The sequence below is a fragment of the Muntiacus reevesi genome, chromosome 7, assembly GCF_963930625.1.
Source record: "Muntiacus reevesi chromosome 7, mMunRee1.1, whole genome shotgun sequence".
Taxonomy (NCBI): Eukaryota; Metazoa; Chordata; class Mammalia; order Artiodactyla; family Cervidae; genus Muntiacus; species Muntiacus reevesi.
Genome location: NC_089255.1, coordinates 84,842,505 through 84,964,400, shown reverse-complemented (window position 1 = coordinate 84,964,400; position 121,896 = coordinate 84,842,505). Strand labels below are relative to the sequence as shown.

At 50.6% G+C, this 121,896-nt stretch overlaps 2 protein-coding genes and 1 long non-coding RNA gene across 4 annotated transcripts; 2 read left to right on the top strand and 1 right to left on the bottom strand.

Moving 5' to 3' along the window:
- Positions 1-5,109: 5,109 nt before the first annotated feature.
- CIPC (CLOCK interacting pacemaker) lies at positions 5,110-20,882 on the bottom strand. The gene is made up of 4 exons (XM_065940896.1): positions 20,734-20,882; positions 15,255-15,442; positions 11,350-11,519; positions 5,110-8,569 (listed from the first exon to the last, which is right to left on the bottom strand). Exons 2-4 carry the CDS (start codon positions 15,388-15,390, stop codon positions 7,676-7,678), a joined length of 1,200 nt encoding a protein of 399 aa, XP_065796968.1. The 5' UTR covers positions 15,391-15,442; positions 20,734-20,882; the 3' UTR covers positions 5,110-7,675.
- A 15,500-nt stretch (positions 20,883-36,382) lies between these two features.
- On the top strand, positions 36,383-53,304 carry LOC136172476 (uncharacterized). Of its 2 annotated transcripts, none has more exons than XR_010664029.1 (4): positions 36,383-36,638; positions 45,063-45,228; positions 46,323-46,467; positions 46,771-53,304. It is a non-coding gene; the product is annotated as an uncharacterized lncRNA (long non-coding RNA). The 2 variants fall into 2 exon arrangements; XR_010664030.1 differs by having other exon boundaries at positions 46,621-53,304.
- Positions 53,305-77,714: 24,410 nt separating this feature from the next.
- Positions 77,715-81,631, top strand: IRF2BPL (interferon regulatory factor 2 binding protein like). The gene has a single exon (XM_065941912.1). It carries the CDS (start codon positions 78,473-78,475, stop codon positions 80,795-80,797), a length of 2,325 nt encoding a protein of 774 aa, XP_065797984.1. The 5' UTR covers positions 77,715-78,472; the 3' UTR covers positions 80,798-81,631.
- Positions 81,632-121,896: the final 40,265 nt, after the last annotated feature.

Sequence of the window (121,896 nt, the reverse complement as noted above, 5' to 3'; positions counted from 1 at the left end):
CCTCAGGAAGCGTTTGGTGCTGCCAGGACTGGGCCTTGGGCGAGGCAAGGAAGGTGCCTACGGTGCAAAATTTAAGGAGGTGTTCAGGCTTGGGGTCATGTGAATGCTTCTGCTGGCACTAGCTTGGCTGAGGAAAGCGGATGCAGGTGCTGTTGTGGGTGAGCCTGAAAGTCTGAAGGTGCCACCAAACAGGATAATCTGCTTTCTAGAACTCTCTCCTAGAGTGCTGGGTGTTGGGAGTGAAACTTATCAACTAATATACTGTGCCTCTATCAACAGTTCTGTTTTCAACTAGCAGTTTAACATGAAGGACTCTTGCCCTAATCCAAGGATGCTAAAGCCAAAGATCATCAAAACATTAATTTCTGAAATAAAAGTAGAAGTGAGTGGGCCATATCACCTTGCCCAGGCTCACATGCCCAACTCTGGTTGTATAAGACCTGGTGAGACACAACCCATCAAAGGGTGACTGACTAACTGATGGTCTTTTCTACTCTCCCACTCCAACAGAAGCAGAGAGAATGCCTGTTTCACTCACCATTTCATACCCTACAGCTGGGTCAGCACCTGGGCTGTAAACGCATTGACAGCTTAATGTGTTTGTTACTCTGAAATGACGATAAGCATGTCCTGGTCAGGTATGTGTCAGGAAACCAAAGCTTTCAGATTTTTAAAGGTCCCCAAAGTGGAACCCAGCTGGCTCCGTGGTAAAAAAAAATCCGCCTGTCAATGCAGGAGATGCAGGTTTGATCCCCGGGTCAGGAAGATCCCCTGAAGAAGGAAATGGCAACCCACTCCAGTATTCTTGCCTGGGAGAATTCCATGGACAGTGGAACCCGGCAGGCTACAGTCCATGGGTCACAAGAGTCGGATACGACTTAGCGACTAAACAACAGCAAAAAGTGGGACCTCCCGTGGGGCTGGCCTGTGCTGTCAGCTGCCTGCTCACCTCTGAGTCTGTGGGTCCTGGAGCACTTTTTTTCCTTAATTAAAAAAATCAGTGTGGGAGACATTTACGCCTGGGTAAAAGCTTTCCCACATTTCTCAATGTCCTGCTGCCAAGGGGGCCAGAAGGCCAGTCCTGCCACTGGACCCGACTTGACGGGCATAATGGGCAACACTGGTAACTGACCAGTCAGGGGCTCAGAGTGTAACTGAGCCTGAAAACGCTTCAAGAACACAAGCAGCACACACTTCTAAACATATCCTAACTAGACAGGTAAGCATCACCTTGAGGCTTTAAAAAAACATCTTTGAAGCCACCTGGCCTGCTGACCATCGGTGAAAGCACTGCGTCTGACCCAGGCCTGGGGCTGCCTTGTCAGCTATGGCTATCCTGGGCTGTTGGCTTGGGTGGTCCACTGCCCTTCCTCTGTGTGTCTTGCTTAAGTGAACCCTCACTTGCATTTCCCGAGCAGCCCGGTGACAAGTGAGAAGCCCAGAAGCCTTGCTGGAGAACAGAGGGCAGTCAGAATGACTCACGCTCTGTGGGGACCACCTGACCTCCAGAGCCAGGCTTTCCTGCGTTTGTCGAACAGGACGCAGGGCCTACCGAAGGTGCAGTGTATTTGTGGGTGTCTTTCAGCTTCTTCTCTTCCCCTGACTCTGGGGCAACTAATGAATTTGTATCAGGGCTGAGCAGAGATGGCGATTTCAGCTCAGCTCTCCAGAGGGGTATTAGGGTTTTCCTATCAGCAGGCAGGAGCACGTCTGGGGTTTCTGGCCAGGACTCGGGAGCTACCGTGCTCTCAGCCCAGGACGAAGGATGGGCTCCAGGCCAAGCGCTCCCATCTGCCCAGTCAGCGGCCCAAGGCTTGTGGGTGCCTCCAGAGAACAGAGGCCCTGGCCTGCCTCTGTTATACAGACATTTACCAGAACTAGCGAGTGGTCTTCCAGGGCCCTTGTGATGCCTGCAATGAAGCGAGGTTTCAGGAAAAGCAAAGGCAGCTATTTTTACTCTCCTGCTTGCCAGCCACTCCGATGGCCTCATCCCAAATGCTCATCATTCGACCTGACTCACGCGGGCTGGCCTCGGGATCCTGCTTTCAGTTTTTATTCCCTTTCATTGCTAAGAGCTTCCACCCACTCCCTGTGTTACTCCGCAGGCTTTTCTCTTTCTTTCTCGTCTCCTCCAGATGCTGTAAATTTGAGGCAGGACCCACACAGACTGTTCTTTCAAGCAATTCTCTCATGTCTTGCATAACCATCCTTCGGAAAGAGATGGGAGTGCCACGTGTTCTAAGAATGGAGGAGGAATTCTGAGAGGAAAAAGCCAAAGTGCTCACAGGAGTCCAGGGATCCACAGAACACCTCCTTCCAGGAAACTAGTTAAGAGGCTGGGTTGAGATTTGCTCTTTTCCGTTTAGCTGTCAATGAGATTTTGGTAGAAGATGGTGTTAATTATTCCAAGCAAAGGACAGCCCTTCAGGGGTGGAATGCCATCACGTGAATCCCACTTCTGGGCTTCTGTGCACGGAAGCTACCTTGCTCTGTGGAGCAATTGAAAAAACACTGCAGAGACATCATTTTTTTTTGTACTTCACCATAATCTCAGCATGCCGAGTGGACCGGATGTCTCCTCTCCTCTTCTAATGAAGGAAACAGATAGAGCTGCTTCCTGCTGGCTCTTTCTCTCCGGCCACTCTGCTCGTTCCGTGTCACCCAGGCAGACCTCATCTCGTCTCTAACACCCCTCCCGGTGAGGATGAAAGGTGACACCCAGAGCCTGGGTTCAGAATAGAGTCCTGACAAAGTACCACCACATTGGCACAGTCTGTGACTATTTACCATTAAAATAACAGCAAATCAACCTAAGAGGCTCCTTATCAAACACGCAGAAACATGCTCTCTGTCTGAAAGGAGGCTTCCTAGCACCGCGCGCAGAACACCACACAGGCTCAGGGGCAGCAAAGGGAGTGGGCCAGGAGAGAAACTTAAATGCTGCGGGGAGAGAAATCCAGGACAGAAGAATGGCGACATACTCTCTAAAATATAAAATCCCGCTAAATGTCCTTCATTTCAGAGGAAATGGCTATTTGCAGGTGACTGACTAGGAAAGGACATAATTTGATTTCAGTTCAGTCGCTCAGTCGTGTCCAACTCTTTGAGACCCCACGGACTGCAGCACACCAGGCCTCCCTGTCCATCACCAACTCCCGGAGCTTGCTCAAACTCACATCCATTGCGTTGGTGATGCCATCCAACCATCTCATCCTCTGTCGCCCCCTTCTCCCGCTTTCAATCTTTCCCAGCATCAGGGTCTTTTCAAATGAGTCTGTTTTTCGCCCAGTTATTCTCCTTTGGGGCTATTTCTTCATTTGAGAGCAGTCTTTTATATAGGAACGAGTGAATCCATGTGAGCTCCAACCAGGTAATCAAGAGCAAAGCAGGCTGGCAAAATGCTTCTCCCAGTCACATATAATAAGTTTAAAATCTGACAGAATGCTTTAAAATCAACTAAGCACGAGGAACCTGCTCTGTGAGCACCCCAGGGTTTTCTTTAAAATTTAACAGATTACAGGCGGTCTCTGACTTAGGGTTTTCTGGCTTTGCAATGGTGTGAAAGAGATGGGCCTTCTGTAGAGACCCCACTTTGAATTCTGATCTCTCCCCTGGCCGAGTGACGTGCGCTACAATTCTATGTCCTGGTGGTGGGCAGTGCCCAGTCAGCCACGTGATCGCAAGGGTCAACAACCGATACACTCACCACCATTATCGACTCAAGACAGCTGCTGTTTTCACTTTCAGTGCAACAACCAACACCTACGTGAGCTATCCACAGTCAAAAATGCACATGATACGCCTAACCCTTGTCAGCCTCTACAGTGGCTCAGATGGCACAGAATCCGCCTGCAATGTTCGTGTGAGATGAGCTCGCCCAGCCACAGGCTGACGCGTGTGTTCTGAGCACGTTTAAGACAGGTAGGTTAGGTGGATCACATGCATTTCTGACTTAGCGTGTTTTCAACTTATGATGGGTTTATCAGGATGGAACCCCACGGTAAACTGAGGAAGAGCTGCTATTATCAGATAACATACCATCAGGCTCGCTGTAATACAGCCAGAGATCTTACACGTGGTTACAGCTGGGAAGCACCCCAGAGAGGACAACTTCGATTCTCCATTTATTCCACTGAGAGGAGGGATGCCTATCCAAAGTCAGCCGGCCGATGAGGGTCAGATGCGAGAGGTGCATGCAGGGCTCTGGACCCCACCGTGCCAGGCCACGATCTGCAGTGATGCCCCAAGGGACGTGGATGAAGTGGACAGGCTTGCAACAGGCTAGTGTCTCTACACACAGAATCACGCCGAAGGGCCAGGCACGACAGTGAGAGTGACCCAGCTCTCCGAAGCCTCACGGGATCCACTTTGGGCTCCCGTGTCTCTGGAGTCCATCTCTTATGGGAGGCTGGTTCTCTGTTTCAGGAGAGGCCTCTTCCAGCGATATTTTTAAAAGTTACTTAAAAAATTGTGTAGGATAGGAATAATGCTGTAAGAATTCAGACTATGGCAATCCTTCAGGACTTTAAATGAGGATAAGTTTCTTATTTTCCCAGTGACTTAAAAAAATCCCGGGAGGGGTGTCCTGAGTGGCCTCAGGACAGGGAAGACTCTACAGATTTCCCCACTGAGACTCTGTAGGTGAATTCTGAGGAGGAGCAGAGCCTCAGGAGTCAACTTGGAGAAGCATGAACGAAAAGGCATGGAGAGGCACTCGTTAAGGACCTCCCCGTAGTAGTAAGATCTTTACTTAATGTGGCTTTAGTTTATCCCAGTAGACAACTGCAGTGGTTTTTGTCATTTAAAAATTCCGTCTGTGAAAGTGTCATATCAGATGGAAGAAATCATTGGACTGTATTCTCTTTTCTCCTCCCACCCCACCCAATATAAACCCTCCATGACTCTAGAGAATGTCAAACCATCCATTTGTCTTAAGACTGCTTGCATCACCTTTAAGTTCACACCGGTGGGAGTCTGAACAGTGAATTTTCACAAGTTCAGTATCTAATCTCAACATCCCCAAATACCTTGAGTATATACGTATGAAACCTCTATCAATCGAACTCTTGATTTCAGTGTTTTAAGCAGTTAAAAAGCCCAAAGGTCAAATAGTTTTCAAGTAAGTGACTTTTATTTTTCTCTGACGTTTCACAGTCAATTTCTACAAAACTTCATACTTCCTCAAAAGAATTCACATTTGGTAAAGAAACCTCTACCGTAAAGAATTCATAGCTGGAAAGACACTTCAATATATGCATGAGAATTACTGTTCTGCCAAAGGAATCAAAGTCAGACAATACCATAATCAATAAAAGTAAGGAGAGTGTAATAAATTACAAATGTCACCAAGCTCCATTCCCATAACCAATTCAATCAGCAGCTTTTTCTAGATATGTTTCAACACTGCCAACACCATCTGCCAAAACTTCTCTTAAGGGTTGGTGTGAGTTAAGAACAGCTTTCAGAAAACAACAGCTTTGCCACAGAACCTCAGACAAGATCAGGTCATGCATCAGGAAGACTGTGACTACTTACAGCCGTGTGAAACCAACGGCGGTCCTGCCGGTCAACTCCGAGGTTCCTCCACTTGTCAATCTGGCCTCTGGCCCCACAGGCCTGCTAGCCTCAGTGGATGGCTCTTTGCTGGACCAGCTTCTCTACCTGGCTGCATGTGCTTACTGCTCCACTAGGGACAGAACACCCAAGCCAACAGCCTAGAGGGACTCGCAGCACCAAGTCACAAGATCAGAGAGGAGCCACTCAGCAACGAGCACACTGGTGATGGCTCTCGGCGTCTTTTGCCCGACAGGAGGGAAGTGCAAACCTCCATCTAGGGAGAAGAGTCCAAGACGCGTACGGTTCCACAGGGGAGTCTTCCGATGGCGTAAATTTGGTTCTCAGCAAGTGTGTTCAGATTTTTGCCTCAGTAAGACTCATGCCTGGTGCCCAGGCTGTTCTGAATGCACCTGTTTCTATGGCTTTGCTGCCAAGTATATTCTGCCAAAAAGGAAGCGTCCTAGCATGGTGTGCAGAGCGGAGCTGCAGTAGCACCACACAGATTGAGGGGAGGCAAAGGGAGCGGGCCAAGAGAAAAAATATTAAAAGCAGCTGAGCCTCCTTAAAGACCTATTTGCTCTGGTTTCTGAGACTCAGAAAGCACATGGCAGGTAGTAATTCTGCATTGAGTAGCAGAGTCTAAGAGAGTTTACTGGGTTGTTTATTTCTAAACTGCGTTTGAGAACAAAATGCAGGCAATTCGAAGTCTTCTAATCTTAAAACTATGTTAAGAGTTATGACTAGCATTAGCTTCTAGCCTTGGAAGAACTTCAAGACCATTTTCCTTGCAGAAAAAATGAAGTTGGTCATTCTTAAGATTTTCAAGAGAATGAAATTTTTTAAATGGGAGAATAAGAAGTTGGCAACTTTACAACCTAGAAATCTGGTTTATGATGAAGCCAGAAAACTGTATCACCTGCAAGTTCTCACAATACTCTCCATTTCTAGATGGACTTCACAGAACCCACTACACCTTTGGCTTTGCTGCCAAAATCCAATGCATAAACAAACAGGGAAGACTGCTCCACATCATTGTGACATCAAACGAATGAACATTCTGGATGTGGAAAGAAAATGGATAACAAGAATGTTTTCCAAGTTTTTGTAGACTTGTATGTCATAACCTTGCAATGATTTTAATTCAAAGTTTATCAAGCTTAATAATATTTTCTTTCTTCTTTTGTAAAAACAAGAGGGAAAAAAAGTGGTAGCAGAGGGCAGACTTGGATTACACAATTGGAAACCATGAAGCTGTCCTTAAGATTTTCACATATAAAACAGGTTGCATTGTTTCAAAAAAGAGAGGAAAAAAAGGCATAAATTACTAGAATCTTCTAGCTCCTAACCAAGAGATGCTAGCCATTTCTCCTTTCTTTAGACTCTATGAGTCAAAAAAGCAGTTCATCAACTGTAGCTCCAGATGGTCCTAAATCCATTCTATACTTTACAAATCTGAAGTATTTCGCCTACCAGTTTAAGAGAAATCTGGCTTGTGATTAAAGTGTAAGAGTTAACAGTGCTACTCTTTCCCTTTGACTTTCAAGTTTAAAAAAACAAAGCTTTAAGTGATTAAGTGCTTGCATCCGAAGAGCAATCTGTGCCAAAGCATTGCAGGTTCCTGCCAAAGGGCACAGGGCCTTGTGGAGGGCAAGCGCCTGTCACTTCGTCTGTCACTAAGACCTTCACGGGAAGACCCATGAAGGGCTCCTGGTCACCTGCTCCCCGGCTTGACAGGCGCCGCTCTGCGTGCTCGCTGGCATCACTGCACCCTCGATCACGGCTGGTGAGTGGGGTGGCAGGAGGCGACAGCTAGAAGGGCCCTGCACAATCACCTCTCACACTTTGCCCCATGAGCCATCAAACTGCCTGCAGGCTGAGGAAGAGGGACTCAAGGACACCCAAACCTGAGGTCCTCGCTGGAACAGAGACGAAGGTAAACTGTGCATAGACCACAGGATCAGACAGCAGCCGGGTCCTGGCATGTGGCTTCGTGAGTGAGCCAACGAACAGTCTGAGTTTAAAAGGAAAAGATCTTACGTAAGCTTTGGGAAACAGGAGTAGGTAACAGTAAAAGTGTTAAAAAGAAGCACTCAAGTAACAGGAAAATATGCCTTCGATGTTATATGTCTGGCTGCTCAGAGAATGCTTCCAGGTCACTGCCAGTATGACCTGACCCTGACGTTAAAGATGCCTGCAGCCTGGCCCAGGCCTGAGGAGCCCTGCTCTTAGTGGCCTCTATGAATAGCCGGGTCTGCTCCTTGAGCTGGTCAAGTTCCACCTGAGTTGCCTGGTTCTGACGAATCAACTCCTTGGTTTTCAAAGTGATCTCCAGCAAACCGGATTTGTGCAGGACGACCAGGGTATTCTGAAAGCGCCTGTGCTTGCTCTGCCGCTGCTCTGGGAAGCTATCTGGGCTGCGGCAGAAGTGCTCGGCGGCCCACAGAGCGGAGCTGTAGCTGGCCGCCGGCGGGGACAGCGGGGAGCTGCTCTCCACCCCGTGCAGGGTGCTGTCGGACGCACAGACGGGGCTGGCGGGGGAGGCAAAGGTCAGGCTGGGAGCTTTAGCCACGTGGCTGCTGGACACCGGCTGGAGAGTCTGGGGACTGCCACCCGCCACCAGGGCGGGCACGCCCTGCAGAGCCGAGTCCTCGGCCAGCTTGGCGCGGGGGGGCGCGGGGGCTGGGGGCCGGGGCGGGCCGGCACCGGTCTTGGTTGGCTCGCGAGCAGACAGGCCGGGCCCCAGTCTCTCAGTACAGACCTTCTTCTGCATGCCACCTTCTCCTCGTTCTTCTGGGCTGCGGGAAGGGCCCCTTTTGCCGGGGTGAGGGGCTATTTTGGTGTAAGAATTGAGAATGGGCAAGTAGTTCCTGGAGTCCGACTTTTTCTCACCGGCGTGACACGGGCTGATGGGAGACGGGACCGGCGGATGAAGGAATAAGAGCTGTGGCTGGGCCGAGATCACTTCAAAGGAGGGCTGGACAGTCCACGACTGGAGCTGGGAGGAGCTGCTGCCCTGAGGACAAAGCGAAAGAGCGGCAAACTGCTCGTTACCCGCGGCCGCCCACGGGCAGAGCAAATACTCAGACGGAGCTTTCCACACACGGGCTAGCCCTTCTTGACAAGACTGGAGATGAGAGTGGCTTCCATATTCACTTGGGTCTGATACCACAGATTTTCTCTCTCAAGGGAAAACTGGAGGGAATGGCTATCTTTATTCAAGTGCTGTCACTCAAGAAAAAGAAAAGCGTGGGTAGGTGGAGTAATGACACAGTCAAGGTCACAACTGAGGCAATAAGAGTACGGATGGTACGATTTGCTGTCATAAATTAAAACGTGCTTATCTCAATACCATAAATGTGACTTTACACCAAAGTAAAGTCTTCCTTTAGTTACTTGTGGAATCTCTTTTACATGAAAACAACTTTTGATTAAAAAGTTACGTATTTTTTAAAAAAGTTACCTAGCATCAGGAGTCCACAGGTCTGCTTTTACGGCAATGACCCCCAACCACAAAGCTCTGCAAGGCAGCAGCAGCCCCCACGTGCGGGTGCTTCCACACTGTGTGTGACTTTACACACAGTGTAAAATTGTGGCAGTGTTCTCCTGAGTTTGGGCCTGGCTGGAAGCACAGCTCTCCTCACTGAAATGAGGAGACTTGAAAATAAAGTCATGAATACCTGAAGCCAGGCAGAAAGAGCCCTGACAGAGGCTCTCCCCCTTGGTGGAGTCACGTGATTAACTGCAGAAAGTGATGGACCCTGCTCCCATGTGGGTACCTGATTTGCACACATTTCAGCTCCACAGATACCTGGTTAAGAACTCTTAGCCAAGTTCAACTACAGTTCACCTCCTGTGCAAAGGGTGGGATGACCTGGAAGCCCATTTTGGAGCCCTCTTAGTGTTCAAATATACTCTGAGAGGTGCTGCAATAACAAGCAAGCAATGCTGGGCCTAGCAACCACACTCCCCGAGCAGAGGAGACACAGAATCAGGAGTCTTTCAAAGAAGAGATCAGCCCAGTGCAGCTCAGCCAAAAGCAAAAGTTCAGGCTGTCCCCTTGGTCAATCGCACCACAGGGATTGACCTCCAAGTCACAGAGACCCAGAAAATACCTAATTCATTGCTCTCCCAAGATTACTCTTTCTAATGCTGCTGTTACGCCCACTGACTTAGTCTGTTTGTCCCAATCATTAGATTTGTTCAAGGTTACCAATCTTGTTGAAATCATCTAAGGGAATACCAGAGAATATTTTAGACTTGCACAGGATCTCAGAATCATTTCACAAAAAGCCTCATGTTAAAGATGAGGAAATTGAAGTCCATGGTGATGAAATAATTTGTGTGTAAGAAAACATAGTCTGGTGACAGAACTGGAATCAGACTCACCAGAGAAAAATACCTAAAACCAAGCAGCAATCATTAAGACATTATATAATAAGCAAAGATTTTTAAAATTTGGAATGTGCTGGAATTCTAGCATATGTGAAAACACAAAACTCCCAGACTGCTCCATCAGGTCAGTCTGCCCCCAAGCCTCCTGTCTCCTGATCAAGCCTTCCCAGTGGGTCTTTATCCTAAAGACGATGGCTCTGCAGGGCCCGCCTCCTCACCAGCAACTGCAGGCTGTTCTCCGCTCTCCAGCACTGCCACAACACCCACAACAAAAAACACAGATGCCTAAGAAAGAGTGACAAGGGGGCCAGAGAGGAAGGCAGAGAGGAAAGAGCAGGAGACAGGAGTCCTGAGGAGCACCGGTGGAGCCTGAACAACCTCATTTGGGCTCCATTTCATGTCTTTATTCTCAAATCTCCTCATTTCAGGGACAGCTGTGCTTCCAGCTGAGACATGATTTGTCAAGCAGATATCTTCAAATTCTTAGATCCAAACTCACCAGGTTGCCTTGCTGAAAATCAGTTTGAGTTGCTCAGCAGTAACTAGGTAACAGTTAAGACATTAGGGTTTCCTGTCAGGCTACAGCCCGTTCTTCCACCTAAGGTGGGAAGGTCACCTACACACAGTCAGACTGCAAACTTCACTGGCTTCAAACAGCCTCATCAACAGAACCACAAGAGGACTAGTCTGTTTCAGAGCAAAGCAGGATAAGGTTACACGTTCTCTAAGTTCATAGGATTGAATTCTCTGACTCAAACACTGGGGCTAAGCTTAAGACTTTTTATCTAAATCTTTTCTTTCATGTCTAGACAATAACCACATAATTTGCATAGTTATGTGATAAAACCTATAACAAAGTACTATTCAATTCTATGGCAATGCTATGTGGAGTCTGCTGGTAAAGTCACACCTATAGCAAAGAGTTGCTTTTTCGCTAATGACATAGCTCTGGCTGATTACTAAGAAAATGTTCAGAATATAACATGAGAAATAGGGAAATTGCCTCTACTTCTCAAAGTCCCCAGGGAAATTCAAATTTAAAAAAAAGAGCCTCTTGTTTCAACCCTAAACTCTGTCATACCTTAGATGTACTATGGAAGTTAGGACATTTCTGCTTGGTTCCTTTAAACATGACTAAGGTATTCCAGACACCTTTGGACAAACTAGGGATGCAGTCTTAATGTCCGGAAAATGAGAATACATGTCCTGACTCCTGTATTCCTTTTTTCAAACCAGGTCAGTAGCTAAAAGGCCACACGCTCTTCCCAGGAGAGTAGCATGTGTTGGTGTGGTTTCTAGTGGTCTGCTTCTCACATCCCTCCTTGGTGGAGAGAAACTCAGTGCACAAGAAGCTCAGAAACTCGAGTGTGCAAAGCCTGACGAGCGTGCAGTCCTCCTCACCTGTTTGACCAGCACGTTCTTCATGACCACCATGGGGGACAGAGTCGGGAAGGCGCCACTCGCAGGCTTGGAACTTGGCCTTGTCCTGTCCTCTCGGCTCCAGCCTAAGGCGCTCAGCATGTCCTCGGACTCCATCTGCTCGGCCGAGCTCAGGCATTCTGAGCTCCCATCTGCTGGGCAGAGAAATGGTCAGTTCACTTGGGCTCCTAACCAGTCCTCCTGGGGAGCCACGAACCCCCTGAAATCGAATGGAACATGTGTGACCGTGCTTTTGAGAATTCTTCTGAGGAGCATGTCTACCTTTCATGGGATTCTCAATGGGATGCATAATTATCCCTCCCACCCCAAGAGATTAATAATCGCTGCACTGGGACAGCACACTTCCATTCTGACTCTCTTATAGACAAAAGCCAGCATCAATTAGGGTTCATGTGAAAGTAATCATCACCAGTCTACAGAAGTGGGTAAAGGCTTCAATGTTAGCTCATTACTTTTAAGAATCTGTGGCTGAAAAGGGAGAGGAGTGTGCATGGGACCTGAGACAAGATGAAGATCTTTAGAGGCTCTAGGCACCACATGATGTAATAACAACAAAAACAAGAAACAATAAAACCCCAAGACTTACCACCTTGCTGAAATTAAAATAGATGCCTCCTAAGTTTCCTAATTGTAAAAGTCTGGATAAGTTCATCAAGTTGAGGCTTATGATGTCTTTGTTTTCCTCCTCCACCCAGTTAAGCACCTCCTTTGTTAGTGTCCTAAATGCATGCTGAGTGTGCCTACTGGGGATCCTGTACAACTGGTGATGGAAAGATTCTCTCCACGGCCAAGAAAAGAAGGTTGCTCTACGTGACATCCATAAAGAACGGACTTAATTAGTTCCTTGCTGGAGTAAACCAAGAGACTGCCAGTAAGGAGGCTTGGAATACCCTAAATGCTCGTCAAAAATCTCAGTGTCATCTGGATGAGGCAAGACTGGAATGTGACTATAATTTAGAAGAGTGCAACTGTTAACACTTGCCTTTAATCAGATTCTCCAGAGATGCTTTTCAGAAATCATGGGTCTTGGGGTCTTCCCCTCAATCTAGGAATTGATTTATCTGGTGTCCAGGCACATGTATTTTCACAAAGCACCACAAGTAATCCAGATGTGCACCTTTAGTTAAGAACTATTGGGCCATAAACAAAGAACTTCAGAAGAAAAGTACGTACCCAGTACGTGTATCTTGTTTTCTATGCAAACGCCATTCTGCATGAAAAGGAAACCAGGGCTCCTTGGAGAAATGGCTGATGTCTTTGGCAGGGAAGGTGCAAGACAAGCCTAGGCATCTTACTGTCCCAGAAAGCAAGGAAGCACTCAAACAAAAATGCGAGACACGTCAGACACAGGTGCCATCTAGAAGGGACCCCCACTGACCCAATGTGGGACAACCTGGTATCAAAAAGAATACTGATAATGGGTTGACAAACCAAATCAGAAAAGAATTCTGTGAATCTACAGTGATGCTCAAAAAAGGGGGCAGAGAAATGTTTCTTTACAAAAGATCATCAGATAATAAAATGTAAACAAATGATATAGAATTAGATCACCATTTTTCAAACCACAAACGTAGTAACTGGTTCAGGCAAGAATCATCAATGGATGCGAAAACCAGTGGTCAAGAGGTTGTTGGAAAACAGGAGAGTCACACAATCTCAAAGTATCATCCCATAAACTGCTTATTAATTACAAAGAGAAAGGGGTACTTTCATAATAAAGAAATAGGGTCTACAATTACTCCCTTAATCAGAGCATCACCAAGAAGACAAACCTAGGAGTCACTTCATGTGTTGCAATGAAAAGGATATAACACCAAAAATTTAGTTTTCTATTTAAAAAATGTTTATTCTGTTTCTAATACTGGGGAAGCTACCAGAGAAGTCCAGTGTGAAACATTCTACAAAACAACAGGCCTAACTCATTTAAAGATGTCAATTTCACAAAGAAAAAAAAGAAAGAAAAGAAAAGGGAAGACAAGGGAACTGTTCTAGACCAAGATCAAAAAGACAGGACAATGAAATGAAATGCACAACCTTCAACTGAGTTCTACATCCAAAACAAGCAAATATACAAAAAAAGACTAACAGTTATAAAGGACACTACTGGGACAATGGGAAAATTCTAAATATGGACTGGAGCTAACTAGTGACTGCCAACTGCACCACATCCCAAGGTAGCTGAAAGGACAACTGCAGCAGTGATGACGCCACTGGTGCCTGGCCCAGAGTGGCTGGAGGCCGTCACTGGGACCACCTTCTGGGGCATACAAGTCTGAGTGTTTTTAACACTGCCTTGTGTCTGAACAGCACAGAACTTCTTAAGGCACTTCTGCATAGAGAATAGGAAACTTTCAGAAAACTACCCAGACTGTGCGACATGCTACAAAACAGCTGGCCTGATGGCACTGAAGTTGTCAGAGGAAGTACCAAAATGGCCACAGTATTGAGAATAACAGGGGGTGGGGTTGTGGTTAATGTTTATTTTCTTCTTTGCATGTACCTAAACTTCTGAGCTTCTTCAATGAGCATTTATTACCTTCATGATATTAAAAAAAAAAACAACCAAATATGATATTAAGACAGAGAGAAAAAAAAAAAGACATAGGCCTGCAGTTTCCCAAACCTGTCTGATCACAGGCATCAGCAGAGACACTTGTCAAAATATGAAAACCACATTCCAGGCCCTCCCCCCAGACCCTCGATGTCACAATCTCCAGGAGAGGGGTCTGGTGTTTTTTAACAAATGCCTCAGAAGAGCCTTATGATGTGGGTAGCTTGGGAAACAACATGAAAAGATTGAGAAGAAAAACCCAAAGAGCAATACGCTGGCCCTAACTTTCCTTAACTGTCCTTAATCTAATTCCTGACCTGGTGCTCTGTTCCTCTTGGAGCAACAATCTATTGATAACCTGGCTTCCCCTGCAGCTTTACCTACAGAGAGAAAATCTACCAATCTAAGGATGACAGAGTTCAGGTTTCCTAAGAGCTGCATTTCGCACTATAAATTCATAAATCAACAAGATGGACTGATTAGTCTCTGTGGGCTGGAAAACAGAAATCTTCCTCCAGGAGAGGGCTCCACTCTCTCAGGATGCTGGCCCAGGCCGAATCCCCTGGCATCACCCCTCTGCATCCCCTGAGCCAAAAACGTTGCCACTCGAGCTGTATTTAAGCCACTACTCTCTGACCTGGAGATAAAAAAAGACTCAGCACAAAATTAAAAGATTTACTGGGCATGCAGCTAGTTCTTTCAGAAAAACTAGTAAGGAAAACTGTCTTGCTTTCTCGTCTGTAATAGGTACTCAGGTTTGGAATGGGGCCAGGAGACTCACAGACCAAACACAAAAAGCAAACACTGGCAGCGACGGGCTGTCAGGAGGAAACGTTTTTAAACACAGCAAAGTATTTTCTTAGAAAAATAGTATCTTAACAAATTATATACTACCTTTGTTTAATTTGTTATATGTGGTGACAACATACAGTTTTTTTTCCAATGTGATTACTGGAATGCAATGTAACTGCAATATAACTATTCCTGTGAGAAAGGAGGAAAGACAACAGAATTGTGAGTATTTTATATCTTTTCTCCCATAACCACTTGCCACAGTGGAAAATGTGTTAAGATTTGAAGTTGAGAGTCTGAGCTGAAAAAAGACGTCAAACCGCTCCTTCGGAACTAACCCCACTGTGTCTCTGATGAATACCCTGCCATGTGGCAAAGGAACTACCGTTTTAAGAGACCAGAAAGCCATTCATTTCTCCTGTGGGTGAAATCTTCCCATCCTTATCACACAAATGAGTTTTATGGAGGACGTTTTTCAGGCAAATCATTCACTACAGTGTAGAAACGATAAGGTAATTTTAACCTGAAAATCCAGAGTCCTTATCTGACTCAGCAGCTGCCAGGCCGAGCTGACGAGACGCCTTTTTCATCTCCGAGCCCTTGCTTGGTTTGGCTGACAGCCTTCGACAGCCCTCTCTGGACGGGTTCTTCCTCTCCATGTTTTACTGGGCTGCGAGGGGACTCATCAGTACTCTTTTCATCTGGACTGCCCTGTGAAAAAAACAACAGTTACGTAAGAATTCACTGCCTGGAGAGCTGGGACAGGTGAGCCTGTGCTGAGTAAAGTCGGGGCAAAGGACACAGGGCTTGCTCACGTCCTCTCCGGGCACTTCCTCAGAGGTCTCAGCTGACAAAGGCAACACGTTTGCTCAGCAGGAGAATGGTTTCCACCCAAAGGCGGGCTCATTGTCCTCTCCCTGCCCTCTAAATCCATTACAAATGCAAAGCACACAGATCATTCAGTGGAAGCTTTGTAAACTGCTAACAAAGGCACATTTGATTAGCTCTCTGGAATGCTCCCTGAGGGAGAAGAGAGGAGAGGGGATGCCCACCTCGGACCAGGCCTGCTTCCCAAGATACATCCGCAGGTCTGAGACTTTCTGCCACCTCCCCAAATGTAGTTTCTCAAATTAACCTTTCAGTTCTTTAGAGGAGGTAGTGAACAGAGAAAAAAACAACTCCTTATATATGCAAGCCACATTCTGGCTTAGAAAGTGCATCTATGCACACGGAAGATCAGACAGACCAGCGATTTGATCCACAAACGCCCATAACATTATTGATGTTAAGATTCTCTCATGTCAGCCTCACAACATCCTTCTCAGTTGTTATCCCATTTTACAGAGGAGGAAGTTGAGGCTCAGATAAGTTATAGTGAGTCATTTAAAAATATTTCCCGAGTGCCTGCTGTGAACTAGGCATGATGCTAAGAATGGGGGGTACAGAGTGAATCAAATAGACCTGGTTCCCCTCTTCCTGGAGAGACGCCTAGATTTGATCCAGAGACACACAGCTAGTTCAAAGCAGATCCAGAACTAGGTTAACAGTGCAAAGTGTGAGACCAATGAGCCCGTCAAGATATTTTAACAGGGCCCACTGAACAGCCAGGGCTTCTCTGGCTCAGATGCTAAAGAATCTGCCTCCAATGTAGGAGACCTGGGTTTGATCCCCAGGTCGAGAAGATCCCCTGGAGAAGGGCATGGCAACCCACTCCAGTATTCTTGCCTGGAGAATTCCATGGACAGAGGAGCCTGGTGGGCTACAGTCCATGGGGTCACAAAGAGTCAGACATGACTGAGCAACTAATACTTTCACTTTCTTTTCTGAACCGCCAAGGGCTGGCAGCTGGAAAGGTGGCACAGTAAGAACACAAGGATGCTGCAGGGATAAAGAGAACAGCGAACCAACAGGGAAAACGACAATAACAACGCAACTGGGTAAGTGCTCCAGTCTGAACGTCTGTGTCCCCCCAGAATTCATATATGGAGTCTTAATCCCTCAAGATGATGGTATTAGAAGGTGGGGCTTAGGTCACAGGGCTTCACCTCATGGGATGAGTGCCTTAGGCTTCAGAAAGGTCCCCAGCCCATTGCACCAGAGTCAGTGAGAAGTCTGTGACCCAAAAGAGGGCTGTCCCTGGACCATGCTGACACCCTAAGCTTGGACTTTCAGTTTCCAGAACTGGGAGAAATAAATTTCTGTGGTTTATAAGCTACCCGCTCTGTGGTATTTTGTCATGACAGCCCAAATGGACCAAGGTAGTAGGTTTAAGCAACACCTGGTGGCCTTCTTATTCACGATTCATTTTCGACTCCATCCGTTTGTCCTTCTGAGAAGAGAGAAACATGGGCCCCCTGTCAGACAGCCGTGTATCTGAAAACACCCTGAAAATGCCAAGTATGAATATTTCTGCTAATACAGGATCTAGTGAAGAACAACCACTCCAGAAGCAGAGGAGGGATTGGAAATAAAGTTAAATAGAAGCCAAGGATGCTTACAGGCATCCTTGAACAGCTCTCTTGCTCTTTTGCATAAGACAGAAGTGGACTAAAGGGAATGCACACTGATCAGAATGAGGCTGAGTTAAACACAATTCCCAGTGAAAATGAGCCTGTGCCATATCTAACTCATCCAAGGCGAGTGCCTCCCCACTCAGTCCACATCACGCTGGGCACTCCTTGGTGGAGCACATTTAGTACCATGTGCATGAAAGGCACATTTCTCATTAAAAAAAAAATGATAGCACTAAGTCGTGTCTGACTCTTATGATCCCATGGACTGTAGCCCACCAGGCTCCTCTGTCCGTGGGATTCTCCAGGCAAGAACACTGGTGTGGGTTGCCATTTCCTGCTCCAGGGAACTTCCCGACCCAGGAATCGAAACCAGGTCTCCCTCACTGCAGGCCCTGTCACAGCTCTCATGGCACTATCCAAAAGCACGTCTCTCCACCGGACAGCGAGGAAGTCTGCCAGCACGGACAAGTCAGCTTAAAAAGCAAAAGAAAATGCAAAACCGTTCTCTAATTAAATCTGTAGCTTTTTGTATGAAACCCAACAAATGTACACAGTTTCATTCTCCTGAAATACTGCTGTCTGAAACTGAACAGAGGGCTTCTTCAAAAACGGCAGCAGCTCTCCCTGGTGGAGGGGCCATCAGACTAAATTCAAGCCTGATCCTGCTACTGATTTAGATTGGGAAGGGAGCTCATGGCAGTTGCAACTAATTCAGAACTTGACGAAGTTTCACATTATCTTTTGAAATGGATTATTTTACAGGCACTTGAGATAAAGCATCCCAACTTCTTCCACAATCTTTGCAACAAGACAAGAACAAGGTCTTGCTACTGTTATTAAGCTGCAGTCAATGGAGCTACAGAAAATACACAGGAATTTATCTGGCTTGTCTGAGAATTTTCAGGACAATACTGACTGTGGGGTCAAAATGCTAAAATGTTGACATTAAAAGGAGAACAGATGTAAAAATTTTAGATTCTTGACAACTGGAAATAGAGACTGCATAATCTACTTCAGAATAATCAAAGTGACTGCTTTGGATGTGGAAGTGCTAAAAATATGAAAGCCTCTGTCCTAAGTAAAATTCTCTTTCAGCAGTCTTAGTGTCCCGGAGAAGGTCAAGTGGGAATGAGAACAAAGGGCTGCATGCCATTTGACCTTTCCTCTCTGAGACAGGCGCTTCCCTCCCAGGAGCGGCGCTGAAGATGCCAGTTAGCCAGTGAACAACAGACCCCTTCATACACAGCATAGACGAGGCCCTCGACGAGAGACAGACAGAGTGATGGCATTTACCACTGGTGCACTCAAACCCAGGGCTGGGATAATGGCAAAGTCTGAAAACGTCAAGATTGTGTTCCTGGTCGGTATCATTTTACAATAAAGTCAGATGCTCATAAGCTGACCAGGGGTTGAAGATGGGCTACCAAGATCATACCCACTGTACCATCTCTGATTCCTGGCACAGACTGAAAACCATGACAACTGTCTTACACACATCTCAGATCCTCATGAGCCTAACTCTGCATTAGGAGGACTCCGAGCTAAGTTTGAATTGACCTGAGAAAGGTCTCTTATAAGTAAGTGCACATGTAACACATGGTCCAAAAGGTTCCCGGAGAGAACAGTATACACTAAAACTCACAACGGAAAGTTAACCAATACATCTAGAGGTTTACATCAAGAAGTGTAAAGTAAAAAATTCTAATAAGTGTGGCACAGCACTTGGTTCTTCTATTTATGCACGTCTTACATTAGAGTCTAATGATCTGTTCATCTCTTCAACCTCAAGGGTTGACTTTTCATCTCTGCAACCTCAGCCCCTAACAATTAATGTGTGAGGTATACTCACAGAATAATTAATTCCAACAAACTTGTCCTGAGGACAGTCCTAACAGTTTAGCTGCCACCAGAACACCTGAATGGCTTGAAGGTCAGGAATCTGCATTTCCTGGTCACCTCAAGATTTAATGTCTAGGTCTAAGGTTTCCTGCAGGAAACAGGCATTTCATCCACGCCTCACTTTAAGCTACTCCTCATTCTGGCTTTATATCCAGCAGCCAAACTAAAGGTTGGTCTAATCCACAATCTCTATGGAGATTTAGGCTTCTCATAAAAAGGAGGCCCAAGGTATACAAGTGAAGGATCTGAAAAGCTGCTTGCAGATTCCTCTGCAATAGACAACTTGGCAACTTTCCCCGAGAACTCAAGTTCCCTTTAAAATGTGTCAGGTGTATAGCAGGCATGCACAGACAGAGGTGTGAGGTGAAAGCCCAAGCAGAGGTTTAAATACAATAAAGATACATGGTCAGAGGAAATTAAGACCTTACCACCCAAAAAGCCATGAATAATCCTAGTTGGAATTATAAATGCATTACTAGGTTTTCTCTGAAGTCATTTTCTCTTGGTCTGCATTTTTAGAGATACCAATCTGGGGGAATGTCTGTGGATTTTAACAAAGGAGGGGAAAAAAAAAACAACAAAACCAACCATCTACCTACATCTCTAATACTCCTCTTCCCTTTCACAACCATTTGCACGCTTCCATTTGGCTGTAAATTCCGGGCAAAGACCCCGAACCTGATTCCATACAAATGTTCTCTGTCTGGAACCAGGTATGGCTTACTCATTTTCCTCTTTCAAAGATTAGATAAGACTACAGAACTTCTTCAAACCCCCCCTGCCTGGAGAAGAGTTCGCAGCTAACAGTGCCCACCACCCCCTCCCCGTTCGCACCAGCCCACGATACATCTGTGCCAGACAGCAGGAGCGCCCTCCAGGCACCCACCAGCCTGCAGGCTCAGCAGGGCAGAACTGGGCAGACCCTCGGACTGTGCTGTGACTGGCATGCCACCAGCCTGCCAGGGCAAACGCCCAGGCCATGCAGCACTGCCAGGACTTGGGCAATCACAGGGAGCCTGGCTGCGGCCCGGTGCCCTGGGGCCTGGATGGATCGGAGGTCCCCTCAACCCACCCGCTGTCAACCACTCAATCCTTACTTGGCACTGGCCACCTTCTCGGCCACCTCCCCGCCCCCTGGCCCCACGCCTGGCACAAGCTGGTCACCCGGGGGGCAAAAGGACCAGCAAAGTGGGTGATAGCGAGTCTCTGGAAAAAGACAGCATACCTGTGCCGCGGGTCCAGAACTGGGAGCTACCCACCCCGCGCCCCCACCCCACAACCCCAAATGGGGGGGGGGGGGGCGGTCCCAGGACTCTCACAGGGTTACCGGCGCTACTTGGTCCCCACGCACAAACCCCTCCTCACCCGTGACCTCCTCTCCCACGCGGTCCTGACCCTCGCAGCAAAACCAACCGACCAAATGGGGCAGGGAGCATCACCCCCTGCTCCCACCATCTGGCCCTCGGCACCCCGAAAGTGCCCGCTCTCCGTCTTGCCTGTTCCCTCCTCCTCTCCCTTGCGCCCGCTTCCTCTCCGCCGGCTCCTCGCCCAAACCCTTTTCCCCTGCCCCCGCAACCCTTCGTCGCTCACCTAGGACTGGGGTCGCAGCTCCACAGGCGGACGACCCGTGAGTACGGCGGCGCATGCGCGAGCCCGGCCCCGCGGCTCCATGACAACCTCGTCGTCGTCGTCGTCGCGTCTCAAGCGATTCCCCCCTCTCGGCCGCCCGCCCATTTCTCCTCCCCCCTCCCCCCAGCCTTCGCGACGGCTTTCGCCAGTCACGTGACGCGGCTCGGATGACCCGGCACCACCGAGACTGCTCGCTGTTCTCCTAGAAGGGCCCTTGGAGGCGCCCGCTCTTCCCGTCTCAGCCGGAAGACGACGCCGGCACGTCGTCCTCAGAGGGGCGGGGGTGGCGGAGGGGCGTCCCTTCAGAGGTCGGCGCTCTCTCCGCGGAAGGCGGGCTTCTCTATGGTTAGTAGTTCCTTAGGCCAAGCCGCCATTTTGTACGGGGACCTTGTGGTGTAGGAGCTTGTGGTATAGGAGCTGCTGTGGAGCGGGTGGAGGACGCGGTTCTGAGGCGGGGTCTGGAGAAGCCGGGGCCGGTCGGCTTCTAGCAGACGAGGCCGGAAGCGTGATTCTTCTGAGGGCGTGGGTGAAAGTCAGCCCGGGGAGACGGCTCTCGGTTTGTACCCCGAGACGCCGTCGGCGTTGGGGACCGGGACGGGCCATTGGCCGACTTGCGCGCGAGCCCGAGCGGAAGCAGCCGGGCAGGTTCGCTGGGTCTCGGCCCGAAGGAGGCTTGCCCGGACCGCCCCCCGACCGCCCCCAGCGCTGCTCATCTTGCCGAGCCTGTCGCGGCGGTCGGTTTGCCTTCCTTACTTCCAGACAGTGCTTCACGTGGCAGGGACGCAATCAGTATTTTTTTGATGGGTGATTTCATGTCATTTGATGTATGACTCATTGTGCGACTGACCGAGATGTTGAGTTTAAAATGGATCCTGTTTCTCGGACCAGTTCTAGAAGTGTCACCACGAACGTGTTATCAGCTAAACAAAAAAAGGGGGGGGAGGGGGTTGCGATCAGTTGAAGTTCCGATGCATTGAATCAGTGGTTACCTCCTAAATTAGAAAAAGTTATTTTACAGTTGGAAAAGGGGACACGGATGAATTTAAAGATTGCCACCGGTAGAGGCAAGTTGTGGAGCTGCCCTGTCCAGTAGGGTAGCCACTAATCACGAGGGGGTACTGAAACTGATTAAATGAAATGAAAAAGTGGGGGGGGGGGTTCATTCAGGCTGTGCACATTTCAAGCCCTCAGTAACCACGTGTAGCTAATGGTTACTTGGTTGGACAGCGCAGATTGTGCAGCGCGTTGATTGCCAGCATCGAGGAAAGTTAGCCTTGGATCTAGCTAATGGGCGGGGGAAATTCGCCCTCTGTTGGTGTAATTCAAGCCTTGCAGAGTCATAGGTAATCCCATTAGTCCTCCAGACACAGATAATGCTAATGCATTACCAGCCGTGAATGTATTTATTAGCATAAGCTCTACCAACAAATAATTGAGTGCCTGCAGCCTATATGGTTTTTGTTTAGGGGATGGAAGGACTGTTAACAATTATCAAGTAATGAGGAGCCAGGCAGCTTTGCATGTATTCTCTTAAGTGTGTGTGTATGAGATTTCTGTCACTGAGTTGTGTCTGACTTCTTTATGACCCCATGGACTGTAGCTATCAGACTCCTTTGTTCATGGAATTGTCCAGGCAAGAATAGTGGAGTGGGTAGCCATTTCCTTCTCCAGGGGATCTTCCCCACCCAGGGATTGAACCCTGGTCTCGTGCATCGCAGGCAGATTCTTTGCCATCTAAGACACCAGGGAAGGCCATTCTCTTACTGATGCCTGTCCAAGTTAATGAGGTCACTGTTTATTAATGTTTCCATTTTTTAGATGGAGGCACAGAAGTTTATGTCCATGATGACAGAGCTACTAAGCCCTGGATCTAAACAATTAGGCCATACTGCCTCTTTTGGAGGCAGAATAAAACAGTGTCTGCCCTCAAATACCTTAGAATCTGATGTGGGAAATATAGACATGTTTTAATAAGTTGTATGAGAGAGAATATGATAAAGGCTAGTGGATTCTGAACAAAATCTAATAAAGTCAAAAGAAAAATAACCTTCTGCTTGTTTTCTGTTGTTGACAGAGGAAGAGACCAGGAGGTAAAGCTTTAAGAAGGTCAGGAAAAGTAGGGTATCCAGTCGTAGAAGTGGGTGAGAGCAGAGTGCATACCAGCCAAAAGAAAAAAAGTGAAATAAGCAAAGGCATGAAGATTATTTTAATCTTCCACAAGGGCAAATAAGTCATACTTCCCTGGTTTCACCTATCTAATGACCAGGCCATGCTGTATCAGTCATTTGAACTTCAAAAACAGATTTGGTAGTGGAACCAAATGAATCAGGCTAATTTACTGATAGGCATAATTTTAATTGAGCTACTGTATGGTTCTATTGTGTATAATTAGATACATAGAATAACCAATTCATGAAAATGGATAGTGAATCTTTTATACAGCCTAACCAATGTAAATTTTTTTCTTTCTTTGCTGATTCACCAGGGTTTGCAAATCAGCATCCTCTGATGATAGTTTCCTATCAAAGTGCCATGAGTTGTTTTAATCTTTGTCATCACACTCAGGGTTCTGTGACGGAGAGTGGTTTTCCAAGCACCATTTCTTCTTGCTGTGGAATCCTTTGCAATTTGAGTCCTCAATACCAGCCGTGGTTTAAGACTCATTTTGCCGCCACCACTGCCAGCAGGGGGAGACCTGCTCCTTTAAATGCTACACTTAGGGGTTTGCAAAAAGGCTTCTTTTCCCTTCTGCCCTCACAGAGTGCCTGCCACACATTGGAGGTCGGAGACTCCACCTCTGCTCAGCCTTCTTCACTAAGTTCCTACCTGCCCTGACCATGTGAGGATTTGAGTTTTCAGTCCTACATAGGATGTCACAAAGAATTACCTTTGTGCTGAGTTTTATTTGAAGATATTTTCAAGTATCCAATCTATATAATTTGCAATATAAGTAATTCTTTAATACTTATTTTAACAAAGTTGAATTTAAAGTTAAAGTTATTTTAAAATTAATTAAAATAGTATAATAGCAGTGAAAGTATTCAAAAGATCTAATTTCAAATCCCAGCTCCTATTGATAGCACTTTATAAAGGATGGGGTATTTCACCATCTTCCCTCACGTAAGACACAGGAAAGAAGATAGGCCATAATCTCACAAGTCGAAAACTGAATAACTTCTGCTTTATGAAAACTCATTGCTTTTCTTATTTTTCCAGTTTTCCTGAGGAGCAGTGAAAACATCACCACAAGGACTGGCATTAGTTCTTGAAGCAGCACTCGAGAACCATCTTTTTTTCCCCTTGAACCTCAGTTTGGCCACCTGTAACACAATTATCCTCTATCCAGTTATCCTGAATCTGGCATTCAGCATTACTGCTGAGCACTTCACAGTTTTTCTAAGAGGATTTGATGGAATGGTGGTTATGTGTGTGCCCCCAGAGTCCCAGCACCATGGGTCAGTGAGAGGAGAGGAGGGGGATGTTCCGGCCTGTGTGTGGGGATAGGAACCAGCAGGTCCTGGACTAGCAGAAGCAGAGATGAGTGATATCAGGATGCATATTCCATTTTTCCCCACCAGCCAGGTTAGTTCTCAGCTCATATTTTTAGGGCTATCTGGAAGAACAGAGACAACAAAAGGACATTTGGGTTATAGTCAGGGTGTCAGTATACGAAGCACGGGTTTGATTTCAGGGACAATGGAAACCCCTCCCACCTAGATCCCCATCTTGCCCAAACCTGAAATTCCTCAAGTATAAGTGCTCAACCTGCAGCTGCTCTAGAACCCAAGACAAAGTCTCTCGTCATAACTGACACAGAGTGCTATTTCCAGACACTGTCCTAAGTGACTTGCCCGGATTTACTCCTTTAATCCTCCCACGGTCCTGTGACATGGTTGTGGTATCATTCTTCTCGTTTTACACAGGAGGAGACTAAGGTCAAGAGCCATGTCACTTGCCAAGGTCACGGGTGGTAAGTGGTGGAGCAGGAATTGAATTCTAGAGTCCTTGCTTCTGGCTGCTCTGCTAGGCTGCGAGTTTGGTGGAAATGGTGCTACCACGCCCTTTCCTGCTGTGCTGAGCAGGAGACCAGTGGGGAGCGGAGCCGAAGGCACTAGGTCCAAGCACTTGTCTGGGAAAGGATGCCAGGAGTGGAGACTGGGCACCGTAAAGGCAAAGTCTGCAGAAAACACCTCCAGCTGATCCTCCCTCTCTCTCACTCTGCACATGGCAGAGATATTTCTTGTGCTTGACAGGGTATATGCTGATTTCAACCCACACATCTTTCCAAACCACTCAGCAGCTGCCTTTTGCTTGTTTTATCCCCTATCTAGAATCTTTCTGGTAGAAAGGTTTTTAAAGTGTCATCTCCCCCCTCACTGAAGATAAAGCCTGTGATTTAAACTCACAACTTTTTCTCTAGATGACTCCAAAAGCTGTTCAGTTGTCCCTTCGTATAGCCCAGTTTGACTTAGAAGCTCTCCTTGGCCTTGTAGCTTCCCTTCTGGGCTTCCCTCCCTTCTGTAAACAGCTTTCCAATCACAACTGAGTTCCCCACCATGGGCTCACCAAAGACAAGAAATACAGGCCAGCACAGCAGAAAGCCAGAGAGAGCTGTGGAACCTGACATTCCAGCAATAGGAAGCTGGCTAGAGAGCCCAAGACAAGAGGCAGCCTCCATGTAGACATTAATTACTCTTGAAATTGAACACTTTCTGTGTCTTGTGGCTTGATCTAAACTGGTTTGCCTTGTAATTTCTTGGGTACCCATCTCCCCTGCTGGGTCTAAACTCTTTCAGGGCAGGGATTATACTGAATGTTTTTCTCCACAAAACAAGTTCTTCATAGTAAGCATTCAACCAACTTGATATCAGGGAGACCCCAGGTTCCTGAAAAGTTGACGATGGGCTTACGTATCACTGATGACGGAAGACACCGCCAACCAGGATGGTGAGGGGTTTCCAGGGCCCCTGGTACAAGGGTTGAATGGACACGCCCTTTTATTTTATTTTGTTGCTCCACTCTCTCCCACCTCCAGGCCTTTTGCACATGACTGTATGTGTCATGTTGAGAAGCTGGAGTGAAGGTAGCCGCCCACAGGTTTTGCTCCACACTTGTGGTTCTGCAAAGAAATTCCAGAACCTCTGTTGCTCGTGCTGCCTCACCTCACCCCATCTCCAGTCTTTGAAGGGTCTGTTGTGCATTTGCTCAAAAATGCCCTTGAATCCTCATCCCTCACTTTCGATTTGGCTCGTGGCTGACTCTTATTTGGAATCCCATGAAGAGCTGTGTAAAGCCTGGTAGTCAGGGATTTTACAAATGCCGTGGCTTCCCTTTGCAGGTGCAGAAATGCCCGAGAACTTCACCACCAGTACTCCACTTTTCGGCGCCAGATAGGCAGGGTTGGTGAAGGCCGAGGCCTTCACTCCACATGGGTGGGCCAGCTTGGCATCAGTCAGCATCTCAACAGGCTGGATAAATCAGGATGGCACAAGATGTTGGGTTCAAGCCTTGCCCAGTTCATCAGAGCTACCTGGTTGATTTTATCTCCAACTGATTACCTGATCCCAGAGTTCAAGATCTTAAATCTCAAACAAGAGACTGAAAAGCAAGTAATTTCCTAAAAAGACTTAAACATTAATATCATATTTGTGGGAACAGGGAGTGGACAGATATCCTTTTTTTTTTTTTAATTTGGGGGAGTGGTCCTTTTGAAATTCACATGAAAAAGATGAGTACTCTTAGACTCCCAAATCTGAAGTGGCATTTAAATTTAAGTTCTTTTCTTAATGTCAGAGACGCTTTCTGACATTCCTTATGCATTCTGCAAAGCTTTATTGGATTTTTCAGTCTATTTTAAAGACTAGGATGTCTGTACCTACAGTGGAGTAAGGCAGCTCATTTGCCTAAAATGTCTGGGAAATCATTCCAAAGAAATTACTGAGAACATTCTCTTCTGATATAAAAGAGTATGGTTTATTCACCCAGAACTTAGGTTTCTTTGAGATGTTGAGTGTCCCTTTTAAGACTTAAAGGCTTCTTTTATCCAGTAAAATTTCATCCCAGCTGGAGTCATGGGACCCGCTGATCTGGAGCCCTTATTGAATTGACAGCCATCCACATGCAGAATTTCAGGGCTTTTGGTCCCCTGCTTTGTGGACAGGGATAACAGGATCACCCACAGGACTTACCCACAGGGTAAATATAAGAAAATTCACTGGATGTCTTGTGCTAATAGTTTAACGAAATTCTCCCTCCAGCACTTTCTGACAGGGCCTGGGGATTTTCTCCAGTGTTATCGCATTTCAGGAGAGATGGTGTCATCCAGGTGTAGGTGTTCTTGGCCGTCCTTTCCCTATTGTCTCCTCATGTCACATATAGCTGAGAGAGCAGACGACAGGTTCATCTGTATTACATGGGGAATTACCAAGTGGTTGCCTGGCAACTCATGCAGCACAAGCAACATGGTCTCTGTGGTAGAATTTAGAGTGGTTGACTTGCCTTTCGAGAATGTCTGTGTTTGCATATTTCTTTTGGGCTTCTGGAAAAAATAGGTCATGTATTCCTGGATTTGAGGCTATTAAAATGGACTTCTGTACTGCTTTACAGTACAGAAATTTAGTATTCATTTTATAGCAGCCCGTTATTGTCAGAAATGACAACGATCTGATTAAATCATTAATGCAGCAATTGCTTCAATTAAATTCAATTCAGTAAGCATCTTCCCTGTGCCAGCTACTGTGCTAAATACTGTCAGGAGTTATAAGGATGAACAGGTATGATCCCTGTCTCGGGGAATGTGTGTTTAATCGGTGTATATGAATCATTTCTTTATACATGTGAGATAGCTGAGATGGATATGTAAAAGGAAGGTATTGTTATTTGGAAGAGTTCCTTAGTGTTTGATCAAAGGATTTTTCCCTTTTATTTAGATTCATTCCTTTATAGCTTACAGCTGCAATCAGTTCAAAACCACTTTTAAGACAGAGCTCTTATTGGAATCTCAGTAATTAGCAGCTTTCAAACAGCTCTTTTGGAGTCTGACCCCACCATAGATGGGAGGACGGTGCTGCCCTCTGCCTGCACTGCCGTCTTCCCTCTTCCCGTATGATTGCTACTGAGGCATTCACAGCGCGCCCCCACCTCTAGTTTACATTTCCGTTATAAGAAGCCCCTTGCTTTTCTTTGTCTACAGTGCCATCAGCCTCCCCCCACTTAAGGAGGGACTTTGGCATGTTCCAGATCTTGCATTAAGGAGTCTTTGAGCTTGACCCCTTGAGCGAAGTCTTTCCCATTGGGTAGACCATGGCTAGACAGCACCCAGGGTTTGACTAGCCCCTTTCCCTGGAGTTGATTCTCCTGGGAGATTGGTTTGGCATCTTTTCTTCCCCAGGAAGCTACCAGGCGTGGAGTGAAAGATCTGTTGGTTGCAGCACTGGTGCCCAGCCCGGCGCACACTCACTGGCCGCCCCTTCTGAGTGGACTTGTATCCACAGAGGAAGGCTGTAGCTCCCGTGGGTAGCTGTACTCTGGCACCAGAAATGTCGCCCCGCCTCCATGTTTTGTGAACCCACTTGCATCCCACATCCCAGGCAGGAGCTGCAGCTTGCTCATCTCTGTTGCCCAGTTCCCTCAGACACTTTGCCGTTCGTGAGGAATCACTCAGACCTAGACCTCCCGTCTTCACATAGAGCGCCTGACCTTTGCTTCCAGACCCAATGTCAGGCAAGAGGGGGCGTCAGGAAGGGGACAGAGGGGAGAAGGGGGCCGAATGTGACCCGGCCCTATGGAGGTGTTTTCCTGATGCTTCCTCATCGCCGCCTCCTGGCAGCTTCTGTAGCTCTTGGCGGCCCATTCCCCAGATGAAGCTCAGACGTGTGAATGCCTACTGCTCTAAGGAGTCCTAATGTATCCTCCTGTCTACAAGCGCCTTTTCACTTAGGATAAGACCAACCAACAGTCACTGTGCACTGTGTACCTCCCGAGGGTCCAAGGACACATTCAAGACTAGGACACAGTCTCCACCCCTGAGAAGTTCACAGCTCAGTGTTCATAAGTGTGGTAATGAGGATGCCGAATGTAGACAGAAGACCAGTGAACTCAGGAAGAGGGTGGGAGTCAGGAAAAGATACAGAGAGAGTCAGTTCAAGATCTGGAAGGTTGGCAGACAAGGGAGGCCTCTCAGTTTACCTTTAAAATGGGCCTGGAGCAGGGTCCCTTTTAACACCCTTTGATGCTGGCAAATCCTTGACTTCTCTATATCATCCACATTGCAGCTAGCCCACAGGTCCTCTCATTCCAACTTCAGTTGAAACAGCAAAAACCTTTGCCTCAGCTCCTGATCACTTAGAAACCTTTAGCAATCATACCTGCCGCTCTGCCCTAACACAGAAAAGAGTTACTTCTTTTCCTTCCAACCCTGAACCCTAGGATTCCCCCTTCCTGGGGCCCTCCGGAGAAGGGGGAGGGGAGGCAGGGCCATCAGCCAGTGGGAGAATTGCTCTTGGAAGAAGTCTGCTCTGTAAGCACGTTTCACGGTGTCTTTACTAAAGATGGGATGTTCGAAGTTGAATGGCACATAGAGGAGAAGAATAAAGTGCAGCGCATCACTAGATTTCACCAGCCTCGGGTTTGCCAGTGAGGTCACACTGACATCCAGACTCAATCTTACCAGTTATGAGCCCTTCCTGAAGGTCTAGAAGTTCCTACTTTTCTGTCCTGTCAGCTCTTCCTCAGTTACTTCTGGAGGCCCCTGAGGTGTCTCCCAGAGGAGACAGGGTTAGATCCACTATGCTGTTCCATTGTCACCTGCTGATGATCGTACTGATGGTCCCACTCTTCACAGCCCCTTGGAAAGGGTACCTAGGGACTTCCCTAATGGTCCAGGGGTTAAGAATCAGCCTGCCAATGCAAGGGACATGGGTTTAACTCCTGGTCTGGGAGGATTCCCCATGCCGTGGGCAATTGAGCCTGTTGCAGCCCTTCTGAAGCCCGTGCTTCCTAGAGCCCGTGCTTCGAAACAGTAGAAGCCACTGCAATAGGAAGCCCAAGCATCACAACTAGAGAGTAGCTTGCCACAACTAGAGCAAGCCTGCATGCAGCAAAAAAGAACCAGCGCAGCCAAAAATAAGATGAACAAGATAAATGAATAATTAATTGTTTAAAGAAGTGCACCTCATCAGCGTGTGTATCTTCTGCAAGAACACTGTTCTTAGAGTGGTCACTCCTGTTACCTGGGGATGCTGATCTCTCCTGGGGCTACTACACCACCAAGCTGCCAAAGTGGAGGGCGGGATGGATCTGTAGGGAACCAACAAGCTGCTCACTGATCGGTTGCCCTTTACAGCCCGTGTCCCCTAGCAGAAGCACTGGCGTCTTTTAGTTGCTCAAAGTCTCACACGATGACTTGGCTCGCCATCTGTCACCCTAACTCTCCTCACTGGGCCTGGAGACGAGTCTCTGAGGCAGGGTGCAGGATGACAGCTCCATCAGTTCCTTCCCTTACTCTGACCTTCTTCCCCAAGGACCTCTGCACCCAAACAAAACAACCCCCTCCAAGCAAAAGGAGCAAAACTCAAAACCCTTCTACTTCAAGAAAAATAACAAAACTGTGCCAACTGATGCAAATAGATACTAACACTTGGGGTGGAGGTGAGGTGGGGGAGTTGGTGGTGGTCTGTAAACTCCTTCCCAGAGTTAACAAAAGCCAGGTGTACTGAGGGTTTCTTGTATAACTTGAAAAGGAGGTAAAGACTACCTACCCCGTTCTTAAAGGTCCCTCTTGTTTGCATGGGATGTAATGCATGAAAGTGGCTATCTCATGGGCAATCGGTGAGGGTGTCATTTAAGAGAAATTAGCAGGATTTCCCTGGTGTTCCAGTGGCTAAGACTCTGAGCTCCCCTCACAAGGGGCCCAGATTCAACCCCTGGTTGAGGAATTAGATCCCACATGTTGCAACTAAGAGTTTGAATGCCACAACTAAAGATCCTGCCTGCTGCAATGAAGAGAGAAGATTCCTGCATGCTGCAACTAAGACCCAGTGCAGCCAAATAATTTTTCTAAAGAGAAATTAGCAGTGGTGGCTGTCAAATGGGGTTCTTGCTCTATAAGAATTTTGATTGTAGACTGGAATCATGTATCTCTAAAACAACAACAACAAAAGCAAAAACCAGCCAAGACAGAGCAAAACTATTTAGATCCAGGTAATGCAAAAGACAAAGACAGAAGTGGAATTTCCCTGAAAGTAGACTTCATGGTATGGTAGACAGCTCAGGGAGTGGCATTAAAGATATCCGTCAAATTCAGGCTTTGTCACAACCCGTGGTCTGCTCCCTGATTAAATCTCTTTACCTCTCTGAGCTGCTATTTCTCAGTTTTGAAAGGAAGCGAAGATAACGTCTGCCCTCCTTTCCAGGGTTGTGAGGAGAGGATAAGGCATGTAAGTGAACGTGCTTTACAAGCTGTAAATCATTTGTTTTCCTCTAAAGGCAAGCTGGAGGAAGGAAATACAGCAGCCCTCACATCCATGTGACTTTCACGAGACTGCTGCGGTCTTTCCCGGGGTAGCTCTGTGTCCACACATCATGTGTCTTCAGCCCAGATGTGAGGTCTGGACCCAACAGAATCCATCTCGACACACTGCCTTGTCCTTGTTTTAAGGCCAAGTGGGAAACAGTCCATGTCTCCTCCACTGCTGAGGCCAGTCCTAGAACCAGAGGCAATGGGACTGACGTAGGGCATGTGTGTGCTCGCTGACATCAAGCATCCATTCCCCTTCGCCACTTCCCATCGCGGAATCATTGCTGCACTTTCCCCAGTATCGTTCTTCATGTCGAGAGCACTGGTGACTGACACAGCTTATCTGAAAAGAGTATTTCACTAGTATCTTTGGGATTTGTTTTCCATTGTAGGGACACTCTTCAGGTTTTGATGCTGGTACTTTCTTGATATTGCCAGAAGGATGCGGCATAAGCAGGAAGTGAGTAACACCAGTACCAGGAAAAGCAGAACACAGAACTGGAATTTTGGGGGCTGGGACCTGCCTGAGGTCTGGAATGCAAGTCAGCAGTTACTTTACACCTTCTTCAAATGGTGAAAGAAACTATAGAAACTGGCTGTTATGGTCTAAGTATATTGTAAGTTCGAAACCCAAGTGTTGGGACTTCCCAGTGGTTAAGATTCTGCCTTCCAATGCAGGGGGTGCAGGTTTGATCCCTGGCCAAGGAGCCAAGATCTCGCATGCTTCACAGCCAAAAAGCCAAAACGTAAGGGGAAAAAAAAACAAACCAGGAGCAATGTGCTTAGTCGTTCAGTCTTGTCTGATTCTTTGTGACCCCATGGACTGCAGCCCGCCAGGCTCCTCTGTGCATGGGGATTCTCCAGGCAAGAATACTGGGGTGGGTTGCCATGCCCTCCTCCAAAGGATCTTCCCAACCCAGGGATCAAACCCAGGTCTCCTGAATTGCAGGTGGATTCTTTACTCTCTGAGCCACCAGGGAAGCCCTCAGAAGCAATAGCATAACAAAGTCAATAAAGACTTTTAAATGATCCACGTTAAAAAAAATAATAATAAAAAAGAATCTTAACAAAAATATGTGTTCTGTTACTAAGGTTGCTTGTTTAAAAAATCCATCTTTCATCATTAGCTTTGGCCAACAAGGGTATCTGGGACCAGAAACACATAGGATGTCTATCAAATGGACACAAAATATCACTTCCACACAATATGCTCTTTCCAGAACTGAGAAGAAGCCTCAGTAAACATGAAATGGTCAATGGTATGCAACAAAGGGCTTCCCTGGTGGCTCAGACGGTAAAGAATCTGCCTGCAGTGCAGGAGACCCAGGTTGATCCCTGGGTTGGGAAGATCCCCCGGAGAAGGAAATAGCAACCCACTCCAGTATTCTTGCCTGGGAAATCCATGGACAGAGGAGCCTGCTGGGGTATAGTCCATGGTGTTGCAAAAAGTCGGACACGACTGAGCGACTCACAGACACACATGCAAGAGGCAAGTAAAGGCTGACATGGAACTTTGTCACTCTGTTCTTGGAAGAATAATACTGTGTGTCCAGTATTTAGTCAACATAATGATGTGTTACCACTGATTTCTCCTGGCTTGAGACATGAATTTATGAAGAGGTAGATTTCTGGATCTAAACAGAGAAAGAGATGCTGTCTGCCCCGGAGGAAGATTCCTCATGTGCATTAATGAGACAATAAAAAAGACATAAGCAGCTCTTCTCTGTTATTCCAAATCTTCATTGATAAATCACTATACCTCATGTGAACTTACAAATTTTTATAAGGTGTTCATTTTAATTTGTTTATACAGACAAGAGCCTCACAAGAATTTTTTCCTGAGGCCTGACTTAAAGGTGGCTACTGCCTGGCCAATGGTGTCATGGGTTTTCAAAGATACTAGAATATGAAAATTAAAACTTGCATCTTTTTCTTCCTACAGTCCTTGCAAAGTGTCATGCATCTTAAAATAGCAGAAACGCAACAATTTAGAGGCTTAGAAAAGATAGGCATTTCTTTTTCACATGAGACAGTCATTCCAGGCTAGCAGGAGGCTCTACCTGGTCCTTCAGGGATCCAGGTTCCTGTGCATTTTTCTCTATCATCGCTTCTCTATCATCGTTCTCACTTGCACTGGCAAAGCCAGGGTCTCGGGCACCTTCTTGTTCCGGTTCAAGGGGAGGAAAGAGTATGGATGGCACACCCACTGTCTTAGGGTCTGGTCAGCTCTTCTGTTATTTAGTGTTAGCTTAGGGTCATGATCACACCTAGCTGCAAGGGAGGCTGGGAGATCTGTTCCCAGAAGGGCAGCTATGAGCCCAGTGGCAAATATGTTGCTATGGAAGAGGGGGAGAGGATCTTGATGAAACTTTGGTGGTCTCCATTTCAGGAAACATTTGAAGGAATCATGCCAGTTGCTAGTTTGTCCCAGAGACACCTAAAAAAGTGTTTGTCACCTGGAGGTTGACGTGGATGGCCATGGCACATCCTGTGTCATGCCAGGGAAGTCCGGCTTGTACTCCCACCGGTCACCTTGATGGATGAGCTTCTGAGCTCCCTTTCTGTCTAGACTGCGATAGGGACCTGTGGCTTTTTGTCATCTGGAATCCTCTCACCCGTCCCCTGGTCTTTGTGGTCTTCCTCTTGGGAACCCTTTCTTTTCCATCTTTGGCGTCCTGCATGCAGAGTTGACTGTGCTCTCAGATCCAGAGGGGGGCATGGACCCACGGCCGGGCCAGCTAGGCCTGCACGTTCTCTGGCCATGGTGTTTTGCTTGGTGACAGACTCTTGACCAAATCGGAGCCAAGAAAATACAATGACACTTTTGCAAGGACTGCAGGAACAAAATCGCGTCCCCTTTCTCCCCTCCACAAGTCTCCAGCCTGGGAAGATAGAGCACTGGGGCACCGGCGGCCATCTGGGCCCTCTGAGAATTCCAAAACTGGAGAAGAGCAGAACCCAGAACCAAGTCCTGGGGACATTGTTTGAGTCCCTGCTTCAAGCTGGACCTGAGCCTGCAAGGTGCCTAAATCCCTGGTCTTCTCAGTTACAAGAGACAGCATCCACCCCTCACCCTTGTTAGGTCATCTAGAGTTGCATTCTACGGGGCACTAACTGAGACACCCATGGAGATTTGGCCTCTTTTGTCCTGGAGTGAAAATTCCCTTGAGGTATGTGTGGCCAGCTCCCCCCTGGATCTCCGTAGGTGTGTAGTTGTTGAATGAGCGCTACTCCTAGCTAAGAATGATTTTACCCCTGAGGACATTTGGTGGTGTCCAGAGGCAGTCTTGATTGGCAAGCTATTGATGTCTTGTGGATAGAAGCCAGGCATGGTTCTAAATATCTTACAAAGCACAGGATTTCCCCTACAACAAAGACTTATCCAGCCCAAATACCTTTAGTGCTGAGGTTGAAAAGCCCTGCTAACCCCACACTGTCCCTTGGACTGCAAGGAGATCAACCCAGTCTAATCCTAAAGGAAATCAACCCTGAATACTCATTGAAAGGACTGATGCTAAAGCTGAAGCTCCAATACTTTGGCCACCTGATGCGATGAGCTGATTCATTGGAAAAGACCCTGATGCTGGGAAAGATTGAAGGCCGGAGGAGAAGGGGACAACAGAGGATGAGATGGTTGGATGGCATCACCAACTCAATGGACATGAGTTTGAGCAAGCTCCGGGAGATAGTGGAGGACAGGGAAGCCTGGCGTGCTGCAGTCCGTGAGGTCACCAAGAGTCAGACACAAGTGAGCAACTGAACAACAGCAACAACAACAAAACCCCCCAGGGAGCACTCAGCACTCTGGAGTTACTTCCCAGTTCGAACACTCTCTGAGGATCCGAGGCTCCCAGAAGGGCTGTGTTCTCACCAGGGAAGGCCTCATTCCGAGATTCTCCTGGGCTTGTCAGCTCCAGGCAAAGTGACAGCAATTTGTTCATGATGAAGTTCTTTGGGAAACTGATCCAAGAGTGTTGCCACTGGCTGCTGGAGGGTTGTGACTGCTTCTTGGCACCAGGGCTCGAGAAAGAGAGAAATGGGTGGCCTGGTGACAAATGAGATTTTATTTAGGGCCTAGCATCTTTTAAAGAGCGTTAGGAGCCCTCGGTCCTGCAGACTGTGACAAACTAGGCTTGTTTAGGTCCTGAAATATCACTGACATCATCAGCATGAAAAGTGCTTTTCTCTGAAATATAGAGAACCAGAGTTGCTACTCCCTGCAGCCTCTGTGCTGGGGACGGCAGGCTTTTCTAGAAGCGCTGACTGTGGAAGGGCTCTGCTTTCCAGGCTTCTCAGCTCCACTTGCATTCCAACCTAACGCCTCTGCTCAGCTGGGTCCTCGCTGGGAGCAAGAACCTTCTTGGTGTGTGTCTGATCCCAGCAGGGACCTTCCGCAGGCTTGTGAGCTGAAGACCCTGGACTCTCTGACTTCAGAGTCCCAGCTTCTGCCTGGCCCTAGTATTGAATCTCCAGGGCCCTTCTTTTCAGAGTCCGACTCCTAAAGAAGGAACAAAACTTTACTCCCAAGCTTGGTGCAAGGACAGTGAGAGAGAGGAGATGCACAGGCAGCCTTTTTTCCCCCCAATTATACCAAGACACTGAAAGGACTGTTCAGATCACGGCTCCAACATCCTCGGGGAATTTTAATTTTTTTAGCAGAACTTTCTCCACTGGTGCTCTCCCCTCTTTGCTCAGGCCCCTCCCCCACTTAGCTGAAGTGTGCACGGAGCTTTCGAAAAAACAGCTCTTGTTCCCAGACCAGGCTTGTCCTCCCAGGAACCTTCCTGCCAACCTCATCTGTCATCTCCCCATCCCGGGGTGAAGTCAGACCACAGCGGGGTGAAGAGTTCACAGGGTGTGGGCGTTTTGCACCGGGACAAGGAGTCCTTTTTTTCCCCCCTGTTCTTGGTGTCATTTCCAGACAGATAGGAAGGAAACATGAGTCAATAGTCCTCCACTCTGGACAAAAGCTGAGATGGCCTTTTCTTCAGGAACTTCCCTGTGGGTTAGTCAAGGCTATGCCCCCGGCCGGGTGACGCACACAGGTGGAAATATAAGACCCAACTTGCCTTCAAACCCTTGAGCTCAGCAAAACCAGTCCCTGAACATGGGATGTGATCAAAGGGCAACTCAGCTTGTGCCTCTCACTGTCTCCTTGAACCTTTTGCTTTTGGCCACGCCGCACCGCTTTGTGGGATCTTAGCTCGGGGCTGAGTGAGAGTGTGGCGTCCTAACCACTGGACCACCGGGAATCCCCGCCTATTGAACTTTTCAGCGAAGGAGGCAATTCCCCGCTTTAGCCCCCGGATGAAAGCCCAGCTGACCCCACACCTCTTCTGACCAGGCTCAGGTATGGCCCTCCTGTGTCCCAAAGCCCAGGATTGATCTAGAGGTCTAAAGCATCTGGTTATAGATATGACATGATGCGTCCATCTTCCTTCAGAGACTTACCTGCCTCCTTCTGCTCCAAGGCCTGGAATTGGGGTGCCAGCTTTCAGGGACTTGGCTGTGGGAGTGCTCTGTTTTCTCACCTGACAGCCTCCGCTCCCCACGTGCTGGCGGCTTGCAGGGTCTAAGGGAGAGAGGCGAATGGTGGGGGGCAGAAGGAAGAGAATGGAAGAATAGGTCAATTCTTTTTTTTTAAAGAAACTTTTTCAAAAGTGTTATTCATTTTTTAATTGTGCCGGGTCTTCTCTCGTTGCAGAGCACAGGCTCTGAGCTTGCAGGCATCAGTAGCTGTGGGGCCCGGCTTAGCTGCTCCGCAGCATGTGGGGTCCTCCCGGACCAGGGATCGAACCTGCGTCTCCTGCACTGGCAGGTGGTTGCTTCACCACTGAGCCACCAGGATATCCCCAGCAATTCTTCCGTGACCGCAGAATTGCCAACTCCCTGAGCCTGGCAGATAATGAACGCTGTTTCCCAGAGAGTCCCTTGGGTGCTCCACAGATTTCCATCTCTGAGGTTCCCAACCTGCATCTCTGGTCCAGGTAATGGCCGGTGATGTCCATCTTCAGCTTCAAGAATCCAGCAGCCCTGTCCGCCTTCATCCTGCCCATTAGGAGGCGCTACCTCACCTCAAGTGATGCCTCGCTGGGCCTTTCTCCCCAGAGGCCCATGGGGAAGCACTCACATGGCCCCTGCCCAATCCAGGACAGCCCCTCCTCTTGGCACAGGCCTGTGGGGCCCCCGGCTTGAATGGCCTGTGGAACCCACACCAGGAGACTTAAGATCGAGGTGGTAGGGTCCCCAACTCCATTAGGGTGGAGCTTTGAACATAGCTTTACTCTCTCAACTTCTATGTCCAGATCCTTCTGTTCTCTCACTCTACCCTTTGTAATTTTTATTTTTTGGCTGCACTGCGTGGCTTGTGGGATCTTTGTTCCCTGACCAGGGATTGAACCCGTGCCCTTGGCAGTGAAAACTTTGAGTCCTAACCTCTGGACTACCAGAGAGTTCACCCCTTTTTATGCTCCTGGCCCTAGGGGAGGCCCAAGTGATGTGCAACTGGCTTCCCACTGCTTCCTAGTGAAGACTACACATGGGGGTGTGTCTCAGGCTGAGTCTGCCATCTGATGTCCCGAGAGCCAGCCTCCAGGATGACCCCCCGTTATCCTCACCTCCTGATAGTCACCCCCTGTGTGGTCTCCTCCCACACTGAATAGAGCTGACCCTTGTACCCCTGGCTACTACAGAAACGAAGATATGTGACTTGCAAGGTTAGGTCGTTGCTGTGGGCCAGCTGTGTACCCCAAAAGGATATACTGAAGCCCTAATCCTGCCCTGTACTTGTGAATATGACCTTATTTGGGAATAGGGTCTTTACAGATGTAATTAAAGGTTGTAATGGATTAGATCAGGCCCTAAATCCAATAACTAATATTAAAGACATGCAACGCTATCTGTTTCAGGCTATACTGGGGCTCCAATACAATAAATATCAGTATTAGCTATCTATTGCTGTGTAGCAGATATTACTCTAACACTTAGTGATTTCAAACTATAATAAACATCTATCATCTCACAGTTTCTGTAGGCCAGGGATGGTGGAAAGGTTTAACTGGATATTCTGGCTCCAGGCTTCTTAGGAGGTAGCAGTCAGATGTCACTGGGGGCTGCAGTCATCTGAAAGCTTGACTGGGGCTATCGGATCTGCTTCTTAGGAGGCTCGTTCACATGGTGCCAATTTGGTGCTGGATGTTGACAGGAGGCCTCAGATCCTTGCCATGTGGACCTCCCATAGGTCTGCTTGAGTAGCCCCAGGACACGGCAGCTGGCTTCCCACAGGACGAGTGGTCCAAGGGAGAGCAAGGGGGAAGTCATGATGTCTCTTATGACCATGTTAGTTTCTTCAAGCTGCCATAACAAAGTGCCACAGATAGGGCCAGACTGGTTCATAGCACCAGAGTTTCTGCAGATACCTGGAGGCACGGACTTGAATCCTGCTGGGACACAGTTTTTCACATAATGTGGTCTCTGTGGAAAGATGGGGCCCAAAGTTCCGGGATCTCGTGTCTGCTCTGCCAGCTTGGTTAATTCACTCCCTTTGGGGATCTTTTGAACCATGAGGCATGAGCTGCTCCTTCTGAACCAGCACAAGCCTAAGGATGAGAAGGCTGGCCCTCACCTTCATCTAAGCCCTTCTTTTTAAAAATTTTATTTATTAATTTTTGGCCATGCTGGGTCTTCACTGCTGCTCTGGCTTTCTCTAGTTGCGGAGAGCGGTGGTGACTCTCTAGTGGCAGTCCTCGGGCTTCTTTTGCTGTGGAACATCGGCTTCCAGGCTCTAAAACTCAAGATCACTAGTTGTGACACAAGGCTTAGTTGCTCTGAGGCACGTGGGATCTTCCCCTATCAGGGACCGAACCCATATCTCCTGCATTGGCAGGCGGGTTCTTTACCCCTGAGCCACGAGGGAAGCCCCATCCTAACCCTTCTTAGTAGTGGTGTTTTCTAAAGAGGTCGAGTTAGAATTTGCCACCTACAGGAATCTTCCAGGCTGGCTCCTCCCAAGGTCAAATTGCACACCATACAGTTGAGAATAGCCACTATTTCTGGAGTATCTACTCAGCACCAAATGATTTCTCTAATCTTCACAGCCCCCTCCAAGGTAAAAGAGGCAGAGACGTGATTCCAACCCAGGCCTATTGAACCCTAAAGCCCTTCATGTCCACTCACCTATCATTGCCCCAGAGGGTGACTCAAGAGCATTCTGTTTGAGGAGTCAAGCCAATGCCCCAGAAATTGGGATTTTTCTCCAGCCTCAAGGGATTAACATAGTCAGTAGACACTGGGGGAAGTGAGGTTGCACAGACTGCTGGTTAAAGAGAATGGGGGTCTGATGTCAAATTGCCCAGGTCTGAAACCTAGCCTTCCCTTATGTTCCAAGTCTCCAATTCCTCCTCTGACTGTTGGGAGTAAGAGTGCATACCTGCACGGTTGGCTGGGAAGATTAAATGAGATAATGCATGCAATTCACGGCAAGAGTAAAGAGCCCTTTACGGTTTTTTTTCTATTAATATTATAGACATTTTTGTTGACATTACCCTCCCTCCATGACCTCTGGCCTCTTAACATCAAATCAATATTGGAAAAGGGGCAAATTGAAACGGTGTCTAACCGGAGGCAGATGGAAATGTGTGGCTGGGTGGCTGTTTTCTGATTTTTGGAGGGATTCTTTTTCAGCTCTAAGACAGCCCTCTGTGAAAGGCGATGAGCCTGATTAATTGCAATCAGCTCCTTTCCACATAATGAAGAAAGTTGGATGGCGTCCTGTGGCTTTCGTCCAGGTGGGTGCAGTTACCCACTCTGTCCACAGGGTGTCGCTACGAATCACGCTTCGATCGTGAGAGTCTCAGTCGTGTCCCCAATGTTCACGACCCCGAGGACTGGAACCCGCCAGGTTCCTCTGTCCATGGAATTCTCCAGGCAAGAATACTGGAGTGGGGTGTCATTCCCTTCTCCTGGGGATCCTCCTGACCCAGGGATCAAACCTGGGTCTCCTGCACTGCAGGCAGATTCTTTACCGTCTGAGCCACCACCTGCCCACAAACCCAGGTGCTCAGGGCATGGAACTCATTCCGAGACCCCCGTGCAGGGAGGAGATGCTGCCAGGGGCTGAGCATTCTTCAGCAACACTCTTTGAAACCCTTATTGACCCTACAACGCCGTGGAAGGGGAGCTATGGTGGCAGGAATGACTTGACCCGGGTGACTCGGTACAGAGCTGGAAGAGTATCAGCGAGGGTCTCCTCCTCTCAATCAGATACACCAACCGCTGCGTTTGTCCTGTGTGTGTATGAGCTGACTGGAGGGCGTGGGAGCCTGGTTTCTGGGTCCCTGGTGATGGTCACCTCTGGGAGTGTGATTTGAAGACAGGGGCTAAATGTCCTCTTCCTTTGCCTTGAAGCCTGGATTCTTCCGGACGGACGGCCAGCTCTCAGGACCCTCTAGGCTGCCTCGCTGATGGCTGCTACTCTAATGGCCAGACGAGGACAGTAGCCATCTTCATCATTAAAGTAGCAGGCGCTCCGAGAGCTGGTCCCTGGGGAGAACACTCGGTCCGAGCCGCTCTTTACTCCCCCCGTCCAGCAGAGGGGTGTCTGTGGCTCTTGGGGAGCCTGGGCAGTGGCTAATATGGTCGGGGGGGGGAGCTGCCCACAAACACTAATTTCTCCACCCAGAGGCCTTTGTCGGAGCCTGCCCTGATGTGAGACTCGGGGTGAAGCCCCAGAGATGTCGGAAGCTGAGGCTCAGGCACCTTGTCACCCCCAACTGCACAAAGGGAGGGGGTGACAGCGTGTCTTTGGAGGGTCCACCATATGCATGTGGTCAGTGCTCAGGAAGCTCTGTTTCCATCTCCTTCTCCGTTTCCCTCAGATCCTGCTGGAAGGGATCCGCAGAGCCCCATCCTCAAGCATGGCTCTTTCTTTTCTGGTGATCAGGAGCTTCTGTGGCTTCTTTTCCCTCCTTCTTCATTTTGCCAGGATCACCTCTCAGCGGTGGAGCCATTTGCCTTGGGGCTCCAGTCCACGTGATTATGGGGGGCGGAGGCGGGGGCTGCCGCTGAGGATCTCGGCCTCGGGGAAGTGGGCTCAGCCTGCAGAAGCCAACACTGCAGTGGAAAATGGAGCATTTCCTCCTGTTGAAAGGGCACCAAGGAAGGGAACAGGGCCTTGGGGCACTGCTTCTGGGCAGGGCTGGGTCAGAGAGAAAAGGCCCCCTGCGCGAAGCCGCCACACCTCCCATTAGTCAGGGGAAGTCTTCCTGGAGCAGGTAGGACTCTTCCCCCCAACCCCAACCCAGCACATACCCGCTGAGATGTGGAAATGACAGGAGAGAGAAGGGAAGGTCCAGAATTATGGATCTGTGATTATTTTTTTGGAGAGCTGTTGGGCGTAGGGATGAAGACAGGAAGATGTGCAATCAGTCTGGGATTGGTTTATTTTTATTGCTTTTTAAAATTATGTGGGTAATTGACGTTCATTGAGAAAAAGAGAAAACACAGATAAGCCAAGACAACAAAAATCATCTGTTAGCATCTTGGCAAATATCCTTTTTTCTATGATTAGATACATAGAGAACATTTTCTTTCATTAATAAAAGGTTTTCTTACTGCTTTGTTGTTGTTGTTCAGTTGCTAAGTTGTGTCTGACCCTTTGTGATCCGATGCACTGCAGGCGCCAGGCTTTCCCGTCCTTCACCATCTCCCGGAGTTTGCTCAAACTCATGTCCTGTCAGTGATGCTGTCTAACCATCTCGCCCTCTGTCGCCGCCTTTTCCTCCTGCCCTCAATCTTACCCGGCATCAGGGTCTTTTCCAGTAGTTTTAAGACCTGCTTTCTTCCTTTTTTTTTAAACAGAACAATAGACTAGGGCATCTTTTCAGCTCAACAAATAAGTAGACTTCATATCCATTGATGTTACTGGCTCCGGGGTATTACCTGGTGATTGGGAATTTCCCTGGTCTTTCTGCCGCCCTCTCCTGGGCACCTGCGCTGGGCTTGGCACTGGGTGTGGGTCCTCGGCACCGGGGAAGACTGGAGAGCAGCAAGGAGGATGGAAGGAGGGAGACGCAGCGGCCGCGGGCCCGGGCCACACGAGGGCAGCAAGCCCCTCTGGAACGGGGCCGCCTGTCTCTCTCCCACCTCCCAGGCTGCTTGTGGATGGATGAACAGCCCTGAAACCAGGCGCCACCTGGACCCAGGTGGGGAGGTGGAGCTGAGAGGGATTTCCACGGTCCTCAGGCTGAGATGCCCCCGCCAAGTGCTCCCTGGCAGGCAGGTGACCAGTCACGTCTTACTGGCCCAGGGGGGACTGGGTATGCTCGTGAGAGGGTCAGAATATCCGGACATGGAGGAGATGGCGAGTCTTTTCACTCAGCTTCAGCGATCAGGAGCAGCAGCCCCATCCAGGCCGGGGGTCAGCCCTGGGAAACTGACCAGTTCAACCTGGTCTTTGGGATGACCTAGAAGAAGAAATGAAGCGAAGTAAGTAGGGTAACACAAGGGTTAAACCCACAGACTTGGAGTTTGATGGGGAACTGGTTTCCAGTCCTGGCTCTAGCATTCAGCAGCTGTGTGACCTGGATCAAGTCACTTAACGTCTCTGAGCTTCCATTTCCCCACCGATAAATTCAGAGCGGCTTCTACTTAATGGTTTTGTGAAGAAAATTGTCAGATAATATCCATAAAGCACTTGGCACACTGCCCAATGATTGTAGCTAGAGTTATCTTTTCATCATTAGCTGGTAAGTCGGTCTGCAGAACCGGGAGACAGCTGCTTACAGAAAAGAACATGGTTGTGTGTTTCCCCATGTTCATTGCTGTGACTGGGTTTTGTGTGCAGGGCCACGTGTGGTTGTGGGCGGCTGGGGTCTAGAAGAGGAAGAAAGAGGGGGGTGGGGGGTGCAGGGTGGGGGGCTTATAAGCCTAGCTGCTTTGAAACCAGGGGAAGGCTCGGCTCACCCTCGCGTGTAAGGAAAAGGCTGGATCTGTCCATGCTGTCCTCCCCCACTCCACAGTGCCCTCCGGAGCCCCCTCCTCCCAGAGGGGCAGGGCAAGCGAGTGCAGCTGGATTCGAAGACCTGAGGCGTGATGCCAGCACCTGGATCCGAGCAGGGCGGGGGGTCGGGGGAGGGTGGGCGGGTGGTCTGTGCTCAGCTGCAGCATCCGTGGGCCCGGGGGCGGGGTGGAGGGCAATCTCTGAGGATCACTGCCTGGCTGCCAGATGGCGCCTCTAGGGGCCAGCGGAAGGGGGCAGGTCCCTTGACCTTGAGCGGCCGAGGGCCCTGTGGGGTCCTCTGGGTCCACCCTCCAGGGAAGCCGGCCTGGAGGTCTCCTGCCCTGTGCAGTGGCGGCCTGGGCCCCGGACCAACCTCCCCGTCCCACCAGGCCTGCTAACAAGGAACGACTTCTCCAAGGACAGAGGGCTGTGCGCCCGCAGGTGGACTGCTGGTGAATGATGGAGGGTGAGTGGTGTCTGCGTTCCTTTAAACTCCTCCGGAGAGGTCACCACAGGGTCTCCATCGCGAGCGGTCTTGAGCCTTGTGTGGTTTTCTCCTACAATTTCATCTACTCCCTGGATGGCCCCCAGTGTGCAAGCCGCTGACAGTCCTCAGTCTTTGCAATTGATTTCCTGGAAGCAGCGGCCGGGCCAGCAGCTAGTGATGGATACGCGCTAGCAGGCTGGGGGTGGAGGAGGCTGGCTGCGCCCTCCCACACCTTGGCGGGGTCTCACATGCGGGATGCACACACTTCTGCCTCCTTGCTCCACCTCGAGGTATCAGCGCCTCCAGAAAGACTGGTGTATGTGCAACGAGAGGCAAGGGCGGGGATGCTGGTTGCAGAATTGTTCGCGTCAGAAAGAACTGGAGACCCTTATCTGTTCAGGGGAGTAGGGAGTGGCTGCTGCATTCTGCACGTGGGCAGGGTCTCCGGGGCTGTGCAGTGGAAGCGTTTACCTTAAACACCAGGCTCCCCAGAGTCGGGCCGGCAACAGGGACCCTGAGTGAGGGGGTGAGTGGAAAGGCAGTGGTTGAATCAACTGTGTCACATCCTCAAGGGGAATATCTGCAGAAATTAGAGAAAAATAAAGCAGCAGCAGACACGCGTGCTTCATACATGTGGTCATGAAAAAAATGTTCAAGATATACTGTTATGGGGGGAAAGTTGTAGGGCAGTATGGTCAGCTTGATCCAACTGAAATAAAAGCAAAAAACCCCAAACACCCTGGCATCACACACATGGGTGTGTGTGTGTGTGTTGTGTGTATAAATGCCTAGAAAAAGTCTGGGATGACATACAGTCAACTGCTGATATAGGTCTCTGCTGGGAAAGCAGGGATATTGGGGGGGGCAAGGGACTTGTCACTGTTTCTCTCTTTACTTCTGTGTTCACATTTTTTTTCCCCAATGAATACAAAATTCTTTAATGGGGTAATGAATGATACTTTCTGTTTTTTATCAACTTCACCCTCTAAGGTATTTCCCTTTTTTTTTTATTTATTTTTTTATTGAGGGATAATTGCTTTACAGAATTTGTTGTTTTCTGTCAAACCTCAACATGAGTCAGCCATAGGTATACATATAACCCCCTCCCTTTTGAACCTCCCTCCCACTGTGTTCACATTTTTTTTATGGCGAGAACAAAGCTGGTGTCAAGAACAGTGCCCTCCGCTCCGAGGTGCTCCTGCCTGACTCCCTCAAGCTCCCGTTCCCATTGTTCTTCCTGGGAAGATGAACTCCCCCCAGCGCCCTTCTTTTTTTTTTTTCTCTTGAAGGCGGAACCCTGGCCGGGAGAGCTAGACCTGACCTGGAGCCGCATCAAAGTCCCCTGTGGCATCAGAAGGGACCGGTCACGGCCCAACCTCCATCCTGGCCTTCCGTGGTGGCTGGCTTCTCCAGCTGACACCGCAGAGACAGCCTGCGGGGTGAAGCCCCTCCAAGGTGGGCCTGCAGCGGGGCGATGTGTGGGAAGGAGTCCAAGGGGCTGCAGCTGGAGCTCCTCTCTTTAGGGGCCCCCTGCCAGGGGCTGAAGGTGGAAAGAGGGAAAGACGGGCATTGTCTCCCGCCTCGGGCCCCAGGGGGAGGCTGCTGGAGCCTTCAGCCAGCCAGGCCAGGCCTCTGGGTCAAAGGAGTCAGGCAGGGCCATTCCCAGGGCCAAGCCAGGGCCCCCAGATTCCCGCCCTGGCCTGGCACCGCCCTGCTCGCCTGCCAGGCTTGGGGCAGGGACTGCAGCCACCCTGGGCGCTCTTCTGACCAAGGTGCCCTTCCATCCTAGAGGCCTGTGTCCGCTGGACCTGCGACAGGCCCAGCCCCCAAGGCCCGGGGTGGGGGTGGGGGACTTGGCCTTCCTTCTTCCTTGTTCTGGAAGGAAGAACAGGGGCAGGCACACGGGTCACACACCCCTGGTGTGCCAGGAGCCTCCCTGGGTTCTCGACAACTTAGCTCATTCGCGCCTCTCAGCCATGCCATCCTGCAGGTGAGGCTGACAGCTGTCGGGGTGGGGGGACCAGAGGTGTGAGCCCGGGTCCCTCTGCCCAGAGGACCGCTCCCTCCCTCCACGCCCAGTGCAGCCTGACTCCTCACAGGCTTCAGGGAGGGTGCACTTGTCACTCAGCCCTGGGGGGCAGAGGAAATAGCAGTAGGAGGCCTGTGATAAGGACTGGAGCTGGGCAAGGGACCCAAGCCAGCCTCCAGGGTCTCTTGAGGGCTCCCTAACCAGCTCTCCAAAGGGGGCTGCCTCCAGGCAGTCCTTCTTGCTTTCCAGCCCTCCCGGGGCTCCCTGGCTTGTGCTGGCTTCACTCACTGGGCTCGACCCTGCTCTGCTGGAGACGGATCGGCCCGGCCTTGCCCCTTCTCATGGATCTTTAATCCTTCCTCTGGTGTTCCCACTCCTGACCGACTGGGTGGGACCTCCTTCCTCTAAACCCTTACCTCATCCAGCCAACATCTTTTAGCCAAGATGGGGTTTTCAGTCATAGCAAATCGGCCAAGTGCGATGATCAGTGTGCCTCAGATCCCTGCTCTGCCTCCACTAGCTGGGTGACCTTAGGAACGTCCTTGAACACCTCTGCACCTCAGTTTCTCCATCTGTAAAATGGGGATGATGGCAGCGGGACTCAGGACTGTACATCAACAACACACACGTCATCAGAATGACTCCCAGCTGGTGGCAGGCGCTCGGTATGTGTCCACAGCTGCTGCTGTCTCTCTTCCTCCGCGTGCCCCAGGAGGGATGGGTCATTCCGCAGAACTACAGCTGGGAGGAAATCAGAGTGGGCTGGATGGAAACCAGCCTGTGGGCCTGACGAAACTGACATATGGTGCTTTCCTCAGAGCTCGTGGAAGGGAAGTCCAAGTTCAGATGCCTGTTGGGGAGATGCGGAAGACCAAGAAGGGAAATGAGAATGTGTTTCAAATGTTCTATTTTGTGGCTCCCTACCTCCCGCCGAGCCTGTGGCCTCCATTTCTCAGTCTTGTTTGCAGGTCTCCACATCAGGAGGGAAGATGGAGGTATCTCTTCTGCAGGAATTCCTTGAGCATCTTGTGAAAAAGCCTCATGGAGAGGTGGGCCAGCCCGGGAGAGCCCAGCGGGGAACACTGTCCAGGCTGTCTTAGAGAGACGCGGGGCGCCTGGCCCTCTGATGAGCTCAAACCGCACCTCCGTCCCTCCCCTCAGGTCCTACAGTGACGGCTAACAGTAACCCCGGGGACAAAGCCAATGCCAGCATCTCCAACTGGCTGTATTTTCTCCTGGTTTCTTTCTCCTTGCAACAGATTCTTGAAGAAATGAAATGTTTCTTAATAAAAATAATAATCCGGACCCTCACAGTTCAGTTCAGTTCAGTCGCTCAGTCATGTCCAACTCTTTGTGACCCCCTGAACTGCAGCACGCCAGGCCTCCCTGTTCATCACCAACTCCCAGAGTTTACTCAAACCCATGTCCATTGAGTCTGTGATGCCATCCAACCATCTCATCCTCTGTCGTCCCCTTCTCCTCCAGCCTTCAATCTTTCCCAGCATCAGGGTCTTTTCCAATAAGTCAGTTCTTCGCATCAGGTGGCCAAAGTGTTGGAGTTTCAGCTTCAGCATCAACATTCCAATGAACACTCAGGACTGATTTCCTTTAGGATGGACTGGTTGGATCTCCTCGCAGTCCAAGGGAAGAGTTACAGAACCCTCACAGTTGGCCCTAAAAAATAACTGGGAGCTCCTTTGCTGGAGTGCTCATATTCCTCTGTCTTCCCCACGAGGCTGTCCATGAGGAGAAGACAGTCTGTCCTGCTCACCACTGTGTCCTGACATACCAGGTCCAAACAAACAGTCATCGATATGCCTCTGTGGACAGAATGACAGGAGGAGAGATCTGAAAGCCTGGAAGTTCTGACAGCACTTGTGAAAGGGCCTCGGACAGGGTCCAGCACACAGCAGGGACCCCACAGATGCCACCCGACTCGGTAGTCCAGGGGCTGTTTGGTCGTCATTAACTCTCATCTGTTTCTGCGCTGACCCCTCGAAAATGTCCAGGCTCAGCTAGAGAACTTAGCCCAGCCTCCATCCCACCACCCTGAACCTGACTTCAGCTCCTGGCGACGTCAACACCCAGCCAGCTCTCCACCCAGTGGGTCATAGCCAGCTGCTGCTTCTGCTGTGGCTGGGATTTCACTGAGATCCAGACGCTTCTGGAGAATAAGGAGAAGTTTCCATTGTAACTTCCTTTCCCGGCGTTGAGGACGGAGGCACTTCCCCAGCAGTGGGGTCCACTATCTCATCGGTACTTCCTGGAAGTCAAAACACTGGGAGGGTCAGGTGACTGGTCAGAAGCCATATGACACGGTCACTTCTGTCCTCTCGCGTCAGTCACACCGGACCCCTGGGTGACCTGCCACTATACCTGAGGGTCCCCGGGGCTGGCGAGCCCTCTGGCTGGGCTTCTTGGTGATGGGAGCTGGTGTAGGGCTGCACCCTTTAGGATGGCTACAAGGCCCAGGTGACCAAACCCCGTTCAGCTCATCTCAGACCACTTCCCCCTTGCCAGCTGCAGGCCCCCCTTCCAGCTGCACCAACATGCCTGCTCCTGCCCACTTCCGGGCCTTTGCGTTAAGCCAGTAGGTCTCACATTTGAGTGTGCCTCAGGATCTCCCCCCAAGAGATTCCAGATTTCTCCGCCTTACCCCCACAGTCCCTGATTCAGTCAGTCTGGGGTGAGGCCAAGAATCTGCATTTCTAAGAGGTTCCCAGGTGACCTCATGCTGCCAGTCCAGGGACCATGCTTTGAGAAGCGCTGGTGCAAGCCACCCTCCTCATCTGTCACTTCCTTGGGAAACTTTCCTGGACTTTTCCAAGCATCATGAGTGTCCCCGTCTATATCCCTTTGTGGGACCTCGCACTTCTCATGGCACTTAATCACATTTTGCATTTACTATGAATTTGTGAAAATGTTCAGTTGATGCCAGTCTCCCTCTTTAAGTGTATATCTGTTTTGTTTCCCACTGTCTCCCTGGTGCCCAGCAAAGTGTTTTGCACATGACAGGTGCTCAACAAATAGTTGCTGTGTGAATGAATAAGTGAATGAATGAATACAGGCAAAAGACTTTCAGAGGCTTGTCCCGGTGACCACCAGCTCAGGCGACTCTGGGCTCTAGTAGCACAGTGAGGGGAAACAGAGGGGGTTGGTTTGGAGCACAGGTTCGGGGGTTCACACCCAGTTGGTATTACCCGCTGTGTGACCTTGCGTTGGTTACTTGACCTGTCTGTGTGTTGCCTGGCTCATCTGCACAGCTGGACCAGCAAGGGTACCCAATTCACAGGGTTGCATGAGGGTAAACTGACTAATCCACCCAGAGTGTTTACGATGTATGCCTGCCGCGCATATTCAGTCTGTTCAGTTCCGTCGCTCAGTCGTGTCCGACTCTTCGTGGCCCCATGGACTGCAGCACGCCAGGCCTCCCTGTCCATCGCCAACTCTCGGAGTTTACTCAAACTCATGTCCATTGAGTTGGGGATGCCATCCAACGCTATCTAAAGCTATGTCTTATTGTTCTCAAAGTGCCTGCCAGCGAGGCCCTGCTTGCTTTTATCAGACCCCGTCCAGGGATCAGCTGCTAGCGAGTTCCCTCTGGTGGTCTTGGGTAAGACCTAAACCAAGGAATTAACCCAGGGGTCTGCCTTTGGCTGGACTTTTCCAGAATCTGCAACCCCCCACCTGCTGGGGCTCAGTGATGGCCCATGCGGTGTTTGTCTGGGGAAGGGCGTTGGGACGTGACTGTTGCCCCTCTGCCTATCCGCATGGGCCTGGAGCGGGCATTTCTGATCTTCCCTCACTGCCTGCCTGGCATGGAGCTGACTCACAGCCAGGAGGGGGTGGTGATTAGTATGCAGGGCAGGTACTGGGATGAAAGCTGTCTCCACGCAACAGCTCTTGATGCGTTTCTCTGATTAATGTGGCAGAAAGAACATTGCAGCTTTTTCCTGAATGGTCGCCACGTGGAGCCGGAGTCATTAGCATCGCGTCTCCCGCTTGCCATGACCTGCTGACCACCCTAAGTAGATAAAAATGAAAATGGCCAAGACAGCTGGCAAGGCCCAGAAACAAACTGCCTGGTGGTTCTGCAGCCATGGGAGAGTCTTTTATGTGGAAGGTTTCCGGAACGGCCCCGCCTTCCCCATCCTCCCGCAACACCAGCCCCCACGGAAAAGCCGACCTTAAAATTTCTGTTTCTGTCACTGCTGGTCCCCAGTGAGGGCAGAACCCCCTTTCTGGGCCTTGGAGCCCAAGTCTGAGCTAAAGCATTCCTGCCTCTCCTACAGGTGGGTGTGTTCAAATGAAAGATGATGGGAGGAGGGGGAAGGGATACCAGGGAGAGGGATCAGACCCAGCGAAGGACACCGGCAGCGGGAGGTACCTATGGAGTTACCATGGAGTGGGTCTGTGCTGGGCAGAGAAGATGGGTGGGATGCAGCAAGAGAGAAGGCTGGGGATCCAGACTTTATCCTGAGGGCCACGGGGAGTCACACCGTGCAGAGGGATGGTATCTCATGGGGAATAAGTCAGGTCGCTATAAACATCCCTCCCTCTCCAGCGTGATGGATACTGGGCACTCACGGAGAAGTGGGGGGAACTGATCAGAGGCCATTGCCGCCATCCAGGTGGGTGACGCTGCTGCCTTGAATTAACACCACACATTCCTCAGGGCACTTCCCCTGCAGCCGCTGGGAGTTGGGGCATCTGTCTGCAAACCCAGGAGGACAAACGCTCACCATTGCTCAGGGAAACTGAGGCAGGCAGGGGTGACTTGGGAGGTGACAACCGCCCCAGGATGGACACGAAGGTGGAGAAGCTCCTTCTGTATGTTTGGTCTTTCCTCGGCTCCGTGGGGTTGGATTCATGTAACCGTGCTATTCTGAATAATTGGTTTGCCCCCCCCCCCCAATTTGCTGCTTTCATTCTCTAGGTCTCAGTGTCCCCGTCCATGCAGGGGGAGAGGGGCGGCGAGCTCAGAGAATGATCCCTGGGCTTCCTGGAAAGGATGATGGTAAGGCAGCCCCAGGTTGCAAGCTCAGGCCAGCATTCTCCTCCACCCAGCGACACCTCTGCCACCGTTATCCTCCCAGCACACACCACTATCACCGCCTCATTTGGGTGGTGGTCTTCAAAGCCAGCCCCACCACATCCACTTGCTAGAGAACAGGCCTCTGGACTCAGCCCAGGGCCTGAAAGGAATGAGCAATGGTGCTAATCGCGGAGTCGGTAGGAGAAGCTGGGAGGAGGCCGCCTGGAGACAGAAATCATCTTGTGATGCGCCAATTACTGATCAGCTGGGACATAATTGCGGGGCTGCCATCCCGGCTGCTGGAGGTACCAGGCCTCCCTCTCGTTAATCAACGATAATCCAGAATTACGACCCTTAATGATTTGCAAAGACACTTAGGCACACACGCACACATGCTCTCGCACGGACACAAGTAATTGATAATCAACCATGTAATTTGAGGCAATAATTCTGTCCGGGCCAGATGACAGGCTCCACCCTGCCAGTGGAGGGGGGCCGGCATCACAGCCCACCCGGTGACGGGTGGCGGCTTCTCTGGGGGATGGAGGCTCTTTCCTTTCTCTAGGGTGGGTGCCGAGGGGGCCCCCAGTGATCTCTGGGCAGAAGGAGGACAGATTTTTGTTGGTTTTTTTTCCTACTTTTACTCATTTGTATTTTCTAATTATTGCACATTAGACTTTTGTAGCATTTAGAAACATCCTTGCTATTATTGTTTACTATTGTTCTTTATTCAGGGTCCTAAACCAACGGTCTTTAACTTTGCGTGCATTCAAATCACCCAGGGAGATGGTTAGAGAGGTGGATTTCTAGAGATTTCCCTGGTGATCCAGTGGTTGAGACTCCTGACTTCTGATGCAGGCGATGTGGGTTCAACCCCTGGTCGGGGAAGTGAGATTCCCACAGGGTGCACAGTGTGGCCAAAAAGTAAAGATTTTGGAAAATACGTGGATTCCTGTGCCCTGAGCTTGGAGATTTAGACTCAAAAATCCAGTGTGGGACCTAGGAATCTACATATTTAATCAGTGTCTCAAGTGGTTTGGGCATGGACTATCCTCAGACTGCACTTTAATAAAAGTGCCAGTTACTTGGTTGTCCACCTCTTTGCGAGCCCATGGACTATAGCCTGCTAGGCTCCTCTGTCCATGAGATTCTTTAGGAAAAATTACTGGAGTGGGTTGACCATCCCTTCTCCAGGGGATCTTCCCAACCCAAGGACCAAACCCAGGTCTCCTGCATTGCAGGCAGATACTTTACGATCTGAGCCACCATGGAAGCCCTTTAAGAAGGAGGACCCTAAAACAATGGCTCCCAACCCTGATAGCACACTGCAATCACTGGAGGAGATTTTAAAAAATTCTGATGCCTGGGTTCCAGCCCCAGGACCTAAGACTTAACTGATCAAAGTGCACACTGGGCATCAGGAATTTCTTTTAAAAGGCCACAGGTGATTCCAACCATCAGCCAAGGCTGAGTCCTATGCCTCATCACTGCAGGTGGGCTCCACTGCCATCTGTCTTCCCAACCTGTTTCTGTTCTTTACCTTGGAAACCTCTACCTCAGTTTTCTCAAACTTTAACATGCATATGCTTCACTTGGGATTTTGTTAACATGCAAGTTCTGCTTCAGCAGGTGGGGGTGGGAGGACTGCAACCCTAGATATTTCCAGGGGACGATGATGCTACTGGTCCTGGAGAAGGAAGATTCTCTTTTCCTTTGTTCAAGGCCCAAGCACATGGATTTTGGTGCCAGAAAGTCTTGTTTATGGAGCTCTTCTTCAGGGAAAGCTGGGTGCTGCCCCTGCAAAGTGAATCCGACCCACTCTTGCGCAGGTGGCTGACTGCCTGTAAATCACATGTTTGGTTCTTTTAGGGTCCTGAGAACAAGACATGCTCAGGCTAACTCAGGTGATGGGGCCCCAAGAAATAGGGGGAAATGGTGCCTTTCTCAGAGGAAAGAAGATAAATTATTCTAAAGCTGGGTGCAGAGCATGAATCAGTTACTGGGCTGGGGGCCAGATAAGACAAAACATAGGCATGTCCCTTGTGGTGGGGGCCTGGCGGACTTTAGCGAATTCTTGGAAATGAGGGCTTCCTGGAGTTAGGCCTGGGAGGAGGGCTGGCAGTGGGGAAGCTGGGGATGGTTTTTAGTCTCCTGCCATAGCCACAAGCATCTCCCATTCCAGGATGTGCATGTTGCCATGTCCACCTACAGGAAAAATTTACTCTCCTCTTGAACTTGGTATAGTCTCGTGACTTGCTTTGACCAGCAGAATTCGGTGCAAAGGAGCTATGCCATCTCCACGCCAAGCCCCTAAGGAGCCTGGCAGCTTCTGCTTTCATGCCTTTGGAAGCCAGCTACCATGTAAGAAACCAACCACCCTGAAGCCACCATACCAGCCACATGGGGGAGGCCACGTAGAGAAGTGCTGAAGTGCAAGGCATGTGAATAAGTCTTCTTGGTCCTTCCCTCCCAGTCCGGCTGCCAGCTGAGTGCAGAATGATCCCAGCTAATGCCACATGGAGCAGAAGAACCAACCAGCTGAGCCCTGCCCAGACTGCCGACTCACAAAATCAGGAGAACCGGTGCACTGTCGCTTAAAGCCACATCTTGAGTCCACTGTTATATTGCAATAAAGAATGAAAACGCTTGGGTTCCTGTCTCACTTCTGACACCCATAGGCAAGACTAGTATGCTTGTCAGACCTCAGTTGCCTCACCTGCAAAATGAGAGTTAAATGAAATCATGCATCTAAAACCTGGTGCCAAGGGCCTGGCACACTGCTCTGCTCACCAGATAATCATAATTTATTACTATTAGTGAGGCCATGCCAAGGTCCCCATACCTGTGCTCCACCCGGATTTGAGTGACAGCCATTCAAATCCTCTTGTTCCAGGTCCTCACATGAATGGCCATCGTTCTCCTCTGATGGAAACAGCCTGTCACCGTGGCAGCACCCTGGCTAAGAACAGTGGCTTCTGAGCCAGGAAAGCATGGATGTCTTTTGCCAGTTTCTAGCTCTGGGACCTCAGGCAAGTTATTTAATGTCACTGAGCCTTAGTTTCTTCACTGGAAGAGGAGTCAGACTTCAGAGGAAGTCAGCCTAACTCCTGCTCCAGGAAGCCTACCCTGATTAACTTCTCCCCAACACATGTCTCTAAAGAGCATTTTGTGGTGCCCTATTTACAAGGCAGGTGCTAACTTCTGAACTTTCAGAAGAGAGCTGAAATTACCTATATGGGTTGGAAAAAGGGTACAGAGAACCCTTGACCGTACTTCATTAATAAAAATAGCTTTTCTTTGTTGAGTCTAAAGAGTTTGTAAGTGCTTTGCATGCATTGTCCTCACAACATGCCTGCGAGGGAAGGACCACTGTCCCTAGGCCCCTTGTGGGTTGAGGGTCCTGACCTTAGGAGCCAGGTGGGGCCCTGTAGTAGACACTCGCTTGTTGCCATATTAAGTATGTTTGTGTATATGAACACTACTCCTTTTCCCTACATGTCTTAGGGACTAACATCAAAATATGCAGAAGAAATACTTACTGAAATCAAAACAGAGGACTTCTTGTCTAACTCAGGCCATCTCCCCTGACTTCTGGGTACATCCAGAAGTGGCTGACTTCTCACTAACCTGGCTACCACCCCCCTGGTCCCAGCCACCATCCTTTGCCTCGATCCCTTCACCAGTCCCCCTACTCTCCCGCCAATCTCCTTGCCAGAATGATCTTTTTCCCATACAGGATGGATGATGTCACTGTCTGCTGAAAGCCCTGCAATGGTTCCATCTCACTCAGAGTAAACACTAGTATCCTCCCAATGGCCCTCAAAGCCCAACACCGCCTGCTCCTGACCATGTGTCCTATTCCCCTCCTCTGTTCTCTTCAGGACAGCCTCTCTGTCATCAGGCATGCTCCTGCCTCAGGGCCTTTGCACCGCCATTTCCTCTGCCTGGAGCCCTCTTTTACCAAATGATTACTGGGTCCACTCTCACCTCTGTTAGATCTTTACTTAAATGTTACCTTTTTAGTAAGATCTTCCCTGACGGCTCCATTTAACATTGCCCACCCCCCAACCCATCCTGGGGCACCAACCCCTCTTCTGCTTTGGTTTTCTCCACAGCACACATTACCCTCAAATGTCATGTTTGTTCCACTTGCTTATTTATTTTTCTCTCACCACCCCCTACACCCCCAACAAACACAGAGACACACAGTAGAATGTAAGCTTTATGTAGGATTTGTGTTTATTTCCTGCTATTGCTTCAATATCTGGCAATAGCTCAATAAAACCTTGTTACATGAATGAATGCAGAAGTACGCATACATACGGAGTGTGAGATGATACCACAGACTTCCTCAAAAAATAAACTTGGGTAGTTTTGATACAGATGTTAAAACATTCCTCTGGCATTGATTAGTTTCAACCCTGACTTCTGCTATGTGTGTGTGTCCATGCACATCCACGGTGAGGGCCACTGGGAGTAGAAATTTGTTGGTTGTGGCAGTGACGGCAGATCTTAATAAAAAGTCATTGAGAACATCTCTCCCTATCCTCCACAAGCCCTCCAAGCCATACTAAGAGAGACCAGATTCACCCAGCAGTCTGGGAGAGAATAGGGATCTGAGAAGACAAAGGCCCCCAGTAGTGACATTGAGGCGAAGCAGTCCAGGTAACCCCAGCAGAAAGATCCGCTGTGGCCTGGAACATGCAGCGTGGGGACTTGCCATCCCAGCCCCATTCCCAGGACCCTCCCACATCCACTCCAATGACCTCCCATTAGAGGTTAGGGCTCAAGGGGCCAGAGTCAGGGGTCTTCCGGGGTACCTGGTTGGTGGGTGGGAGAACCTGGGGAGACTGGCATGCCCCAGGAGCACGACAGGGTCCCTTCTGAATGCACCAGAGACCCACAGGACGGGTTCCAAGGATGAGGCTTCCTTGAGAAGGCATAGTTGTTGGTAGTGGCTTTTAACTGCCCCCCCACCCCCTACGAAATACAGCATCCTTGAGATCCACCCTAGGGTCCCTCCTTCTGGTAGAGGAGGGGAGGGGCAGAGACGACTTATGAACTACAGACGAGGAGACTGAAGCTCACAGGGCTTATGTGGCCTGTCTAAGGTCATTCCACACACGGCAAGTCCAAGATGCAGGAAATTTAGGTCACTGCTGTATCCGAAACAGCTTCTGACATGGTCTCAGAGGCTGGGTTGGCTCGAAAACTAATTGGCTCCCAAAAACCTAACTTACCTGTCACTCATTTTGTCTGTCACTCGCTGTCAGTCGTCCCTCCAAAAAACCTGGCAAATGGCCAGGTGGGTGACGCCTCAGAGGTACACCGTGGGTGCTGGGTTCAACCTACCAGGCAGCAGCAACCACGTTGTGCTATAGAGGAATCCCCCTTCCCAGCCCCAGGGCCGAAGAACCGGCAGGCCTGCACCTTTTGCCCCCAGCCAGCAGGGGGCGCGCACACATTGTTGCCTGTGGGCTTCACACCAGCCTCCCCAGGTGCCAATCACGGTCCTCCCTGCCGGTGCTTGTGGGTTGCACACACACTGCACTACCGCACCCCGCCTCCCCGCTTGAACCAGCCTGCTTAACCTCAGGAGCCTTCCAATTGTGCAGCTGTCCCCAGCAAGCCGCTCCCCAGCAACGCATAGCATCTAATATTTACTGACTGGTTTCTAACCCAGGCACCAGGCTAGGCACTTGACAAGCTTCACCAACTTTACAAACAAGAATGCTAGGCTTCTATTTTCACATCACTTTAAAAACAAGAGTACTGAGGCTTGGGGCTATTAAGTGGCTACCCTCGAGACCTCCCCTTTCTGCTCCAAGGTGGGGAGCATGTTGGGGGGGCGGCCACTGGCTGAGGCCTGGGCCTCAAGGGAGAGTGGGATTGGAAAGGACCCTCCCCAGAAGAGGACGGTTCCTACCCCAGTTCTGCTCCCCAAAGCTCTGGGCGGGCCCCTTGGGCAGGCCTGCCAGCTCCGTGCTGCTCTGGTGGGGCACCCGGGGACACTTCCTCTTCGGTGTTGGTTCCAGCCACCTGGCACACACTGGGGGGTGTCCTGGGTGGTGACGCTGGCAGTGGCAGTGGGAAGGGGAGGGCCAGCCTCGTGGGAGGAGAGAAGGCATCAGGGCACATCACAGTGGACCAGCTGGCTCACTCCCCTTCTGACGTTTTACATGGAAGGAAACAAACCTAGACCAGGGAGGCCACTGGCCCAAGGTCACCTAGCTTGTGATGGCAGAGTCAGGGCTGGAACCCCGGTCTTTGAACGACCAGGCTTTAGCTGACCATGCTATCTGGGGCCTGGAATTGCCTCTTTCCCACCACCCAAGTGCCCACCACGTCCCGGCCACGCTCCAAGTCAAACCCTGCCCCTCCAGATACAGGCCTGGCTTCCCGCCCTCCTCTCCTGACAGCTTCTCTCCCTGTGTTGGAACCGCGGCTCTTTCACTGGCCTGTCGCACCTGCATTCTATTCTGGGTTGACTTGCCTCCTCTCTCTCAAGTGGATTTTGAGACAAGCGCCAAGGGGAAGGGCAGTCCAGTGGATACGGCACTGAGCCACGCACTCAGACACTTGACTTTGAACTTGGCTGAGTTACTGACTTGCAGTGTGTCTCGGGGGGAAGTCACTTCCCTGGGCCTCAGTTTCCCCTGTGGTCTTAGGTCAGGGCGTCTCAGACTCTGTCCGTGGAGTCTACCTCTGGCCAAAGGGGACGGGCCCTGCCCCAGATTCATACAGGAGCAACCTTGCTTTTTTTTTTTTTTCTCCTTAAGTACTTGGGTTTTTGTAAGGTAGAGTGGAGGAAGGTTCTGAGGCTAAGAGAAGTTTGAACACCAATTTGAGATCCTTTCTACTTAAATCTTGCTGTCCTTTGTATCTCTCTGGCCTGCAGTCAGCTAGCTGGAATATGACATCTTGCATAGGATGGTCTAGATAAATATTTGGTGACCGAATTGAACGTCAGCCCTGGGAAGCAGGGCTGTGCTGAAGCTGACTGGGCAGAGAGAGGGGCCAGGCAAGAAGTAAACAGCCAGAGGGCAGCTGGAGGGAAAGGGGGCCTGGAACCAGCTCCTAAGAGGAAGAAGGCCTTCCTAAAGGGGGGCCGAGACCGCCTCGCATCTGTGGCTTCTGCCCCGCTTCCTCCTCCAGGCTGTCTCCTGGCTTGCCCCCACAACCCTCCCGCAGGGGCCACCTTGTCCTCGCACAAACTCTGCCCCGTGCCCTGTTGCCAGGGCTGCCCAGGCAGCTGGGCGGACGTGAGTCTGGCAGACACTGGCGTGGCTGAGTGCTCTTGGAACAAGGTTCAGAAGGGCCACGGGGCTGGCACAGAGGGAAACTGGCCCGGCCAGCCGGCCAAAAGTCAGGCGGGACACCCGGCCCCAGTGTCCGCAAAGGCAGGTCCATGGAGGTGGCGAAGTCTGCGGGGCCTCGCCGGGCACTCTCGGAGGGGGCCTGTGTGTGCTTCTTGTCCGTGGCAGGCCACGTTCTGCGTGGTGTGGGTATGTTAGTTCTGCTTCTGAATCTTGGCTCCTCCCGGAGCTACAAATTACACTCTAGCCTCCGTCCTGGAGCAGGGCTTCCATGCCCCAGGGTAATCAGGGACCACCCTGACTGCACAAGTGTGGCCGCCCGCAGAAAAGCAGAAAATCCTGTGTCGTGCAGTGTTTAATTCTGACCAGGGTAACAGGAAGCCTGAGAAGTACAAAGGAACACCATTTTTACAGGCCCAAGAAGCTCCATCAGGAAGCTCCCTGACATACTGGATGAATTTCACTGTCGTTGTCATCTTTGTTGTCATTCCAGTACCCACCCATCTCTGCACTGCCTTAAACCTTACTGCGTAACCATCTGCCATGTCTTTGGGGTCATGCGTGCATTCGCCTCAGAACATCTCAGAGGAAGTTCTCTAATAACTGCTAAGAATTAAACATGTGCCAGGTGCTTCATTAAGTTTATTTTGTTTAGTCATCACCACTACTCTGTGAGTTGATCTGTTAGAATCCCTTTAGCTACAAGTAACAGCAACCTTAACAACACGGGATTGAGCCAGGTGTCCCTCACTGAACGGTGAAGGGACAGATGACCTCAGGAAAAAGGCCAGAGATGAGTGGCTCCAGGTGCTGAATGATGCCACGAGGACCCCAGTTCTTCCCACAATTCCATTCTGTCATCCTTAGGGTGTTGGCTTAGTTCTCTAAGTAGTTGTCCTCATCATAACAAAATGGCTGCTGTGGGCCCAGCCATCGATCTAGACATAATGTCCAGCTACATAAGGACAATTGTTTCTCTCATGTTTTAAGAGGAAGGGAATATTTCCTAAAACAACTCTCCAGACATACCCCCAAAGATCCCTCCCTATATTTCATTGACTAGAACTGAGCCACAGATCCATCCCCCAAAGAGTCGCTGGCAAGGGGAACAAGATACCAAGATTTATTTAGACTAATCAGGATTTCCCCCTTCCCTTCCCTTCCCTGGGCACAAGGAACAGGGAGTAGATTCCTGAAATTAAAAAAAAAAAAAGCAGAGCACTAAGGAGGAAAGCGACTATTGCGTGGTTATCAACAGTATCTGCCATACAGGTAATTATTGTTATCTACATTTTACAGACAGGAAAACTAAGACTGAGAGAAATGAAGTAATGACTTAAAGTTACAGTGAGAGGGGGACTTCCTTGGTAGGTCAGTGGTTAAGACTTGCATGGCTCAAAGTGTGGCCAAAAATGTTAAAGTCACAGTAAGAGGCCAAGTTAGGATTTGAACCCAGAACTGTTCAACTCTAAAGCTCTTTCTACTATAGGATGCACAAGGCACTATTCTATATCTCCTTGTGAGTAAGAAAGATTGTTATATGCACATCTATTTCAAATTCTTGTTGGAATAAGGAATGGTATAAATACTCAGACACACATCTTATTTTACTGTCAATAAAATGATCAGAATTTACATTAAGATATGTATTTATTAGCATTTATTTAGGACCTTCTAGGTGGCTTGGGAAGAGAAGGGTAAGCCCTAGCCCTGAATTTCATGAATCCCCAGTGGGGGAGTTGCATGAACAGATAACTACAGTACTTTGTGAAGTATGCAGACTGTCACTGAAGTAAAGCAGGGATATGCTGGAGACCAGTTTCACAGGAAAGGCAAAAAAACTGAGTTGGGTTTTGAAAGATGTATAGAAGTTTGCTCAAAGAAGATGTGGGGGGGAAGCATTCTCTCTAGGCAGAGAAAAGAGCCCTACAAAGGCATAGGGCTTGAAAGTTCATGTGGCGTTCATGGAACAAAGGGGGATTTAATGTGGTCAGAAAGGAATTGAGGGGCAGGAAGAGGCAGAAAGGGGATTGGAGGCACTTTCCCAGGGGCCTTGCGTTCCAAGCTAAGGAGTTTGCCTTGATTCTGTTAGGCGCCTGGGAGATTTTTTTTTAAGCAGGAAAGTAATGAGATCAGATTTGAGTGATTTTGAAGACTTGGAACCCGTCATGAACCCAAGTGAATGTGAGTGGGCAACGTGGAAGAAAGGAATCAATGGTTCAGACACAGATGCATGCTTCAGACATGTGGATCCCTGCGTAAGTTAAGTCACAGAGAAGGAACGAGAGCTCTCCCCCTTCAGCACCATATCCAGCTGTCCTTGGGGCCCGACGTGCCCACACTAGGATGTGCAAGAGCTTCCAAAGTCTCAGGAAAACCACAGAGACTCTGAATAACTGGATCATGTGTGCGCTCAGTCGTGTCCAACTCTTTGCAACACCATGGACTGTAGCCCACCAGGCTCCTCTGTCCATAAGATTATCCCCGCAAGAATACCGGAGTGGGTTGCCATTTTCTTCTCCAGGAATAAGTTGATTAATGTATCCATACTGAACAAACATACTGACTCTGAGATTATTACTAAAAGGTCGCATTGTTTACTATATTTTAGGCTAAATTTAACCTAAGTCCTTGATATATGTTATCTTATTTAATTCTTACAACAATCTTATAAAAGAAACGTGAAAATTGCTCAGTCATGTCTGACTCTTTGCGACCTCATGGACTGTAGCCCACCAATCCCTTCTGTCCATGGAATTCTCTAGGCCAGAATACTGGAGTGAGTAGCCATTCCCTTCTCCAGGGGATCTTCCCAACCCAGGTCTCCCACGTTGCAGGCGGATTCTTTACCATCTGGGCCAAGGAAGCTTAGGCTAAATCTCACAGGAAATTGCCAAAATTTGATGTGTATAATTTAAGAAAATAGGAGAAGCCTGGAGGTTGGCATGAGTCACAATCACGTAGTGTGGACTCCGGATTCAAACTCAGGTGTGTGTGATAAGGCCTCTAGAGAAAGGCAACCCTGAGTTGTAACTGCAGCCACCACTGATTATTACAGCTGTGTGACCTGGGACAGGTTGCTTGACCTCTCTGAGCTTCCTTTTCTTTATCAATACAGTGGGGATAATAACGGAAGCCCCTTCATCAGGTGTGGATTGGAAAAGAGAATGCATTAAAACTCTAGTACAATGCCCAACAGAGAAGAGGTGCCCATGAACGTCTGCTATGTAAGCCATCATTGTTATTAACATGCCAAAGGCTGGTCTGTTAAGCACCTTCCCACCCACTGTGGAGCTTCCCTCTTGGAGCTATGGAAGAAACCACCTGCCAATGCAGGAGGTTGAGATGCAGGTCTGATCCCTGAGTCGGGAAGGTCCCGTGGAGGAGGGCATAGCAACTCTCTTCAGTATTCTTGCCTGGAGATTCCCCACGGACAGAGGAGCCCAGCGGGCTACAGTCCATGCGGTCCCAAATAGTCAGACACGACTGGAGTATCTTAGCACGTGTGCACACCCTGCTGCAGGCTGGTGTGTGTGTGTGTTAGGGCTGGGTGGGGGGGTGGCTTCTGAAGTCAGCATGTCCCCTGGGCAGAAACGAGCGGCTCTACTGCAGGAACCATGACAGTGTTATCAGTAAATAATCTCCAGATTCACAGGCTGAGGAGAACCAGCAGCCGTGTCCTTTCGTTGTCAGCACTGCAGACCCCTGCTTGCTCCTTCCTATCTTGGGCCCTGACGGCCACAGAGGATTGACCGAGAAGGGAGCCGCCTTCACACTGGAGGATGGCTGGAGCGGCTGGCTCTGCCCTCATTCAGGGTGGCCCTCCTATGGAGCTGTTTCCACTCCTTTTCTCAAGAACCATCCTCAATGGAGTGTCTTTCCAGGAGAGCCCGGCTCCCTTTACTTTCAAGAGCTGCGTCTACGGGTGAGGGGTCCTGCGAGTGCCCATCACCCTGGGTCTCCTGGACGCTTTCTGGTTTTGTGTGCAGATGTTTCCGACACATGCGTGCATGCAGCTGTGTCTGTGTTTCTGGTCCCAAGGAGAGTGGTGCTGGCATGGGCTGGGGGTTGGCACCACCTTGGCAACAAGAGCCCCAGGACACCTTTTTTGTCCATTACATTCCACGCCTGGCTGGGCTCTCTGCCTGCTGGGTGAGTATTGACCCCCTGCACTTTTCCAGCTAAATTTCCAAGTGTTCTTTAGGCAGAAATTACAAGTGCTGTTAACTTGAGAACGAAGTTCGGAGCCTGGCACCCAGCTGTTCTCCGCCCACCTCCTGGAGACTGGGGTGCTTCACGCACACACGGACACAGAGGCAGCTGCGGTCACGGGTCTGAAACAGGCGGACCGGCTAAACCATACCTTCGTCTCAGCGCTTTTTGGGTGCACACAGACCTTTCCGGTACCGTCTGCCCTTTTGCTTGGCCGGCCTCTTGCATAAGACCTGACTGCCCCCAGCTCAGTCTTTCTGAAAAACATGTTTAGTCCCCCCTCCAGAGAAACTCAAAACACAGACACTCGTTATGCATTTTCCTGGAAGCATTCTATAGCTCCAGCCTGGGAAAGCTTCCAAAAGTTTTCTGAACCAAAGATAATAATAATAATAATAAAGAGGTGGGGGAGGAGAGAAGTTCGGGCAAACGTTCCAGTTGATTAATGTTCAAGGGAACAGACTTGGATTGTAGGGAAAGAAGAAAGGAAGGGTTTTCCAGGTCAATTTAAACATTTGTGCTGTTTGCTTTAAAGGCAATTCCAAAATCGCTGGCCTCCCCAAAGTGATTTTTTTGGAATCTACCCAGAGGGCAAAAACTTACCGTCCCTTCCCCCATCTGGAAAGCTTTCACACCAGGGGCCCTACTCATTCTTGAGCTCTGGCTTCAGAGAGAAGGACTTTCCCAACTTTCCAAGACTCCTTGCCCTCCCTCACCCGGCTGACCCACAGGAGTTTGCGTTTGCTCCACCCTGCAGCAGCTGCATTCCAGCTGTGGCGTCGTGAGGAAACATTTAAGAATCCTCTGGCCGGAAAGGTAGATGAGAAATGTGTCCTCACGACACCTGCACGTGGGCGGGGATCTGCAAACAGAGACACCCCGAGGAACGGATTCTGGACTTTGGGTTCCCTTGGCGAAGAGCCAGCTGTCAGCTAACAGGAAAGGTTTTTAGTGGTCTCAGGGATAAACGTGCTGATCAGCCTTGCCCCCTTCCCCTCCCCCCCACCCCTGCTGTGAAATGCAAGAAAAGGAAAGTCAAACAGATTTGTGAGGCAGTCAAAAAATATTTTCACTTACTCATGAGCGCTCATCTTTTTAATTAAAGCACAGCCTCTTGCTGAAAACAAGCCTTTGGAACAACAGAGTAAACAGAACCTTAATTTAGGGATTTGCCAGCTGATGTTGACTACTGTGGGAAGGTTACAGCAGCAGCTTCGAGGCAGACGGTGGGGCGAATGTCTCCTAGGAACTTCCCTTGTCTTCCAAAGATGGGAGGATTCAGGTGCAGAGAGGGGGACCTCAGAGACCAACAAGAGTCCTTTTAAGTGCATCGAAGTTGGCCAGACAGGGCAAGCCTGAGTAAATGGCTTTCCCGGCAGCTGAAGTTCTCAGCAGCTGTCAGGACAAATGCCACCAAGCCATCCTTGTTTCTGGGAGTGCTCAGCCTTCACTGGGGTCTCTCCCTTCCGTCTCTTTGCCATCATATTGTCTTCCACAACTGCACCGCAGCCCCTCAGGTAGAGGCTAGCCCATCTCACTATGTGGTTTGAGAACAGCCGGCAGCAGCTGCCAAGCTTCACGCTGTTTTATCCTGGACTCTTCATTTCCTGGCTCTTGAGATTCCGTCCCCTTTCCCTAGTACCCATGGTAGCCTAGCCAGACAGCAACAAATTAACCGCCATGGAAATGCTCTGAGAACTCAGTATCCAGGGTGAGGACCTCCATGAATTCCTGGTGCTGAAAACGGATATGGAAATTTAGTAGGAGAGCTGGGGGCCTGTGTCCCAGGGAGCGCCCCCCCCCCCCCAGCTATTGTGAAGGCTTCCTTCTACCCACTTCTTCCTGCTTCTGCTGTCCCACCAGACACTGCCTTACCATCCACCACTTCACATCCCAAGGTCACCAGTGCCTCGGCTAGCACCCCACCCCCACCCCACAACCCACTCACTTTCCATTCATGTCCTTTTAGATGCAGTCTGCATAGTTGCCATGGAGAGCACTCCCACCCCACCCCACCCCCGTACCTCTGGGGGCTCTGAGACCCTAGAAGGAAAGCACCAGGAAACCCCAAATCTGCTCCCTCCTGAAAACAATGACTTCCAGGGTCCGTGCCAGACACATTCACAGCACCCGAAATAGACTCATTGTCCTCTTGTGCAATATCCAGGAATTTGGTGAAACTCATCATATTTCAGGTTACCGATAATGCAAGTTTGGAAACTGAAACAGGAAGGAACACAAGCTGAAAAAGCTTTTATCCAGCCCACAGCATTTCTCTCGCCAGATGCAAGACAGTTTGTTTTGTTGGGTTTTTTTTTTTGGTTGTTGTTGTTTTTTGTTTTTTTCCAGCAGTACTTTGGTGGGGTTAAAATTAGCTGGCAGCATTCTGGTCACATGCTAGACAGCAAAACAAAAGGGAGTTGTTCCCTGGCAGCCCCTGCAGCAGACCTTCCTAATCCACGAACTTCTGGGAAGACCACTCCTTGGGTCCTGCGACAGAAGGGCCACACCACCGACTCCCCTCGGTGACTGTCCTACTCTAACGGGCAGAACTTGGATATGGTCTAAGCTGTTTGGGATCTCAGGGTGTGCCTCCATGTAGGAAGACACTGAGGGCCGCAAAATGGCTTTTCCGGATCTTCCCATTTGGGAGAGGAAGGTTGAAAAAAGGAAGAACTTGTGAAGGCAACAAAGAAGCAGACACCACAAGGACGGAGAGAGATGGGGGGAAGTGGGGGGGAGGGGATAGTGTCTGAAGTGTGAGCATGGGCACCATCTTCTGGGAGCATGGACTGCTCTGGGCACAGCTAAAACGTGAACTCATGCATCTGAGCTCCACGTAGGCAGCACTTTGGATAGACTCTTTGTCTATGGACCCTGATGATAGGGGCTCATCGTGATCTGCTTTGTTCTTTCCAGCTTAAAACTGTCACCAGAAGCCCTGGATGAAAAATACAGCCTCTGATTCACACACACAGTCAGGAAACATCCCTCACGTTCAGTGCAGAAACATGTCGGTCAACCTGGGAAAGAAATCACCACCGCGAAGTATGCTTTTGGCTTGCCAAAGCTTAGCAGCTATGAGAGCCAAAAATTCAGCTGCCTGGATTTTCTGGGGAAGGTGGGGGTGAGTATGGGGGGGGGGTGTGATATGGGGTGGGGGTGAGGGAGAAAGAGGGACTTTCTGAATCACCTGATTTCTGCCTCCAATTCCTGTTAAATTCCAAGCCAGAACCCACCTCGAAATGTCTCAAAGGCCAAATGCTCCTAAAAATCGCATTCAACACTACCCCTTCCAGCCTCGTGCCTGCTGGCAAGGTGAAGCAGATGGCTTTTATTGATTAATTTATTTATTTGGAAGGAGCTCCTCGAAGTAAGGAAATTCCAGGGAGACAGAAAGCGTAGGCCAGAATTGCCGTGACAATCACAAGCAGACAACTAGAGAGGCAGGTTAAAAGACACTGCGGCGAAGTCCCAGGAACCTGGGCCATTTTCCATCTTTCTCCCATCCAGCCTCCATGTCAGCCATGCATTTATGAAGAACTACCTCATTTGGTTCAGCCTTCTGTGGTATTCACGGGTTTGTGTGAGCTCTGTAGAGCCTGCTTTGTCAAAGGGGCTTCACAAACCAAACAGGCCTCTGACTTGGTTCTTCTCCTGAAGCCCTCATTATACAGACAGACCCAACAGAAATTCCCACTGCCTTAATGCCCAGCACAGAAAGTCCTCTTTAATAAACATACACCATTTTTCAGTGGAACAGCCTCAAGGTGTCAAAAGTACATAAAGGTCTGAAAGCTGAAACCCTAGATAAACAGTATGCTGAAATATATTTAGCAGAAAATATTGAAAGCCACAGGAAAAATATGTTCTCTTCCTGGGATGTTAACGAAAGTTTAGGTTCAGGAAACCTTCAGGAAATAGCGAGTTGGGTTGAGAAGGAATACTGCTCAATGTAAATAAATCACTAAACCTCCTTGGCCTCCACAGGCCTTGGCTGGAATGGAGTATTTCATTTTTTCCCCCCATTAAACAGGCCACCCGGAGAGTTGGCATTACAGACCTGAACTTGTACCAAATCTGAGTGTGCTATTTTGTTTCTGTACATTGAATCAGACGGTGTTTCAAATAGAAGCTTGTGCAAAATGGGGGTGGGGAGGGAGCGACCAACCAGACAGGCGCACCCTTCCTCTCAGCATAAATGAAAGACCTGCTCCACCTCCCATCACCCAATGTCTTGGCTCTGACAGGGACATACCCTCTGTTTGTGTTGCCTAGGGTGATGTCATGCTCATTCTAAAGCCCAAGGGTTCTAAGGGACTGGGTTGCCTCTGGTGCAATAGGATGCCTTCAGAAAGACCCAAGATTTCCTGAAGTCTCAGGGTAGGTAGGGAGAACAAGGAAAGGAGCAGGCACCCAAATCTCCCCAAGATGCATGCTCCATGATGTAAGTGGCTGGCTAAAATATCTGGCATCTTTGCCGGTTTAAGTTGCCAGCCAAATATTATTAAAAAGATAAAATACACGCAAACTGTGCAGAAGGCAGGACTGGTGTGTTTACATCCGGGTTGTGATGACTCAAAAGACTTGGACTTGCTGAAAAGCTCTATTAAAAACACAGCTTTGTGAGGGCCCCCCCACCGCCACCCCCACCCCCGCCAGGGAGCAGAAGGAAGCAGGAGAGGGGTGGCCATTGTTTGGGCGGGAGGTGGGGGCTTGGGGGTACGGTGACCTGCCCAGGGGACGGTTAAGCAGGCCCGCGGGGCCGCTGGTGGGCACTGAAGGCCAGAGCAGTGCTCAGAGGCTCACGAACCTCGGCGCCAGAGCGGGGAGGGTTAACCTTTTTTTCCAGAACATTGATTTCACCATCTCACCGACTCGCGGGAGGCGGGGCGGGAGCGCGGAGCGAGAGCCTGCCGCGCCGCGAGGAGGCTGCGGATCACAAGGCCATTCTGATAGCCTCCCGTCCCCATGGCAACCGCAACGGCATTTATCAGTTCCTTCTGCGCACAGGCACAGCGAAATCTGCATTGCACATGGCAGGCTTCCAGCATCCCGAATGAAAGAGCACTTTGAACGGCTGCCAGGTTTGGGAAGGAGCAGAGCTGTCAGGGCTGCTTAGAGCTGGCAGTTTATACCGGGGAGGCTCTCGCTTCCCAGAATCCTCCGGGCCTGGCGCGCTGCCAAGTGCTTAGCGGAAGCTAAAAAGTAACTCGCTCCCCTCCCCCGCCCCTCCCCTCCCCCTCCCCCCGCTCCCCTCCTCCTCCCCCGCTCCCCCCGCTCCACGCCATTCACCGCAGCGGCGCTCTCAAAAATTTTCCACATGTCCTGTGTCACCCAGTGCAGCCTGTACAATGAAAACCAGAACGCGGCTCCCCATGGCTGGCCTTTTATTAATCACTGGGGGAGGGAGGCCAGGCTGGGATCAAGACACTGGACAGTCCGGAGCACCGGGTCTCCGCCGTACATGCCGGAACCACTGGCCGTGAACCTGTGTGCGGTGTGCGTGCGTGTATGTGCCTTTTTTCGGCCTGAAAAATACATTAATAAAAATAAAAGCAGCTTCAGGACTGTAGACACCCTGAGTAGAGCTTGCAGACGCCCAGAGTTCGGGGACATACACACCCCCGTAGGGGTGGGTAGGGTGGGTGGGGTGGGTGCGGGTTTCGGTTGGGTACCTCTCAGCTTTCATTTAGGTTGGGGAATTGAGGTCATGCAGGCAGCGTTGTTCAGATCCAGCCTTTCCAAGAGCCCTGGGGAAGAGGGTTGTTATTGAGAGCCGAGTCTTTTCTGGAGCTTTCCTCGAATCTCTCTCGGGTGTCCGCAGTGAGAGCTCTGAGACCACCGATGGGGAGGAAGCTGGGAGATGATTTTCAATGGGAAGTTTACCAGATAAGTTCTGACTGTCAGGCACAGCCCAGAGCACAAGGGCTTCTACTAGCAGAAGCCGCAAATTGGCAAAGCATTCACTGTGCTGAATCTTTTTTTTTTTTAATCATAATCTACACTGAGATCAAGGGCTTGAGCTTTATTTTCCAGCACAAATAGAACGAAAATTGTCTGCTGCTTAGGCGGTTGGATAGAGTTCAGGAAAACTATGTCTGGCATTAATTCCAAAGTGGAGGTTTTGGTTCAAGCGAGGCCCATTAATTTCAGTAAACTGTTTTCACTAGTCCAGACCCTGCTGTGCAAGGACTATTTATTACCTTTTGCTAACCTGATGTCTGCAGAGTTGTAAAGCAAAGGAAAAAAAATCCAGGGAGGAGATATCTATATCTCGAATCAAATGGGTTCTGCACCTTTCCTTTGGGGGCCATGTTTTATGGGGCATTTTCTGTCCCTGATTTTTCTTTATTAGACTTTTTCTTTTAAATCCATCTTGCAATGAATTTGAGAAGAAAAAAAAAAAAAATCCTGATGGAGAGATCCTGGCGAGAGCAAATATCTGTCTCCTGCCTCCTTCAGAAGGGTACCTCCCAGCCACAGGGATGTTTTGTGTGTCTGTCCCTGGCTTCCAGGCTGCAGGTCCAGTGCAAAGCCCTGACATGAGTCACCCTGACCATCCGGTCTAAAATACACCAAGACAGTCAATTTTGGCGTTTGTTCTCCCTAGGAATTTTACTAGCTGCCTTAGAAAAGCACATAAATTGCTTCCCCCTCCTCTTTTTTCCATGCCTCCTCTTCATTCCCACCCCTCCCCAGTCCATCTTGATGTCATTTCAAAGGGAAGGATGAAAAGGGGGGATTTGTCAGGCGGTCAGGTTTGTGAATGTGTCTTTCCAGCCCCCAACACACCCCCACACCCCCCCACACACCACACACCCCCCCACACCACACACACACCACACACACACCCCTGAGAATGTTAATCAGAACTGCCCCCAACACACCACACACACACACACACACACACACCCTGAGAATGTTAATCAGAATTGCCCCCAACACACCACACACACACACACACACACACACACACACACACCCTGAGAATGTTAATCAGAATTGCCCCCAACACACCACACACACACACACACACACACACACACACACACACACACACACACACACACACACACACACACACACACACACCCTGAGAATGTTAATCAGAATTAAAAGCCAGTCAGTACTATTAAAGCATCAAACATGAAGACTTAGAGAAGGAGGGGGCATATGAGGGGTAGAGGCAGTGGAATGGAATATACAGAATATAATTCAGTCCTCTGCGCCGACTTGTTAAAATAAAGCAGGGGAAAGGTAGCACCAGCTTGGTTAGCTTGTCAAACTTCAGAATTACTGGTCTTTTCCTTTTAACTCCTCTCCCCATTCGCAACCCCCGCCCCGCCCCGCCCCAAGACAGTCAAGCTTTGCGCCTTTCCCAAGTGTGATTAATCTCTGGCAGAGGCCAGAAACAGGAGTAGATTTCTTGGCTGCCCGTTGTGATAAACAGTCTGTTCTTGGGAAGAGTAGGTGAAGGTGGCGTAAGGGAGGGGGTGGGGTGGCGATCTGCGGGCCGTGTTGGGGGGTTGGGGGCGGGAGGGGGAGGGGAGGGGAGGGGGCTCTCTAGTCCCGCCCTCCCGGCAAATGCCACTGCCCTTCCTTTGGAGCGCGTGGTTTTGGGGTGGGTCAGGTTTCCCGGCTTTCAGAATGTGCGCAGACAGTGGGCCCATTCTTGCAGCCCGTTCACGGCGTCCAGGAAACGTCGGAGGGACACCGAGGGCTCGGGGAGGGGTTGGAGAGCTCTCGGGAAAGGGAGGGGACGGGAGCCCGCCTGCCCGAGGATTCAGACCCCAGGTCGGATGCTCCAGCACGGCCGACCGCGGGCTCCTGCGCTGGGAGCCGCCCAGCGGGGAAACCGAGGCAGCCACCGGGAAGGCTGGGGGGCGGGGGGGGGGGGTAGGAAGTATTGTAAAGCGAAACTGGGAGAGCCAGAAGATGTTCACAGTAAAGGGAGGGGCTGTTTCGCGGCGTTGGAGGCCGCTGGTATGGAAACTCCAAAGGCAAGAACACTGGCTGTGGGTTTCGCAGCGGGTTCATTGTGTGGGCAACCAGGCAGCGAGCGGCGATATGAAAACGTGCGGAGGGGAAGAGTCTTGGGCTGAAGGGAAATCAGTGCTGAGAAGGCTGCGCGCGGCTAGGAAATGTCACCAAGGAGAGTGCAGTGGCACCGAATAAAAGATGAATAATCGGCTACCTTTTGGAAAAGGAGTGTAGTGTAAAATTAACAACGCGAGAAACGCGCGTCTTCTCAGCCTGAAAAGCAAACCCTCACCTCCTGCCTCTCCTCTCCAACACACACACACACACACACACACACACACACACACACACACAGACACTCCACCCCACCCCTTGTCTACCCTGCATCCAAGCCGCCTCTTCTAGGCTCGTTTTCCTTTGGATTTAATTACATGAAAATGCTGAACAAAAAACCTGTAATTACACCCTTAGTCCCTGCCACTCAGGCCCAGCACACTTCCTGCTTAGTTTTGTTTTTTAAAGAAGAGGTCATTGCCTCTTTTCATTTCAAATTGACCAAAACAAAAAAGTAAAAGCCCCCAATAAATCCCAACTGCTGCGAGCCTCCGAGCTTCCGGCACCACCAGGAACTGGGGATGGGAAATCCTTGTTGGTCTAGGAGAGATGAGGAGACAACCTACCCTGGCTATTGTCTCCTCCTAGCTTTTTGGTCCAGAGGCAGTCACTGTTTGTTTGTCCCATCAGCCCAGAAAAACAGAGATGCTGAGCTGACCAGGAGGACGACTGAAGAGTATGGATCAGGCCTCAATTCTTCTAGCTATTTTACCTAGAAAGATTTAGTGCCAGAAAGGAGATTCCTGACAATGGTTTGCCTTTCCACACCCCTAGGTATTAAAATAGAGATACTCACTGTAAGCCCCCAAAGTTTGGAAAACAGGTAATATCAACACTTAGCAGATGAGGAAACTGGGCCTGGAGAGAATAAACAGATTGCTCTCTGTCAGTCATGTGGCCGGTGGGGGCGTGTTGTACAAGCACTGTCTCTGATGACTTTGGGGCTTTTTCTTCAGGAAACTAGGACACCTAGGAGTAAATGGAAGCTTCTAGATTCTGGGCTAGAGTCAGCCTGGCTTCATTCATCATTAGATCCCTAGGGCTGAGAAAGTATTCTCTAAATAGTTGAGTAACCTAATGAATGGCAATGGAAGGGCACATGTTTAGGAGCTAGGAGTTGGAAACCCACTAGGCCCTCTGGCACCCAAGTTTCAGCTTTGAAACAAAATATAAGTGATGAGAATAGCTTCACACTCATCCGGACACGGCAGGCTTGAATCCTCTGGATCTGGCCAGAGAGGGAAGTTGAGGTTATCCAGATGGTGGTCCCCTAGATGGGTCAGGGTTGAAGGCTATCTTATTCCCTTGATTTCCAGCTCCTGTGGTACCTATGCCAGGCTTGATTGTCAAGGTACAGGCCTCTCTTAGGCTAGAAGTGCTTTGAGGAGTAGCCTGCCATAGTCATCAAGTGGCCCCCCAGACCAAATACAGGACAGCATCTATTGGGTGGCTGCACACAGAGTCCATATTACCTGAATCTGGTGAATGCAAAGGTTTGTTACTTGACTTACGGGTTTGGAAAGAGGTTACTTCCACCATTAAGTGGATCTTCTCCACTTCCTTCTCTTTCATCATGCAGCCTGGGGGTCCTTCTCAGGTGTGGATATTTAAAGTCAATAGCTATCCTCAGTAAGGGAAACTCAGTAAGTTCCTAAATACTTCAGCATGTGCTACAGCTTCAGATTTTCCTCCATCATCTCTACCTAGAGGCAGGGTATAGAAAAATCCAGGAAGGTCTCAGGGGATGCCTGGGAATCATGGCTACACAATTTTGCTCAAAGCTGAATGATGACTGATTTTAACTCCCTCCAAACTAGTGCTAATTTATGCATGATCTCCCGTCTACTGGCACAGTAGTGGCATTCTTCACCTGGAAATTTCTGTAGGAGAGACATTTTAACTTTCTCGCAGTTTCTTACAAACAGCTAGGGTACCCCCACCCCCATCCTCCAAAAAAGGCTGGCACCCCTGGAACAGAAGAACACTGGATTTAGAGCCAGAGAACCTGGTTTTCAATAATTCTGGACTAGCTCTGGATGTGCTTTCCTGACCTACACAGGAGGGTGTTGAAAGTAACACCTAAGTCACAAGGCTGGTGTGGTGATTGGTGAGATAATGTCTGGGAAGGCATTTCAGAGCTCTGGACAAATGCTGGTCATTCTATTGTTCATAATCGCTCCCATTTTATTAAGTACATTATATTATTTATCTTCCACACAGGCCAATGAGACTAATTATACCCCTTTTACGGACTAAGAAATACAGGGTCAGGTGATCTGGTCAAGGTCACAGAGCTATTTAGGGTCAGCCAAGTCCAAGTGGAACATCATAATGTTAAGTATGTACTAAATGCTAAGCGCCTCCTCTTTCTCACTCCCGAGTTGCGAGTTGAACCGCCTAGCTAAGCAAGATGAGTCCAAATATTTCGCGATGTTCCTTAGCCCATGCACCCCAACCGGGGACAGCACTTATGGCTGTCCTTCTGTACCAGACTTGACCGAGGACAGCGAGGCCGCAGCGAGGGCTTCCCGCTCTGACGCCCCGCCTTCTGGCAGCCCCGGGGCAGGAAAGCGCCGGCGACGACGGGTCTCCGAAGCCGGGTGGTGGAAATCCCCGGGCTCTGGTGCGGGCCGGTGGGAACCCGCGGGGTCGCTGGCTCCCTGCTCAGGCCCCGGGCGCACGCGGTGTGGGGCGGGAGGGTCTGAGCACCTGTGGTCCTGACCGCTCGCTGCCTGCCTCTCCGCCCACTTTCGCCCTCCAAGTCCCCCTTCCCGATTTACCCCTCTCCTTGGGGTGTGGCTGTTTGTTTTAACCCAAACGGATCGGTGAATAGCACCCTTGTCTGGCGCTTTCCTCCGCCCCCCGCCCCACTCGAGGATTGTTCCCTGAGAGGCTCATTCCAGGGTTCCTTGATTTTGGGGACCTGAGAAAACGCGCTTTTGCTGAGGCCAGCGTTCACGGGCCCCCCCACCCCGTGCCCTGGCATTCTGGCCAGCAGAGGAAGCGGGGAGGAGGCAGGAACCAGACGCGACTCCCCCCCCGCCCGCGCCTTTCTTCTCTTCCCTGCTCCCCGCCCCTTCAGGAAGAAAGCAGTCAAGAGATCTGATCGCTCGCTGCGGCCGCCGCGCCAGCACCAACCGCTCTGTCCTCCTCTCTCGCTTCCACCCAGTTTTGCAGGGAGCGCCCGGCTGCCCGCGCGCCCGGGGCTGGGCAGGTCCCAGCGGGCGGTGCAGCCTCCCCTCCCCCCGGGGCTCTTAGCGAATCACGTTGTTCCTGGGATTTCATGATCTAGTGGCTCTTGCGTAACCCTATGCCCTGGCCTAAATTAACTTAAAAAAAAAAAAAAATACCAGGATTAATCCTTTAAGGAAAAGGCAAATACTTCCGTCACGGAACCGGCCTGGGAGTAAATGTGTAAATCACCGTGCTGACTCGATTCCCTCTCAGTCCTCCAGCCCCCAGGGTTGAGGGTGGGGGTTCCTGGCCTGGGGATGGGGGGCGCCCAGCCCACACATTTGTTTTCATCTACTTCGAGGCGGCTCCAGCGGGCCGAGGAAATGGGTCCTGCTGCCTGCTGGCTTGAGTGTTACCAAAAAAGGCCTTTCTCTTGCCTGAGAGCTTGGCCTGCACGTTGCAGTAGGGTGACGCGAGGTTCAGCCCGGGCCTCCTCGAAGGGCCGAGCCAGCTGGCTGCAGGATGCCAGGCCAGAGTCCGTGTCCTCCCCCCCCCACCCCCATCTCTGCCACAAACCAGCGGGGGTGCGAACAGGAGACTGCAGGGAGTTTGGAGGTGCATGGATCCAGCCTGCAACCTTCTCACCTCTAGCGGGGGTGTCGCCTCCGGAAAGGCCAAGTGGAGAGCTGAAGTTTTGCTCCAGTTTAAAGCTGGGTCCTCCGAGGATGCCAGCTCAGATGCCAAAGCTGGGGGTGGCGTGGGGGGACCAGCCACCGTTGGACCTTTGGGAAATTACAGGCGTTTCCCTTTGCACCAGATTGACCCCTGACTTGGTCAATCTCCAAGACACTCCCCGCCCCCCAAGCATTCTGCCGAGCTGTGGGTCTCTTCACCTAGTGTCTTAGGTAGAGGCCCCCCTTCCCCCCACCTTGCTCAGTTACTTCTCATTGTGGAGGCAATATTGTCACATGCAATTCTCCAAGGGAAATTTTTCTCCAAAATATTGATATTCTTGCCTCTCACAATCCCTGACACATCCCCAAACAGGGCCATCTCCAGACAAGCGGTTAAGATGAAATTTATCACCTTCAGTGATGATGATTCTTTGAGGGGAAAGGTATCAAGAGAGCTATGCCTTTTAAAGGATTACAAGACTGTAATGGAAGTTTGTTTAAATGCATGTTTATTTCTGACTTGGTGTGTCTGAGGATACCCAGCATGTACGTGTGTGTGTATCTTCTTTAGTAACAGCAAAGACAGACAAGGAGATGGAGACATATGTGTGTGCATACCAAACATAGCACTATGACACAGAATCCGACTTGCTTTCTCTAGCAGCCTGGCTAGAGGGTTGGGGCTAAGTTGCTTTCTTCAGTATTTTTTGGTTTAATAATGGGATAGGCTGAATAAGTATAAAGGCACAGATTAACTAGCCAAGCTAAAGCTAAGCAGCCTCGAGCCCCAGGCTGGTGGGAATGTCACTATTTCCTAGCCCTGTGTTTTGACTCACTCCAGGGTAGCTGTGGTGTGGGGAGGGTTGAAGTCTGGGAGGGTGAGGCAATGCTCCCAGCAGCTCTTTACAGAGAAATCACTGCCGGGAGCCAGCGGCCAGGGAAAGTTTATTATTGTTGGGGAGTGCACAGTGAGCTCACTGTTTTGCAGAAACAGAAATCTGACTGCTTTTGAGATGAAAGAGGGGCTCCCTAGGGCTCTTCCTTCCCCCCTTTCTCCCTATTCTTAAAAACTCACCTTCTTTTGCACCCTAGGACCCCAGAATGAGTGGGAAGTCAGGGTGCTGGGGAGGGCTGAATGGGGGGAAAACAGATTCTGAAGGTCGTCAAAATCAAAATACTTCTTGTTGCTTCAACTGAACTTTTTTTTTACAATTAGTAGTAATAGTAGTGATAAAAGTAGGGATCCTTATGTTCTTTGTAACTTACAAAGTATTTCTATACGTTAATCAGCAACAGTACCATCAATATCAATACTGATAATAACCAACACTTACTCACGGCCTCCTGTATTCCTGACACTTCTACACACTGTGGCATATTTATGCTACAGTCTCTGACAGGTGCAGGCCCACAGCTTCTATGGAAGAAGTCAATGGCACAATCTACCAAGAGGAGGGTGGGGGGCACTTATGAAGATGTATTTGCATAGTACTTTACATGAGAATTGTATGTAACAAACTGGGGGGGAGGGCTGATGGAAATTTTGAGCACTCCAAAATACCACTGAGAACCTAAACTTGTCAAAGGCAGCATTCAAAACAGATTTACAGTATTCAGATCTCAGTTCTGTCTCTCATGGCTGTGTGACCTTGGACAAGTTATTGAACCTCCTTGTTTTCTGAGCTTATAAAACACAGTTAGTAATAGAACCTACCTTGTAGATAATATTGAAGGTTTAATGATAATTGAAGTAAACCACCTAACAGTGTCTGACCCACAGCAAGTCAAAATGAGTTATAACAAGAAATAAAATGACAGCTCAAATATTCCTATTAAGTTGGGAACTTGGATCCCATTTTACAGATGGAAAACAGAGGTCATGTTAGGCTAAGTAATAGCTTAAGGTCACAAAGCCAGCAAGAGAAAATTCTAAGTGTGTCAGACTCCAGAACCTGAAACTCTATTACATGGTCACCCTTCTCCAGCCTTGCCCAGGACTACCTTAGTCTACATGGAGAAAAAAAAAATTTTTTAAAGTAGACCCAATACTTGAAAGAATCAGTGGAAATGCCCCTTTGACCAACGTATCTGTTCCGCAATAAACACTAATGATGAGACGTGATCTTGTAACTGAAAAGAAATCAAGACCTTGCTCAGCCTTCTGGGGCCCTATGGGATGAAATCACAGCACAGAGAAAAGAATTTTGAAAACTGCGGCGGTGCTTTACAAAGCTCTATCGACATTATTAAATGGCTGTCCCCACCTTCTTTTTATCAAACCGGGGAAAACCACTCACCTGTTTGGTCTCTCCAGCACCTCCCCCTCCCAGCCCTCAACTGCAGCTGTGCGCAGTCAGTAGACTGTTTTCCTTAAAGGCCTCCGGGGGTGCTCGTAGCTTCTTTAGACATTCAGCCAAAATTTTTAAAGAGTGAGGCTTGGGGGGAGGGGTATCTCACCCTGAATTCATTTTAGCTCCGTCGCTGAAGCTCAGGTTCCTAGACCAGGGCACAAAAACAAAAGCGAAAAGGCAGTTTCTGGAAGATTGGAGAACAGCTAGTTTTGCAGGTGCTTCGGCATCAGGGGTAGTAATGAGTGTAACATTCATACGGGAGGGGGGGTCGTGGATGGGGGGAAAGAGGTTTGATTGCAGATGAAATATGCAAATTTTATATTACATTGTGAAATTCACAGCGAAAAAATTCTTGAGACAGGACATATTTAAATTCACTGCCCGGGGTGGGGGGCGGGGATGGGGTGGGGAGCGGGATCGGAAGCGACGCTCGTGGTTTTGCAAAGCGTTTAAAACTTGGGAAAGCCGGGCGGGGAAAGGAAAGGTCATCGTCTGTTTTAATTTCCAACCCCCCCCGCCCCCCCCACCCCGGGCCTGGACTTCCAGCATCAGCTCGCCGGGCCTCAGCTGTTGTACACACACACACACGCGCGCGCGCACAGCCGGGGGGGAGGGGAGGGCGGAGGCGCGGAGGAGGGGCTGACTGGGAAGAATCTGGGCGGCCTGCCGCGCATGCGCTTTTCCGAGCAACAAGTGGGCTCCACGGAGGAAGTGTAAAGGGGAGGGGCGGGGGGGGGGAGAACTGGTGCAGAGCGTGGTGGTGACGTCAGCGCTCCGCCCGGGCGGCATCCCGCGCGGCCAAGCCCGGGACAGCGCGAGCCGCAGCGCGAGCGGGAGCGCCGCGCCGCGCCTCCGGAACGTAGAGTTTTAACAATCACAACCCCACATTCCGGGCGAGCGCTAGCGGGGAAAGGGATGCGACCCGGGCCGAGGCGCCGCGCGAGCGCCCTGCAGCCAACGTGAGCGCCGCCAGCCGCGGGGGGCCCCCCGGCGCCGCCGGCCAGGCCCGGGGCGGGCGGGCGGGTGGGTGGAGGGGCTGGGGTCGGCGGCGGGAGCCTGCTGGCGTGCACGCCTTCTCTCCTCGGCTCTCGTGTGTCCTGAAAGCAGTGACCGCGGCGGCTGCACTCGCGGCCGTGCACGCCCAGCCGCCGCCAGCGGAACGGCCGGCCGACCTCTGCGGAGGGGGAGAAGCGCCTCGCGGTTGCCAGCTCCTCCCCCGGCCCTCCGGGGAAGCCGCGACTTCAGCAAGATTGGACCCGAGCGCCGGGTGGCACTGCACCCTCTAGCCTTCGTCCCGGGGAGCCTGGAGGGGAGAGGACGCAGGTCGTAGGGGGTTCCCCCCCCCACCCCGCCAACCAGGGGAGGAAGAGACAACCCCTTGCGAGCTTCCACGCACCAGCTTATACTCCGGGGAGGGGGCCAAGAGCCAACGGCCGCCAGCACCCGGCCACCCTCGCCCCCTCCCACGCCCCGGGCCCGGAGCTTCCAGCCTGGGTCCACGACACCAGGAAGAAGGCGCCGGAGCTTACCTCGCGACGAGACAGCCGCAGTAGGAGGAGGTGGGGGCGAGGAGCCGGGCTGCACTCGTCCGCCGCCCGGGCGGTGGAGCCCCCGGCGGCCAGGCACTGCGCCGGCGGTGGACATTCGCGCTCGCTCCAGCCCCTGGGGCAGAACTTTCTCGCCCCCCCATCCCCCGCTTCCTCCCCCCGCAGCCGGACTCCTGCCCCAGCCGGCCGGCCCTTCGGGAGGAGCAGGCGCCGCGGAGACAGCTCGGCCGGGGGAGGGGGCCTCCCTTCCCCAGGGCCAGCATCATGTCGGCGGCGCAGGTGTCCTCGTCTCGGAGACAGTCTTGCTACCTGTGCGACCTGCCCCGCATGCCCTGGGCCATGATCTGGGACTTTTCGGAACCCGTATGCCGCGGTTGCGTCAACTACGAGGGCGCCGATCGCATCGAGTTTGTGATTGAGACAGCGCGCCAACTGAAACGGGCGCACGGCTGCTTCCAGGACGGCCGCTCCCCCGGGCCGCCGCCTCCCGTCGGGGTCAAGACGGTGGCCCTGTCGGCTAAGGAGGCGGCGGCGGCAGCTGCCGCGGCCGCAGCCGCCGCGCAGCAACAGCAGCAACAACAGCAGCAGCAGCAGCAGCTCAACCACGTCGATGGTTCCAGCAAGCCTGCGGTGCTGGCGGCCCCGTCCGGCCTGGAGCGCTACGGCCTGAGTGCGGCCGCCGCGGCCGCGGTGGAACAGCGCAGCCGCTTCGAGTACCCGCCACCGCCCGTAAGCCTGGGGAGCAGCAGCCACGCCGCGCGGCTGCCCAACGGCCTGGGGGGCCCCAACGGCTTCCCCAAGCCCACCCCGGAGGAGGGACCCCCGGAGCTGAACCGCCAGAGCCCCAATTCTTCTTCGGCGGCAGCATCGGTGGCGTCTCGGCGCGGGACGCACAGCGGGTTAGTTGCAGGGCTGCCCAACCCAGGGGGTGGCGGAGGCCCCCAGCTCACCGTGCCCCCCAACCTGCTGCCGCAGACGCTGCTTAACGGCCCGGCCAGCGCTCCGGTGCTGCCTCCGCCGCCGCCTCACACCCTGGGCAGCCGTGGGCCCCCGACGCCTGCACCCCCAGGGGCCCCCGGGGGCCCCGCTTGTCTCGGGGGTGCCCCCGGCGTTTCGGCCGCCTCGTCCTCCGCGGCGTCCTCGACTTCGTCGTCGGTGGCCGAGGTGGGCGTGGGTGCTGGCGGCAAGAGGCCCGGCTCCGTGTCGAGCACCGACCAGGAGCGCGAGCTGAAGGAGAAGCAGCGGAACGCCGAGGCCCTGGCGGAGCTGAGCGAGAGCCTGCGCAACCGCGCGGAGGAGTGGGCCAACAAGCCCAAGATGGTCCGCGACACGCTGCTCACGCTGGCCGGCTGCACGCCCTATGAGGTGCGCTTCAAGAAGGACCACTCGCTGCTGGGCCGCGTCTTCGCCTTCGACGCCGTCTCCAAGCCCGGCATGGACTACGAGTTGAAGCTGTTCATCGAGTACCCCACGGGCTCGGGCAACGTGTACTCCAGCGCCTCCGGGGTGGCCAAGCAGATGTACCAGGACTGTATGAAGGACTTCGGCCGGGGTCTCTCCTCCGGCTTCAAGTATTTGGAGTATGAGAAGAAGCACGGTTCCGGGGACTGGCGCCTCCTTGGAGACCTGCTGCCCGAGGCTGTGCGCTTCTTTAAGGAGGGCGTGCCCGGCGCCGACATGCTGCCCCAGCCCTACCTGGACGCCAGCTGCCCCATGCTGCCCACGGCCCTGGTGAGTCTAAGCCGCGCCCCCAGCGCACCCCCGGGAACCGGGGCCCTGCCGCCCGCCACCCCCTCGGGCCGGGGCGCAGCCGCCAGCCTGCGCAAGAGGAAGGCGTCCCCGGAGCCTCCGGACTCCGCCGAGGGCGCGCTGAAGCTGGGCGAGGAGCAGCAGAGGCAGCAGTGGATGGCGAATCAGAGCGAGGCCCTCAAGCTCACCATGTCGGCTGGGGGCTTCGCGGCGCCGGGGCACGCGGCAGGGGGCCCGCCCCCGCCGCCCCCACCCCTAGGACCCCATTCCAACCGGACCACCCCGCCCGAGTCAGCCCCTCAGAACGGCCCGTCGCCCATGGCCGCCCTCATGTCGGTGGCAGACACTCTGGGCACGGCGCACTCGCCCAAGGACGGCAGTTCGGTGCACTCCACCACGGCCTCCGCGCGGCGCAACAGCAGCAGCCCCGTGTCACCGGCCTCCGTACCCGGGCAGCGCCGCCTGACGTCGCGGAACGGGGACCTGAGTTTACAGGTGGCGCCCCCGCCGCCTAGCACCCACCCGGGCATGGACCAAGTGCATCCCCAAAACATTCCGGATTCCCCTATGGCCAACAGCGGGCCCCTCTGCTGTACCATTTGCCACGAACGTTTGGAGGACACGCATTTCGTCCAGTGCCCCTCCGTTCCCAGCCACAAATTCTGCTTCCCTTGCTCTCGAGAGAGTATCAAGGCCCAGGGGGCTACCGGCGAGGTGTACTGCCCCAGCGGAGAGAAATGCCCCCTAGTTGGGTCGAATGTACCTTGGGCCTTCATGCAGGGCGAAATCGCGACGATCTTAGCTGGGGATGTTAAAGTGAAAAAGGAGAGAGACCCTTGAACCAGGAGATAACCACCCCCTTTGCCCCAGACCAGCTCCTCTCCTGTCCAGAGGGCCCCTTCCCAACCCCGTTGACCGCCCCCCACCCCTTCGCTGCCCAAAATGTAGAATTGTGAATATAACAAACTGCAAAAAGTTAGTCTTATGTATAGACATTATTTTCGTCGTATGTTTCTATATTTTGAAACAAAGGTATGTTAACTTCTTCATTTGAAGGATAAGCTGGTTTGTGTTAAGTATAATAATTGGTTGGGTCATTTGCATCATATTCGTTAGCATTTATTGGTGGCAGAGTGTTTGCCTAGGTACAGAAGTAATAGCCCTTAGCAACGACTGCTGCTGGTGTGTATTTTTGTAAATGTTATGCACTCACAGAAAGAAAAAACACAAAAGAAGATGACTTTTTTTTTGCCAAGGCCAGTGTTGCTGCCTAAAAAAAAAATGATGCTATAAAATGGTGAGAGCTTCTTTCTGAACAGCCCCAAGTGTTGACGTCTTCACTTTATTTTGTTCAGTTTTGTTCTGTTTTTTTTTTTCTTTTTTCTGTTTCCTTTGCAAAATGGTAAGGGGGGTGTTGGGGGGGGTGGGTGTTTTTTGTTGCAAGTTGGTGAGGGAAAATGTTTTTTGGTTTGTTTCTACTGACTTGAATGTGTTGGATCTTCACGTGTTGTTTTGTTTTTGCTTTATTGATGCACGGATGCTTTTTGAACAGTAGAGCGAAATGCTAGACATGGAGAATCTGCTCTGTTCGTCCTTTATACATTTCTGTAGTTAACAGAACACTGTAATGTGCCTTGGAGCTTAGTAACTTGTAATAAATTCAATTGATATTAATTCTGCCCCGAGTCAGCAAGTGTGTTTTTCCAGGGCTGAGACCGCAGAGCTGCACCAGCAGGGACAGCGCCTCACTACTTCCGACAGAGAGCACGGACTGGCGCGGTGCCTTTGAAAGCCCTCAGCGGTGGCCTCTGTAGAAGGCCCAGTGCTGGCTGGCCGCTCCTCCCCTTCTGTACCAGGCTATTTACATTCACCTCTGGGGTGGGACAGTTGCTGACTAAGCGATTTCTGTTTACTCTTCAGCACCTCTGCTTCCCCACCCCCACCATGCGCACCCAAGCTGCAAATGACTGTCAGGAATGCATTTTTGGTCCCTTGCTCTGTGGCCCCGAGTCTATGCTGATACCCAATGCAGCTTTGACTTAGGCAAGTGGGATGAGGGGAAGCAGGAAAAAAAACTGGGGCGCTCTGCCTCAGATGTGGCGGAAATCACTGTTGTCATACATTTAAAGCCAAATGTGCCACAGAGCTGGGAGCCGGCAGGAGGGGTGTGGAAGTGGGAAACATTCATTGTACTCAAGAGAGTTCTAGCAGCTTCCAGTTCCTGCATTGGAAGCAGTTTCACTTCATTCTTGACACGCTTCCTTCTCACCACCTACCCCCCACCCCAGGCTTTTGATGATAATTTTTAAAGCAGAACACCTAGTTGGTTGCAGAGTTGGGGGGAGAGGGGGAAAAAGCCCAAACCCTGTTCCTGGGGCAGTGATGGCTTATGACAGCAGATAGAAGCCATTGCTGCTGGCTGAAATGTGGTTATTCATCTAATCAACTTTCTGGTGGCATCTGTGAGGTACAGAAGGAAGGGGATGGGACTGGAACATCCTTTAGGGACTCAGAGCCCCTTAATTGAGCCTAGATGGGAACTAAGGGAAGGCAAACCTGGTTTGAACCTTGAACTATACTGGAGAGGCAAATGGAAGGAAAGTAGAAAATGAGATGGAGGAAGAAAAAACCCTAGATCCTATCAGAAATCCACTCCTGGCCACACCCCATTCCTGGTGGGGGTAAGCTGGGCCCAGACCTTGATCACCAGAGGAATAGCAGAGGCCAGAGGTATAGCAAAGGAAAGAGAATGGGCAATCCCCACCCCACTCAAATCAAAGGGTGGTAGGTATGGGTACGGGTGAGTTTGGAGAAAAACAAGTCGTTGGTTGGCCCAGAACACCCATGTGAAGGTTGGGTTGGTGTTCTGACTTGCTGTTAATAACAGCCTTTTAGTTTCTGCTCCTGCTTTGCCACCACCATCCTTGAAGTAGTGGAAACCATGACTCTGTGTGTGTGTATGTGTGTGTGTCTGAGGGTGTGAATAAATGGCAATTGATGGATCTGCAGCAGTCTCTTAATCCTGGTACCCGGGAGGTGCCTGTCTCACCTCTTTAAGAATCTCCCCACATATAAATAGATGTGCCTGTCAGCTTCCTGCAAATGTGTCCTTGCATTTTCATCTGCTGCCAAGTGTTGTATTGGTGCTTATGAGTCATGAAACCTATTTTCATCCTCAGGGGTAATTAACTTGGGGGTGATAATGCATAGCAGACCGTAGGAAGAGTTAATTCTAAAACCTATCCTCGCCTGGTTACCAATCACACGTTTCACTTAAAGGTCTGGGTTGGCTTTTTCTCATAAGCTCATTAATAAAAACCAAGCATGTTTCGCCTGGAAGATCCTCTGAGGTGCTCCCCACCCCCACTCCCACTGCACACACACATAAAATGGGTAAACCTCAGCAGGCTGAGAATACAGAGATAGTGTCACTGGTGTGATTTAACCACCAGTGAAGGCGCATTGGGTGCAGCCACCGCCCTTGAGCTGCACATGGCAGCCTGGGCGTGTGGATGACGGGGTCCAGGTGTGAACCTGGTGAGTACTGTCCAGTGATTCCAGGGGGACTTTGGCCCTGTTACCTGCCTCTGCGTGCACATCTGCTCCTGCTCACCTGCCACTGAATGCTTCATTGCTACGGTATTCCTTTCAGGAACTTGTAGGATTACAGGATCCTTGATTTAGTGCCCATAGGTAGACAAGGGGCCTGTCATTAAGAGCTGAGAACTGTAGTTTGCTCTTCTTGTGGCTGGGTGCGTTATTAGCAGAAGAGGCAGAGCTGTAATAACGAAGCCTCCAGCACAGGCGGCCAGTTGGGTTTCGCTAAGGAAACCTGCCTTGATGAGACCTGGGGGAAGGGAAGGAGGGAGGTGCTGAGCGGGAGAGCTGGGGTTTGGAGTGGAAGTGAATTATAATGGTGCAGTTAATTAAAGTTTACCATTGCCCAGGGCCATTTGTTAAATGGCGGCTGCCTCTTCGCTCTTCTTTTTTTTGAAACTCTGTGACCTTTCTCATTGCTCTGACCCATTCAGCTGCTAGTCAGGTTGCCTTAACCAGGCTTGCTGTGATCCCTCAGCTAGATTTCCCCTACCCTGACACCGTCCACAGTTGCACACCCAGGAAGTAGTTTCCTCTCCAACACAAGAGGATTCTTGTGGGTTTCAGAGATTCAGAGGTAGGTCTCTGATGAGCTAGGCTTCCTTCATCTCCAGTTCACCCTGGATCTGCTCACCTCCTCCATTTCCTGCTTCTCATTCCCTTCCCACCGCTCCATGCCAAAGTGGCTAAACACTTTAAAAAAATCCGTATTGCTTTTATTTATATGCATTGTTTGTGCAACTAATCTGTGCTGGATATTTCTTTGAGTGGGTGCAGGGGTGGGGCAAGGAGGACTTAATTCAACGGCTTTGAGAGAATAGGCTGATGGGGGTCAGTTTTTGACCTTGATCTCCACCAGTGAGGACAACTCATCCTATTAAGTAAGTCCGGCATTCACATCTAAACCCTTCAGCTCATGTAGGCGTGCACACCTATGCTGTTAAATGTGATTTCAGGGTGCATTTTCACATGCATTCAGCCCAGGCTATTGATGTAACGAGTACTGAAATTCTCTTTTGTTTTCTCTTAATACTTTGTCAAATCAAGGAAATCGGAACAGAGAATGACACTTAACACGCATCTAGTACAACCTTTTTAAACCTTTCTGGGGTCGGAGCACCTTAGAAAAATTTGATGAAAATGATGGATCCTTTCTTCAAAACTATGTGCCCCAACATGGTCTTGCATACATTTTTTTCCTTTTTAATACAAATTTTGTGTATTTATATTTAAATGGGTAATATGTTCCTTTGGCTCAAAATTCAAAAGATGCAAAGGGGAATATAGTACAACTGAAAGGTCTTCATTCTACAAGTGGCCCCTTGGCCACCTAGTTCACTTCTGGGACACAACCAAAGTTCCCTGATTTTTAAGGGGTATACACATCTGAAACCCATCCACGGACCTTGAGGTTAGAACCTAGGTCTAGTCCATCCACCTAGTAAAAATGAGGACCTCCAAGGCACAGAGAGATGAAGTCACACAGTGGCAGAGCCCAGGCTAGATTCCTGCTAGGGAACAACTCCAGTGGACTTTAAAAAATTAAGGACATTGAGCTTAACCAGAGCTATATGAGAACAGGTGGTGATCAAATGGGCAAACGGTGAGAGCGTATCTGGTGGAGTGGGGCTCACTGTTTTCAGTAGCTCACCGGGACAGGGCTTCCCTGGTGGCTCAGAGGGTAAAGCGTCCGCCTGCAATGTGGGAGACAGGCTCGATCCCCGGGTCAGGAAGATCCCCTGGAGAAGGAAATGGCAACCCACGCCAGTACTCTTGCTTGGAAAATCCCATGGACAGAGGCGGCTGGTAGGCTACAGTTCATGGGGTCACAAAGAGTCGGACACGACTGAGCAACTTCACTTTCACTTTCAGAGGACAGGGAACAAGCATTTGTCCCTTGGTCTCTTTTGCAGACATAGCTTTTGGAGAAGGGTGTGTTGAGAGGAGTGTCTAGGCTTTTGACTGTAAATATCAGGTGGGCCTTGATTAGTGGAGTCGTCTCTGAACCTCTGAGCCATGGGCCCACACACCACATCCCCCTTTGCTGACTGGAAACTTTTGAAGGTTTAAAGATGGTCGGATAAGTAACCGTTTGGGTATGGAGGTAAGAGGTAGGGAGACCTGAACTCCTGCCACCTTTCCTTCAACTTGGAGCTTCTCTGTTCCCTACCTTTAGAGCCCTTCTGCCTGGTCACCTAGGAAACAAGTGGCCTGCCAGGAGCTGTGTAAGTGGACACATCAGGTCAGCCTACGAGGAAGGTGTGATGACCCTCATTTTATAGACATGCCAACTGAGCTCAGAGACATTAAATACCCAAGGCCATCCTTAGTATTCCATTCAAGCCCAGGGCAGCCTAGAGCCAGAACTCCTCTGTTGCTCCACGCAGGAAGCCTCTGACTTCTGACACCACAGGACCCAGGAAACCCAGGCTCAGAGCTTGAGCCGGCCCCCAGCCCTCTGCCCATCTCCCAGACTCCACAGTCTCCAAGGCTAGTGAGTGAGGCTGTCCCCAGGAAGGGCTGTTGGGAAGCCCCGGGAGAGGGCACTTTCTGGGCTCGCTGTGCTGGGGACACACTGCAGTGCTGTCCAAGCCATATTTCCATCCAGGGATTCTGGAGCAGGGCTGTTCTTCTGGAGTCTCCGTCCAGCTGCCTCCTGCCCCTAAACTTCAGTAAAGAATGATCCATGACAGCTTACCTCCCCAGGGGCACCATATTGTGAACCCACAGTTGGTGGGTCCCCACTTCAGACTCTAGAGAAGTGTCACAGCCTCCCAACTGGCCTCCCACGGGTTCCAGTCTCCACCCACTCCAGGCCAAGGACTCTGCAGCGGGCATTTCTTTTACACGCCTTTTATATGTCATCTCCTTGCTTAGAAACCTCCCTTGGCTCTCCATTGCCTGCAGAATAAAGTCCAGTTTCTTTAGCACAGCAAGCAAAGCCCTCCACCATTCTTCCATCCCAAGGGTAGAGTATCTTAATTTTTAAGAAGGTATTCCAAATACATGGCAAAAAGAAAAAAAAAATCTGACAGCATGAACAGGTACTCAGTGAAAAGTCCGTCAGCCTCCTTCCCTTCCAGGCCTTCAGTTCCCCTCCACCGAGGGAAGCACTGTTGACAGTTATTTTGTGTGTATTTTCAACAGTATTAGACAAAGAAGCTCAGATTTAGAATATATATCTCTTGGGAGTAGATCTTATAATAAGCCAAAGACAGAAAGGAAGGTCCAGGGCAAGGAAGTGGACTTGGGTCCGTGCCCCGGTCTGAGTCTGGGGGCGAGGGGTGTCGTCTCCTCCCCAGTGAGGGATTAGCTATTAGGTTTTTTTTTGGCTCCTGGGCAAGTGTCTGTGTGTGTGTGTGTGAGCGAGCCCTTGGTCCTACCAGTGCACTTAAACCTACATCACTGTGGTGCCAGCCTTGGGGTCCCTATGCCAGCCTCACTGTGGCTTGGGGGGGTCTCTGGAAGGAATGCAGGTGTGGAGGAGGGGGCAGTGGCCATGAAGACACAGTGTCCCCTGCAGTGTCCAGCACTCTCCTCTATAGTCACTTTCCTCTCGCTCTGACATGCCCCAGGGCAGCTTGGCATAGCTGGCAGAGAGGCCTCCCTAGTGACAGACTGGCAAACTGTGGCTAAAATAAAACAGCGAGGGAGAAATGGTATTGAGTGTAACCTCTGGACAGAGGACTGGGCTTTGTCATCTGCTATTTCCTTTATTATGGAGGCTTTGAGACGGCTTGTTGTAATTATTCTCCTTCGACAGGAAAATACCCACGGTAGGTACTATTATTACTCCCATTTTACAGACACGGCAACCAGGTCACAGAGCAGTGAGGAACCTCTGCCGGCCTGCCCTCACTGCCCCTCTCACTTCTGAAGGTCGTTCACACGCTCCCCAGGCCCCGGCCCCCACGCCTCCCTCTCTACCAGGGCACACCCTTCCAGGGAGGCCTGGGTTTTCCCTGCAAGGAGGAGCCAGCTTGTGAAATCCGGAACCATGGGCAGTGGTTCAGAAACCACAGCTCCAGGCAGGAGGTCCGGGCTGCCTTGAGAACAGGTCTGGGGCGCTGAGGGTGCTGGGGGCCCATGCTGGCGGCCAGCACCCAGGGAGAGGCAGCTCTGGAATGCCAGGCCATGTGAACAGAGGAATTAGCTCTGCGCCCCTGGGTCGCAGCCCAGACTGTCACATGACCTCCTCCTACAAATCCGCAACCCGCCCCCCTCCACTGTTTGCCTAGAGTGTAGGCAACTGATTGTTGACTTGGGAAGTTGCCAACATGCCCATCCAGTGGGGCAAGGGGACCCAGGGACTGGGGGGCGGGGGGAGCCTGCTGGAATTAGGATCATTTTAGGGGAGGAGGAGGAGGAGAGAACGCCCGGCTGGGAGCTTCCCAGGGAGCAGGGCCCCAGAGCTGGAGCTGCCTTAGGTCCCCCCACTTAGCCGGGGGGCTAAAATACCTGGCCAAGCCATCTGCTGGGAGTTGGTGTCTCAGGCTGCAGGCTGCTTTCAGCCCCAAAGGGCCTCCATGTACCCTCAGTGATTGAGTAACACAGCCGGAGCTGGGGAAAGGCAGGGTGCCTTAATCCACTCCTACCTGTGCTTGTGGGGGGGGGCCTCCCCCACAGGGACAGGAGGGGTCAGCAGGTGGAGGGGGCGGGGAGGGCCTCTGAGAGCCTGTGTCTCTTTTACCTAATCACGCATGGTCCAGGTCAAGCCCTTCTCCCTGGGAACCAGCTGAGTCAGAGCCTGCGGACACTCCTTATCCCTTCATCTCCCGTCCCACCTGCCAGTGGCTTCTTCCCAGGGCCCTCTCTCCTCCCCACGCAGGCAAAGTGCCTGGAGCAGTGTTCCTGTTCCCTCCCCTCTCCCTAGACCCCTCCCCTGCCCTGGGCAGCAGAGGCTGAGTGAGGACACACAGCCAGGCCATTGCTTTCACTTGCCTCACCTTCCTCTTTCTCGCATCTCCTGCTTCTCCTTCAATACTTGTCAAAAGTCCCTGCTTCCCTGAAAACTTGTGTTCACCCAACACACCCTGATCCATCAACATTTGGGTTAAAATCCTGGCTCTGCTGTTAACTTTGGGTACATTGTTTGATCTCTGAGTTTCAGTGTCCTTGCAGATGGGAACACCTCTCACCGGGTTGCTGGAAGAATTCACACAGTGCGTGTCAGTTTGTTGGCGCGCGCCGTGCAGGTTGGCGGCTGTCATTACCCTTAGTTGTGCTCCGCTCGGGCCCTGCCCATCAATGACAGCACTTACCACTCCCCCCAATACACATTCTCAGTGCAGGGAGGGGCTGGCTAAGTGTTATGACCACAGGGCCCCAGGAGCACAGATCTGGATCACTGGGAAAGATCCCTTCCAGAAAGTGGGGCCTGTGAAGGAAGGAGAGAGGGGGAAGAAGAGGTTAAGGGGCAGGAGAGTAAGTTTCTGCCCAAGAAGGATGAAGCATCAGCTTGGTTTGGCTGGAATGTGAGGAGCAGTGAGGCAGAACCAGCAGGCAAGACCTCCTAAGCAAAGCTGAGGGGCTTGGAGTTAAGCCTGTAGGGCACTAAAGGATATGTGAGCAGAGGGACACTGTCTGATGTGCCATTTGGAAAGATCTTTCTGGCAGCAGCATGAAGACTAGACTATCTGGAAGGAGAAACAAGCCTGAGAAGCCAGCTAGGAGGTGTCTGCAGTGATCCAGGCGAGAGGTGATGAAGCCAATTCAGGAGGGGCTGTGTGGGGGAGGGATTTGGGGAGGGGCTGGTGGGGGGCATCTGAGAGCAGTTAGGAGGAGAGATGGCAGGTGCCTGAGGGCCAGGCGGAGGAAGGAAGGAGGTAGGCTCGTCCTCAGCTCAGGTGCCCAGGAAATGCAGCAGGTGGAGGGGAAGCGGTCTGGTCAATTTGGGACACTGGCCTGAGGTGCCATGGGCCAGCAGGTAGCAGGTAAACAGGTGGACCTGTGGACCTAGGCTCTGTAGACAGGTCTGGGCAGGAACTGAAAGGTGCTGTCTGCCTTGTGGGTGGTAGTCAGAGGTGTGAGCTTAGGTGAGGTCCCTGAGCAGAAAAATGAGAAGACAATGGAATGCGGGGAGCACTCACCTTGCAGGGTTGGAGGAGGGGGACCTGAGAGGAGAAGGGCAGCAGGAGAAAAGGGAGGACAATCACAGCAAGTCGAGTCCCTCCTGCCAAAGCAGATGCCGTGGGATGGGGTCTTAGGCGCTGGGCAGAGATGGAGGAAGGTAGGGCCCAAATGGTGTCTGTTGAACTTGGCAGCATGGAGGTCCCTGGAGACCCTGGCCAGAGAGGTTTGTGATGAGCTAGGACACAGTGTACTGGGGGAGAGGGGGGAGGGACAGCAGAAGGCCCAGCTGGTCCCAGGGTCCCTGCTCTGAAGGGAAGGAGCAAACCTGGGAGCCAGGGGGGCCGGGGGCAGGAGTCTCTCTGATGCAAGTTGAGAGAGACGTAGGCATGTTTACAGGAAAGAGCCAGAAGCAGAGGTTGAATATACAAGAAGGCGGGTGGGTATGAATGAGTGACAGGCTGGAAGAGGGGAGGAGACAGCAGGAGAGGCTGGAGAGGCTACTGGAAAGTCAGATTAATAGTAACTGCCATTTAAGTGCTTACTGTGTGCCAGGCACCATAGTGAGCCCTTTCCCAGGTCAGACAGGGCACCTTGTAGGCAGGTATAACAGAAGCTTATACTGGAGTCGGAGCCCCCCTGGGAACCAGAACCCAGTCTCTTTGCTCTACTGAGTCACCATGGGACTTCTTGCATGTTCCTCCTGAGACAGGCCGGGACCTGGGACGCTTTGCTGCAGAGCTGCAATACCTGCACCTGGACATACCTCTCCTTGAGCAACAAAATACAAAGAAACTAATATGAGATTAAAAATAACTGCATGCGTGCGCAGGTGGGGCAGATTCTGGACTCAAAAGAGACCAAAAAGCCCAACTGCCGCTTTTGAAGAGCTTGGAGCAAAAGCAGGGAGTCAGGAGCAAAAGTAGGGTACTAGGCATGCCCCCTGCATACAGCGACCTAAGGAGTGGGCAACCCACCTAAGCCACCCGCTGGCTGACCCCCTGGACAAGCCCTACCCTCATCCCATATAAGGAACCAACATGCCCCCCTCAGGGAACAAGCAAGCAAGGGAACCTGTTGTTTGTTCTCGTTCCCCCTGCTGTAGCAGGGGCAACCAATAAAGCCTTGCCTGAACTTCTTGTCTGGCCACTGGTCAATTGCTATTGATTGGGGAAGGCCACGAAACCCTGGCTTGGTAACACTCTCAGAGCCTTCATCACTTCCCAGGCAAAACAAAGGGCCGTGTGTTGCCCACCTGCCAAGCTATGGGGAGGATGAGGTCCCGTGTGTGAGTGGACATGCCCAGAGCAACGCCAGGCACCCAGGCGATGCTTGTTATACAGAAGCTACCTCTACCACTTCTACAAATGTTGGAGCAGGGGGCCAGGCACTGTTCTAGAATGAAAGTGTTACCCCTGGCGCCTCAGGGAAGGGCCTAGATGGTTATTAACTGTTCGGCAGATGAAGAAAGAGGGTGTCTCCAGCAAGGATTAAGAACTGAATGAAGGAGGAGGTGCTAGGATGCATTAGTCAGAAGAAGAAAGTAGAGCCTTTGCTCTGTAACCTGGGCTCTCAGATAGCCACACCCCAGCTAAGATGGCACACCATGGGCCGAGTTGCCAGAGTCCTAGTTACACGTGGATGTGACTTGGAAGATGAGTGTGTAGGGTCCTGAACACCTGAGGACCGCCTGTTGGGGCAACCAGGCCGGTGGGCACTTTACTTCCCAAGGTCTGTCCTCTTGGGGCCCTTGGAATCCCACTTGGGATTTCCTGGTAAAGGGAGAGTTTGTTTTGGGGAGAGTGTGGGTTCTGGGCAGGACAGGTTTCATAAGAATTGAAAGGGATAGCTTAATGCTTTTACCGTCTTGAAATTCTTCCTAATTTTCAAAAAGAGGAACCTTGAATTTTCTTTTTGGCTTGAGTCCTGCAAGTTATATAGCCTATCACAGTTCTAAGGCCGAGGGTGATTGACTGTTCCCTAGCCCCTAAGGGATGTGACAGAGCCCACGCTGGCCCCTGGCCCTGGACGTGATGGGCTCAGAGAAAGATGAGGGGGCAGTGTGGGGCTCTGCCCTTCCAGAGGCCCGGAGCAGGCGTGAGTCCTGTTATTGAGTGAAGCAGGCTGGACGCGAGTCAGACAACTGGGCTTGTGTCCTTACTAGGCAGCTATGTGCTCTTTGGCGGGCGCTGCACTTCTCTGAGCCTGTTTCCCCATCTGCAGACTGGGGACAGAGTGACCACATGACAGGCGCTCTGAGGGTTTAATGAGGAAACAGGCAGAGTGTGCCTGGAATGTAGTAGGTACTCAGCAGATGTGTGCTGGTGGGTGCCTGCTTGGGCCCAGAAGGCTGCTGCTTTGTGAATACTACGCTCCTACTCCAGGAGACGATGGAGAAAAGACACCAAGTCCCTGCCTACCCCGGAGGGGACACAGGGTGCTGAGTGCCATCCTGGGAACTGTCTTCCAGGAAATGGGCTGCCAGCTCCCCGTCCAGAGGGGCCACTGTCCTTGGCCACTTGACTGCCAAAGTGAGCAGTTGTTCAGTCACTGAGCTGAGCCTGACTCTCTGCAACCCATGGACTGTAGCCCTCCAGGCTCCTCTGTCCATGGAATTCTCCAGGCAAGAATACTAGAGTGGGTTGCTGTTTCCTTCTCCAGGGGATCTTCCTGGACCAGGCATCGAACCCGCATCTCCTGCACTGGCAGGCAGATTCTTTACCACTGAGCCATCAAGGAATCCAGGAGAACAAATGCAAGCCCTGGCCCAGGGGTGGCGATTCCAGACTTGTCCTGGGGCCCTGAGCATTCCTACCCCTCACGCCCACAACTGTCTCACATCTTAGTTTCCCCAGATCCTCTCCCGCTGGAGCAGTTCTCCCTGGCAGTGCAGGGCCCTTCTCTCTGGAAGGCCTCCCTCTCCAGGGGATAGAGCTGTGGGCTGAGATCTCCTCCTCCTCCTCCTCCTCAACACCCGCTGGTTCCCTCCCCCACCCCCTTTCTGATCCTTGATTTACCCTGAGCTGGATTAAGATTTCCAGCCTCCCTCAGAGCTGAGAGGTTAGGATGCACCTCCCTGCACCAAATTCAAAATAAAAACCACCCTAAATCTGAAAATCTGTGTGACAAATTCTAATCAAACTCTGATTTCCGCGCCCCCCGACCCGGGACAACTACTGCGTTGCTATTTTTGAAATACTAAGAATTAGCTTTAAAAAAAAAAAAGCCAAACCAAACCCAAACACTTTGTTGCTGCCCTTTTGATGCCAGTGCCCTAAGCACATGCTTAATCTGCCTGTTAGGTAGCCTGGCCTCGCCTGCCCCGCCCCTGTGGCAGAGCAGCACAGAGGAATCCAGGAATCCAGGCCTGCAATACGGGGCATTGGGCCACTCTGCCCGGAGCCTTCCCCCAGGGAGCGGGAAGCCCTGGGCCAATCAGCCCCTCCTGGAGAAGTGATGTCAGCAAAGCCTAGAAGGTTCCACCCCATCCCTGCCACGGGCGCACCCTGTCCTCCCGACCGGAGCAGCCAGGGCCAGCCCTGGGCCCCCTTCCAGTCCTCCAGCTGGCCAGGGACGGCCGGGCTGCATTAACAGTCAGGCCTGCTGCCCTGCGCTCCACACCTGTGGGCAGGTCTTCCTGCCCCAGCGCCTCCCCTTCCTGCTGTGGGAGAGGGAGCTTCTGCAGACAGGCTTTTCCAGATCCTGCTTATAAACCCCGGTTAAAAATAAACTCTGCGTGTCTGAGCAGGAGAGGGTAGGGAGGTGAGGTGGTGAGAGACGGAGAAGGCAGGCAGAAGGCCACAGACCAGCAGGAAGACCAAGCCTCCATAGCTGATATCCAGCCTCCTAGAAAATTCCAAGTGGGGGGACCTTTCGGAGCACTTCCTTTTGCAGAGATGATAATACAGGCTCAGAAAGGGGGCAGGTCATTTCCCTAATTGTCAGGGGAACGGAGCCCTCTGGGCCTGGCCCTAGCTCCTCCTTTTGCTCTCAGTGAGGCATGAGGCACTTCCCGATGGCTCAGCAAGTCAAGAATACGCCTGCAATGCAGGAGAAGCGGGCTCTATCCCTGGGTTGGGAAGATCTCCTTGAGGAGGAAATGGCAGCCCACTCCAGTATTCTTGCCTGGAAAATCCCATGGACAGAGGAATCCCTGGGGTCGCAAAAAATCGGACTCACTGAGCACGCACACAGAGGCATGAGGACTGTCCCCTAGCTCCTGGGCACACCTTCCCTGAACACCCCCTGATAAAGCCAGAAAGCACCCCTACCCACATCCCTGGCATGCCCACTGCTGCCCACTCTCCTGCTCAGCTCTTTTCCTGCCCTCCCCAGTACCTATCCAGCTTGTCCCCCTTTTACCTCCTCAAGGGAAGGGACATTTATTACTGTGTCTGGCGTGGTGCATACGAAGCCATGTATCCCTCTTGATGATAAACCAAAGCTGGAGGTCAGATGTTTTCTGGAGGTCATTTTACATTCCAGGGAAGAGAAGGAAAGGATTGGTGAATTCTGAGCAGTTTACGCGTGCAAGGCATTTCCCTTACGTGTGACTTCCAAGCAAGGCTTAGGGCAGCGCTGCAAAGGATAATCCATCTGAGAGGTGAGCCCTGGAGACAGAGCTTTAAGGCACTGGCTTAAGTCCACAGAGGAGCACTGCTCAGTTGAAACCCGTCTCCTACCCACTCCCTTGCCTCCGCAGCACCGCAGCCTCCTAGCCCAGCTCTCAGGATGTGGTCCACCTGCAGCAAGCACTCTCTGGGCATGATCTGACTACACTCTCACAGCACCCACCAGAGAGCTACTGTTGCCCCCTCTTTTTATAGTGGAGGAAACAGAGACACCATGAAGTTGAGGGACTGCGGTCCCCCAGTAGACAGAGGAGCTAGAATTCGAGGCTAGGGACACTTGACTTCTTGCAGGCCCGTGCTCTTAATCAGACACAATCTGAGCCCTTCCCAATACTTCCAGCCCCTCATCACTTTGGCCTGCGGAGGGGGTGTGGGTTTCAGGCTGGCCTCCTGGAATCTCCTGGCTGTGGGTTCTCATTCTGTAGCCATTCTGGTTAAAGGCTTGGGGAAGGAAGGGGCTGAGAGTGGAGTTTGAGATTTGTGTCTCGCCCATTTTTTAGAGTTTTAGCTTTGTCCCTGCTGCTCTGGGGGATGAAGTTTGTTTGTCTCCTTCTTCAGGAGGGGCTTCCCCCCAGAAACTCCCATGAAATACACACAAATGTGGATTCTTGGAAAGAGTTCCTTCAGGCTCTGGGATTAGACCGAGGGGCAAGTGTTTCTTCTGTACCCGTGTTCTCACTCTGAGCCTTGAATTTCTCCTCTGTTAAGTAGAGAGAATAGTGCCTGCTTCGAAGAATGATAAAGGGGGTCAAATGAGACGATAGATTATTGTAAACGGTGAAGTCATCTGTGGTCAGTTTTGACGCATTGATGCTCTTACCTTCCTCAAGGAAGAAGTCAGTTTGAGGGGTAGTGAAAGTGGCTGGGGGAGTGACAAGCTGGGCAGACAGGCTGTTGATAAAGTGAATTTTGTCCCAGAGCCCTGAGACCTCTGAGCTACAGGGGAGAGGTGCAGATGGTTCAAGATAGGGGCCCCTGTGCCCTATCCCCTGGGGCCCTGAGGGATCAAGAAGCTGGCTTTGCCTGGGCTGCCTTAGGATGCTGCATTTTCTTACACAGCCCAGCCTGGAATGCACCCCTCGCCCTTCCAGAGCACAGGGCCCCCATGCTCACTGTCAGACAAGAGCAGTGACTTTCTCCCAGCAGAGGGGAGACATTCTCTCCACCCCAGGGTTCCCCAAAGGGGAGGGGCTTCTGGCCTGTCTGGAAGGTTGACGGGCTGCAATTGACAGGAGTTCTTGTTCCCAATCTGCCCAGGTGGCTGCGGGGGGTTTGGAGGCTGGGGGAAGACATGAGGAACCCTCACCTAAATGGAGCCAGGCATCCATGGCATCAGGAGGAGAGAGCTGCTGCAGGTGAATGTGGTCTCACTGGCTTATGTAACCATTCCCCTCGGCCCCCACAGAACACACACAAACAATAACTTGGAATAGATATCGATCTGGTTGAGGCAGGTCATCAAAACCTGGAACTGTCCCTGCCAAGCAGGAACATCCTGCCCTCTCAGCTGAGCAGATGCTTGGCTTATTGGGGGAGGAATGAGTGATGTAATCAGGTTCTTGGAGCCAGGAAGCATGGATTGTCCTTGCTGTGTTGGGTCATCTGCTCAATTATCACTTATTCAGCATTTAAAATGTGGTCATAGTCTATGGCCATACCACCCTGAATGCGTCTGATCTCGTCTGATCTCAGAAGCTATGCAGGGTCAGGCCTGGTTAGTACTTGGATGGGAGAATGTGGTCATAAGTAAGCAAAAGTCCATGTTGATAGGCTTAAAATGTCTCGGGGAAGAGTTCCAGAAACATACAATTTGGTAACAGAGGGGCAACTGCTTTAGCTTGGGCAATTTGGCTTGGGTTTTGATGAGCAGATAGGAGTTCACTGAGCAGGGAAGGGAAAAATCCCAGGTCTTACTTGTCCACTGATTTAAGATGAAAAAACGGCCCTGTGCAGAATACATTGAGTGCTAGGAGGTACACCAAGGTGGCAGAAAAGTGGGACTCAGGAATGAGGCTGTTCTGGGTCTGATGGTAGATCTTCCTGATACTTCAATTTTGGCCTCTGCCCCACTGGTCAGGCATCCAGCCCTTCTCTAGGCTCTGCTGGAAGAAAACTTGGCCCAAAGCAAATTTCTCTGAGTGGGCCAACCAGTACCTTGATAACTAGCAGCCCAGAGGTCAAGGGAGGACTTTTGTTGATGCCCTGGAGAGTAAAACTACACAGATGGGAGGCCTTCCCCATCTCCCTAACCCCTGCCCTCTTCCCCACCTCCCCTGGCTGCAGCCACCAGGCAACATCATCTCTCTTAACCTGTTCTTGCTTGGTCTTGAAATAGCTTGGCTGAATCCTTGACGTGCCCTTTTCTAGGCCTCTCACTTGACTAAGTGATTCAAGACGTAGACTACTACATGGCCATTTCCAGTTATTCCTTAGGTCCTGACATTGCACACACAACCTCTTAGCCTGCAGCCCCGTAAGGGCTCACAGGCAAGTCCTCTTGAATGGCAAAAGCCCACAGTCCCAAACCAGCTATATCCACTCCCTTGAAGATGGTGGCATCCACGCTCATCATTTTCAGGACCAGGTGGATCAACTGCAGAGCAAAGCTCATGGAGTGGGCACACCTGAGCTGTTTGTGAACATGGGCGCCTCATCACTTCAACATCAGGGAATGCAAACGATGCATGGACTTGGTCTCAGCTAAATTAATTTGCATCTGCTTTTAGATGAGTCACAAGCGTATCTGATTATCATGTAGCATCTCTTTTCAAGTTAGAGTTTCCCCATGTGGCAAGTGAGAATTGTGCTTCGTCACCTATTTTATCAAAGCAAAAATCAAGACATTAAAGACGGATTTGCTTACGGTTCCTTTATTTAGCAGACACCTAAGGAGCACCTACTCTCAGCCATTGTCTCTGCAAACACAGAGCATTCCAGAGGAAGCAATACAAAGGGCCTGTCTTCAGGAAGCTTGCATTCTGGTGGGGCAGACCAACAACAAATAAATACGTCAAAATATGTCAGTACATGTCATATACTATTTAGGTGGATAAGGTAGGGAGGGGGAGAGTGGTTGACAGGATGGAGAGAGTGTTGTTTTATACAGATGGTTCTGGAAGGTGACGTCAGAGAAGAGATCTGATATACACACGAGGCTAGGGTGTTCCATGCCGTGTGTCAACGTCATAACCATACTTGCACTGCCCTCATTCTTTTATCTCTGTGTTGCTGGCTCCCTTCAGCGAGGCAGGGACTCTTTGAAAAAAGGGATGACAACTACTCATCTTTGGGTCTTCAGTTCCAAATGTGGCCCAAGGGCTGTTTGCATGTTTCCACCTCCTGCTCCCAGAAGGGCTCATGAAATACTCCAGGCTCAGTCCAGGAACAGTGCCTGGAATGGAGAATGTTTCTGCTGACTGTGCTGCAGATAGAATGCATGATTAGAAGCCTGCAGTGGGTGGGGCGAGGTATGGGCTTGGGGGCCAGAAGCACAGGCTAGGAGGGAGGCAGGAGTGATCTCTAATTTCACTTCCTGGCAGTTGATCCAGTGGTTTCATGTTGGGCTTCTACAGAAAACCAATTGCAAACATCTGGGGACGACAGAGGATGAGATGGTTGGATGGCCTCACCGACTCAAGGGACAGGAGTTCGAGCAAACTCCAGGAGTTGGTGATGGACAGGGAGGCCTGGCGTGCTGCAGTCCATGGGGTCGCAAAGACTGAGCTACTGAGCTGAATATTGTGCTAGGTACCGTTCTAAGCACTTTATATACATTAATGCATTTAATCCTCATAAAAGCCCTGTGGGACGGATGCTGTTTTATAGGTCACGGTTCTAAAGCACAGAGAGGTTAAGTGATTTAGCTAAGGTAACACAGCTAATAATCGGCAGAGCCAGAATGAAAACCCAATGTTCTTATCCTTACCCCATTGTTTCACACCCCATATCCTTACCTCAGAGACTGGTTTCTTAGATCTTTAACTGAGACATTTGTGCCCTCAGTCTCTGGGTTGAGCTAGAAGGTTTTTGAGACTCAGCTTCCACGAAGGTAATAGTTAAGCAAAGGTTTCAGAAAAAAAAAATTAAGTATTTAATTACAAGTAATTTAAGACATTTTTATACTGTAATGATGACAGATATAAAACCCAAAGCCAAGTGAATTTTTAAGATAAAAAAGAAGAGAGCTTTCCAGGAAATGCCTGGATGGGGAGTTGATGGGGAGTTGCAGGGTTTCTGTCCCCAGACCCTTCTCTCAGCTTCTAGACAGGGTGAACTGCTCTTGTCTGTGACTCCCTCCCCCTCATCCTGGCACAAGACATACACGACTGCACACACACACATACACACACACAAATGGTATCCCAACCACTGTGATGTCTGGATAGAAGGGATCGCCGACCACGGCAGGTGGAGTTGCCGTGTCCCTGTCTGATTCTTCCGTGGGTCCAGGCAGCTGAGCCAAGGGGACCTGGGAGGGAGGCGGCGGGGCCTTGGCTCTCCGTGGGAGCTTACACAAGGCTCAGACTTTCTGACCTGTGCCTGTGGGGTGGTGTGAAGCTGATCTTCCGAAAAACCACCGAGATCATCACCCAGGAGAGAGCAGGCGGGAATCTCCCCGTCCTCTGCACCTGGGCCGGAGTCCAGTTCACAGGGCCCAGGCCTTGATGTTCCCTCCCGCAGGCTGAGAGGCGTGCTCCCTGGCCCACATTCTCAGCGTGTCTGTGTGTGTCAAAGCCCAGGGGCGCAGGCCCTCACTGCCATGGGCTGCAGAAAGGGTCCCTCTGGGGAGAGACGGGGCCCACGGGAGTTTTAAAGGCAGAGCGACTTGGATGAAGCTGCCACTTCCACCCACGATTGATGACCAGGAGCTGAGGCACCTTACAGAGGAGGACAGGCCGGGGAATTAATGTGCCAGCATCTTCATTGACAAAGCAAAAAAAAAATAGCAAACACACCCGCCAAGGGGGTGAGTCATGCAAGGAGATAGCATGACAGAAGGAAAAGGCCAAGGATGTGTGAGTGTCTGGGGGTGGGGTGGGGAGGCAGAGGAAGGGCTTGGGCAGGGAGAGCTGAGAAGGGGAGAGAGAACAAACAGGATCGCCTGTGAGGAAATGCATGAGTGAGAGAGAAACGGGAGCGGGTGCGTGCGAGAGGGGTGACGAGAGATGTGCAGTGACTGACAGGAGGAAGGTAGGCAGGGGTGGGGGGCGACGGGCCCCCACCTCATGCGCCTTTGGCCTCAAGGGCTTCTGGAAAGCCCTGCCGTTCGGAGTGAGTGAGGGACATGCGGGGCGAGGTGAGATTTCATTACCTTTCCCTTTGTGTGATATTTTCGTGTTAGAAATCTAAGACTGGAGCTATAAATAATCCAGTCACAGCTGCAGCATCCTGGAGATTTATGGTGCATGCCAATGCCAGCCAGCTTTGGGCTGAGTGGGGAGGGGGGTGGCTTTACTGAAGCCAAGATGAAGGGCTGGTTCTCCAGCGCTCAGCAGCCCTCCTCACCCGGTCCTGCCCCCCCCCCCCCCACCTAGTCAAGCCCCCCTGGGCAGAGGGGAGCTCATGAAGGCTTAGACCCTTTCGTCCGTCCTGGGCGCCCTGAAGCCGGGCAGGAGCCCCGAATGGGCAGCTTGGGAAGGTTGGGGAGACGGTGGGGGGTGGGGGGACAGGGTGGGCAGAGGGGCGTGCCCTGCCCTGGGCTTCCACTGTGTTGGCTGCCTCAGACAAGGGGACCCCAGTGGGGTCGACAGGTGGCCCAGACACAGATGGGCTCGGGCCTGGTGGGGTCTGACGGTCCCCAATCCTGTTTTCCTCTACGAACCGGGACCTTGTTCTCTGCGTCTCAGCAAAGACTGCCCAGCGGCGCTCCGTGCAGGAGTCTCTGTGTCCTGGGAGGGGGGGCTTTCCTATTGACCTGAACTTGGGGGCTGCTGGGTGGGATGGTGACCCCAGCGGGCAGAGGCAGCCAGTGTCTCGCGGGCCGTGAGAGGGCAGGGCAGGTCTCCCCAGACCGGCTCCAAGGCTCTGCCTCCAGCCCTGTCCTGAGGGTGGATGCAGGAGGTGAGGGGAGACGTTTGGGAGGCCAGCCATGGGCTCGTCCTCAGCGCCCGTGGGGCCGGACGAAGAGGAGGAAGGTAGAGGTCTCGGGGAGAGAGGCGCTGACTCAAGGCACCCCTGTGACAGGCCAGTGCCTCCCTGCAGCTTCCCACCAGAGCGCTTAACCCGCTGTATCGGCCACAAGCCTGAGAGGTGGTTTTCTAAGGGCAGGGAGCATGCATGCCTGCTCTGACGGCAGCCTGGTGACAGAATGGGCCCTGAGGAGGGGCATCAATCCTGCTGACGAGTCAGACCCAGTGATGGCGTGCGCGCAGGCCCCGTGGACCGGAGCCCCGACGCGTGCGCAGGCCCCGCGCACCTGGAACCCCGACGTGTGCGCAGGCCCCATGGACCGGAGCCCCGACGCATGCACAGGCCCCGCGCACCGGAACCCCGACGTGTGCGCAGGCCCCATGGACCGGAGCCCCGACGCATGCACAGGCCCCGCGCACCGGAACCCCAACGTGTGCGCTGGCCCCGCGGACCAGAGCCCCATGGACCAGAGCCCCGACGCGTGCGCAGGCCCCGCGGACCAGAGCCCTAAGAGTGGGTGTGTGCAGAGGGAGGGGCCAGAGCCCCCTGGGTCTCCAGACCACACTTGGCCCTCTGGCCAGTCCTCAGGCTGCCATGTCCAGCCCTTCTGCCGGCTCTGTGGCCCAGTTACCTCAGGCACCAACCTGTTACTTTGGTGGTTTCCGCTTTGCTTTCCTTCTAATTCCCTGAACAAATATTGAACATCCAGAGAGACACCCGAATCCTGCGTGGGGTTGGGGGTGGTCACACAGCTGGCTACTTCTTAAGGGCTACTTCTTAAGGGCAGTTCGGTCGAGATAAACTCACCTCAGCTGCAGGCTTCTGGAAGAAGGAGGCTCCTGAGGGGTGAGCGGGCAGGGAAGGGGCTTTCCCTTCAAGGATGAGGCTTCCTCCCGGGAGGAGGTGTTTGTCTCAGGACCGTTGACTTCAAGGCAGCCACATGGGGCTGTGACAGGGTCTTGGCTTGGGGCCAGGGCAGTCTGTCCTTCAGCCTCCAAAAGCAAACTACGTCTAGGAATGGGATACACACAGGAGGATTCACTTTCCTGGGATGTCCCAGAGGCAACTCAACTGAAAACACTGATGACCTCAGAGCAAGATTGTCTAACATTACGAATGGCAGAGCCATGATGTTCAGAAGGGGAACTGGGAGCCTCTGAGGGCCTCCCTGACGTGTGGCTTAGATGACTCCTCCTCTGATCATTCCTAGTGCTCCTGTCAAAGGACCACTCACTACTACATGCATCATCACTCTGTCCTCTCCGGTTTCTTACTGAGAGCCCCTGAAATGGACTCTGACACTTTTAAGCACAGGAAAGATTTGTTGGAAGGATCTAGGGATGCTCGAAACATCAGCAGGAAGGCTGGAGGTCCAGCTCGGAAAGGGAGGAGGAGCAGGATCTAAGTGATGCTAGGTAGTGAGCAGAGACATTACTTTATCAACAAAGGTCCGTCTAGTCAAGGCTATGGTTTTTTCAGTAGTCATGCATGGATGTGCGAGTTGGACTATAAAGAAAAATGAGCACCGAAGAATTGATGCTTTTGAACTGTGGTGTTGGAGAAGACTCTTGCGAGTCCCTTGGACAGCAAGGAAATCCAACCAGTCCATCCCAAAGGAAATCAGTCCTGAATATTCATTGGAAGGACTGGTGCTGAAGCTGAAACTCCAATACTTTGGCCACCTGATGCAAAGAACCAACTCATTGGAAAAGACCCTGATGCTGGGAAAGATTGAAGGTGGGAGGAGAAGGGGACGACAGAGGATGAGATGGTTGGATGGCATCACTGATGCAATGGACATGAGCTTGAGTAGGCTCCGGGAGTTGGTGATGGACCAGGAGGCCTGGCGTGCTGCAGTTCAGGGGGTCACAAAGAGTTGGACATGACTTGAGCGACTGAACTGAACTGAGGTAGTGAGCATTGTTGCCAAGGTCACACTGCAGAGCAGTCTGCTTAATATACCTTTGCTGGCATCACCCCTCTGCCAGTCATGGTGTGATGATGGCTAATTTTATGTGCCAACCTCCCTGGGTCACAGGATGCCCTGATATTTGGTCAGACATCATTCTGGGTGTTTCCGGATAAGATTAGCACTTGAATCTCTAGACTGAATAAAGCAGGTTGTCCTTCCTAATGTGGGTCATCTTCACCCAGTCAGGTGAGGGCCCAAATAGAACCAAAAGGTGGAGGAAAGAAGAATGACCTCTCTCTGCCTGACCACTTGAGCAGAGACCTCGGTCTTCTCCTGACCTTGGAATGGGACTTACACTATCAGTTCATAAACACGTCTCAGAAAGGAAAATTCCCATCCTCAGCCCCTAAATAAGAAAGGAACATCCTGGATGGCTTTGTCAGTTTGCTCCTCTAGAGCTCCATCCTTCTATCCTTCCCCCCTCCCCCCTCCCACCCAGGAGGCTGACCCGTGTGGGTCACATCAGCTGAAGACTCATGCCTTCTGGCTTCTGGTTGGGAGGCTCCCTTGAAGGAGTCTGGAGGGTGCGAGAAGAGAGCGTGGGGCATTTGTTCCCCTTGCTACTTTCCTTTGGAGGTATGGCTCTCTCCAGCTTCCACTCACCTCCCTCCTGTCCATCAGGGTCTTTATCATTCTTTTTGGTTTCCTGTGGTACTGCCCACCCTTGGCAAACAGTCCCTTATTGAAAGACTTCCCTGTTGCCCTGTTTGCTGGTAACACCTCTTTCTAGCTGGAACCTCAAATGATATAGGAAGTTGGGAGACTGGGAGGCAGCGGAGCCCCAACAAATGCTCACAGCATGGTTGTACCGATGCCCAGGGCGGCAGGCAGCCTGGTAAGGTGGCAAGAGCATGGACTTGGGAGACAGAACCCTGGAGTCTGAATTTTCACCCCAACTCTCACTACCTGTGTGAACTTGGTCAAGTTCCTCAGCCAGGCTGACCCTCGTTTGTTCTTTACCTGGAAAATAAAAGTTAATCTTTATCCCCTGGATTTGTCATGAGAACTGAAGGAGAGGTTTATTAAGCACTCGGCACATAGGAGACCGGTGATGGCCCAAAGGGTTCACCTTGTCTGCCCGCTCCAACCGACCAGTCGTGGCTCCTTGGAACCTTGTCTGGAGAAGAGTTCTGACTCCCCATCCTGGCCTGGAGGTGATGGGTGCACTCATGATTGACTGGTGATGGGGGTCACAGTGTGGAGCAGAAAGCGGCAGTAGAATGTGCTTACTTCTCCGTAGTAAACACTCACTGAAGGATGGCTATCAGTTTTCCTATTTCTCTGCTCCTTGGGAGAAAAAGTAGGATTCTGCTGGCCTCAGAAAGGCCAGGATCCTGCTGGACCAGTGGCCGTTTCCCCCAGCACTGCCCAGGTGCCAAAGTCACTGAACCTGCTGTCCTGGCTTAGCACAGACTTCTTTGGCGGCAAGGATGCTCCAGTCAGCCCTGTCTTTTAATCAGCAGACTGCGTCAGCCCTGCCGGGTTTGTTTAAGGTCTTCTTCCTCCCGGGACTTTCTTGCTCTTTTCATCCTCAAATGCTAACCTTACCCTCCCTGCCAACAGATCTCACACACACACACACACACACACACACACACACACACACACTCTCTGCCATGTTCACCACCACCTCCTCATAGTAAGTTACAGGGAATTATTGATATTAACTCGAATTTCTCCACTCCATATCACCCCACTTTCCACATCTCCCCATTGTCTCCTGCCCCAACTCAGGGGACCTGACGTTATTCCATAACACATACCAGAGTTGGATGAAGGTAGAAGTAGTAGAAGAGAAATCACAGCCACAGGCATCCGATGGGGCGAGCTGGAGGAGCCGGAGTGGTTACCACGTGGCCCCTGGAGTAACTAAAGAAAGAACAGAATAAGAAATCCTTTTCACATAGAATGTTCTTTCTAGTTTCACTGGCACATGGAAGGAACCTTTGCTTATTCACTTATTCAGGACATATTTACAGAGCACCTCTATGGCCTGGGCACAGATAGCTGTCTGCCTGAAAGGGAGGCAGACAAGTAGAAGCCGGTAGGTGCTGAGCAGCTCAGCAGGAGCACTGAGATGGAGAGGGAGCACGGTGGGTGTGGGGGGGTGGGAAGGCTCTGATTGGAGCGACACTGTGGGACAAAGACGACTTTCCTGAGAAGGTGGCTTTCCTGAGCCCAGTCTGGAGGGATAAGGAAGCTGCTCCAGGTGGCAGTGGGGGCGGCATGTGCTAGGATCTGAATGGGTGTGAGTTTGAGAAGCAGCTGGTTGCTGGCAGGTCACTGGGGTTGTGGCTTAGAGCCAGAAGGGAAGACGTTCTGGGAGGAGCCGGTGGCAGGGTGGCGAAGGGTGGGGTCCTCCAGGGCTATTTCTCTTCTACTTCTTCTACCTCCAGATTATCCCAAAGTAGCCCCTAGTCCCGCTGCATCCCCACCTCCAAGCCTGTCTTCTGCCCTCCACCTGGCTTAGCAAGCAAGGCCCCAAAGGAAAACTCCCATTCTCCTCCTGCTGGGAACTGTAGGCCTTCTCAGGTATTTGGGGGCTGACTGCGTCCTTAGGAGTGTGTGAGGACTGATGGATGTGGGGGTGGATGGATAGGAGGGTGGCTGAGAGAGGAGGAGCTGCACAGCTGGAGACCAAGGTAAGCTGATATATGAAGGCTTTAGTGCAGTCTCCCTAGTAACAGGCTGACCCAACCATCAGGAGCAATTTAGGGGAAAGCAGGCATGTGTTTGGGCATTTTCCTTCTCCAATGACTAAGTGGGTTCACAGGTCCCTCCTCCTCTCATAAAAACCCTAACACCTTTCCCCAGGCACCTCCCCTGCCCAGACTTGCTTCTCTTTGGAAAATGGGGCTGGTGTGTCTGTGTAACTGTGTAGAAAAGTGTGTAGCTCTGTGTGGGTGTGCGCATGAAAGTATCTCATATATGCATGAGGAAGTGTAAATGGGAGTGTGTGAGCTTGCACGTGCATGCAAATATCTCTGCTGGTGCCATGTATGGGGGAGCACGTGTGTGTGAGACTTGTCAGCCTCTGTGCATGCAGGGGAACATGAATGCACACATATGCACATGTGTCCAGAAGAGTCTGGGGGGTCTTTATGAGTGTGGGGGTCCTTGAGGCGTGTGAGTGCTTGCAATGAGTGTGCATGGGATTCTATGCAACTGGCCAGCATGATTGTCTTTGAAAGGCAGAAGTTGCTGAGCTGGGATATGTCCATTAACCAAAGCAATAAAATGCCCAACTGGTCTCCTTGTTTCCCTTCTTGTAATCCGTTCTCCACCCTACAGCCAGTGTGAGCTTTTAAAATTGCAAATCAGATCACGTCACTGCTAGGCTGAAGCCCTCGGAGGGCTACTGGAATAAATCCAGACTTCTGATTATGGCCTGGCAGATATGTCCCCCATCCCAATCTCTGATCTTTGTGGCCTCATCTCCTGCCACTCCGCAGGCAGGCACCCGCTGCCTCAGTCACACAGGCAAGAGCCTTTGTTCTTGTCCTTCCCTCCTCTGGCTCCCTTGGCTGCTGGGCACTCTCCTGCCTCCAGATTTCAGCCTGACATTATCCATGGGGCCTTTTCTGACTACCTCCCTCCAGGGCCCCTCTGCGCTATCACTCCGACTTCTTTTCTCCCCAGTGCTAGGTCAGTTGGGTCTGAAACAGGTGCTGAGACGGAGCTAGGTGTGCACTGGGTTTTGTGGGGAGCAGCCCCTAGAAAGGAATAGAGAGGACCCCAGAATAGGCAGGGCAGAGAAGGACCAGCTGACCACAATATAGATCTGATAAGGTCTCTGCCAGCCTCATAAGTGCCTGGAGCAAAGACTGTCCACGAGAGGAGTCCTGAGTTGGGTGGAAATGGCTAAACCTGACACCATACCTGGCCTCAGTCAAGGGCTGGAACCATCAACACAGAAGCTAAGGTTCAAGAGAATAAGACAAACCACAGATAAGAAAAATATTAATACTTGCAAAAGACAGATTTCAGGAAGAATTGGTATCCAAAATACACAAAGAACTCTTAAAACTCAGTAAGTTGATTTTTTTTTTAATGGGCCAAAGACCTAAGCAGATACCTCACTAAAGAAAATATACAGTTGGCAAATAAGCATATGAAGAGATACTTCACATCATGTGTCATCAGGGTATTGCAAATTAAAAAAACAATGAGATTTTACTATATACCTATTAGAATGGCCAAAATCCAGAACAAGGACACCACCAAATGCTGGCGAGGATGTGAAGCAACAGGAACTCTCATTCATGGCTCATGGGAATCAAAATGGTACAGCCATTTTGGAAGATGGTTTAGTGGTTTTTGTTTTTAACAAAACTAAACATACAAAAAACAAAACCCAAACCTGGACATACTCTTCCCTCATGATTCAGCCACTACACTCCTTAGCATTTACCTAAAGGAACTGAAACTCGTGTCTACACAAAAACCTACACACAGATGCTTGTAGCAGCTTTACTCATACCTGCCAAAACTTGGGACAACCAAGATGTCTTTCAATAGGTGAATGGATAAATAAACTGTGGTCCATCCAGACAATGGGCTATCATTCAGCGATGAAAAGAAATGAGTTTTCAAGCCATGAAAAGACATGGAGCAATCTTAAATGCATATTACTAAGTGAAAGAAGCCAGTCTTCAAAGGTTACATACCTGTGATTTTAACTATATGAAATTCTGGAAAAGGCAAAACTATGGAGATGGTAAAAAAAAGATCGATGATTTCCAGGAGTTAGGTAGGAGGGAGAGAGGATTTTCAGGGCAGTGAAACTCATCAGTGTGACACTGTAGTGGTGCATATTGTCCAAATCCATAGAACGTACAACACTAAGAGTGAACCCAAGTGTGAACTATGTACTTTGGGTGATAATAATGTGTCACTGTAGGTTCATCGATTACAGCAAATGTACCATTCTGGTGGGGATGTTGATGATGGAAAGGAGGCTGTGTGTGAGGGGGCACAGGAGTATGTAAGAACTCTGTGCAATTTTGCTGTTGACTTAAAAATGCTCTTTTAAAAAGTCTATTAAAAAAGAAAGAAAGGGGACTTCCCTGGTAGTCCAGTAGGTGAGGCTCCATGCTCCCAATGCAGGGGGATTCTCCCAGCGTTCGATTCTTGGTCAGGGAACTAAATTCCACACGCTGCAACTAAGACCCGGTGCAGTCAAATGAATAAATAAAAATAAATTTTTTTAAAAAAGAAAGAAAGAAAGAAACTCCTCTGACTTTTCCCCTGGACTACCTTCTCCTCTCTTCCCACCCTTACCCTTTCTTTCTGCTGTGCAAGCATTTTCTGACTTCTTTATAGGAGGACACATTTGTTAGGCATATCTGTCTGTCTGTCCTTCTCTTTTATGTTTCCCTTAAGTCTTTGTTAAAGATTTTCCAGGGGCTTCCCTTGTGGCTATGTAATAAAGAATCCACCTCCCAATTGCAGGAGACACGGTTTCGATCCCTGGTCCGGGAAGACCCCACATGCCACGGAGCAACCAAGCCCATGCATCACAACTATTGAGCCTGCATGCTAGAGCCCAGGAGCTGCAACTGCTGAACCCACATGCTGCAACTACCGAAGCCCGTGTGCCCTATGGCCTGTGCTCTACAACAAGAGAAGCCACTGCGATGAGAAGCCCGCGCACCACAATTAGAGAGCAGTTGCTCGTCGCAACTAGAGAAAAGCCCGCACAGCAATGAAAACCCAGCACGGCCAATAAACTAATACATAAATAAATAAAATAGAGATATTCCAGCTCAGGGCCAGCCTGGCCTGGAGCTTTTTCATTTTTGCTGTTCCTTTGCCAGTCTTGTAAACCCTCATTTCAGCTTCCTCCCAGTCCATGAAACGTCTAGAAAGAACCTCACCAACAAAAGACAGTTATGATCTGCTCTGGAAGTCCTGTCCTGGTATAAATATGTCCACCAACGCCCAGCTAAGGAAAAGGAAATTCAAGAGTGGAGAGAGAAGAAAATCTTGGATGCCTCATTAGCAGCACCTCCTGAGAAGCTTCATCTCACCTCCTTTGGTGTCAAAGTGAAGCAAGAAGAAGCACCTTCCCTCCCTGTCTCCAAGAACAGAACTTGAGGGGCGTCCACAGACTGGGCGCCATTTCCATTTCCCAGGCCATATTAAAACTTCTGGAGACATCAAGCTGCAAGAAGGTTAGGCCTTCGCTGTCTCCCTGAGCAGTGCACAATAAATCAATACTGAGCACAAGTGAGCTTGAGGAAGTCCTTCAACGTTTTGAATTTTCCCATCACGACTGTGGTGAAGTTCTGTGTGTTTGAAATATGTAAAATTCTTAAATGCTTTTCTTCTGTGCCGGTCCCTAAGGGTGGGTTTGGTCTTGTCCGTATCTGTAACCAGCCCAGCTGAACTTCCTGTCCCCCACCAGGCCTGCCCCATGCTGAAGATGCAGAGGGTGGCTCCAGGTTGACCTTAAGGGTGTCAGGGGTCGGTACAGGAGAACAGGCCTGGTGTGGGGTCAGGGAGGATGTCACATAGTTAAGCTCACGGCTGATGGGGAATGAAATAATTAGGGATCAGGAAGGGCATGGTCTTGGATGAACCTTGGGACGGATCTTTCTCCTTGGCTAGGATAGGTCGGCTTAGAAAATCAAACTTGAATCAAATTAACAGATAGATGCTGAGGTCCATTACAGGCAAAAATCTAGGCTAGAGTGTGAGGCTGGAAGTGGGATCTAATTATGCCTGGAGGTAGCAGGCTCGGGCTCCTCTGACCTGGGGGCGGATCAGATGGTGGGATGGAATGGTCAGGTCCCCACTGTAAGGCTGTCCATCAGCTCAGGTCCATTCCCTCCAGTAAGTGTTGGAGGATCCTTCCTTCCTTACAGATGGGCAAACGGAAGTCAAGGTCACACACGTCCAGTGAGGGAAGAGCCTGGCCTTCTAGCTGAGTCAGTGTGGAGACTTCGCCTCGCAGTGATCCTCTGGGTCCAGAGCTGGGGCCCCTCATGGGTGAATCTTACCATCACCTGGCTCTTTCTGAGGCTGGACGGAAAGGGGAACAGCCTACAGTCCTTTCTGTCATAATTGCATATTTAATCCTACTATGGGCTAGTGAAGTGAAGTGAAACTCGCTCAGTCGTGTCCGACTCTTTGCGAGCCCATGGACTATACAGTTCATGGAATCCTCCAGGCCAGAATGCCGGAGTGGGTAGCCTTTCCCTTCTCCAGGGGACTATGGGTTAGGCACCCAGGTAAATGCTTCAAATATATGGTCTCATCCCCACAGCCGCATTTTGCAAACTGGGCCTCATTTTGCAGACACACTCAGAAGGGGAAAGGGACCTGCCCAGGGTGACACAGAAAGCAAGTGGTGGGGCCGTCTGGCCCATGAGTGCGTGTGCAGGGCCCATCTGGCTTCCAGCTAAAACCCAGGTCACAGCTTCTAGCACAGTGACTGGTGTGTTGTGGGCAAGAAATAAGCAACTGGTCAAAGAATGAATACATGAACGATTGTGCAACTCCTTCTGGTCCCAAATCTGTGTTCTTTCCTGGGTTTCCACCTAGTCTGGGGATCTGGAAGCTGAAGGCAAAAGCCCTGGGTCTTCCTGGTGGGAGAGGTGCCCAGGGGGGCTGGTGAGGGTGCCTCGGGGGAGGGGCTATGGCAGCCCTGGTGTCACCCCTGGCCCTGCGCAGCCGCTCCTGCTGGCCACGTGCAGTCCCAGAGGACCCCGGAAGGAAGGGGTTCACCGCAAAATAAACATATGGGCTGTACATCCAGTGATTCAGAAGATCCTGCTGTGCCCGCCTCCCTCTCCCCCAAAACCTTGCTGTTGCCATGACAACCGACCTCACCAAACTGGAGCTCGCTGAGGCATCCCAATTAACCCTTTTCCGACACAGCAGGGCCCTCTGTCACACCAGGTCGCCTGTCTACGTGGCCTGAATGCCACTAAAAGATGCAGGGTGGCGCTGTGGGCAGAAGTGGGGGTTTTAGGGGCCCGAGGGCCTGGGTTGATTTTGGGGGGCCAACTGTGTGAACCTGAAGAGTCCGGGACCCTCCTGGGGGGGGGTTGCTGTAAGTGTTCGATGAGGAACGCACGGTAATACCTAGCGGGATCCTTGGCTCAGCTGAGGCGACTCACAGGAGGAGCCGCTCTGTGCCCAGATCCAGCCTGCTCCCGTTACTGCAGGGCCCCAGGGCACGTCAGTGGGAGGGCACACGCCATCACAGACACACAGAGCGGTGATTCATCTGGAGAAAAAAGGAAGCCCACAGCCACTCAAACTGTATGAAGCCTGGAGGTTGCCCTGGGAGATCCCCATCAAATAGCCCATTCATTCCACCTTGAACTCGAACCTCTCAAGGTCCCCCCGGGCTCTGGGTCTCCCAGAAAGGGGACGGGTCTATGCACCCAGAGAGCGGGGCTGAGTGGGATGAGGGGAGAAGGTGGGGCAGGGCCTGGAATTCTGAAGTCCACTTGGCAGAAGTGAGTATGCGGCCACCTGCTATCAACTCCAGTAGAGCCAACGGGACCCTAAGGGAAGTGACAGCAGAAAGCCTAACGAACAAGGCCGTATTAATAGTTACTGTTTACTAAGGGTCAGCCAGGGGCTAAAGTGATCAAGGCAAATGAGGCCACATTCCCCCTGCCCTCCACTGCTTAAAGCCCTTTGATGGGTCCTCCCTGCTGTTGTCACCGGGACCCACACCCTCCGTGCAGCCCACCAGACCCTCATGTCCTGGCGCCTGCCCACCTCTCAGCTCACTTTGCCCTCAGCCACTCTGCCCCCAGCATTCAGGCTTTCTTTGGCTTTTGTTTTGTTGGCCTCACCATGCAGCTTGTGGGATCTTGGTCCCCCTGCTAAGGACTGAACCCAGAACCTCAACAGTCCTAGCCACTGGACCATCAGGGAAACCCCTGGTATGTTTTTTTTCATTTCCAGACAAACTGTGCTTCTCCAGCCTCAGAGCTTTTGCACATGTAGATGCCTTTACCTGGATGTGCATTTACTAGCTTTCCCCAGTTTTATCAGTTCTAAGAGACATGCTTAAAAAGACCAACTTGTACTCTGAGATAATTGCAGACTACATAAAAATTGCAAAAAGTAGTACAAATAATTGCCATATTTCCTTCACTGAGTTTCCCCCTTCGTTGGTTTTTAGCACGCTTACATTTGTCCTGGTGTGTTGGATGCTAGAGCCATTTTTGTGTATTTCTGCCCAACTCCCTGTGCATGTTGGCGGCTTAAAACTAAGTGGTGTGGAGGCAGAGAATTTACAGAACAGAAACTAGTAATCAGGGACTTTCCCCCTAGGAAATGCTGTTACACATTTACCACCATGCTACCCTTGCATCAATCTCTTTTTCTTTTTCTCTCTCTTTGTGTGTGTGTGGGGGGGGTGGGTGGGGGGGGTGCCTCCCTAAGGCCCACTTGACGTCACACTCCAGAATGTCTGGCTCTAGGTAAGTGATCACACCCTCATGGTTATCTGGGTCATTGAGATTTTTTTGTATAGTTCTTCTGTGTATCTTGCCACCTCTTCTTAATATCTTCTGCTTCTGTTAGGTCCGTTCCGTTTCTGTCCTTTGTTGTTCCCATCTTTGCATGAAATGTTCCCTTGGTATCTCTCATTTTCTTGAAGAGAACTGTAGTATTTCCCATTCTATTTTTTTCCTCAGTTTCTTTGCACTGATCACTGAGGAAGGCTTTCTCATCTCTCCTTGCTATTCTTTGCAACTCTGCATACAGATGATATATCTTTCCTTTTCTCCTTTGCCTTTAGCTTCTCTTCTTTTCTCAGCTATTTGTAAGGCCTCCTCAGACAACCATTTTGCCTTTTGCATTTCTTTTTCTTGGGGATGGTCTTGATGACCACCTCCTGTACAATGTCAGTAACCTCCGTCCATAGTTTTTCAGGCACTCTTATCAAATCTAATCCCTTGAATCTATTTATCACTTTGACTATATAATCATAAGGGATTTGATTTAGGTCATACTTGAATGGTTTGGTGGTTTTCCCTACTTTCAAACATCTTCGAATGTCCTAACAATGTCCTTTATAGCAAAAAAAGAAAAAATTTCTGCTGTGTATTATGTAAATATCTTGCTTTGTATCCCCTGCTAGTTATAGCATCCATTTATAATTCTTTCCTAAAGAACATTCTTTCCTTCCCCATTCATTTGTTTATTCATTAATTTATTTATATCAGGATGAACTCATGGATTCTTCTTTTGTTTTTTGGGTTATAACCTAGAAGTCTCATGATTTATTTCAGTGCTCAAATTATGCCAGATTTGTCCAGGAGAAACCATTTCAGGCTGGCCCTATGCTTATTGACATGTCCTTGTTATTATTTTTTCCTTTAAGCACATCATCTCTTTCTGGCACAACAAAATGTTCCAGGGTCATCTTATATTTTGCCCAAGTGAGCCCTGAAATTGGCTGTTTTCCCAAAGTGCCATGGTTCCTTTTAGTGGAGAATGGCATTTAGAAACCAATGTCTGAGAAATGGGGTGCTCTGTGCTTCTGAGGAAGATACATCTGTTAAATTTCTGACAACAGGATGCGTTTTACAGACTATGGTGTGTACTGATCCACTGGTCTGGCATTTGACTCTTTTTCCTTTTGGCTACTTTTCTATTCAACCTGAAGCTGAGCTCAGCAGTGAGTCCTCTGCCAGGACTCCTTTCCCACCCTTCCTGCCCTTTTCTCTGCCCAGTTCACACACCCTTCTGTCCTGTCTCCCGTTTCCACTGAGCCACAGCCAGGGAGCCCATCTTCTACCAACTCTACCTGGAGATTTTACACCAAGGAAACTTGCTACAGGGCAAGGTGGATTTCTCTTGGATTTTACCGTATTCTGATCTCTGCCTTTACAAATCTTTTTTGTTTGAAATTGGGTGGAAAATAGGAAACTCCTCTGGGGCTGAAGGAAAGTCTAAAAGAGTTTTTTTCAGTAAGCACAAAATAACATTTCTAAAGATGAGAATGCTCTGTGTCATGGTTAATTAGTGAAATTTTTCTTTCTTGGTGATATATAAAATAATATTGTTTTAGGGGACTTCCCAGGTGGTCCAGTGGTTAAGAATCCGCCTGCCGGTGCAGGGGACACGGGTTCGATCCCTGGTCCGGGAAGATTCCACATGCCACAGGGCAACTAAGCCCTTGTGCCACAATTACTCAAGTCTGTGTGCCCTAGAGCTCGTGCTCTGCAACAAGAGAAGCCACCACAATGAGAAGCCCGCGCATCACAACTAGAGTAGCCCCCACTCTCTGAGACTAGAGAAACGAAGACCCAGCACAGCCAAAACTAAATACATTAGAAAATTTAAAGTTATTTTAAAAATAAATAAATAAAGTAATAGTGCTTTAGATTCAGTGAAAAAGAGCCCACCTGTTATCCTTCAGAACAGATCTCCTAGTTCTTCCTCATGAGTGTTTTTCCTCCATAGCAGTCCGCACAATCGGTAACAGATTTTGGGGTCACCATTGGTTCATAAGGGCTTCCCTGGTGGCTTAGATAGTAAAGAATCTGCCTGCAATGTGAGAGACCTGGGTTCAATCCCTGGTTCAGGAAGATTCCTCTGGAGAAGGGAATGGCAATCCACTTCAGTATTCTTGCCTGGAGAATCCCACGGACAGAGAAACCTGGTGGGCTACCGTCCATGGGGTCGCAAAGAGCTGGACCTGACTGAGTGACTAACACTTTCACCTTCACTGGTTAATATTTGTCAGAGCTGTATCATCAATGCCTGGCACATTGATGCTTAGTAAAACTTTGTTGAATGAATGCCTGAATTAATTTTATCTTCTCAATAATCTGCGAAACAGAGATGACTTTTTCTACTTTACTGATGGGGAAACTGAGGCTCCAAGAGCCAAGGTTTGTTTAACGTTGTTGTCCCAGTAACTGGTGGAATGGGACTTCAAATCTGAATTTGTTAGAATCTATGCAAAGTGTTTCAATGGAGGAGATGCTTTTAGTGGAGAATTGAATTGAGTTTTTATTCCCATGATGAGTTTTGCCGCTGAAGGAGTTTCTAAATTCTTAGAAATTAGGGCAGCACAAAAATGATCCAAAGGAGGACACAGAACAGGGACTGGTGCTGCAAAAGCGGCCACGAGGGGCCCTCTGGGGGCCATAACCACTCATCTCATTGTTTGCCATGTTCCTACTGGAGTATGGAAGGGCCAGGCAGAGGTAGGTAGGCGCCAGGGACTTGACCTCAACCATGAACCCCATCCCCCAGCTCCAGCTGGCTAGCTCTGGGCCTCGCCAGGGTGCCTCCTATGGCAGAAGACACTTCTCTCAAGGGCTCTACCATCCCACCTTCCCTGCCTCCTACACGTGCCCAGCAGTTGGGCGGAATGGAGGTTACACCTCTGCTTTGAAGATGGGGAAACTGAGTCTCCAAGGATAGAAATACTCACCAGGGAGGAAGTTTTGCCATCTGTACAGTGGGAGGATTGGACTTGGTGATGTCCAAGGTGGTTTCTTCAGTTCTCCAGATAGTGCTTTAATGGCCAGTGACCTCCTCCCACACCTCCCCTCCTCCCAACTTCGGGGCTTTCCTGCCCTCCTCCCAGGGGAAACAGTGCTTCCATCCAATTGCTTCCCTTTGAACTGACAGAGTCAAAACACAATCCTCATTTACATTTCAAAGGCGGCAGTGCCTGATCTGGATCAGACACGCCATCCACCTGGTCTCTGAAAGTCCCTGTCCTGGCCTGGCAGCTGGGTTGGCCTCTCAAGAGATGAGTAAAGCACCTTTGGAGACAATTTTGAGAGGCGCTGAAAGACATTTCCACTTCTAAACAGATGTCTGCTAGAAATACTACAAAGTACAATAGCTACTCACACTTCCACGTGTATACATGTTAGACGCCAGGTAGTCATTAAATCCTTTACCACAACCCTGTGAGGTGGGTGTTATTATTTCCCCATTTTACATGAGGACACGGAGGCACCAGAAGGTCAAACAACTTGTCCAAAGTCAAGATGGAGAATTTGAACTTCCTGCGTGCAGGTGCATGACCACTGCACATCACTACCCCTGAAATTCCATTCTTGGCTATCTAGGCTCTCATTTGGAATGCAAACACCAGGGAAGATAGCCTTGAAATACCAGCAACTCAGTGAAAAGCTAGACGGGACCAGCGATGCTTTAGGGATTTCAGGCCCTGGGCAGCCTCTGGGCGGCTCCACCCCCAGCCTGCCCCTCCCCTCCTCACTGCCCCAGGGCCAGCCTTACACACGCCTGGGCCTGCAACACAGGTGAGAGGGGCTGCAGGTGGGCTGGAGATCACCTCGGTTTTCAGACAGGCCTGGGGTTCCCAGTGTCATGAAATGTCAAGGGCAGGGCCCCAGCCTGTTCTTCCTGAGGGGCCTGGGACTGCTGGATCATATGGGAACTCTAATTTTTAGTTTTGTAAGAGACCTCCATACTGTTTTCCATAGCAGCTGCACTAATTTACATTCCCGCCAACAGTGCAGGGGGGTTCCCTCCTCTCCACATTTTCTGCAGCATTTATTATTTGTGGATTTTTTGAAGATAGCCGTTCGGATTGGTGTGAGGTGATACCTCACTGTGGTTTAGCTTTGCATTTCTCTAATAATTAGCAATGTTGAGCATCTTTTCACATACCTGTTGGCCATCTCTATGTGTTCTTTAGAAAGATACCTGTTTAACTCTTCTGCCCCAGCACTACTATCTGAACCTCTGTTCCATGCAAGAAGCTCACAGACTGAGAAACCCTGACAGTCCTGGTAGAGGAAACGGGTTGGCATTTAAAGTTCACTCAGTCATTATGTTTAGCAGCGTCTACCATGTGCCAGGTGCTGGGGAGACAGCAGTGAACAGATGAAGTCTTTGCTGTCAGGGAAGCACCAACCATAGACGACAGGAGGCCCTCTCTGGGGGCCTTTGTGTCTTTCTGCCCCTGTTGGTGGTCAACAGTTGTCCCTGGCTCCCTCCCCCTGACCTTGAGAGCCCGGGGAACAGAGGCCAGATTCAGGGCTGCTCACTGAACACTTGCTTTCTGCAGAGTCCCCTTTAGCTAGGCCTGGTCCCCCACCTGTCCCAGTGCCTCTGGCTTTTTCCCCCGGGCAGCTGTCCCTCTTGACCCCCCTCCTTCCATCTTGCCTGCCTCCCTCTCTCCCCTACCTTGGGGGCCCTGGCTGTGGTTCTCAATCCTGGCTGGTCATCCGCGTCCTTGGAAGCAACTTCAGAAAGCCCAGGACTCACCTGGCATAGTCAAGACTCTGCAAGTGCAAGAGTGGGGTCCTGGTTTCTGAAATCTTTCTGAGGCCATTCCAGGTTGAGATCTAGGCTCCAAGGGTCCACAGGGAAGCCCCCGGAGTGATTTCCCCAGCTTTGACTTGGTGCAGCGATGCGCTGTAAGACAGGGGCTTCGGGAGGAGACTGACTGGGCATCTCAAGGCCAGGTCAGAGGAGTCAGGGCTGAGCCCTGCAGGTCCAGAGAGGGATGCTCAGTTGTGAGGCTGATCTCCAGGAGGAGAGTGGGGGTGGGCACCCTCTGGCTCCCCTCCAGCCCTCTCCCAGAGCTCTCTGTCCTCAAGGCTGCAGAGGGCTCCTGTAGCACAGGTCAGGGAAGAGGAGGGGTGAGGCGTGGAGCAGTAGGTAGGGGCAGCTCTGTTTTCTCTCTCCGCTTCCCCTGTTAAGTCCTGCTCATCTCTCAAGGCACAGTTCTAATTTCACCTCCTCCAGGAAAGCTTCCCTTATTACCCAGATGAAAACCAACCCATCAGTTCTTCACAGGACTTCCCCAAGGATTTCCTTGGGATTCACCCTGCATACTTGACTCATCAAACTTAGATTGGGAAATGACTCTGAAGCTAGTCCACTCCCCTCTACTGCGGGCAGGCCTCCATGTACACATCTCACGCACGTGTACCCCTCAGCCTGAGGTCAGAGCCCCCCACATTTGGGGCTGCCTGCAGGTATAGGAGCTTGGTTCCTTTGGCCACATCTCTCCTCTGGGGCGGGGGCAGGGCCTGGCAGACTGGGAGCATGGCTTCCTTGGGCCCTCTGGCCCCAGGCCAGGACTCTGAAGACTTTTCCTGGGAGAACCAGGGGCAGGTTTGGCCCATCCAGAGGGGCTGGACACTTCAACCAAGACACCCGCTGTGTGACTCTGGGCAACTAGCCCTCTTTGTGGATATGTAGGGCGGATACCAACCAGCGTTCTTGACCTTCCCCACGAACAGAAATTGACCAGAGGCCAGAGAAGAAATTTAGGCGAGGCTTACTGGGGATCCTGAGCCAGGTATTGGACAGAGGAATAACAAATAACAGGTTCCCTTGCTGGCTCCCTGAGCTTAGGTGGTTTGCCCATCCCTTTGTGGTGCTGAGTGTTAGGGGGGCTTGCCCAGTACCCTGCTTTTGCTCCCAACACCCAGTTTTATTTTGCTCCTGGCTCTTCAGAAATGGCAGTTGTTTTTTTGTGTGTGTGTGTCTTTTTGTATCTTTTTGGTTCAGCATTTGCCCCAACTGTGCATACATAGGGTTATTTTTAGTCCCATATAATTTCTTTGCATGTTTGTAGCTGGAGGAGAGCTGCGTCCAGGTGCAGGCTTTGCAGCTCTGCAGTGAAGGGTCCCAGGTCCCAGTCTGGGAAGGTTTCCCTGGGTCTCATTGCCAGACCAGGGAAGGATCAAGGGGCTTCTTCCCCCCCAACATGGAGTATAAGAAAAGCCCCATCCAAAAACAAGCAAAGAAGTGCAATGAAGATTCTGAATTTCCCCACTCTGACCTTTTCATTTTTTTAAATATCACATTTGAAGGGTTTTTTTTTTTTTTTTTTTTTCTGGCTTTTTTGGGTGTCTTGCTTTGCTGGTGACCTCAGCAGTACATGTTATTTTGTGTGCTGGGAAATCTGGCTTTTGGTGGTGTGTGGGGGTACAGGTTTCTACGCATGGGTTACATTAATATATGCACGCAGCCTATATGCACACACACACAAATCACACCACACCATGTTGAATCAGTGGTTCTCAGCCCTGCCTAGGGAGTAACAAAAATCCCAGCGCTGCAGTTAAAATAAATCAGAACCACAAGGAGCAGGGCCCAGGTGTCAGCAGTTTGCAAATCTCCCCAGGTGATCCCCCTGTGCCATCACAGCCAAGAAGCTCTGATACAGATGGCAGCTTTCTGACAGAGTGCCTTTATTGAACAGTTAACAAGAGTGAGCATTCAGACTGAAATTAAGGGACAATACTTGGAAAGAAGCAGATGGCAGAAAGGCTTGGCCTGGACGCAGTGTTCTCACCTTGGAACAAGACCATCTCTGCGGTCCCACCCAAATCTTAAGAAAATGCTTTGACTGCAATGGATATGCGTAAGGAGGAGAGGAAGGCCTCCTGGGAGAGCCCAGGCCCCCTCTCTAGAGGTTCACCGGTCCTGGAGTCCTGAGTATCCATAGCTGCTTCCTTTTTTAAACCAAGAGGTATAAACCAAGGGGACTTCTGCCCACTCCCACAGGAGCAGACAGCAGCCGGTCTGAGCTGCTGGGGAGCCAGGATTAGGGAGAGATTAGTGAGTGTGGTTTAGAGGGGCTCTGGAGCCTTGCAGCCAGCTCAGAAGCCTCAGGTCCAAAGATAGCAAACAGGAGAAGATGAGACAGCATGTGGAAGGGAGGGGGCAATGCGGGAGAGGGGACAGTTGGCAAGCTGATGCTTGGGCCATGAAAAAGAATCACTTATTAGCTCCTAATTTTTTAAAAAAGTTTTAATTACAAAGCTATGTTTTAAAAGGATGGACAATATTGAAGCATACAGATGAAAAATAAAAAGTTCTTTTTCACCTTCCATTTCCTCCCGAATTCTACTTTCCACTATCATCATTTTGGCATGTATGCTTTCAGACCATTTTCTATATATACGTGTTTTCTATACACATTATTTTTATTGTTTTTAAAAAAAACTTGCATTATTCTCTACATATTATTTTGCAACTTGTAATTTAAATACTACACCACAGACATGTTCTGTCCCTGTTCCTAATTCAGAGTTACTTTATTCCTTTTGACAGCTGCCTAGAATTCCAGAGCCTGTTGTGAATTATGGGACCGCTATGGTCAGCATACTCGTTCAACGGTTCTGTCAGATACCTTCCTAAAAGTGGAATGGCTAGTTCTGAAGGTCTGTGCTTTCCTAAATGGGATGGATTTTGTCCAGTCATCTCCCCCAGATCCTTTGCAGACCCACCGATATTATCCGTACACCCACTATGTTATCCTCCTCATAACCTCATCCGCACTGGGTATTACCAATTTCTTATACGTTTCCCAAAGTAAACAGAGGAGTGTTGTTAATAAAGCTTAAACAAAATGCAGTCCCATGAGGCTTAACCTCCGGTTTCCTGTCTTCCAGATGGGGAGGGCAAGGGAAGTGGTGTCTGTCAGCTGCCTGCTGGGAGAAGCAGGACACTGTGATGGGGTTGCCGCCCTCCGGGAGCGGAGCCGGAGCCCTCGAGGTGGCTGGGTGAGGGGCTTCGTGACAAAGGGCTTCCTGTCCCAGCACGTAGCTGGGACCCACAGCCCCACCCAGGGGGTCACAAAGGTGGGAAAATGCCATGTGTCAGGACGGGTCACCTGAATCCAAACGGTCTCAGCTCTGCAGTGCCAGCCCGCTCTGCAGTCCCTCGCGGCTCCTTTCAGCCTCTGTCCCCATCTATTAAGTGGAGGTGATAGGAGTGCTCTTCCTCAGCTCCTGGGAAGAGGATTAAGCAAATTGGATGCTTGTGCAGAACAGTGCCTGGCAAGAAATGTTAGAGTGGGGTGAGTTTCCAGTTGATAAGCTAGTCCCCACCGCATACACACCCCTACCCAAGCCTACCCTACTCCCCGGCACACACACACAGGGTCCAACCTCTCTCCTCTGGGGTAACCATTGTTAACAGTTTGGTGCATATCATTCCAGACTTCTAGGAACATCTAGACACACGCCTTTCCCACTGAGTCCATGCAGATACATGTGACAATTATAAAATTGTCCCGTGTGCACACTCTCTCCCTTATGAGTCTTCTTTTTAAATTTTTTTTTAAACTAACTTTATTTTCTGCACAGGTATTATATACACATGGTATAAAATTCAAAAAGCTAAGAGGGTAGACAGTGAAAAATTAGCATTCTTCTCTCCTCAGTTCCCTCACTATTTAAGTTCTTATTGTTATCAATTTCTTGAGTATACTTCAAGAGATACTTCAAGCATTTTAAGAAACATATTCACTCAGACTTTTATTTTTTCTCACACAAATGGTAGCATACTTGACAGAATCTCCACCCTTTTTTTTTCACCTAATGAAATATCTTGAAATATCTATATCTTTTTATATCACCACATGTAGAGTTTTTTAAAAAATTTGGGCTGCATAGAATTGCACCATTAGAAGTATCATCACTTCTTTAACCTGTTTTTAAGGAAACTGAGATTTTAAAATATTTGGCTTATTAATAAACTATAATAAATATCCTTATAGGGAATCATCTTTATAAAGCTGAAGAAAACCTAGCTAAAATTGACTTAAACTGATAAACAAACAGTTTGAAGACTCACGAACTGCGCACTGACTTCTGTTCAGCCCCTTAGTTTCCCTGCAGACCTGGCTCTCTGACTCTTTCTGTCCTTTGATATGTGGACTTTCTCTTTAGGGTCCTTCACCTCCACCAGCTTCACCTTCACCAAGTCTAGGGTCTTCCTGGGTGGAACAAAAAGGCTGCCACAGTACTAGATCTCTCTCCTCAGATCACACCATCCAAGGCAAGGCAGAATGTGTCCCCTGTATCTTCTACAGGTGAGGAAGGAAGTAACTTGTCCCCAGAAACCCTGCAAACCACAAGCATCTGCTACATTCTCCTATCGCTTGCACTTTTCATTTTAATAGTCTATCAGGAACATTGCTCCTATAGATACATCCATTTCTTTCTTTTTTCAATGATTTCATGTACTTAATTGTACATGGCTCTTTTGATCGCTTTCTCTCTGATAGACATTTAGGCATTTCTGTTTTAAAAAAAAAAACTTACAAACAGTGTTGAAATGAATGTCTGTACCAGCTAGGATGCAGTTCTTTAACGAAGACCCACAGTAACAGGTACTTAAACGAGTTCTCTCTTTAGTTTCAGTAGGTGTTTAAGCATTCACAGTGGACAGGGTGGCTCTGCTTTAGTCAGGGATGCAAATTACCTTTATCTCGATGCCCTCGTCTATGTGGTTGAAGAAGACTTAACACCATGTTTTCCGGGTCCACATTCCAGCCATCGGAAGTGGAAGAGAGGAAAAATGGAAGATCACTTCCTCCCAAGCACACAACCCACAAGGTGCACATCACTTTTGCTCACACCCACTTTTGCCACAACTTGGTCACATGGCCACACCTAACTGGAAATGGAATCTTTATACCGAGTAGGATGTGCCCCTCAAAAAGTTGGGGGTTCTATTGCTAAAAGAAATTGGAATAATAAGCTACCCCTGCGACAACATCCTTACACTTTTTCCTATCAACAGCCCTGTATTTTGGGGGGATTGAATTCTTT

Coding starts and splice junctions, on each gene's coding strand:
- IRF2BPL (XM_065941912.1), top strand. CDS start 78,473: ATGTCGGCGGCGCAGGTGTCCTCGTCTCGGAGACAGTCTTGCTACCTG.
- CIPC (XM_065940896.1), bottom strand. CDS start 15,390: ATGGAGAGGAAGAACCCGTCCAGAGAGGGCTGTCGAAGGCTGTCAGCC. Junction 11,520..15,254: donor TAAGGACTCTGGATTTTCAG/GTTAAAATTACC, acceptor TCTGCCCAGCAG/ATGGGAGCTCAGAATGCCTG. Junction 8,570..11,349: donor AGAACGTGCTGGTCAAACAG/GTGAGGAGGACT, acceptor CTTTGTCCTCAG/GGCAGCAGCTCCTCCCAGCT.